A 117,433-nucleotide genomic window follows, 5' to 3' on the forward strand; every position below is an offset into this window, starting at 1 on the left:
TGGAAGATGATGGCTCTACAAAGGGTTGTGAACTTGACCTATCCATTGACTCCATCTACACTTCCCACCGCCTGGGAAAAGCAGCCAATATATTCAAGGACCCCATGCATCCCGGACATTCTCTGTTCCACCTGGGAAAAAAAACCAGAAGTCTGAGATCAGGTGCCAAGCGACTCAAGAACAGCTTCTTCCCTGCTGCCACCAGAGTTTTGAATGGACCTACCATGTATTAAGCTGATCTTTCTCCACACCCTAGCAGTTACAGTGAAACCACATTTTGCACCCTCTCCTTTCTTTCTCCCCTATGTACTCTATAGTATAGCGTGCAAGAAACAATACTTTTCACTGTATCCCAATACACATAACAATAATAAAGCAAATCAAATCAAAATAAAAGGTGCCTGTAGGATTTCATCTTCCAGAAGGGAACTATTGTATAAACCAATATAGAAATATGACAGTGAGATCAATTGTAGAGATACAATCGTGAGTTTTAAGGGGCGTCTGGACAAATACATGAATAGGATGGGAATAGAGGGATATGGTCCCCGGAAGGGTAGTGGGTTTTAGTTCAGTCGGGCAGCATGGTTGGTGCAGGCTTGAAGGGCCGAAGGGCCTGTTCCTGTGCTGTAATTTTTTTTGCTCTTTGTTAATTAAGGTTTACTTTGTATGTAGGAGTTAGGGTCAGCAATAGGCCATTCAACACTTCGAGACTGTCCACCATTCAATTTGACCATGGTTGATCTGGATGTGGTCTCATCTCCATTTTGGCATCTGCCCCTCATAACCCTTGTCTATCAAAAATCTGTCTGACTTTGGTATTATCTATGCCTCATTTAGTAGCACTGGTGAGTGTAGTTCATGGATTCAAGTCTCACTCTGCAGCCATGAGGGACAGTGGATCAAGGTTGAGGTCAGCTCCTGTCTGCTCTCATGAAGTGGATGTAAAAGATTTCATGGTAATATTTCATAGCAGAGAAGAATATTTCTGCCCAATATTTACCCCTCTATCAGCGGCATTAAAAACAATTTATCTGGTCCAAAGATGTGACATTAGGTGGATTGGCCATGCTAAATTGCCCCTTAATGTCAAGGGGATTAACAAGGTAAATACATGGGGCTACAAGGATAGGGCCTAATGGGATTGTTGTCAGTGCAGGCTCAATGGGCTGAATGGCCTCCTTCTGCATCCTTGGGGTTCTATGATTCTTCTATGATTATCATATTTCTAGACTTGAGACAATGACTGTATTCTAAAATAATGAATTGGCTGGAAAGCACTTCGGAGTCATCTTGATGTTGTGAAAGGTGTGACATAAAAACAAATTATTTTATTCCTTCTTGCAGTACAGAAATGCCTGTCTGGGTGTTAAACTCCCCCCAATCTGATAAACATTGGCTGGTTCGGTGTTGAAGGTCTTGGGTGTGTGCATCACATCACCAATGGCAGGATGTTGGCATATATCTTATTTTTTAAAAATGCTCATTAATTCATGGGATATGGGACGTCGCTGTCTGGCCAGCATTTATTGCCAATCTGTAGTTGCCTTCAGAGGGCAGTTGAGAGTCAACCACATTGCTGTGGCTCTGGAGTCACATGCAGGCCAAACCCGGAAAAGACAGCACATTTTCTTTCCGAAAGGACATTAGTGAACCAGCTGGGTTTTTCCAATAACTATAGAACAGAGTCATAGAATCCCGACAGTGCAGAAAAAGATTATTTGGCCCATTGTGCCTGCATTGACAACAATCCCACCCATATCCCCATAACCCCACTTTTTACTCTGTTAATCCCCTGGCACTGACGGGCAATTTAGCATGACCAATCCACCTAACCCAGAGTGTGGGAGGAAACCGGAATACCCGGAGGAAACCCACGCAAATACAGGGAGAACGTGCAGACTCCACACAGACTAGAAACTGGTATCTAATTCTCTTCCCACACCCAGTGGCGCACTAAGGCAGCATTTCCCCTGTTTCCTCAGCTATTATTTCCTGGAACAGGTTGTTCGTCTCTCACTAGAATTTTTGCTTGTAGGGCACCACTCCAGCGTGGCTCACCAGGAGCCTCTCCCACTCTTACCACCAGGCATCGGTGTGTTGGAAGGATTTACAGGTAGGCACACTCAACCTGTTTGACCACATTATGAATGCAACTTCCTTGGCCATCAAGTCTTGGGGTGGGACTTGAACCCAGAGCTGCTAGTCTATTAAAAGGGAATCTCCAGCTATGCACAGCTACATCATTACTTCAGGCTACTGAGGAACTAGGAGAATGCCATACCATGCAAAGGAAAGGACTTCCCGCATCAGTGATGCTATCTTAATTAATTTATTAGTCCAGCGTGTTGCACCTAGGAGATGGCAGCAATGCCTAAAGATGTTCAAGGAGCCCACTTAGGTGATCAAGGGGATTGAATGAATCTGCACAGCTCAAAGATGGAGGGGAGATCTGATTGAGGTCTACAAAACTTTAGACAAGGTGGATAGAGGCTAATTCCCAGGGAAGAAGTGTCAAGGGGGCACAGTTTCAAAGTGAAAGGGGGATCGTTTAAGAGAGATGTGCAGGGAATTTTTCACACAGAGTTTCGGTTTATTTATTAATGTCACAAGTAGGCTTACATTAAAACTGAAATGAAGTTATTGTGAAAGTCCCCTTGTCGCCACTTCAGCACCTGTTTGGGTACACTGAGGGAGAATTTATCACCGCAGATGCACCTAACCAGTACGGCTTTTGGACTATGGGAGGAAACCGGAGCACTCAGAGGAAATCCACGCAGATACAGGGAGAACGTGCAGATTCCACACAAACAGTGGCGCAAACCGGGAATCGAACCTGGGTCCCTGGTAATTGTGAGGCAGCAGTGCTAACCACTGTGCCACCCCTGTGCCACCATGCCATCCCCACAACGGTGGGTAAGAGAGGCGTGGATGCCAGGAACACATTGTCAGAGGGGGTAGTGGAAGCTGACACATTAGCTACATTTAAGAGGATATAGGAATAGGGAAGGAATAGGGGGATATGGATCAAGTAAGGGTTAAAGGTTTTTACTTAAGTTTAGTTAGGGCATTACAACAAAAGGCTTGAAGGGCTAAAGGGTCTGTTCTTGTGTGATACATTTCTTTGTTCTTTGTTCTCATCTGATGCCCATTACACCACATATCTCTCACCTTGTTCATTGCTCAACCAAAAACATTAAACCAAGGCTACTCTTTGATTCAGATGGATGAAAAGGATTCCATGAGATTATCTGAAGATCAGCACAGGAGCGCCCCCTCCAGGAATCTGGCTAATATTTATCTTTCAACCAACAGCATTAGAGTTGATTCCGGGGATGCCGGGACTGATGTAAGAGGTGAGATTAACGAGGTTAGGATTGTTTTCACTGGAGTTCACACAAATGAAGGGGGATCTCATAGAGACATGTAAAATTCTAACAGGACTAGACAGGGTAGATGCAGAGAGGATGTTCTCGATGGTGGGGAATCCAGAACCAGAGGTCACAGTCTGAGGATTTGGGGTAGACCATTCAGAACGGAAATGAGGAGACATTTCTTCACCCAAAGAGTGATGAGCCTGTGGAACTCATTACCACAGGAAGTAGTTGATGCCAAAACGTTGAATGTATTCAAGAGGCGGCTGGATATAGCACTTGGGGCGAATGGGATCAAAGGTTATGGGGAGAAAGGAGGATAAGGCTATTGAGTTGGATGATCAGCCATGATTGTGATGAATGGCAGAGCAGACTCGAAGGGCCAAATGGCCTCCTCCTGCTCCTATCTTCTATGTTTCTACATTCCTATTTAAAAAACAATGAACTGAACATTATCTCCTTGTAGTTTTGGGGTCTTGCTACATGCAAATTTGCTGTTATGTTACCGACACTATAACAGCATTACAACTTCCTGTCTGACCCACACTGACCCTGACTGAGGGAGGATCTTATAGAGACTTACAAGATAATGAAGGGGCTAGATAGGGTAGAGGTGGAGAGATTCTTTCCGCTTAGAAAGGAAAACAGAACTAGAGGGCACAGCCTCCAAATAATTTGGGGGGGGGTGCAGTTTAGAACAGAGTGGAGGAGGAACTTCTTCACTCAAAGGGTGGTGAATCTCTGGAATTCTCTGCCCATTGAAGTGGTGGAGGCTACCTCGTTGAATATATTTAAGTCACGGGTAGATAGATTTCTGATAGACAAGGGAATTAAGGGTTACGGGGAGAAAGCGGGAAAGTGGAACTGATCCACTTCAGATCAGCCATGATCTTATTGAATGGTGGGGCAGGCTCGAAGGGCTAGATGGCCTACTCCTGTTCTTATTTCTTATGTTCTTATGACCCACAGTGCCACAATCTCTACCATGGCTAGGGAAAGGTGACAGGTCACGCCAGCCAGAATGGAGATCAAACCCCACAAATCTGATCTAAGCCTGGCATCTGGCTCCACCAAGGAGACTGAGTTGCCATGGCAACATATATGTTTGCCTGCATGTTGTAGCCTTAAATCAGGAATAGTGAAGATAGAGGTTCCAGTTTCTCTCCATCACGTTGCTGACCAGGAACCTCTCCCACTCTTACAACCTGCCATTGATGGGTGTGGCAAGGATTTACAAGTTGATAATCATTCAGTTTGGCCACATTGTAAACACATCTTTGACTATCAAGTCCTGAAGTTTCTGCCTTAGTAGAAGGGATGTTATCCACAATGTAGACAATGGAGTAATGATGTTGTCATTGGACAAGTGATCTAGACAGCCCGGTAATGTTCTGGGGATCAGGTTTGAATCCAATCATGGTAAAAGGGTGAAAGTTGAATTCAATAAAAATCTGAATTTAAAAGTCTCATGCCAATGTGAAGACACATCTGATTCACTAATGTCCTTCAGGGAAGATCCGGCCTACGTGACTCCAGATCTACCAGTGTAGTTGACTTTGAACAGCCCTCTGAAATGGCCATTCAGTTCAAGGGCAGTTATGGATGGGCAATAAATGCTGGCCAGCAGCAGATATGAAGACCATACCCCCTGAATGAATAAAAAAGATTTCATCTAGTGCAGACACAATGGGCTAAATGGCCTCTTTCTGTGATTTGATTTGATTTATTTGGTCAAGTAGCACAGTGGTTAGCACTCCTGCCTCATAGCGCCAGGGACCCAGGTTCAATTTCTGGCTTCGGTCACTCTCTGTGTGGAGTTTGCACATTCTCCCCATATCTGCTTGGATTTCATCAGGTGCTCCAGTTTCCTCCCACAGTCCAAAGGCATGCTGGTTAGGTGGATTGGCCATGCTAAATTTTCCTTCAATGTAGCCGAACAGGTGCCGGAGTGTGGCAACTAGGGGATTTTCACAGTAACTGCATTGGAGTGTGAGCCTACTTGTGACTAATAAATATACTTTAAAACATACAGTGAAAAGTATTGTTCCTTGCATGCTATACAGACAAAACATACCATTCAAAGAGAAGGAAAGTGGTGAGTGCAGAATGTAGTGTTACAGTCATAGTTAGGGTATAATCCCACAATAAGAATAGCAGATAGAATTGGAAGGGGTGCTGGGCGCAGCTTGCAAGAAATCGCCTCGCTGTGGTACTATCTTGAGCAAAGAAAATGTACATTTTCAGTGGTTCTATGGTTCCAATAGTGTCTACAATTCCAAAAAAGTACTTTGATAGCTTTAGAATACTTTGGGGTATACGGAGGTGGAAAGCTGCTGCTTAACTGCAATAATTTCTTTTCTTCCATATGGCAAACAATGTGGGACCACCATAGTAAAGGGTCCGATCCCACGACAGTCTCACACCAGTTAAAATGTAGCTGTATCCGGGCAATGTAAATGAGAACTTTTTTTTTAATTTTAATGTCAGCAAAGAGTTGATTTTTCCCCTCAGCATTTGAATGACTCCTAAGTGTGAGGCTGTAATGTCCTAGCTATGTCAGGGGTTGTGAGTTTTATACAGAAAAAAAGCTGTGGATTACGCATGTAGATTCAAACAAGAGACGTAACAGGTTTTATTGAGGAGCTGCTCTCTGTGCACTGCAGAGTACAAAACTGAAAGTAAAACAGCAGCCTGCAATCTTTCTAAATATATAATGGGGACAGAGGAATTTTTTTTGAAGTTTTAAAGTTTATTTATTATTGTCACAAGTAGGCTTACATTAACACTGCAATGAAGTTACTGTGAAAATCCCCTAGCCGCCATACTCTGGTGTCTGTTTGGGTACACTGAGGGAGAACTTATCATGGCTAATCCACCTAACCAGCACATCGTTCAGACCGTGGGAGGAAACCAGAGAACCCGGAGAAAACCCACATAAATGTCACATAGACAGGGTCCCAAGTCGGGAATCGATTCCGGGTCCCTAGCACTGTGTGCCATCAGAGGAGTTTCAGAATTCAGGACCTCCTCCATGTTTGTGCTAGCATTCATTTACTGCCTCAAACAATTTGGTGCATTGTAATATTGTAAAATGTATTCTTTCATGGAACGGAGCATCAGTGACAAGTGGACTGTTTGTTTCCCATTTCCATTGTCCTTGAACTGAGTGGCTTGCGAGGCCATTGGGATTAATTTAACAAGAGATTAATTACTCTGATTAGTCAACAACTCTTTTATCATTGTATCACACAACTGCGGGAATATAAGATATCCGACATCGAGCAAACGATCGGCATGGTGGCACAGTGATTAATACTGCTGCCTCGCAGCACCGGGGACCCGGGTTCGATTCCCAGCTTGGGACACTGTCTGTGTTAGAGTTTGCACATTCGTCCCATGTCTCTATGGGTTTCCTCCGGATGCTCCGGTTTCCTCCCACAGTCCAAAGTTTGGGTTAGGTGGACCAGCCATGTTAAATTGGCCCTAAGTGTCAGGGGGACTAGCTAAAGTAAATGTCCGGGGTTATGGGGATAGGGTGGGATTGTGGTCAATGCAGACTCAACTGGCCAAATTACCTTCTTCTGCACTGTAGGATTCTATGATTAGATTGAGCGCCCATTCTTAATATGTGTCATTAATGGATGGCCTTTTGACAAATGCACCAGTAGAACGGTCAGGACCAGGTAAAACACTTTGACGTGGTATACTTTATCTGAAAGTGCTTTATCTGAATGCACGAAGCATTCGGAATAAAGTGGATGAGCTGGTGGCGCAGATCGACACAAATGGATACGATCTGGTGGCCATTACAGAGACGTGGCTGCAAGGTGACAGGGACTGGGAGATGAATGTACAGGGCTATCAAGTGTTTAGGAAGGATAGGCGGGAGGAAAGAGGGGGTGGCGTAGCTCTGCTGATTAAGGATAGTATCAAGGTGGTAGCGAGGGATGATATCGGAGCCAAAGAGCAGAAAGTGGAATCGTTGTGGGTGGAGATTAGGAACAGCAAAGGGAGGAAGACGCTGGTGGGTGTCGTCTATAGGCCCCCGAATAATGATCTGGAGGTGGGGCAGGCTGTTAACGCGCAAATAAGTGCGGCATGCAGGAATGGGACGGCAGTAGTTATGGGGGATTTCAATCTGCATATTGATTGGTCGACCCATGTTGGACGAGGTGGGCTCGAGGAGGAGTTCTTGGAATGCTGCCGGGATAATTTCCTTGAACAGTGTGTGTTGGAGCCAACGAGGGAGTGAGCTATCTTGGATCTGGTGCTATGTAATGAGGCGGGTAGAATTAGGGACCTTGCGGTGAAGGATCCTCTTGGAGAGAGTGATCATTGTATGGTGGAGTTTCTGTTGCAGATGGAGGAGGAGAAAGTGGGTTCCCGGACACGCGTCCTTTGTTTGAATAGAGGGGAGTATGGTAGGATGAGAGAAGAATTGGCGAATGTGGACTGGGGGAGTGCGTTGGAAGGTAGGTCTGCTGAGGAGCAGTGGAGGATCTTTAAGGAGATCTTTCTTGGTGCTCAGCAGAAATTTATTCCGATGGTCAAAAAGGACCATAGGAGGAGAGGTAATAAGCCGTGGATAACGAAGGAGGTGAAGGAAAGTGTTAAATTAAAAGCGGAGGAATTTAGAGTAGCTAAGAGCAGTGGGCGAGAAGAGGATTGGGAAAGGTTTAAATGTCAACAAAGATTGACAAAGAAGTTGATAAAGGAGGGTAGGAGAAGCTATGAAGCTGGGCTAGCACTTAATATAAAAAAGGATAGCAAGAGTTTTTATAAATATATAAAAAGGAAGAGGCTAGCTAGGGTGAACGTTGGTCCTTTAGAGGATGAGAAAGGGGACCTAGTGGTAGGGGATGGGAATATGGCTAAGGTCTTGAGTAACTTTTTTGTTTCTGTCTTCACGGAGGAGGACGTGAATAATTTGCCGGGTGTTAGCGATGGAAAGGTGGTAGGACTGGAGGGTCTTAATGACATTACTGTTACTAGAGAGGTGGTGCTCGACAGACTGGAGGGGCTGATTGTGGACAAGTCCCCAGGACCGGATGGAATGCATCCGAGGGTTCTGAAAGAAATGGCGGAGGTTATAGTGGATGCCTTGGTGGTTATTTTCCAGACGTTGCTGGATTCCGGGGAAGTGCCGGAAGATTGGAAAACGGCTAATGTTACGCTGTTGTTTAAGAAGGGTGCCAGGCAAAAGGCAGGGAATTATAGGCCGGTTAGTTTAACGTCTGTGGTAGGTAAAATGTTAGAATCCGTCATTAAGGAGGAAATTGCGAGGCATCTTGAAGGGAATTGCTTGATAGGGCAGATGCAACACGGTTTCATTAAAGGGAAGTCGTGTCTGACAAATTTACTGGAGTTCTATGAGGATGTGTCTAGGGCAGTGGATAGAGGAGAGCCGGTGGATGTGGTCTTTCTGGATTTTCAGAAGGCGTTTGACAAGGTACCTCACAAGAGGTTATTGCAGAAGGTCAGGGGGCATGGAGTTGGGGGTAGGGTGTTAGCGTGGATAGAGGATTGGTTGTCAAATAGGAGGCAGAGAGTGGGGGTCAATGGGTGCTATTCGGATTGGCAGTTGGTGACTAGTGGGGTGCCCCAGGGGTTGGTGCTGGGGCCTCAGCTATTTACCATTTATATAGATGATCTGGAGGAGGGAACCGAGTGTAGGGTGTCGAAATTTGCTGATGACACCAAGATTGGGGGAAAGGCAAATTGTGCGGAGGGTGTGGAGAGTCTGCAGAAGGATCTAGATAGGCTGGGCGAATGGGCCAGGAAATGGCAAATGGAATTTAATGTTGGCAAGTGTGAGGTGGTCCACTTTGGTAGGAAGAATGGTAGGAAGGACTATTACTTACGTGGCGAAAAACTGCAGCAGGCGACGGTGCAGAGGGACCTCAGGGTCCTTGTGCATGAGTCGCAAAAACCCAGCTTGCAGGTGCAGCAGGTGGTCAGGAAGGCGAATGGGATGCTGGCCTTCATAGCGAGGGGGATTGAATATAAAAGTAGGGAGGTCTTGCTGCAGCTGTATAGGGCATTGGTGAGGCCGCAGCTGGAGTACTGTGTGCAGTTTTGGGCGCCGCACCTGCGCAAGGATATTTTGGCCTTGGAGGGAGTGCAGAGGAGGTTTACTAGGCTGATACCGGAGTTGAGGGGGTTGAGCTATGAGGAGAGGCTGAATAAACTAGGCTTGTACTCGTTAGAGTTTAGAAGAATGAGGGGAGATCTCATTGAGACGTATAAGATGATGAATGGGATGGATAGGATAGAGGTGGAGAGACTCTTCCCGCTCAAAAAAGACAGTAGGACTAGGGGGCACAGCCTCAAGATAAAGGGGGGGCGGTTTAGAACGGAGTTGAGGAGGAACTTCTTCACTCAAAGGGTGGTGAATCTCTGGAATTCTCTGCCCGTTGAAGTGGTGGAGGCTGCCTCGCTAAATATTTTTAAGAAGTGGGTTGATGGGTTTTTGATAAGAGAGGGGATTAAGGGTTATGGGGAGAGGGCGGGAAAGTGGAACTGAGCCACGACAGATCAGCCATGATCTTATTGAATGGCGGGGCAGGCTCGAAGGGCTAGATGGCCTACTCCTGCTCCTATTTCTTATGTTCTTATGTTCTTATAATATGATGTTGTCTACACTGAGGTCTTTATCAAGCCTCTTCATAGAATCTTAGCATTAAATAACCCCTGCAGTGCAAAACAAGCCAGTTGGCCCATTGAGGCTGCACTAACAACAACCCCACCAGGCCCTATCCCCATAACTCCACGCATTTCCCTGCTAATCCCCCTGACATTCAGGGGCAATTTAGCATGGCCAATCCACCTAACCTCACATCTTTGGACTGTGGAAGGAAACCAGAGCACCCGGAGGAAACCCATGCAGACACGGGGAGAATGTGCAAACTCCGCACAGACAGTGACCTGAGGCCGGAATTGAACCTGGTCCCTAGCACTGTGAGGCAGTTCTGCTAACCACTGTGCCGCCGTGATGGGGTCCATGGAATAATCTGTCTAGCAGGTAAAACAAATAGGAGCGGAAAAAGGGAGGAAGGCAAAAACAGTAAGCTGTCACCTATGTATAATGACAATAGTTATAGAATCCCTACAGTGCAGGGAGAGGCCATTTGGCACCAATCACAATCCCACCCAGGCCCTATCCTCATTACCCACTTATTTACTCTGCCAACCCCCTGTCACTAAGGACAATTTAGCATGGCCAAGCACCCTAACCCACGCCTCTTTCAGACTTTGGGAGGAAACCCACACAGACACAGGTAGAATGTGTAAACTTCACACAGACAGTGTTGCAAGCTGGAAATCAAACCCAGGTCCCTGATGCCGAGAGGCAGCAGTGCTAACAACTGTGCCACCTTCATAGCAAACTCCTGCTGGTTGAATGCTTCCGACTTTGGAAAAACTTTCAATCCTCCACCATGTTATAATAATGTAATTTGTTTGCATAATTAAATAATGCCCAGGAACAAGGACTGCTTTGTACACATCTGTAAAATATAGTCAGGAATGACATGTCCAAAGTGAATACTCTGTGGAGGAAAGGAAAATGAAATAGTTACGGGAATTGTTTTTAAATTACAACAGCAACCTGCTTTGAGTCTTTTAACCTTCTAAATCAGATGCAACTGTTGTCAATACTGATTGGATTAATTAGACAATCGTAATGGATGTGATCTGTAAACTGATTACGTTTTGTGCCATTAGTTTAAATACATAAAAGGGTATCCAATTGACCAACACTAGAATATTAATGGAATCGCACTTGTCTTTTATCTCTGGATTGTTAGGCCTGGCCTAGTCTTCAGATTGCTATTCTAAGTAATTACCTGTTCTTAATGGCTTTATTAAAGTACTCTACATACACAGCACTGTTGTACTATGCACCATATCATGCACAGTGATTAGCACTGATGCCTCAGAATGCCAGGGACCCAGGTCCAATTCCAACCTTGGGTCACTGTCTGTACAGAATCTGCACATTCTCCTCGTGCCTGTGTGGGTTTCCTCTGGGTGCTCCTGTTTCCTCCCACAGTCCAATGGTGTGCAGTTGGATGGATTGGCCATGCTTTTTTTTTATTCATTTGTGGGACATGGGCATCGCTGGCTAACCAACATTTATTGCCCATCCCTAGTTGTCTTTGGATGACAGATGAGGGTCAACCACATTGCTGTGGCTCTGGAGTCACATGCAGGCCAGACCAGATAAATTGCCCCTCAATGCGCCAGGATGTGTAGGTTTGGTGGATCAGCCACGGGAAGTGTGTAGGGTTATGGGGATCGGGGGGATAGGGCAGGGGGAGTAAGCCTAGGTAAGTGTAATAAGTTCTCGCAGACAGAAGTCCCTTCATTAATATCCCTTTATTTACGATAACAGCATACAGAGTGCTTTCAGTCTGCAGTCTATACTCAGAGTGCCAGTTAAGTACAAAGCAAGAGGCTCCCTGATTGGCCCATCAATTTGGCCTTTAATTGGGGAGTTCATATTCTAACAGACCCACCTCAATTGCCTGATTAAAGCCATTACAGTAAGACAGTCAGTGCAGACTCGATGGGCCAAATGGCCTCCTTCTGCACTGTAAAGATTCTATCCTATGATGATTTCAGGGTTACTGATCAATTTGAAAAAGCGTCCTTCAGCCAAAAGGAGAAGCATTGACCTGATCTGAATGCACATCTCCACATGTCTCTACTTCCCTCTGCTGGAACACATTGAACAGTAGAATTTATGCTTTGACTCTCTGAAGAAGAGTCAAATTCAACTCCGAATCTTTCCTTAGTCCGCAGATGCTGCCACATTGATTGAACATTCTCAGCACTTTCTGTTTTTGTTTCTGATTTCCAGCATACCGGATATTTTGCTTCTATTTTAATACTTAAGGAGAAGGACCATCTGACCTGGTCACAAGATGAACACAGTAAGAAATCTGACAACACCAGGTTTAAGTCCAACTGATTTGTAACGGACACAAGATGAATCCAGGGGACGAAAGCTGACCTTGCTTGATCCATTCAGATGGATCTTAACCAAGCCCCATCGTGCAATCTGATCCGTTAATGAGGCGTTTCCAGGATTCTTGGCTCCACTCTTCTATCTCTATGTGATGAAGACATTTCTGATATTCCTAAAACCACCCCCGACTCTACATTGAGTTTGTGACCTTAGTTTCATAGAATCCATCAAATCCTATGGTGCAGAAGGAGACCATACAGCTCATCGAGTCTGCATTGACCACAATCCCACCGAGCCTTATCTCCATAATCCCATGCATTTATATAGATAATCCCCTGACACTAATGGGCAATTTACCACAATCAGTAAGGATAGGCAACAACACCTCCTCCACGATAATCCTCAACACCAGTGCCCCACAAGGCTGTGTTCTCAGCCTCCTACTATACTTCTTGTATACCTATGACTGTGTGACCAAATTCCCCTCCAATTCGATTTTCAAGTTTGCTAATGACACCACCGTAGTGGGTTGGATCTCAAACAACGACGAGACAGAGTACAAGAATGAGATAGAGAATCTGGTGAACTGGTCCGGCAACAATAATCTCTCCCTCAATATCAACAAAACGAAGGAGATTGTCATCGACTTCAGGAAGTGTAAGGGAGAACATGTCCCTGTCTACATCCATGAGGACGAAGTAGAAAGTGTCAAGAGCTTCAAGTTTTTAGGTGTCCAGATCACCAACAGCTGATCCTGGTCCCCCCATGCTGACACTAAAGTTAAGAAAGCCCACCAGCGCCTCTACCTTTTCAGAAGACTAAGGAAATTTGGCGTATCAGCTGCAACTCTCACCAACTTTTACAGATGCACCATAGAAAGCATTCTTTCTGGCTGTATCACAGTTTGGTATGGCTCCTTTCTGCCCAGACCGCAAGGAACTACAAAAGGTTGTGAATGTAACCCAATCCATCACGCAAACCAGCCTCCCATCCATTGATTCTGTCTACACTTCCCAATACCTCAACAAAGCAGCCAGCATAATTAAGGACCCCACGCACCCCGGACATTCTCTTTTCTGCCTTCTTCCTTCAGGAAAAAAATACAAAAGTCTGATTTCATGTACCAACCGACCCAAGAACAGCTTCTTTCCTACTGCTGTCAGACTTTTGAATGGACTTACCTTGCACTAAGTTGATCTTTCTCTACACCCTAGCTATGACTGTAATACTACATTCTGCACTTTCTTATTTCCTTCTCTATGAACGGTGTGTCTTGTCTGTACAGCGTGCAAGAAACAATACTTTTCACTGCACATGTGACAATAATAAATCAAATCAAATCAAAATCAAATCAAAAATTTAGTATGGCCAATCCACCTAACCTGCATATCTTTGATTATGGGAGGAAACCGGTGCACCCAGAGGGAGCCCATGCAGACACGGGGAGAATGTGCAAACTCCACACTAACAGTGACTCGAGTTGGTTGTTGTGAGGCAACTGTGGTTTAGAGTAGAGGGGAGGCTGGGGGCACAATGGTAATGTCAGTGATTGGGCATTCCAGAAGCCCAGGCTCTCTGGGGACTTCAGTTAGATCTTCATCACGGCAATTGGTTGAACTCAAGTTCAATTAACATGGAATTAAAAGCTAGTCTCAATAAGAGTAATCACGAAATGATTTTTATAAAACTCCATTGTTGTAAAACCAACATGTTTGCCTCCACTATTCCACCTCTGTGTGAGGAAGATATTTCTGATATCACAAGGAGATTCACCAAGCTCAACATTGAGGCTATGGCCAGAACCTTACCACCGTTCACGCTGGCAGGATTTTCCCATCCTGCCGTGGTGAATGGAGATTTGGCTGGGTGCCAAATTCTCCGACCTCGCTGCGGTGGGAGTGTGGTGGGAACGGCCAGTGAGATCATGCCCTGCGAGCTTTGTTCTATACCCCATGGTTTAATTCAGAGTAATATTCTGGATCAACAGGCGTTGAGCTGGTCGGCAGCCTATCGATGGATCCTGGGCGTTAAAATAATCGGGATGTCTTTTTTGCTGGAACAGCTGAGTTTGGAACTGACACCAAAATGTATATGGTCAAAAATAAATCCTCTGTTATAATCAGGACCTCGGTAGCACCAGCTGTGTATGCATTTCACCCAAGGAGAGTTTAAGATAAATCCTGTTGTCTGATTCAAAGTATACAGCTATTTTAATTCAAGCTGGACACTGAATTTTGATTAGATTTATTATTATCACATGTATTAGCATACAATGAAAAGTATTATTTCTTGCACGCTATACAGACAAAGCCTACTGTTCATAGAGAAGGAGAGGGTGCAGAATGTAGTGTTACAGTCATAGCTAGGGTGTAGAGAAAGATCAACTTAGTGAGAGTTAGGTCCATTCAAAAGTTTGACAGCAGCAGGGAAGAAGCTGTTTTTGAGTCAGTTGGTGCGTGATCTCAGACTTTAGTATCTTTTCCCGACGGAAGAAGGGGAAAAAGACAATGTCCGGGGTGCATGGGGTCCTTGATTATGCTGGCCACTTTTTCGAGGCAGCGGGAAGTGTAGACAGAGTTAACGGATGGGAGGCTGGTTTGTGTGATGGCACTGGGCTTCATTCATGAACGTTTGTGGTTTCTCATGGTCTTGGACAGGGCAGGAGCCATACCAATGAAAGAACTACAATGAAAAGATGTCATATCAAACAGCCTTTTAAAGAAAACCTGTGAACACTTGAAGCTGTTTGGTAGTGATGGAGTATTTCCAGGAATGTTGACAGTTCTTAATGATTTACAACACGGACGCTGTAGACTCCAAGACCACTGGATTAGGTCTGATATGGCGTGTGTAATCCTGGCTGATTTAAAGCTTCATTCAGCTGGTCATCAGGAATTTAGGAGCTGTTGATATAGCAGCTGTCATAACGTTTCATTATCACTTACACACTCACCCTCCTCCCTGACCATTCACTCAAGCAGAACAAAATGGTGCACAGGTCAACAGGCTGAGTCTCAGAGGCGACCTGTCCGTCACTTCCACTTCAGTGACAATGTGCCTATCTTTGTGTTCCCACTCTTTATTGTTTACAAAAATATTCTTTATTCATATATAATCTGAAAGGCCCATTATAAAAGATTTCCAATTGTTATAATAGTAAAATGCAATGATATTCTCCAGAGATCTAGGTACACCCTGAGGTGCTTCAGTCAGTGTTCCCATCACTGCCCTATTAACTGCACTTCTGACACTTCCAGACTCAATTACGCCTGACCATCTTGTGTTGGTCCGCCATTACTCATCTTCCTTGAACTCTAACTTGGCCAGAATCCATCTTAGGGATGGCAGGGTGGCACAGTAGGTAGCACTGCTGCCTCTCAGCGCCAGGGACCAACATTCAATTCTGGCCTGGGGTGACTGTCTATGCAGCTTGGATCACTGTCTGTGTGGAATTTTCACATTCTCCCCATGTCTGAGTGGGTTTCCTCCATATACTCCGATTTCCTCCCATCCCAAAGATGTGTGGGTTAGATGGATTGGCAACGCTAAATTGCCCCTTAGTGTCAGGGAGACTAGTTAGGGTACATGCATGGGGCTCTGGGGATAGAACCTGGGTAGGATTGTTGTCGGTGCAGACTCGATGGGACGAATGGTCTCCTTCTGCACTGTAGGATTCTATGATTCTATGAGTTTGCACATTCTCCCGGTGTCTGCATGGGTTTTCTTCGGATGCTCTGGTTTTCTCCCACATTCAAAAGATGTGCACGTTAGGTGGATTGGCCATAGTAAGTTGTCCGTTAGTGTCAGGGGGACAAGCAGGGTAAATACATGGAGATTTGGGGATAGGACCTGGGTGGGATATTCTTGGTGCAGACTCGATGGGCTGGATGGCCTCATTCTGCACTGTAGGGATTCTATGATTCTATACTTATTTCATCGTGTTCCTTGGCAAGTCTTGCTTATTGTTCATGCCCAGTCTTGCTGACCTGTAATGTTGATGTACAGAGGGACCTTGGGGTTCAAGTTCAAAGCTCCCTGAAAATGGCCACATGAGTTGACAGGGTGTTGAAGAAGGCGTATGCTTGCTTTTATTGGTCAGAGCATTGACTACAAGAGTCAGGATGTCATGTTGCAGCTTTATAAAACTTTGGTGAGGTCAAACTTAGAGTATTGCGTTCAGTTCTGGTCATTACATTAACAGGAAGGACGCTGGGGCTTTGGAAAGGGTGCAGAAGATGTTTTCCAGGATGCTGCCTGGATTAGAGGATATGAGCTATAAGGAGAGGCTGGACAAACTAGGGTTGTCCTCTCAAGTGTGGCAGAGGCTGAGAGGAGACCTGATAGAAGTCTGCAAAATTATGAGAGCCATAGAATAGTTGACGGCCAGAATCTTTTTCCCAGAATTGAAATGTCTAATACTAGGGGGCAATGCACTTAAGGTGAGAGGGGGAAAGTTCAAAGATGATATGAGGGCCAAGGTTTTGTACACAGAGAGTGGTAGGTGTCTGGAAAGTGCTGCCAGGGGTGGTGGTGGAAGCAGATACGATAGTGGGGATTAAAGGGACTTTTAGATAAACACATGAATACGCAAGGAATAGATAATCTTTCCCACACCCTCCAGTCTCCCAACTCTGGATTGCTGTGTATCCCTCCTTCCCTGTGCCTCACCATCAGTTATAGAGCATGTGGTCATTTCAGACTAAACTGCTTCCCTAACACCCTCTATTTCTCTGTCCTTTTTAAATCTCTAGACCCATCTTCTTTGACTCATCTTCAGTCACCTTGGCTCAGAATTTGTCCTTATTACTTTTCTATAAATTTCTTTGTTATTTCTACGGGCAGCACAGTGACACAGGCATTGCTGCCTCACGCACCAGGGACCCAGGTTTGATTCCTGGCTTGGGTCACTTTCTGTATGGAGTTTTCATGTTCTCCGTGTATCTGCGCAGGTTTCCTCTGGGTGCTTCAGTTTCATCCCACAGTCCAAAAGACACGCTGGTTAGATACATAGGCCGTGTTAAATTCTCCCTCAGTGTAACTAAACAGGTGCTGGATTGTGGCGACCAGGGGGATTTTCACAGTAACTTCATTGCAGTATTAATGTAAGCCTACTTGTGACAAATAATAAACTTTAACTTTCCTTTAATACATCTTGAGACATCGTCAACTTTAAAGATGCCATTCGCAGACTGTTATTTCAAACTTTCATCACTACACTGTATAAAATTTTAACAATGTAACATACATCTTTAATTATCTTTAGTTACAATACTTGAAATGTGCAAATTGTAAAGATATTAAGGGTAGATAGAGGGAAATTATTTCCTGTCATGTGGGAGACTGGACGTAGAGAACTGAACCTTAGGATAAGATCTGGGGGTCAGATCTTCCAGCCCCCACTGACAGGTTTCCTAGTAGTGTGGAGTGGATTCAATGGGCAATCCCATTACTTGGTCTTCCTCAGATTATTTTGAAACGTAAGGCATTTCAAAAATTTAAGTAACAGGTGAAGCTATGAAATAACAACACAAGTGGTATTCATCACTAATGGGATATTGCCATCAAGTCAATAAGTCAGTCCATCTGTCACAAAAATGAGTAACGGGTGATATGAATTTCAGGATCAATGTGATGCCAGGTATGTAGACTGAATGTCCCAGTGGTGATCTGATACAATCTGTATCAAATAGCTTCGGCTGCTCAAAACATAACAAAGTACTGTCCATGCCAGACAACCTGTGCATGCTAGTCTCCAAATATCATGTGCGGCATTAGATGCTCTGTGGTCAGACACTTGCTAAACAATCCTGATTTTGCTAAGAATTATTAAGAATTTGCTAAGAAAATCAATTTCACTTGTGCATGGTGGACACCACATACATTCATATACAAGACCCTGTCCTTTGGAGACAAAACAAAGGAGTTGGTCATCAACTTCAGGAAGCATAATGGGGGACATGCCCCTGCAGCAGTAGGCCATTTGGCCCATCGAGTCACAATCCCACCCAGGCCCTATTCCCATAGCCCCACATATTTACCCTACTAATCCCCTCACACTAGGGTCAATTTATCATGGCCAATCAACCTAACCTGCACACCTTTGGACTGTGGGAGGAAACTGAAGCACCCTGAAGAAGCCTACGCAGACACGGGGAGAACATGCAAACCCCACACAGACAATGACCCGAGGCTGGAACTGAACCAGGGTCTCTGACGTTGTGCGGTAGCAGTGCTAACCATTGTGCCACTATGCCAACCCTATTGGTTCCCTGTCTCCCAAAGTATCAACTTTAAAATCCTCATCCTTGCCTATAAAGTCTTCCAAGGTTTGCCCCACTCTATCTTTGCAAATCTCTTCAGTTCTACCCCTTTCCTAGATGGTCTAATCTCTTTCCCCAGTCAGAGTGTGGCACTGTTCCCTTCCTGCTATTTGGAACTGTTCCTTTTTATCTCTCCTCTCTCACACTTTAAAATGTTTAACTCAAGCCCCATATCTTTGACCAGGTTTTCTATCACACACAGCAATCCCACCACCAACCCCCTTCCCACCCCCACTCGCCCCACTTTCTCATGTCCCCTTTGTAGCTTTGTGTCTGTTCCATGACCCCAGCTGCAGAGACTCGTGAGACATTTGCCAATGTTAAAGGTTTGAAATTTAAAGTTTATTTCTAAGTGCCACAAGTAGACTTATATTAACACTGCAATTAAGTTATTGTGAAAATTCCCTAGTCGCCACACTCCAGCGTCTGTTCGGGTACACGAAGGGAGAATTTAGCATGACCAATGCACCTAACCAGCACATCTTTCGGACAACGGGAGAAAACCAGAACACATGGAGGAAACCCACACAGACACAGGGAGAACGTGCAAACTCTGCATAGACAATGACCCAAGCCACGAATTGAAGCCATGTCCCTGGCACTGTGAGGCAGCAGTGCTAACCACTGTGCCACTGTGTCACCCAGGGGTCAAACATAAATGAAAGTTGCTGTTAGCACCATTGGAAATAATGTTGGCTGAGTTCCTATATAACTAAGCCACTTAATAAGCACAACCACATTGAACATTCCATTAGGTGGCTTGCCTCACAAATGAAAATATGAATAGATAGTAACTTACATGTCAGCTGGTGAGAATTTATTTCAATCAATATTATACCAAATCACACACTTTGGACTGGATTTGACTTTACAGCTAGATGTACCTTAGGCAGGGTAATAGCTCACGCAAAATGTAAGTGATAGCCAGCCTCCAGCCTTCCTACTTAATCCCCCCAACCCCCAACCCCAACCCCATATAACGAAAAGCGAACATATGCTGAAATCGACAGCCCACCTGTTAGTTCTTTTAAATAATTAATGGACAATTGAACTTGCTAAAGAGCCAAGTGACCCAAATATTCGGCTGCCCACGTTATAATATGATTGGCGCGGCCAGGTGCTAGTGGGCATGCTGTTTTGTTTTAAACCAAACTGGTTAAAATTAGGGAAGAGGGGATTACATCCTCCGAGTGGAGCCCTGTGCAAATGGGGCTCTCCCCCCGCCCTCCCCCACCACCACCACCACTGCCTCCACCTGCTTTGTCATTTCCCACCTGGCCACCAAAACCCATACCCTTCCCAGAAGGGAAAAGAAATAGGATGGGGAAATAGGAATACTGGGCTGAACTGAACTGAACTTTTACGCTTTTCCTCCCACAGCCCAAAGATGTATGGGTTAGGCGGATTGACCATGCTAAATTGCCCCTTAGTGTTAGGTGAACTAGCTAGGGTAAATGCATGGAGTTATGGGAATAGGGTTTGGGTGGGTTTGTGGTCAGTGCAGATTCGATGGGCCAAATGGCCTCCATCTGCACTGTAGGGATTCTATGACCCTAACTGGTCTTGTATACTTTAAAATGGAACCCCAGTAAAATGGGGAAATAAGAATATTGGGCTGAATTTTTCTCCTGGGTCACCTCCCTCACCCATTTCCTCAGGCTCCCAAACTCTCCCAAACTTATCTCTTCCTGGGATCCATGTTGTCTTAATCCTCAGGCCTTCTTGCACTCCCAGCAGTGCCCACTGCAGATTTGTGGCGCTGCTGAGACGGTTAGAGCTGCCAGCCAATCTGATTCCTGGTAGTTCTCCCGGATGGAACTTTCTCCCACAGGGGGGCAGAAGTCCACTCTCAGGTACTGATGGCCACTCGCAGAGCATCATGCTGTGGAATGGTCTTGTTTTACATTGATCTGTTTGGGACCAATCTTTCTTCCAGGAGTGACAGGATAATGACTTTGAATTTAAAATATTATTGTCACATGTATTGGAATAGAGCGAAAAGTATTGTTTCTTGCACGCTATACAGACAAAACATACTGTTCATAGAATACATAGGGGAGAAGGAAAGGAGAGGCTACAGAATATTGTGTTACAGTCACAGCTAGGATGCGGAGAAAGATCAGCTTAATATGTGGTAAGCCCATTCAAAAGTCCGATGGCAGCAGGGAAGAAAATGTCCTTGAGTTAGTCGGTACGTGACCTCAGAATTTTGTATCTATTTCCCAATCGAAGAAGGTGGAAGAGAGAATGTCCGGGGTGCGTGGGGTCCTTGATTGTGCTGGCTGCTTTAGGCAACGAGAAGTGTAGACAGTGTCAATGGATGGGAGGCTGGTTTGCGTGATGGACTGGACTACGTTCACATGTGATGGACTGGATTATGCTTTAATAAATCCCCCTATAAAATGCAGGCCCTTCTATATCAGTCCAATGCTGGATGTTGTGTAGATGCGATTCCATCCTCTGCTCTTTTAACCAGGCAAACATCAAGCTGAACATTCATTTTTATTTATTCATGCACAGATTTTAGATGTCACTGTCTATGCCAGCATTTATTATCCGTCATGGATTGCCCTTGAAATGTTGAACCGCCTTCTTGAATACAACTGAGTGACTCACCTGAACATTTCGGAGGTCAGAGAGGAGTCAACCACAATGCCGTGGGTTTGGAGTCACCTAGTCCAGACTGTGGAAAGTTGACAGATTTCCTTCCTTATTAGTTAGTCAACTAGATGAGCTTTTATGGCAACCTGCTAATTTCTCATCATTACAGATACTAGATTTTCAAATTCAGGATAGTTATTATATTTCATTGAATCATACAATCTCTGAAGTGCAGAAAGAGGCCATTTGGCCCTTCAAGCCTGCACTGGCGACAATCCCAATCAGGCCATATCCCTGTAACCCAACGTATTTGCCCTGCTAATCCCCCAGACGCTAAGGGGCAGTTTAGTAAGTCCAATCCACTTAACCTGCATATCCTTGGACTGGAAACTGGAGTCCATGTGGACACAGGGAGAACGTACAAAATCCACACAGTCACCCAAGGCCAAAATTCAACCCGGGTTCATGGCGCTATGAGACAGCAGTGCTAACTGCTGTACTACTGTGCTGCCCACATATTAATTAAATAACTGGATTTGAATTCCCCTGTGTCATAGTGAGATTCAAACTTGTGTCTCCAGATCATTACACCAGCATTCTGGATTACAAGTCAAGGAACTCTTTAAGTTTATTTATTTATTTATTAGCGTCACAAGTAGGCTCACATTAACCCTGCAATGAAGTTACTGTGAAAACCCCCCTAGTCGTCACACTGTGATGCCTGTTTGGGTGTACTGAGGGAGAATTTAGCATAGTCAATACACCAAACCAGCATGTTTTTCAGACTGTGGGAGGAAACTGGAGCACCCAAAGGAAACCCACACTGACACGAGGAGAACGTGCAGACTCTGCACAGACAGTCATCCAGCTGGGAATCGAACCCGGGTCTCTAGTGCTGTGAGGCACACTGCTAACCACTGTGCCACTGTGCAATTGTATTCAACTACTTTATAATGCTTAACTTTAGGGCAGCACGGTGGCACAGTGGTTAGCACTGCTGCCACACAATTCCAGGGACCCGGGTTCAATCCCAGCCTCGGGTCACTATCTGAGTGGAGTTTGCACATTCACCCCATGTCTGCATGGGTTTTCGCCGGGTGTTCTGGTTTCCTCCCACAGTCCAAAGATGTGCGGGTTAGGTTGAATGGCCATGCTAAATTAATCCTAGTCTTCGGGGGATTAGCAGGATAAATATGGGGAATAACAGGAATAGGGTGGGATTGTGGTCGGTGCAGACTTGATGGGCCAAATGGCCTGTTTCTGCACTGTATGGATTCTATGATGCTAACCCCAGTTTTACTGGAATCACACAGCCTGAATTCAATTGTTAAGGCTGCTAGTCTCAATGGAGGCCCACTGTGTAACTTTCTCCCATTACAGTGTGTGCCACTAAAAATTCACAAAATGGAATAATGTTGAGCAAAGTTCAATAATCATAGAATAGCATCAAGCTCCTCCACCTCTAACGCAGTGATGATGCTGCTAAAAGTAGTTTGGCCTGAGTCCTATCATCCAATAAATTAATCAATGCATAACCTTATGCTATTTCCTTTTCCATTTTGAGGGCATCAAAATAAATTACATTTTTAACAAATGGAATTCCTTGCTCAACTCCATTGCAAAGCTTATGGTCAGTCCCATCTATTGATCAGCTATTATCACCCCCCGCCCCTCCTTCTGAGCTCTATTAAGTCTTCAAAAGAAGACACTGGAGACAGAATGGTAAGCTCACTTGCGACATTCACTCACCAAAAGCCAATGCAAAATTCAGCAGATTCTCCCATCCCTACCCCCAACAATTTTTGATTTTGGATAATGACTTTGAATTATTGATGTCACATGTATTAGTATACAGTGAAAAGTATAGTCTCTTGTGCGCCGTACTGACAAAGCATACCATAGAGAAGGAAAGGAGAGGGTGCAGAATGTAGTGTTAGAGTCATAGCTAGGGTGTAGAGAAAAATCAACTTAGAGCAAGGTCGGCCCATTCAAAAGTCTGACAGCAGCAGGGAAGAAGCTGTTCTTGAGCACATAATGTCAGACTTTGTGTCTTTTTCCTGACGGAAGAAGGTGGAAGAGAGAATGTGTGGGATACCTGGCGTCCTTAATTATGCTGGCTGCTTTTCCAAGACAAATCATACTTTCAACATTGTTGCAAAGACCTGCTTTTTGACATTCTTTCCACCATTTGACAGATCTTGTAAGCTTTGTCACCTGCAACTTGCTTAGTCTGCAGTTAGATTTGGTCACTAATATTAACTACCTCACATTAAAATGTATAATATTCAAGTCATCTCCCAATCCGACCCAAGTAAAAATTCTCTCGGGTTCAACTTCCATTCCTAATGTTCTCGGCTAGTTAATATTGTGGCCCAATTGCCAGCTAATGAATCAGGCAGGTAATTTATTTTTATTTCTATTTGCCCTTGTAACTGTTTACATACGACCGAAGCTATAAACTCCATCATAGTCACAGATAATGTCACAATTCTTCATTGTTTAACTAACTGATAAGTAACCAGGGCAAAGGTTACCTGAGAAGAGTCAATTCCTGTTACATCATGAACCGCAGTTTAGTTCCAAGATTGGAATCCTAACAGTGGGAACATGCAAGGTGCCAATCCCATGCTGCATTGGCATCTTAACACAGAACAAGACAAGGGAATACTCAATGAACAGCAGGTCACTAGGAAGCTCAGAGGGAAGGAGGGATCTGAGGGTGTTTGTCCACAAATCCAAGAAGGCGGTAGGACAGGTTAATAGAGTAGAAGGCATGCAGAACACTTGTCTTCATCAGTCATGGTATAGATTATAAGAGCATGGAGGATATGTTGGAGCTGAACAGAATGTTGGTTAGGTCACAGCTGGTGTACTGTGTGCAGTTCTGGGCGCCTCACTATAGGAAGGATGTGTTACACTGAAAAGGGTGCAGAGGAGATTCACCAGGTTGTTGCCTGGGATGGAGCATTTGAGCTATGAAGAGCGGCTGGATAAGCCTGGGTTGTTTTCTGCAGAACAGAAATGGCTGAGGGGGGATCTGATTGGGGTGTGTAAGATTATGAGGGCATAGACAAGTGAATAGACAACAGTTATTCCCCTTAGTTGAAGGGTCAATAACGAGGGGGCATAATTTTAAGGCAAGGGGCAGGAGATTTAGAGGGAATTTGAGGAAGTATCTTTCTAACCAGAGGTTTCTGAGAGTCTAGACTGCACTGCTTGGGAGGGTAGTAGAGGTTGGAAACCTCATAACCTTTAAAAAGTATTTGGATGAGCACTTGAAATATCATAGCGTTCAAGTCGATCGGCCAAACGCTGGGACGCGTGATTAGACACCATTCATGGGTGCGGCACGGTGGCAGAGTGGTTAGCACTGCTGCCTCACAGAGCTAGGGACCCAGATTTGATTCCTGGCTTGGGTCACTGTGTGTGCGGAGTCTGCACATTCTCCCTGTTTCTGCGTGAGTTTCCTCTGGGTGCTCTGGTTTCCTCCCACAGCCCGTTAGGTTTGCTGGTTAGGTGCATTGGCCATACTAAATTCTCCCTCGGTGTACCTGAACAGGTGCTAGAGTGTGGCAACTAGAGGATTTTCACAGTAACTTCAGTTAATGTAAGCCTGCTTGTAACACTAAGAAATAAACTTCTTCTATTGAATGCTGTTAGCCAACTGAACTGTATTGTTGTATCAACTATAATTTGTCAGTGCAAAATCGGTGGGCCAAAGAGTCTCTTCCGTACTGTATGACTCGATGGTAAAGTCAAGTGGATGGCTGTAAACATGGGTTGGGGGGTTTGCACAGGGGGTGAGATCATGGGCTGCAGGAGAAGTAGTAGAAAAAGAGCATGATGAATTGACATTGAGATCAAAATCACCAAGGATGAAAAGATTTGATATTCAGTGAGGAAAGCAGTGAGGATAGTTTGTTGAGAACATTGGCATGGAACTTAGACAGATATTAGAGAACCAAGGATTTTAAGTGAGAGGTGAGATGTGCATTGGTCTTGGCGTCTAGACTAGAAACAGCAATAGCCATCTATTTTTGTGATGTAAGTTGAGGGTAAATTTTGGTCAAGACACAAAGGAAAGCTTCTCCTGCTCTTTTCTGAGTTATGGGATCTTTTACACCCACCTGGGAGAGTATTTGAGGCCTCAGCTTAATATCCCATCTGAAAAGCAACAGGACAGTACTCCCTCAGTCCCACATTGGAGGGTCAGCCTAGTTTTGCTGTCTTACACCTTCAGGCTTCTCACAGGCCAGGGCTGACATAGCACAATGCATACTCAAACATCACTCATACCGGTACAAGTGTACAGGAGCAAACGCTGCACATATTTTTCTTTCCACATTTGTACATGCGCAAATCACACGTGTTAAAGCATATCCGAAGATGCATGGATGTACAAACACATATACATTAAAGGGTACACATACATCATTAACACACAAATACATGTACACAAATTGGTACACATACCACTAGAAATGAACACTGACAAGGTTGCATTGCCTTTTCTTGTTTCTTGTGTACTTTGTTCGCCTATTGGGTAGGGTTCTAGATTTCAACTATCACAGAATCATACAGTGCAGAAGAGGCCCTTCGGCCCATCAAGTCCACACCAACACATTAGAAACATCTCAACTTCCACCTAATCCCATCAGCCAGCACTTGGCCCATAGCCCTGAATGTTATGATGTGCTATGGGCCATTGATATCCCATCTAAAAAAAAATTCACTCAGAGGGTGGTAGGAATCTGGAATGTGCTGCCTGGGAAGATAGTGGAGGCCAGAAACTTTACAACCTATAAAAAAAATTTGGACGAGCACTTGAAATATTATAATGTTCAAGGATATGGGACAAGCGCAGGAAAATAGGATTTGGACACCTTTAGTGGTATTATTAGTGCAGCCTCCATAGGCCTTTTCTACACTGTATGACTACATCACACACATGTACACATATTAGTACACGTATCCAACAGTAACACACACACTGGAACACCATATAGAAATGAACACTGACATGTCACACACATTGGTACATTTATCCAACAGTAACACACACTAAAACACCATATGGAAATGAGCACAGATCTACTGTTTCATAGTAACTTCATTGCAGTGTTAATGTAAGCCTACTTGTGACACTAATAGATAAACGTATCACACACACCAAAACACACGTACACTATTGGTGTGGGGGGCTGGCTCCCTGTCACTATTACGTGCGGCGGCTGCCTTATATAGAAGAGACTGGGCGGCTCAGACAGAGAGCGGTGCGTGTGGCTCAGCGTCTGCGGAGAGACGCAGTGCCTTCCCCCCTCACTCTGTCCTGTCCTAGCCCTCTCCCTCTCTCTCTATCTCCCTCCCACTGGCAGCAGCACCATCCCGCAGCATCGCTCCTGAGAGCCGGGGACAGACCGCACAGGCAAGATGTCGGGTGAGTGGTGCCTCTCCCTCTCCAGAGGGGTTGTGAATGGTGTGCTGTGGATATGCAGAATGCAGCTTATGTCTAATGCAGAGAGGGAGAGGCAGCCCAGTGCCAGTCCAGTGGAGTGTGTCGCTGGACTAGCGCAGAGGACTCTGCTCTTCCCTCTCACCGCGATCAAACTGCACTCCATCACTTTGCTGATGTCTGATTTTTCATTTGAAAATCTAACCCTTCTATTTTTAACTCTCCCCAGCCTCTTTCCGCTTTCTCTCCTTCCGGGTGAAATTGACCTGGGCTGATCTGAAATGTACCATTTGCAGCCTGCGATCCTTGCCAAAAAAAGAATTATTTTAAAACTGCGTGGCGGGTATCTGATTGGTCCTGTTTTTTTTTATTCTGTGTTTTTTTTAAGGACCAAATGGATCCTGTGTCCCAAAAGCTGCCTGCTGTACAGGACTTTCCCTCCAACTCTGTCTGGAGTTTTACATTCCTCTCTCAAGTTTTGTAGCAGAACAAGTTGCGTATCTTTGATTACAACATTCCACCTAATCAGAAAATCACTCCTTGCGCATCAGTCTAGGCGGAAGGCGTTTGCATCCATCCGTGTTTGAATCCAGTCATGTGGGCATTTAAATCGAAGAAACATAAGCTTGTAACCTTTTAGAACTTTCGGCTGCACCGCCTGGTGTTTCTTGTTTCCCTTTAGTTTATAATGTATCTGTTTCCACTTTCTGGAGCTGGCCAGTAGCTGGCAGTGTTCGCTGGAACAGTAGGTTTCTTCTTCTTTTCATTGATAACTTTGTCAATGATTGAAGAGCCGGGTCAGTTTCACTGTGCTTGAAGTCTTCCTTGTAATAGTGACTCCTCTTAGCTCTTTGGACTATCTGTATGAGCCGCCAGTCTGCCACTAGAAGGGGAAAAAAAACTTACACAATTCAATTCAAATTCTTCCCCGCTAACACCTTTTTTCTTTGTTAAATATCGACGTGTTTATCAGTCTCAACTTCAGAAAAACTCATCCAAAACTGCAATGTTCATTGATCTTCCTTCCCACTGCTCCCCCCTACTGTCGCCCGGAATCTCCTAACTTGACTTCACCAGTCATTTGCAACCCCCCTTGACCCACTCCACCTTTCACCCAGCCTGCAACCTCTCGCAGCCTCCAGTTTCCACACCTCCCTCCCTCCCTCCCTCTGAGACTGGCCTCTGCTGCATTCCTTCCCATTTGAGTCAGCCTTGGCCACACAATAAGAAACATTCTTTGAACCCCTTCTGTAACCTTGTCAAAGTCCACATTTTTGATCCTAACTCTTCTCCCCCTACCTCTGTTTGATGGCTTTGGTTTGATTTGATTTATTCTTGGAAACTCACTAGCTTTTGAGGTTTCCCTCTTCTTCAGGTGAATGGGGAGTTCTGTCCTCAGACAGAGCATATAAAGCACAGACAGTTTACAGATTACTGATTAGAATGCGAATCTAAGCAGTAATCTGTAAACTGTCTGAAATTTATATGCTCTGTCTGAGGCCAGAACTCTCCATTCACCTGAAGAAGAGGGAAACCTCAAAAGCTAGTGAGTTTACTATCAAATAAATCGGTTGGACTTAAACCTGGTGTTGTCAGACTTTTTACTGTGTTTACCCCAGTCCAATGCCAGCATATCCACATCTTGGTTTATTGTTGTCAGGGGTATTGGTATACAGCGAAAAGTATTGTCTTTTGCGGCCTATACAGACAAAGCATACCATTTTATAGAGGAGGCACGGTGGCACAGTGGTTAGCACTGCTGCTTCACAGCACCAGCGATCCGGGTTCGATTCTCGGCTGAGGTCACTGTGGAGTTTGCATGTTCTCCCCGTGCCTGCGTGAGTTTTTGCCAGGTGCCCCGGTTTCCACCCACAGTCCAAAGGATGTGCGGGTTAGATGGATTAGCCATGCTAAATTGCCCCTTACTGTCAGGGGGACTAACTAAGGCAAATGCATGGGGTTATAAGGATAGGGCCTGGTGCAGACTCGATGCACCAAATGGCCTCCTTCTGCACTGTAGGATTCTGTGATTCCAAGGAAACGAGAGGGTACCAGATATAGTGTTATAGTCTTAGCTAGGACGTAGAGAAACATCAACTTAATATAAGATAGATCCATTCAAAAGTCTGATGGTAGCAGGGAAGAAGCTGTTCTTGATTCGGTTGGTATGGGATCTCAGACTTATGTATCTTTTTCCCACTGGAAGGTGCAAGAGAATATGCCTGGGGTGTGTGGGGTCCTTGATTATGCTGGCTGCTTTCCTGAGGCAGCGGGAAGTGTAGACAGAGTCAGTGGTTGGAAGGCTGGTTCGTGTCATGGACTCTCCTAAGCAGACACTTAGTTTCCGTTTATTTTGTTACAAGTGAAAGTTGTTCCATCTCCTGTGGCATTCCTCATTGGGGTTGCCAATCTTCCAGGGAGGCAGTAACTTATTGCCACTGGGTCAGTAATCCAGAGATCCAAGGTAATGCTCTGTGGACTGGGGTTCGAATCCCACCAGGGCAAGTGGCGAACAATCTGGAATTAAAACACTAATCATGAAACCATTATTGTAAAAACTCATCTGGTTCAGTAATGTCCTTTTAGGAAAGGAAATCTGCCGTCTTTACCTGGTCTGGCCTACATATGACACCAGATCTATAGCAAATGTGGTTGACTCGTAAATGCCCTCTTAAAGAGTCCTAGCAAGCCATTTAGTTAACATAGAACATTACAGCGCAGAACAGGCCCTTCGGCCCACGATGTTGCGCCGACCAGTTACAAAAACAATGACCCACTAGCCTATACCAATCCCTTTTCGTCCATAAACCTATCCAGAGATCTCTTAAACGCCCCCAAACTAGACGCATTTACAACTGCAGCAGGCAGGGCATTCCAATCCCTCACCACCCGCTGGGTAAAGAACCTACCCCTGACATCCGTCCTGTAGCTACCCCCCCTTAATTTAAAGCCATGCCCCCTCGTGCTAGCTTTCTCCATCCGAGGAAAAAGGCTATCACTATCCACCCTATCTAAACCTCTAATCATCTTATATGTTTCAATAAGATCCCCTCTTAGCCGCCTTCTTTCCAACGAAAACAACCCTAAATCCCTCAGTCTCTCCTCATAGGACCTCCCCACCATACCAGGCAACATCCTAGTAAACCTCCTCTGCACCCTCTCCAACGCCTCCACATCCTTCTTGTAATGCGGGGACCAGAACTGCACACAGTACTCCAAGTGCGGCCGCACTAGAGTAGTGTACAGTTGCAACATTACACTGCGACTCCTAAATTCAATCCCCCTACCAATAAACGCCAAGACACCGTACGCCTTCTTAACAACCTTATCTACTTGATTCCCAACTTTCAGGGATCTATGTACACACACACCTAGATCCCTCTGTTCATCCACACTATTCAAAGTCCTCCCGTTAGCCCTATACTCGACACATCTGTTGTTCCTACCAAAGTGAATTACCTCACACTTCTCCGCATTAAATTCCATCCGCCACCTCTCGGCCCAGCTCTGCAACCTATCTAAGTCTCCCTGCAGACTATGACACCCTTCCTCACAATCTACCACACCTCCAACTTTGGTGTCATCAGCAAATTTACTAATCCACCCAACTATACCCTCATCCAGATCATTAATAAAAATTACAAACAACAGTGGCCCCAAAACAGATCCCTGAGGCACACCACTCGTAACTGTACTCCATGATGAATATTTACCATCCACCACCACCCTCTGTCTCCTATCTGATAGCCAATTCCTGATCCAACTTCCTAGATTACCCACAATCCCATACATCTGCATTTTCCGCAGAAGCCTACCATGGTGAACCTTATCGAACGCCTTACTAAAATCCATGTATACCACGTCAACTGCCTTGCCCCCATCCACCTCTTTGGTCACCTTCTCAAAAAACTCAATAAGGTTAGTAAGGCACGACCTACCCGCTACAAAACCATGCTGACTATTTCTAATCAATTCATTACACTCCAAATAACTATAAATCCTATCCCTAATAATTTTTTCTAAAACCTTGCCCACAACAGAAGTAAGACTCACCGGTCTATAATTCCCGGCAAAGTCTCAGTTCCCCTTCTTAAACAATGGGACAACATTCGCTATCCTCCAATCCTCCGGGACTACACCAGAGACCAATGACGACCTGAAGATCTGAGCCAGAGGCTCTGCAATCACCTCTCTAGCCTCCCAGAGAATCCTAGGGTAGATCCCATCCGGACCAGGGGACTTATCTATTTTCAGCCCCTCAAGAATTTCCAGCACATCCCCTTTATCAACCGTAATACTGTCTATTTTACACCCCTGCAACCCAATGTCCTCCTCAGCTATATTCATGTCCCCCTGCGTGAACACCGAAGAGAAATATTGGTTCAATACTTCTCCAATCTCCTCCGGTTCCACACACAACTTCCCCCTGCTGTCTGTAACTGGCCCTAATCTTGCCCTGACCAACCTTCTGTTCTTGACATACCTATAGAACGCCTTAGGATTCTCCTTAATCCTATCAGCCAAATTCTTCTCATGTCCTCTTTTAGCCCTTCTCAACTCACTCTTCAACTCCCTCCTAGCCAATCTAAAGCTTTCTAGTGCACTATCTGAGCCCTCCAATCTCATCCGAACATAAGCCTCCTTTTTCTTTTTAACCATCGACTCAACTCTTTTAGTGCACCACGGTTCCCTAGATCTACCAAATCCACCATGCCTGACAGGGACATACCTATCAAGGACTCGCAGTAGCTGCTCCTTGAAAAAACTCCACATTTCAGACGTTCCCAGTCCCTGTAATCCCCTAATCCAATCCATGCTTCCTAATTCACTCCTGATAGCCTCATAATCGCCCTTACCCCAGCTAAAATTGCTGACCCGAGGTTCATGCCTATCTCTTCCCATCACTAAGGTGAACGTAACCGAATTGTGGTCACTATCACCAAAATGCACACCAACTTCCAAGTCTAGCACCTGGTCTGGCTCATTTCCCAGCACCAAATCCAATATAGCCTCACCTCTAGTTGGCCTGTCTACATACTGAGACAAAAAACCTTCCTGCACGCTTTGTACAAACACTGACCCCTCTAGCGAGCTAGAACTATAGCAACTCCAATCAATATTCGTAAAGTTAAAGTCCCCCATAACAATTACCCTATTACTTTCACTCCTAACCAGGATTGTCTCCGCAATCCTTTCCTCAACCTCTCTAGAACTTTTAGGAGGTCTATAAAAGACTCCCAACAGGGTGACCTCTCCTCTCCTATTTCTAATCTCCGCCCATACTACCTCAACTGACAAGTCCTCATCAAACTTTCTCTCCGACACTGTAATGCAGTCCTTGACTAGCAATGCTACCCCACCCCCCCTTCTACCTTCTTCTCTACTCCGACTAAAGCATTTGTACCCCGGAACCTGCAACATCCATTCCTGACCCTGCTCTATCCATGTCTCAGAAATGGCCACAACATCAAAGTCCCAGGTACTGATCCACGCTGCAAGTTCATCCACTTTATTGCGAATACTCCTCGCATTAAAGTACACGCATTTCAAACCCTGCTCCGCCCCACCCCCACTATGCCGTGCCTTGCATTCCCCAACTATGCCCCCCTCACTTTCACCCCCTTTCCTCACTATCCCTCCCCCCCTCCGAATCAGTTTAAACCTTCCTGCATCGCTTTTGCAAATTTACCCCCCAGGATATTGATTCCCCTCTGGTTCAGGTGTAGACCATCCCTCTTATAGAGGTCCCACCTTCCCCAGAATGAGCCCCAATTGCTCAAGTACCTGAACCCCTCCCTCCTGCACCATCCCCTCAGCCACGAGTTCAAACTTTCCCTCTCCCTATTCCTCTCTAAACTATCCCGTGGCACAGGCAAGAGTCCAGATATAACTACTCTTTCTGACTTCGCCTTTAGTTTCCACCCCAACTCCATAAATCTTTGCTTAATATCCCCTTCCCTTAATCTCCCTATGTCATGTGTCCCCACATGAACTATAACTTGGGGTTGATCTCCCTCTCCCCTAAGAGTCCTGAATACTCTGTCCGATACATCCTGGACCCCAGCCCCTGGTAGGCAACACACCAGCCCAGAGTCCCTACCCTTACCTCCAACTCTCCTATCCGTCCCCATAACTGTGGAGTCCCCAATCACGAGGCCCAATCTCTTACCCCTAACCACCTGAGGCTTGCCAATAGGCTCACCCCCAGAGACCTGCTCCCTTTGGCTATCCCCAGTTGATTTCTCCTCAACTGTAGCCTCCAGGACCGAAAACCTATTTTGGAGGGGAACAGCCCCAGGGGATTGTCCCCCCAACTGCTTTTTGCCCCTCTTCCTGGCAGTGACCCAAGACTTATTCCTAGGAGTGACTATCTCCTTATAACTCCTTTCTATGTCCTGCTCCACTTCCCGAATTATACGGAGCTCCTCTAATTCCCCTTCCAGCTCCTTTACACGCTCCTCCAGAAACTGCAATCTAACACACTTCCCACAAGTAAAATCACCTGAAACACTGTGGGAGTCCCTCACTACATACATCCCACAGGAGATGCAGCTTACAGCCTGAACTGCCATCCCTGAATCAATTACCAGCAGAAAAGTAAAAATATAAAAAAAAAAACTTCCCTCACACTTATAATTAGGTTAGAGGAGGTGGAAGGGTGGGATTCTCTACCAGTGTAGAGAATCGGGAATCCTCTCTGCACTAATTTATAGTGTTAAGAGCAATTGGAGATGTGCAATAAATGATGGCTGGGCTTGTGATGCCCACATCCCATGAATCAAATAGAAAAATCAATCACCAGAGCACTGCTGCGTCCAATCCTGGAGAAACCTCATCGGGACATTATTGTTTACTATGAACATTTACCAGTTGGGAAAATATTGAAAATGGGAGGGAAAAAAGGCTGACCGTTGAAGAACAAAGAACAGTACAGCACAGGAAAAGGCCATTCAGCCCTTCAAGCCTGTGCCTATCATGTTGCCTGCCTAAAGTAAAACCGTATGCACTTACTGAGTGTGTTTTCTTCCAGTCCCATCCTATTCATGTATTCATCAAGCAGCATCCAATTGGGTGTTGCTTTCCAGTGGTGTAGGAAGACAATGCATCACTAAGATGGCTGAAGTGTGGGGGGCAAGTCATGTGATGAAAACTCTTGGATTACGTTTCATTACAGCAGGCAATCTTATTCCTTGTGGATCAAATTAGGGGATGGAGTTACATGCACAATGGGAGCAGAATCCTACAGCTTGTATTTATGTAATATCCCAAGGTGCTTCACTGGAGCACAATGAATGACGACGGACTACAAGGAGACATTGGGACAGACGACCAAAACTTTAGCCAAAGATGTAGGTTTTAAGAAGTGTCTTAAAGTGAGGAAGAGGAGCTCAAGAGCTTAGAGCCTTGGCATTGCTACAAACAGTGGAGCAATTCGGAATGCAGAAGAAGCCAGAATTAGAGATTGCAGATATCTCCAACGGTTGTAGGAGGTTACAGAAATGGGGAGGGGCCAAACCACTAAGGGATTTGAAACGCATGATGAGAGTTTTAAACTGGGAGGTATTGGTTGAGCAGGAACCAGTGTAGGTCAGGGAGCATATGGATGATATGGGCAATGAGACTTGATGGGCAGCAGAATTTGGAACGATCTTAAGTTTGCGGAGGGTAGAATGTGTGAGACCAGCTAGCAGTGCACTGTCAAGTCTAGAGATAAGAAAAGACATGGATGAGGGTTCATCAGCTGATGATATTTTGGAGATGGAAAGTGATGACTGGAATGAGTTAGGATACAGGGATGCTGAAGGCAATGGTGAGGAATTTGGGAGCCTTCAAGTTCACAAATGAAGGGCACAATTTTTAGATATTTCTGTGTGCTTTTCGAGCGTTGTGTCCATGTTATTTTCCTCTTTGTTTCATTTCTTATGCTGCCAATTGTTCTATCTTATTCACCCATGTGCTCAGACTCTGGTTACACAGGGTACAGAATGGACCTGTACAAAACTCTCCATGATCACATTGAATGCTGGAACAAGGGGGCTGAATGGCCTTCTTGCAGTCCTTGATGTTTAATGCAGAAGGAAAGCAGAGTAACATTAATCATAGAATCCTGCAATGCAGAAGGAAGCTATTCAGCCCTTCAAGTTTGCACCAACCACAATTCCATCCAGGCCCTATCCCTATAACTCCATGCCTTTACCCTAGCTAGTCCCCCAACACTGAGGGGTAATTTAGCATAGCCAATCCACCTAACCCATACAGCTTTGGACTGTGGGAGGAAACCAGAGGAAACCCATGTAGATTCGGGGAGAATGTGTGGAATTTGCACAGACAGGGACCCAAGCCGGGAATCAAACCCAGGTCTGTGGCACTGTGAGGCAGCAGTGCTAACCAATGTGCCATCCACTGCCCCAAGAAAGAGGCCAAGACTTGGGCTGCAGGATGCAGTGGGAAGTCGGCAACTCCTTACATTTAAAATAACCCCTTGGCTGGGGTATCTAGGGCCCATAAGGAAGCATGTGTCTTTATATGTTTCCATTGTGCCCAGCATTGTCTAAATTCAACTGGTGATGTGGAACTTTGGAGTGATTGAGTGATGGGCATGGTGATAGGCCATGATGCCCCTCGAGCCTGCCTGTCATTCATTTAGATTGTGGATGATTTGCATCTGCCCACCTTGGTCCTCTGACACTTGATATTCTTGCCTAACCAAAGTCTACGCGATCTCAACTTTCAGTTGACCCCTGCCCCAGTCTCTAAACCTTTATTGAGAAGGAGCGTTCCAAGCTAGCACTGTCCTTTGTGTGGACTGCTTCTGGGTGGCATGGTGGAACAGTGGTTAGCAATGCTGCCTCACAGCGCCAGGGACCTGGGTTCAATTCTGGCCTTGGGTGACTGTGTGGAGTTTGCACATTCTCCCCATGTCTGTATAGATTTTCTCCAGATGCTCCGGTTTCCTCCCACAGTCCAAAGATGTGCTGGTTAGATTGACTGGCTGTGCTAAATTAACCCTTAGTGTCAGGGGGATTAGGAGGGTAAATACATGGGATTGCGGGGATAGGACTTGGGTGGAATTGTTGTTGGTGCAAACTTGATGGGCTGAGTGACCTCCATCTGCACTGCAGGGATTCAATGATGAAATTACCTCTGGCTCTAATAATGTCCTGCAGCTTGCTCTGGACTTGTGCCAGGATTTCCTGCTCCCACTGAAAGTCAATGGACTTTTGCCTAACCTGGTGTATCCCTGCATGCCACAACAGCACTGGAAATCCTGGTCCTATTTTCTCTTCCCCCCCAACCATCAACCTCTGCTTTCTTTCCTGAAATTCTTGGCGATTTGTAAACATGTCAATTAAATTATCCCTTAAACCTTCCACGTTCAAAACAATACAAGCCTCTTTCACACAACCCCTCGCCCATAATTTAACCCTTTTGGCCCTAGTATTATTAGAGTGAATCAGCTGCACCATCCCCTATATATAAGAACTAGGAGCTGGAGTAGGCCATCTGGCCCCTCGAGCCCGCTCCACCATTCAATAAGATCATGGCTGATCTTTTTGTGGACTCAGCTCCACTTACCCGTCCACTCACCTTAATTCCTTGACTGTTCAAAAACCTATCTATCCTTGCCTTAAAAACATTCAGTGAGGTAACCTCAACTGCTTTCACTGGGCAGGGAATTGCACAGATTCACAACCCTTTAATGAAGAACTTCGTCCTCAACTCAGTCCTAAATCTGCTCCCCCTTATTTGAGGCCCTGCCCCTTAGTTCTAGTTCTAGTTCTACACCATTTCTTCCTGAGTGCCCAACACTGGGAGTGTGCAAACAGGGCCACAGCCCCATTGCATCCCTTTGAGTTGTTGTGCAAATGTTGATTGTATTAGACCTTAACTTGGGTGATGGGGAAAGTTCTACGTTCGGCACTGTGGGGTATGGGATGTGAATGCCCTGTTCATTTTAAAGGAGTTGAGGCTGATGTTGAGACCCTGTGGGATATCAACAAGTGTATAAGGACTGGTTGTAAATTTGTTGGAGAAATTAGATGGATGTTTGCTTTGTGTTAAAACCCCGTAACAATTTGGATTTTGTTTTGCAAGGATGAGTAGACTCGGACCTTTCTCTGGAGAAGAAGTTAAATATTCTGGGAATTGGATTGGGCCCTAGTTAAAGTATCCTGACTGAATGAACAATAAACACTTGGGGTGGATGTTCTCGGATGCAAGTTTTAATTTTAGAGAATTGTTGAGGTGAAAGAAGCCAAATTTGAAATGTTTGTTGCAAATAAACCCCATTTATGTAAATATTTGCAGCACCAGCAACTATACATTCTCCCCCAGATAACTTTGGTATCTGAACAAACTGGATATAATGTTACAATGCAAAATGAAACCTTGTGCAATCCACGATTGTGTAAATTCTCAATTACAAGACGTCCAGGAAAAGTATCTGGTGACATAATCTTCTTTAAAAGTAGAAGTGTTCTGGTTATGTGGTTAAGAGTAAGATGTATTGAAGCTTAAAACGGATATAGTAATATTGAAGCCAGCCCAAAGGAGATTCACCGGGCTAATTCCTCGGATCAGAGGTTTGTCCAATCAAGGAAGACCAAATAGTCCGGGCCTACATTCCTTGGAGCTTAGAAGAGTGAGGGGTGACCTTATTTAAATATATAAGATCCTGAGGGGCGCTTGACAGGGTAGGTGGTAAGATATTTTCGCTCGTGGGAGAGTCTTGACCAAGGGAGCACAGCTAAAGATAAAGGGCCGGTCATTTAAAACTGAGGTGCATAGAAATTTATCCTCACAGGGCATGAGGCTGGATCATTAGAAGTATTTAAAGTGGAGTTAGATAAATATTTGATAGATCGCAGAATAGAGGGCAATGGGGAAATGATACAGAAATGGAGTTGAGACCAATTTCGATCAACCATGATTGTATTGAATGGCTGGACAGGCTTGAAAGGCCTGGTGGCCCCCTCCTGCTTCTATTTCTCGTGTTCTTGAAGATAAGTTTATAGTTTGGGGTGAGAGACAGGAAAAAAAAGTTCAGGTACCCTGTCTCATGATAAATTCAGTACACAACACAATAGGAGCAGAAGTAAGGCCCCTTGGGTCTACTCCACCATTCAACAAGATCATGGCTGATGTGTTGTGTTTCGCATTCCACATTCCCATCTACCCCTGATAATCTTTGATCCCTTTGCCTAACTAGAATCTATCTACATCCACCTTAAAAATATTCAAGGACCTCACCTCAACTGCCTTCTGAGGCAGAGAGTTCCAAATTCACACAACTCTCTGAGAGAGAAAGATTTTCCTCATTGCTGTTCAAAAAGTACAACTCCTAAGTTTGAAACAGTGCCTACTAGTTCTGGACAAGAAAAAGCATCCTTTCCATGTCTGCCTTGTCAATACAGGCGGCACAATGGCACAGTGATTAGCACTGCTGCCTCTCAGCGTCAGAGACCCAGGTTCGATTCTGGCATGGGTCGAGTGTCTGCGTAGAGTTTCACGTTCTCTGTGTGGGTTTCTTCCGGGTGCTCCGATTTCCTCCCACATTCCAAAGATGTGTGGGTTAGGTGGATTGGCCATGCTAAATTGCCCCTTAGTGTCCCAAGATGTGTAGGTTCAGGGGATTAGTGGAGTAAGTATGTGGGATTACAGGGAACAGATTTGGATGAGATTTACTGTCAGGGGGATAACTTGTACAAGTATGGAGTCTTCTAAATTTGAAAGACAAATCCTTAGAATAGTTGGAACAATGAAGTTTTTGTGAGGTGTTGCTTGTGCCTGTGGTATTTCCATGTTATCATGTTTAGACTTTGTTCTGATGTGCTGTTGTTGAAACCTTGCCTAAGGCTGTATGGATATATTGGCTAATAGACTGAGAATGACAGACTAGCTGCATTGATTTTCCACTGGGTAATAACTCGTAGTGTGATCATTTGACATTAGCTTTGGTCACCTCATAGAATCATAGAATAGATTCATAGAATCCCTACAATGCAGAAGGCCATTTGGCCCCTTGAGTCTGCACTCACCACAATCCTACCCAAGCCCCATTTCTGCAACCCTACACATTTACACTGCCAATCCCCCAACACAGGTCAATTGAGCATGGCCAGCCAACCTAACCCACACATCTTTGGAGTGTGGGGGGAAACCGGAGCACCCGGAGGAAATCTATGCAGACACAGGGAGGACATGCAAACTCCACGCAGGCAATGACCCAAACTGGGAATCAAACCCACGTCCCTGGCGCTGTGAGGCAGCAGTGCTAAACACTGTGCCACCATGCTGCACCAAAACCCCCCTTCCCCTTTTATTATTTTGTTGATAGCCACTACTCAATATCAGCTGTAGGCAATGCAGAGATGACCATTAGATATAAGAGCAGAATTAGGCCATTTGGCCCATTCCACCATTCAGTCATGGCTGATATGTTTCTCAACCCCAATTCCTTAATCTGAGGCTGTGCTCTGGATTCTAGTCTCTCCTACTAGTGGAAACATCTTCCCTACTTCCACTACTCTATCCAAGCTTTTCAGCATGACTGCATGGAAAGGCTCTTGATTTTCATATGCAACAGCTGGACCACTATTTAGGAACACAATCCCTCTGCTTGATCACGGGATTTGGTAGAACTTCTCACCTTTTTGTTAGGGATCAGGGTATATATAAGGTGAACAGCTATTGATTTAGCTGGTCATGTGTATTTCTTGATCTGAAGTAAACTATCTGAATAAACTGTGTGGATGGTGTTGTGACACCAGTGGTGTGAAATAGGGGAAGTATGGGTGGCTATTTGCTAAGTAATCTCTGCCCAGTCTGAGTCTAATGTTCAGTTTGGATTTGATATTGATGTGTATATTTCTAGGATAGCTCCAGCTTGAAAGCAGCCACTCTACAGGTTAGCAATGTTGCTGTTCAGAATTTAAGGTCATGAAATTGCCCTAGGATATCGTCTCCATTACTGGAACCTCTTTTACACAGCTGAATGTTACGTCTCAGTTGTACACTGTTCTGTCACAAAATCCGCAGCTTGGCAAAGGTGTAGTCCAGTGCAATGTATAAGCTGAAGAGTTGCACTCTAGGGCGACGCAGTGGTTAGCACTGCTGCCTCACACCACTAGGGTTCGATTCCGGCCTTAGGTGACTGTGGAGTTTGAACATTCTCCCCGTGTGGATTTCCTCCTGGTGCTCCAGTTCCCTCCCACAGCCCATATGTGGGTTAGGTTGATTGGTCATGGTAAATTGCACCTTAGTATCAGGGGATTAGTATGGCAAATAAGTGGGGTTATGAGCATAGGGCCTGAGTGGATTGTGGTCAGGGTAGACTAGATGGACCATGGCCTCCTCCTGCACCGTATATTGTGTGCAATTTTGGCCTCCTTTCCTGAGGAAGAATATTCTTGTTCTTCCTCGAAGGATTACCAGGCTGATTCCGGGGATGATGGGACTGATGTATGAGGAGAGATTGACTAGGTTAGGATTGTTTTCACTGGAGTTCAGGTGAGTGAAGGGGGAATCTCACAGAGACTTATAAAATTCCGACAGGATTAGACAGGATAGATGCAGGGAGGATGTTCCCAATGGCGGGGGAGTCCAGAACCAGGGGTCACAGTCTGAGGATTCAGGGTAGATCATTTAGGATGGAGGTGAGGAGACATTTCTTTATCCAAAGAGTGGTGAGCCTGTGGAATTCATTACCACAGGAAATAGTTGATGCCAAAACATTTAATGTATTCAAGAGACGGCTAGATAGAGCATTTGGGGGTGAACAGGATCAAAGGTTATGGGGAGAAAGCAGAATGAGGCTATTGAGTTGGGCAATCAGCCATGATCATGATGAATGGCAGAGCAGGTCCCAAAGGCCAGATAGCCTCCTCCTGCTCCTATCTTCTATGTTTCTCTATTTCTATGTGGAGATTTCATTCTAAGAAGCTTGTGCAGGATCGCAAATAATACAGGCTTATAGAAAACCCGTAATTTATTGAGATGCCTATGATTGCCACATCAGGCTACCTGCAGGCCACTGATAAATAAAAGTTACCTTGATACAATGTGAGAGTTTATTGCCACAAAAGAAATGAATTGAGTTAGACCAACATAACAAATGTCAGCCTAAAGCATGACTTGGAGAATTGAATCATGTCCAAGATGAACATGTTAGCAACGTGTTCCCACTGTCTCATTTGTCAAAGGGGCACAGTGGTACAATGGTTAGCCCTGCTGCCTCACGGCACCAGGAACCTGGGTTCAATTCTCGGCTTGGGTCACTGTCTGTATGGAGTTTGCACATTCTCCCCATGTCTGCGTGGGTTTCCTCCGGGTGCTCCGGTTTCCTCCCACAGTCTAAAAGACTTGCTGGTTAGGTGCATTGACCTGAACAGGTGCTGGACTATGGCGACTGGGGGAATTTCACAGTAACTTCATTGCAGTGTTAATGTAAACCTACTTGGAACTAATAAACAAACTCAACTTTAAAGCTTTTTGTCTTGCTCTGATCAGTGAGAATACCAGATGTGAAGGGGGTGCCAATTTGTACATAAAAGCAAAATACTGTGCTTTCTACAAACCTGAGAGAGTCATACAGGCTCAATATTAACTCTGTTTCTCTCTCCACAGACAAACCTGCTGAGTTTTTCCAGCATTTCCTGTTTTTATTTACAATTTCTACATTTTTTTTAAGTTATTCAAGGGATGTGGGCATTGCTGGCTAGGTCAGCATTCACTGTCCATCCCTATTTGCCCTTGGTGAGCTGCCTCTTGAACCGCTCTGTGAGGTGTACATACACCCACAGTGCTGTTAGGGAGTGAATTCCAGGATCTTGACCCAACCATGGAAGGAATGGTGTCATATTTCCATGAAAGGATGATGACTGACTTGGAAGGGAACCTCCAGCTAGTGGTATTTCCATGTATCTGCTGCCCACGTTCTTCTAGCTGGGTCAATGTAGCTCAGTGGGCTGGACAGCTGGTTAATGATGCAGAGCGACACCAACAGCGTGGGTTCAATCCCAGATTATTCATGAAGTCCCTGCCTTCTCAACCTTGCCCCTCGTCTGAGGTGTGGTGATCCTCAGGTTAAAATCACCACCAGTCACAGCCTGTGTGTGCCTTGCTGATTGTGGACAGGCTTTGGAAGGTGAGTTACTCGCTGCAAGATTCCGAGCTTCTGACCTGCTGTTGTAGCCACGGTATTTAAATGGCTAGTCCAGCTGGTTCGGTCTCTGGTCAGCGGTAACCCCAGGATGTTAATAGTGGGGAATTCAGTGTTGGCAATGCCATTGAATGTTAAGGGGCAATGGTTAGATTCTTCTTGTTGAAGATGGTCATGGCCTGGCACTTGTGTGTTGTGAATGTTACTTGCCGCTTGGATATTTTCCAGGTCTTGCTGCATTTGAGCTGCGTTAGCATCTGAAGAGTCATGAATGATAGTGAACATTGTGCAGTCATCTGCAAGCATCCCCACGTCTGACCTTATGATGGAAGGAAGGTCATTGATGAAGCAACTGAATATTGACCTCCAACTGCCACAAACTTCTACCTTTGTGCCCAGGCATCAGTTCAGCCAGCTTTTCCCCTTGATTCCCATCGATTCCAGTGTTTTGTAAGGGCTCCTTGATGCCACACTCGGTCAAATGCTACCTTGGTGAGAAGAAGCTGGTTCCCTTTGCGTATTATTTTTATTGCAAATTGTCCTGATTACAACCAAGATGTGAGCAAGTCTCCTTTTTTTCTGCCATACTCATTTTCTGGATTACCGAGCAACTATTTATTTCCACTTTGCAGTATCCATGATGAATCGGGAGAGACATTTTATTAATGATTGAAAGATTTTCTTTTATCGAGGTGTTTTTGCTTTATAGGAATTTTCTGACATTCTCTGCAGACCTTTTAACCTCCATATCATGTATGCAAAATGTCTTCATTTCTTGCCGTGTACAAATGGCCATGGTTAATGGGTGAGTTGTGATGGGATGTAATGTCTGTAGACCTACATCTCAGCACATTGCTCTAGCAATCTGGACTCGCTCAGGTTAATCGTGGCATTCCCTCATCTTGACACTGACATGATCAGAGGAATATTCCCGTCCCACCTGGCATGGGCATCATGGCAGACGTGGAGGGCAGGAAGTGGGGGGCTGAACCATGCAAAGGTCTATTGACCTTGGGCAGGTTTTCCATGTTTTGGGGAGAGAGTGGCTGGAAAAGGTGGATCTATTCAAAAGTCTGATGGTAGCAAGGAAGAAGTTGATCTTGAGTTGGTTGGCACGTGACTCAGACATTTTCCCGATGGAAGAAGGTGGAAGAGAGAATGGCCAGGGTGCATAGGATCCTTGATTGTGCTGGCTGCTTTTCCAAGGCAGCGGGAAGTGTTGATGGAGTCAGTGAATGGGAGGCTGGTGTGTGTGACGGACTGGGCTACAGTAAAGACTCCTTGAAGTTTTGTGGTCTTGGACAGAGCAGGAGCCATACCAAGCTGTGATACAACTCAAAAGGAAGTATCTGTAAAAAAACTGGTGGGAGTTGTAGCAGACATGCCAATGGTGGATTTGTTCTTGTGCTACAAACATTATGTCACCAGTCAGTGATGATGCCTGCTTCTACTTTTGCTAATGTTGAACTGTCTGCCATCATCTGCCAAGACAAATCCATGAATCTTGGCCATTTCACAGGGTTATAAGCACTCTATAGTATAAACCTGAATGTAGCTGTGTCATGAGCGACTTGTTTGCTAAGTGTGATCGATAATTTCAAAAGATCTTTATGCCTTGAGGTCTGTGGATTTTTAATTAAGTTCATCTTAAATTTAAAAAACAGACTCCAGATTGAATGTCAACTGTAATATGTCACTGTCATTGTGCTGCATCAGATAGTTTGTGCATGACTGTCCATCTGTTAATGAATTAGAACACAATCAATAACTGGCCTCTGCTGAACTGACACAAAATACTGGACACCTTTCACTCCTGAGGGATGCTTTCTGTTGCCTCTTGATTGTTAAACAATTTCAGAGGGTAAATCGCATCTGGTGCCAGATCATAACAGATGAAGGTCCAACTTTAAGCCCTTGAGCTCTGAGTCAAGAGGATTGGAATACAAAGCGCCTGCACGATTAGCCCTGGATGAGTTTGCTCACCTTACTGGGCTGTGTGTGAAAACATCGCTTAAAACATTCGCTGGGCGAATGGGCCAGGAAATGGCAAATGGAATTTAATGTTGGCAAGTGTGAGGTGGTCCACTTTGGTAGGAAGAATGGTAGGAAGGACTATTACTTACGGGGCGAAAAACTGCAGCAGGCGACGGTGCAGAGGGACCTCGGGGTCCTTGTGCATGAGTCGCAAAAACCCAGCTTGCAGGTGCAGCAGGTGGTCAGGAAGGCAAATGGGATGCTGGCCTTCATAGCTTAAACTGACCAGCCTATAATTCCCCGCCTTTTGCCTGGCACCCTTCTTAAACAACGGCGTAGCATTTATAGCGAAGGGGATTGAATATAAAAGTAGGGAGGTCTTGCTGCAGCTGTATAGGGCATTGGTGAGGCCGCAGCTGGAGTACTGTGTGCAGTTTTGGGCGCCGCACCTGCGCAAAGATATTTTGGCCTTGGAGGGAGTGCAGAGGAGGTTTACTAGGCTGATACCGGAGTTGAGGGGGTTGAGCTATGAGGAGAGGCTGAATAAACTAGGCTTGTACTCGTTAGAGTTTAGAAGAATGAGGGGAGATCTCATTGAGACGTATAAGATGATGAATGGGATGGATAGGATAGAGGTGGAGAGACTCTTCCCGCTCAAAAAAGACAGTAGGACTAGGGGGCACAGCCTCAAGATAAAAGGGGGGTGGTTTAGAACAGAGTTGAGGAGGAACTTCTTCACTCAAAGGGTGGTGAATCTCTGGAATTCTCTGCCCGTTGAAGTGGTGGAGGCTGCCTCGCTGAATGTTTTTAAGACGCGGGCTGATGGGTTTTTGATAAGAGAGGGGATTAAGGGTTATGGGGAGAGGGCGGGAAAGTGGAACTGAGCAGTGACAGATCAGCCATGATCTTATTGAATGGCGGGGCAGGCTCGAAGGACTAGATGGCCTACTCCTGCTCCTATTTCTTATGTTCTTATTAATTAACACTGGGCGGAATTCTCCCATTTTGAAGTGTGGAGACCAGTCCCGCCAACAACAGGGAGCCGCACCAGATTCTGTGCTTGGAAACTGTTTAATTACACCTCAGTGAGTTCCCTTCTCGCTCTCTCCTGGCGGCTAATTTGTCTGCCTGCCCTCAGCTGATGGCTTTGAAGCTCCCGGCATCATATTTAAATATCAATTCAGCGCACTCCTATCCTTCACTGCAGCCCAGCTCTCTTCACCAGATTGTGCAGGGAGTCAGCAACCCAGAGGGAAAAGCGAGCAGCTTCAAGAAGATGTCTGCTCTTTAATTCAACCACCCATGTCCCACTTGGACCTCTACCCACTGCATTTGGAGTCTTCATCCATCTCCTTCCAGTAAATGATGTCCCATTCACCCTCTTTCATACAGCCTGGCGGGGGCCAACTTCTCTCCCCTCTGCTTCCCATTGTTCATCATTTTAATCCACCTCTTTCCATCATCATGAGGGCTTCCATCCCGCTGGCGCAGTCCTCCTTCCACAGTGCCTCCCTCTCAAACCTCACCTCATACTCTACCTCTGTTGAACGTCAGACCTTGTGTTGCAGTGAATGCATGGGTCCCGCGGCACAGGGCTGTCCAGATTGGCACTAGTGGCAAGGAGACCCCCCCCCAAACCCAGGCGCAGTACTGAAGCAAGCAGGGTCCGTGAGTTTAGCAGCACACAGGGTGCTGTCCATAATGACCAGCTTGGCATGGAGTTGGAGGCATGAACCAATCTACCACGGTAGAGTGTTAGGCAACACCACACTATGGCGAAAAGTTGTCGCACTCATCCTAAAGTCTGTCTCTGCACTGAGGACCTCCTTGTGCCAACAAATCATTAGCAATCAGGTTCGACACCAGTGGAAGGCCTAACAGGATATTGGTGGGAAGCTGTTTTAATAAACATTCATGAGAGGCAAATGACGTTCGCAGCACCTGCCAGCAGGAAGAGCAACCTGCCATTAGAAGAATTAAAGTTTAAAGTTTATTCATTAGTGTAACAAGTAGGCTTACATTAACACTGCAATGAAGTTACTGTGAAAATGCCCTAGTCACCAAACTCACGGTGGGTGGCACAGTGGTTAGCACTGCTGCTTCACAGCTCCAGGGTCCTGGGTTTGATTCCTGGCTCGGGTCACTGTCTGTGTGGAGTTTGCACATTCTCCCCGTGTCTGCGTGGGTTTCCTCCGGGTGCTCCGGTTTCCTCCCACAGTCCAAAGATGTGCGGGTTAGGTTGATTGGCCATGCTAAGAAATTGCCCCTTAGTGTCCAGGGATGCGTAGGTTAGAGGGATTAGTGGGTATAATATGTAGGGATATGGGGGTAGGGCCTGGGTGGGATTGTGTTCGGTGCAGACTCGAAGGGCCTCTTTCTGCACTGTAGGGTTCTATGTTCTCTGTCGCCTGTTCGGGTACAGTGAGGGAGAATTTAGCATGGCCAATGCACCTAACCAGCACACATCTTTCAGACTGTGGGAGAGAACCAGAACATCCAGAGGAAACCCACGCAGACACGGGAAGACTCTTCACAGACAGTGACCCAAGGAAAGGAACCCGGGCCCCTGGCACTGTGAGGCAGCAGTGCTAACCACTGTGCCACCCTAATTGTTTTCCACGCAGTTGTATGCTGGCAAGTTTCTGACTTTCTGTCTCCTGCCAGATTCACCATGCCCACCTGCCACCAAACCCACCGCAGGCTGGTTGGGAGAATTCTGCCCACTGTGTCTCCAGCCAATACAAGATGGGCCCCGGTGTGCACAGTAAACTTGAATCTTGTCAATGTTGGAAAACAGGTGCAGAAATTTGAATTGTCACTTTGGTGTTCCCTAACTTGTGCGTACCGCAGTAACTTCATTGAAATGTTTATGTAACCCTACTTGTGATGCTAATAAATAAACTTTAAAAATGAATTCTCCGGGTACAGAATATAAGAGGGAAAAAAATCATGTGAGGAGGATCCCGTACCCCACAAGAAAGGCAGCCAGCCAATTTCCCAACCCATTGGAAATCTTTGTGTCTGTAGCCAGGTGTTTCAGAAGGAAGGAGATGAAAAACCTGCCCCATTGCATTTTTGTTTGACGTCTCCAGCCTGTGTATACATGTTCGCTTGCTTGAAATAACTGCATGCCATAGGGGGGAAAAAAATAAAGCTAAAGGAAATTACTGAGGCAAAAATGGGCGTTGTGATTTATTCTGATGAAGTAGCAATTTCTGATTCCCAAACCCTAAATAAAGTGAGAAACCAAATGGAAAGGATGTGGTTGGAGAATGAGCTCAGTTCTGATCTCTTGTCACTCGCAGTAAAGTGGTGGAATGAGGTGGTACAACTGCGCATGCACCACTTTGGCAGCAAGCCCATCCTTTCATTCTGTTCTCGGCCTGTGCATTATTTAGGTTCTCTCCCTGACTGAACTCATGATTCAACTGCACTATAGCTTGTAGTATCATTATTACCCACAACAGTTTCTTTGCATTCAGATTAATGTTTCTTCTCCTGTCACACATTGACACCGTACCTTTGGCATTTGGGAAACCCAAGCAAAGCATGATTTCCACATGAATGTAATGGTCATACACCCTGACTCCATACTAAAGTTTTAAGTTTAATGTTTATTTATTAGTGTCACAAGTCTGCTTACATTAACACTTCAATGAAGTCATTGTGAAACCCCCCCTAGCTGTCGCATTCTGGTGGCTGTTTGATTTGATTTATTATTGTCACATGTATTAACAAACACTGAAAAGTATTGTTTCTTGCACACTATACAGACAAAGGATATCGTCCATAGAGAAGGAAAGGAGAGAGTGCAGAATGTAGTGTTACAGTCATAGCTAGGGTGCAAAGAAAGGTCAACTTAATGCAAAGTAGGTCCATTCAAAAGTCTGATGGCAGCAGGGAAGAAACTGTTCTTGAGTTGGTTGGTACGTGACCTCAGACTTTGGTATCTTTTTCCCGATGAGGGACTATTTGGCATGGCCAATGCACCTAGCCAGCACGTCTTTCAGACTGTGACACATGTTCTTAGACCTTCATGGGATGTGGGCATTTGGCCAGCATTTGTTGCCCATCCCAGAGGGCATTTTAAGCAACAACCACATTGCTGTGGGTCTGGAGTCACATGTAGGCCTGACCAGGTAAGACAGCAGATTTCCTTCCATCAGTGACAGCAGTGAACCACATAGGTTTTCAGGACAATCGACCAATGGTTTTATGGTTACCATTAAACTTTTAATTCCAGATTTTTATTGAATTCAAATTCCACTATCTGCCGGGGATTATGCTGGGTCTCTGGATTACCAGTCCAGTGACAATACCACTGCCTCCCCCTCTTGCCTCAAGAGCCTGAACAGCATGGTTCAAAACCCATTTGAGTTATAGGCACTTTAGTGCAGGTTGGCACTCTTCCCAGTGAGATATTAAGTGAAGCCCATTCTGTCGTTCTGGCTGGATACAATCAATCCAGTGGCATTCCTCAGAAAAGGAAGGAATTCTGGTATCTCGACCGACATTTATCTCATTCACATCGCAAGCAGAACTTCTGCGTCTTTATCATGCGCAGTTTCTGGAATCTTGCTTACCACATTTCCCTATTTGATTATGCGTGCATATATGGTGTTGCATTTGTAATTGCTGCTTGGGTAATAGTTGCAGAATTGTTGCAGCTGTAGCCTGATACTATTCAGCTTTAGCCGCACTCTCCATCCCATTCTTTCCCCATCATCCTGCAAAATCAGTTAATTATCAATGCCCTATTGAAAGCCACGATTGAGCATTGAACACCGTGGTATCGGGGTAGCGAATCCCACATCCAAAACACTCACTGTGGTTTGTTTTTAAGTATCAGCATTGCTTCTTTTGACAGTTCTTTCAAGTCCATTTCCTCTGGCTCTCAACCCTTCCATCATTAGAGACAGCTTCTTTTTAACTGTCCAGGCCCCCTCAGGATTTTGAACACATCCATCACATCTCCTCTCAACTTGCTCTTCTCCAAGGCGGCGTGGTGGCACAGTGGTTAGCACTGCTGCCTCACAACACCAAGGGCCCAGGTTCAATTCCAGCCTCGGGTCACAGTCTGTGTAGAGGTTGCATGTTCTCTTTGTGTCTGCATGGGTTTTCTCCGGATGCTCGGATGTCCTCCCACAGTCCGAAGATGTCCAGGTTAGCTCGATTGAACGTTCTAAATTGCCGTTTAGTGTCCTAAAATGTATAGATTAGGGGAATTTAGTGGGGTAAATATGTGGGGATTACAGAGATAGGGCCTCGGTAAGATGCTCTGTCAGAGAGTTGGGGCAAACTCAATGGGCTAGTGGAAACTTGATAGACCGAATGGCCTCCTTCTGCACTGTAGGCATTCTATGAAAACAGCTTCAGCTTTGCCAATCAATCCACCTTTCATGAACAAAGGGTCATCTAGACTCGAAATGTTGGTTCTACTCTCTCACCACAGATGCTGTCAGACTTGCTGAGATTTTCCAGCATTTTTCTATTTTGTTTCTAATTCCAGCATCCACTGTATTTTGTATTTACCTTGGGTTAATCCGCTTCTCTCCCCGGAACCAAAAGCACCTTCTCCAATGCCTTCACGTCCCTCCTAGCAACACATAGAAACTTTGGGCAGTTGACACCAACTTAATACAAAAAGTTAGTTGCCTTTACTATGAAAGAACTTGCATCCAGTTACACTTTTTTAATATCCAAGCAGTACTGAACTCCATTAATGATGACTAACCACGTATATATATCATTTTCTTCTACTCAGCTGCCTGTAAAGAGAAAGATGGTTAAAATGGTAACTGTCCTCACTCATTGAATTCTAGCCAAGGTCATGAAGAGGCTGAATAAATAGTGGAGCTTAGTCTCAAGTTATCCAGTCCTTTCAGTAAGATACACAGTCAGTCGCCATAGATGTGACAAGCACTTTTTGTTTAACCTGCTTCTCAGTTTTGCATCCCGCCCCACTTTACCCCTCCTCATTGGGAGGGTGTGAGTAAAAATGAACAAAGTCATCTCACACTTGTTCCCTCTTCCATTCATATACAAAACTCTTCATAGATCACCAGCAAGCTAAAATTATCTGACATAACTTGGAGATGAGATTTACTGTCTTATTAAAGAGATTGGAAGCTGTGTTGCCTGATGGAATTTATATGATGTGATGAATAGTAACTTGCTGCCTGGGGAAACATTTGACAAAAGTCAAATGAAAGTGGGCTGCCGAGGCATGTAAAAAGTCCTAATTTGGGAAAACATTGTGTTGTGTCAATCTTGGGATGCAGATTCAATCATAAAGGAAGCAATGGTTTCCTAATTCTGACAGGGTTTGAACAGGACAAATTCAGTAAGAATGTTCCTGATGATGGGGGAGTCCAGAACTAGGGGTCATAGTTTCATAAGGGATAAATCTTTGACAATTGAGGTGAGGAAAAGTTTCTTCCCCCAGAAGGTGGTGAATGTGTCGAATTCAGTACCACAGAATGTAGTTGAGTCCAAAACATTGTTTGATTTTAAGAAGAAATTAGAAGTAGCTCTTGGGGCTAAAGAGATTAACGGATATGGGGGGGAAATGGGAATCAGGATCTTGAATTCTCTGATCAGCCATGATCAAGATGAATGGCAGAGCGGGTCATAGTCATAGAGGTTTACAGCATGGAAACAGGCCTGGAAACTTGTTCATGCTTTTTTTTTAAACTCCTCAGCTAGTCCCAGTTGCCTGCATTTGGCCCAAATCCCTCTACAGCCATCTTACCCATGTAACTGTCTAAATGCTTTTTAAAAGACAACATTGTACCTGCCTCTACTACCTCTGGGAGTTTGTTCCAGACACTCACCAACTGCCATGTGGAAAAATTGCCCCTCTGGATCCTTTTGTATTTCTCCCCTCTCGCCTTAAACCTATGCCCTCTAATTTTGGACTCCCCTATTTTTGGGAAAGGATATTGATTATCTAGCTGATCTGTGCCCCTCGTTTTATAGACATCTATAAGATCATCCCTCAGCCTTCTACGCTCCAGAGAAAAAAGTCCCAGTCTATCCAGCCTCTCCTTATAACTCAAACCATCAAGTCCCGGTAGCATCCTAGTAAATTGCTTCTGCACTCTTTCTAGTTTAATAATGTCCTTTCTATAATAGGATGACCAGAACTGTACACAGTATTCCAAGTGTGGCCTGACCAATGTCTTGTACAACTTCAACAAGATGTCCCAACTCCTGTATTCAGTGTTCTGCCCAATGAAACCAAGCATGCTGAATGCCTTCTTCACCACTCTGTCCACCTGTGACTCCACTTTCAAGGAGCTATGAACATATAGCCCTGAATCTCTTTGTTCTGTTACTCTCCCCAACACTCGACCATTAACTGTGTAAGTCCTGCCCTGGTTCAATCTACCAAAATGCATCACCTCGCATTTGCCTGAATTAAACTCCATCTGCCATTCGTCAGCCCACTGGCCCTGGTTATAGATATCACTGGGTTATGGATAGGCCTAGTAGGTAGGGATATGATCAGCGCAACTTGTGGGCCGAAGGGCTTGTTTGTGCTGTAGTTTTCTATGTTCTATGGCCCAATTGATCAAGACACGATGGGCCGAATGGCCTACTCCTGCTTCTAGTTTCTATGAAATGCACTGCTAAATCAGAATGGAAAGCTACCAAAAAGTTGGCTTAAGGATTTACATGTTCAAAACATCAGCCAGGCAGTAATCCTTATGTCATTCATTCTCAGCATTACCATTTCTCTAAATAGGTTGGAGAAAATTAAACTCTGAAGTCCAGCTTTTGCTTTCATCTCCTAAAACATAGACATTGGGGATTTTGTTTTGTTATTCATTTACAGAATGTGGGCATCGCAGGCTGGGCTGGCATTTATTGCCCATCCCCTGACTGCCCTCCATTTCAGAGGGTAAGTTAAGAGCCAACCACATTGACTGACTGGAGTCACATGTAGGCCAGACAAGGCAAAGTTGGCACATTTCCTTCCTGAAGGGACATGAATGAACCAGCTAGGCTTTTGTGACAATTGACAATAGTTTGATGGTCATCATCAGACTTTGTAATTCTAGATTTTCACTGAAATCAAATTCCACCATCTACCATGGTGGGATTCGAACCCTGGTCCCCAGAACTTTACCCTGAGCCTCTGGATTACTAGTGCAGCGATAATACTATTGTGCTGCCACATCTGTAATCTAAAGGGACCTTCCCCAACAGTAGATAAATAAGAATCAAGTAGAAAAATGGAGAGAGAGAGAGAGGGAGATCAAGGCCACTTTGCAGAAAGTGGTTAAAAGGAAGTGACGGGTGCACTAACTCCCCCCCCCCCCACCCGGGCAACTTTGGTTTTGTGATTCCTTTTACAGATGGTGGACGGGATTCTCCAATTTCTTCCGTGTCTGTCCCGCTGCAAGTGAGAATGGAGAATTGGGCGTTCCAGCCAAAATTCCATTCACTTTCAGCAGCAACGGAGAATCCCAGCCACGAGCAAGGATGGAGATTTCCGGTGAATGTAACTCTCGGCAGTTATCTGCACTATACGAATACTACAAGCTAAAGCAAAATGCATTTAAATAGAGTAGTTGATCCTTACAACTGTTCAGATTTTTAACATTAGCTGTGGTTAAATCTCATTACCCATTTCTTTTATTGAGTGCATGTAACTCACTGCCTGTCTTACTTCCCGAGAATAAAGGAACACTGAATGGGAAATTTACTTTCCCAATTAAATTTATGTGGCTTAAAGCTTAAAGGAAGAGCGTAGAATGTTTATCTTTTTACTGTGTAGTGTATTCTGACAACCTGCTGCTTATTGTCATGGTTAGCACTGCTGCCTCACAGCGCCAGGGACCTGGATTTGATTCCTGGCTTGGGCCACTGTCTGCTTGGAGTCTGCACATTCTCCCCATGTCTCTGTGGGTTTCTGCCGGCAGCTCTGGTTCCTTTCCAAAGTCCAAAAGATGTGCTGGTTAGGTGAATTGGCCATGCTAAATTCGCCCATGGTGTACTCGAACAGGTGATGGAGTGTGGCGACTAGGGGATTTTCACAGTAACTTCATTGCAGTATTAATGTAAGCCTACTTGTAACACTAATAAGTACACTTCCCTCTTCTGGATATGCCTTGCCTCCTGAGGACTTGCGAACAATAAGGCAAAGTATTGAAATCTGACCTTGAACTGGGACTGAACGAAATGTCTTTACCTTCTATTCATTTTGCTTTCCTTCTTTTTCTAGATCAAGCCTTTGTAACGTTAGCAACCAATGACCTATATGGAAAAGGAGCCTTGGTATTAGGAACTTCATTGCGAAACCACAGAACTACAAGACAACTGGTGGTTCTTGTTAGTCCCCAAGTATCTAACAATATGAGGTATTTATTTACACTTGGTTGTTCTCCATCTTAGCATAGTTTGACCCAACCAGTTTGGAACTGTTGGTACAGTATTTTCCTGATGTTTTGGGCAGAATTTTCCTGTTCCGCTGCCACGGGAATCATAGCTATGTACAGGGCTCTAAAAGGTTAAAGCTCTCTATGGCAGGACCATGCAAAGGTCCGTTGATCTCAGGCTAGTCTTGGGGCGAGCGTGCTTGGAAAATCCCACCCTTTTAAGTTTGAGAGTGTAATTTTAATTTTGTGTGTGGATAACATTGGTTGGTTGAGTGTGGTGACCACCCAGAAAGAGGTATAGTCATTTTCTTGAACAGTATTTTAACCCATCTGCTCTTGCTAAGTTTGCTTGACCAAATTCTCTGTGACTATTTAAGGGAAATTCTCATGAGTTGAATAGGGCACTTGAGTGTAAGTCTTGTAAATGGGTTTTCTCCACTTGTGGCATGTAAACAATTGCATTGTCTCTTTGCATACGCTTAAGTTCATGGCTGTAAATCCCTGAGAAGCCTGAATATCTTTCTGATGAAATCTAACTTGCCGCAATATCCTAAAGTAAATGGTCTAAGTAATTCAGTTGATTAGAACTCCCTGGAGTCTAGTTTAGAATCCAGTAGGGATTAATGGAATGCAATGATCACTGATAGCAAGGAACATGAGCAAACTGGTTTGGGTAGCCTTGAACTGGTGTTAACCTCTGCCCAATTTGTCATCTTGTTATATTGGTGGAAAAGGTGCAAGGTTTCATATTTTGGGAAAAGCTCTATGAATCTAAATGCTGCATTATTAGACCAGGCTAGCAAGTTACATTCGGGACATACAACGCTGTATGGGTGGCACAGTGGTTAGCACTGCTGCCTCACAGCGCCAGGGACCCGAGTTCAATTCCGGCCTCGGGTGACTCTCTGTACGGCGCTTGCATGTTCTCCCCATGTCTGCATGGGTTTCCTCCGGTTTCCTCCCCAGTCCCAAAACATGCGGGTTAGGTGGATTGGCCATGCTAAATTGCCACTTAGAGTCAAAGGGACTAGCAGGGTAACTATGTGGGTTTAGAGGGATAGGGTCTGCGTGGGATTATTCTTGATTTGTACTGAGATACTCGATGCCAAAAAGTAAAAGACAAAATTCTCAGCACCAATATCTGCTAATTTGAACCCAAGGAGATACTGACTAAATAAATAAGTGGTGGCATGTGTGGAGAAGTAAATGAGAGGCTGGGATTTTCCGCTCCTGTTCACCTCAGGCAAGTTCGATGATAGGAGTGGAAAATATCATCGAGTTCCGACAGTGTAGGAGGAGGCTGTTCAGCCCATCGAGCTTGCACTGACCTTACCCTAATGTCAAAGCAGGAAGTGAGCCCGGCCGGCAATGGGCTGAGTTTCCTGATGTTCAGCATTGGGAATTTCATTGTAATAAATTCCAGTCCTGTATGCTGGAATCATCAACCCAATGATGAATCATCAGTCAAAGTTTTATGTAACTCTAACAAATATGCACATTAGTTCAAAGGTGAGTCAGTTATCCACACACACGACCAGTTTCACGATGGGCTCATTTATGAATGGAGATTGCTCTAGTAAACTTTGAAAAGAGACAAGGGGCACAATCATACTGTGCCTACTATGCCAGTCAATTGGCGTGGTGAGCCAGACAGATCGGTTTTGGATCCTCCCCAGCCCTGTTTAGCCGGTGAGAACGGCTTTGCATCCTTTTGTAAAACTGATGAGTGTTAAAAGAACTTACTCGCATGGCTAATCCCCATCTCCTGGAATTGGGAAATAGAGTTATGTTACTGGGCTTGTAATATTAAAATTAAGTTTAGGTTTCTTTATCAGTGTCACAAGTAGGCTTACATTAACACTGCCATGCAGTTACTGTGAAAACCCCCCAGTTGCCACACTCTAGCGCCTGTTCGGGTACACCAAGGGAGAATTTAGCATGGCCGATGCACCTAACCAGCACGTCTTTCAGACTGTGGGAGGAAACCGGAGCACCCGGAGGAAAACCCACACAGACACGAGGAGAACATGCAGCCTCCACACAGACAGCGACCCAAACCAAAAGAGAAAACGCTGGCAAATCTCAGCAGATCTGGCAGCATTTGTAAGGAGAGAAAAGAGCTGATGTTTCGAGTCCAGATGACCCTTTGTCAAAGCTTCTTTTAGTTTCAGATTCCAGCATCCACAGTCATTTGCTTTTAGACAGTGACCCAAGCCGGGAATTGAACCCAGGTCCCTGGCTGCAGAACTAACCACTGTGTCACAATGAGTTGACCACAAGTTCAAATCCTACCAAAGTAGATAGATTTCTTTGTCAATGATAACTGGAAATAAAAAGCTGGTAAACATGACTGTAACAAGTCTGTGGAGACAGAAGTCCATTCACCAAAATCCATTTATTTACAATTCCAGCAACAGCACTGCAATATCAGTCAGCAGTCTACCTTCGGAAATACCAGAGGAGCTGGCACTCCCGGTTAAATACAAGGAAATGACTATCTGATTGGCCCATCAATTGACTCCTTAATCGGGGAGTTCATATTCCAATAGGCCAACGTCAATGGCCTGATTGAAGTCATTACAAGTGACCATGAAGCTGTTAGATTAGTAAATTTGTTCTGAGGTGTCTACTACTTTTGTATTTTAAACTGGTTTTGCTCTTAAGGTGACAGCAGGAACCAGGCATTTGATAAGAGCCCCAAGCCACCAGCATGTTTTAACTTTCATAGAACATTGGTGTTCTTTTATTTATAACGCAACGTATGGTTTCTTTTAGACTGCAACAAATCAGAACGCGAATAAAATTGTTTTCGTCCACTTCCTCCGCCTGGTTTGTATTTCCTGTGTCTCGAAGGTTGTTCTCCTGTTGTAATGTTTAACTCTCAACTTAGCCAAGCTCTACTTATACTGTTTCAGCAAGCAAGGAGAGACACCATTACTACTGGATGTCCCAAGTATCATTAAAAAATACCAGACCTGTGGCCTGAAGAGGAATAAACTCAGCATGGGCAGAGCCCAGGTGCTGGGAATCTACCGTGACGTAGCTGGAGAATAAATCGACACTGAACAAGATACTTCAAACGGACACGGGAGAATCTCTAAACCCAACCAGGCAGCATAAAACATTTCCAATGAGGAAAAATATAAGGCAGTGTGCAAAGTGATCTGGAATGGATGAGACACGCCAAAATGAGGAGACACAAGTTAAAAATGAGGACTGGGATGTTTAGGGAGGATTTTAGGAAAACCTTTTCTGCCCAGAGGGTGGTGATGGTCTGGAATGCGCTGCCTGGGAGGGTGGTGGAGGCGGGGTGCCTCACATTCTTTAAGAAGTACCTGGATGAGTACTCAGCACGCCATAACATTCAAAGCTAGGGGCCAAGTGCTGGCAAGTAGGCAGGTCAAGGCCTTTCATACGTCGATGCAGACTTGGGTGGCACAGTGGTCAGCACTGTTGCGTCACAGTGCCAGGGGCCCAGGTTCGATTCCCAGGTTGGGTCACTGTCTGTGTGGAGTCTGCACATCTTCCCCATGTCTGCGTGGGTTTCCTCCAGATGCTCTGGTTTCCCCTCACAGTCCGAAAGACATGTTGATTAGGTACATTGACCCGAATGAGTGTGGCAACTAGGAGAATTCCACAGTAACTTCATTTGCAATGTTAATATAAGCCTTACTTGTGACTAATAAACAAATAACGCTTTGATGTGCTGATGGGCCTCTTCTGCACTGTAATATTCTATAAAATAATGTTGTATTATTAGTCCCATGTGGCTTACATTCACACTGCAATGAAGTTACTGTGAAAATCCTCTAGTCGCCATACTCCGGCACCTGTTCGGGTACACTGCGGGAGTATTTAGCATAGCCAATGCAACTAACCAGTATGTTTGGACGGTGCAGGCTTGGAGGGCAAAAGGGCCTGTTCCTGTGCTGTAGTTTTCCTTGTTCTTTGTCTTCCGAACCATGGAAGGAAACCGGAACACCCGGACGAAACCCACGCAGACACAGAAAGAATATGCAGACTTCACGCAGACAGTGACCCAAGCTGGGAATCGAACCCGGGTCCCTGGTGCTGTGAGGCAGCAGTGCCAAAATATGCTAATAACGCACACACGTTTGGCAACGAGGCGTCATTAAAAGACTTTAAGGAGAACAGAGTTGTGGATCAAAAGCCAGATAAATGTTGTTATGCCAAAATCTAAATATCCAATCCTCTGGGTAGTTTGTGATCTTATCCCTGGGGTGGAAGTCATCAAAACCCTCTCCAGAGAGGTCAGCAAGCGGGCAACGTTTAATCATTCGATTTTCACCAATCCTGACACACTGCATCCCCTATCATGTTCCCCCTCTTTGCCATGCACCCTCACACACCATAGACACAATCTATTATAAACTTCTTACAACTAAGATAGGTGTTTGAAAACCTCTTCAAAACTCAACTTGTTAAATTTACCAAATATGGCTTGATACTTGACTTTTTTAAGCACCTTTTTAATTGGTTGTTAAAGTCACGAGTAGGCTTACATTCACACTGCAAGGAAGTTACTGTGAAAATCCCCTAGTTGCCACACTCCAGCGCCTGTTCGGGTACACTGAGGGAGAATTTAGCACGGCCAAAGCATCTAACCAGCACGTCTTTTGAACTGTGGGAGGAAACCGGAGCATCTGGAGGAAACCCACTCGGACACGGGGAGAATGTGCAGACTCCGCACAGAGGGTCACCCAAGCCATGAATCGAACCCGGGTCCTTGGCCTGTGAGACAGCAATGCTAACTACTGTGTCACCATGTCACCCAAATTGTAATGCTGCATTTGGATTCCACGTTATCCATAACCTGAGGTCAGATTAACTTCCCAGTAGTTACCCAGTTTAGATTTCTCCCTTCCCCCTGAAACTGAGCTGCTTCATTTGCCACCCCCTGGTTCCATGAGCCAATGCTAATCTAAAGGGGATTAACAGTTATGGGAATGGCCTTTGGTCCCTGTGACATCTATTAATAGCTGAGGATGTACATCAAGGCCCAGTGTCTTATCCGACTGGCACGGTGCTAAATGCTTTTCAGAACTGAATTATTTTCAACTGTTACTTCAGTTTTTCCTGTAATCCATCTACCTTCCTGCCTCCACTGTCTTTGATGGCAGAACCTAAACGGATTTAGTGAAGAAAACTGATATGAAGGATTACTACTCCAGAGAAGATTTACAGCAGAACAAGGAAACACCTTTCTGGGGCCTGCAGTTCTAAGTTATTAGGGGTTATTTTTGGAGCTCAACTTCTGCTCATTTAAAGGTTGGATATGATTCAGGTCCTGAAATTGCAGTGTATTTATGTGTAAGCGAGGTTAACCTGATGTTACTGCACAACAAAAATAGAGGCTATTGATAAGCTGAACGCATTTGAGATCAGAGCATTGAAGAGGATGTTCCGTATATCCGACACAGACAGGAAAAACGAATGAGGAGGCGCTGGAAGTGGCTGGAGAAAAGTAACGTATAACATCCAAGAGAGGAAGATATGATGCTTTGGTCACCTTGTTGGAAGAGACAGTGAACAGAGATAGTTACTAGAGGGAAAGATCGATGGAAAATGTATGAAGGGGAAATCAGAGGAGAAAATGAATACTAGATATAATGGATTGGATGTAGCTGACCCACTGACCAATGCAGAATATGTAAGGACAGCACAGGATAGAGGGTGCAGATCCATGGCAGTCAACTTTCCAGGGAGAAGACGACACGAACAAATGAACTACAGGATTTTGTTGATAAGGAGTTGGATTGTACTTGATTGAAGAGATCCTTGGATGTGAAATTGGGGCTTGTTTTTTTTCCCCAATGCTCTTAGACCACTAAAGTAGTGTCAGTGGTACACGCAAGGTGCAAAACATGCTGGGCAACTTCTTGGTAGAGGCATCCGCACACAGGTGTGGTGAACAGCTGCTGGAAGTTTGCAGGATAGGTTGGTGATGACCTCTATTTGGCAGCAGCGCTGCCATTATGCAACTCTACGATCCAGCCATTTCCCACCCAACCCTTTCACACTCGGCCTATCATGTGAGCTTAAGCCCACATGCCAGAACTGAATAATTAAAAAACAATTTTGTGGCAGTTCACGTGTCAGTTGTATTTCAGCAGGTAAACAGTGGCTATTGGGTTCATTGTGGCTGCTTTGTGAGTCACATATAAATGCGCAGTACACACACACACAGCCATGACTGCCACAAGGAATATTACCGAGAAGACCAGTGTCCAGCTGAAGCAACGGTATCACTGCACTATTGGACAGCTCAGTAGCTAGCACTGCGACCTCACAGCTTCAGGGACCCAGGTCCAATTCCGGCCTTGGGTCACTCTCTGTGGTGTGTCACACTTCAGTGTGGAAACTTTGGAACCAGAAAATCCAGTTTTACACAGGTCAAAAAGCTTACAAGTTGGCCTTTCCATGGGAGTAAAAGAGGACTGGCAGAATGAGCAAGGGTTCTGCAGAGCAGGGCAAGCTGCTGGAAGAGGTGGATGTGCAGGCAGGCTCCCGGCAGGTGACCGTGTCCCCTACCTGAACTTTAGCGTGGCACAATGGAGAGATGCCTGGGCTTTGCTGGGCACTTGGTTTGGGTTCCACCAGGATCACTCAACCCCTGACTTCATTACAGCCTTGACTCAAAACTGAAGAGGGGAGGTGAGGTGAGAGAGACTGCCCTTGATTTAGCTGAGACTGTCGTCAAGGAGCCCTAGCAAAACAGGAGACAGTGGGAATCGGGAGAAAACCCTCTGCTATTTGGGGTCAGACAATACTTGAAGTTTGATGCTATCCAAGACAAAGCAGCCCGCTTGATTGCTACTTTTAACAAGCGTTCACTCCCTCCACCAGTGACAAACAGCAGCAGCAGTGTGTACCATCTACAAGATGCAGGAACTCACCAAGGCACCTTAGGCAGCACCTTCCAATTCCAAACTCTTGAGCACTACCATCTGGAAGGACAAGAGCAGCAAATACCTGGGAACACCACCGCCAACTTACTCACCGCCCTGACCTGGAAATACATCGGCCATTCCTTCACTGAGTGGCTGGGTCAGCATCCTGGAATTTCCTCTCTAACAGCACGGTGGGTGTACCAACATCTCAGAGAGTGCAGCGGTTGAAGAAGAAGGCTCCCCACTATCTTCTCAAGGGCAATTAGGGATGGGTAATAAATGCCACCAACGCCCACATGCCAGAGCTGAATAATTATAAAACAATTTTGCAGCAGTTTGCATGTCAGCTGTATTTGAGCAGGAAAACGGTGGCGATTGAGCTTATTGCTGCTGTTTTGTGAGCCGCACATGAATGCGCAGTACACACACACACAGCCATGACTGTTGCAGGAATATTACCGAGAAGACCAGTGTCCAGCTGAAGCAACAGTATCACTGCACTATTGGGCAGCGCAGTAGTTAGCACTGCTACCTCACAGCTTCAGGGACCCAGGTTCGATTCCGGCCTTGGGTCACTCTTTGTCTGGAGTTTGTACATACTCCCTGTGTCTGCGTAGGTTTTCCCTTGGTGCTCTGGTTTCCTCCCACACTCCAAAGGCATGCAGGTTAGGTTGATTGCCCCTTAGTGTCGGGGGATTAGCAGTGTAAATACGTGGGGTTACTCGGATAGGGTTATTGTTGGTGCAGGCTCAATGGGCTGAATGGCCTCTTTCTGCACTGTAGGGCAATAGAGGAGTCAGAAATAGCGGTTGTGAGTATGATTTGTTGACTATTATGTTGGGCTATTGCTTTGGGCACTCCTTTCGCAATTTTGGCACAGCTCTCCGGATGTTTACACAGCAGGGTGTGCCTTTGCGATTTCCCCTGCCTGGGTTAACGCCAGCTGACTGTTCAGTTTGATTAGTATTCGATTAGGTGTAACTTAGGTGACTTGCTGGGGCATTTTAGAGAGCAGTTATCACATTGCTGTGGATCTAGAGTCACATGTCAGCCAGACTGGGGAAGGGTGGCAGATTTCCTTTCTCGGGGGGCATAAAACCACCAGAATGCAGTTTAAATCAATCTGGCTGACTAGTGATCATCATTAATGCCATGAGGTTTCAGAATCCCAGGCCACCAATTCATTTTAAATAATGCTTCAATTCACCCATACATTCGCCCGGGCCTCTGGATTACAAGTGCATGACCTTACCACTGTTTCCACATGCTTGTTCCCTTTTACTATGTTAAAACCTTACAGAAGTAAGAGCTCCTGTAAGCCAGGGATTTGATTCCATCATCTAAACTGTTACTGCATTGCATTGCAAGCTGATGTTGTTCTCAGGACGCATTGAGCCCAAGGCTCCCTCTTCCTGTTCCCAAACAAAGCTGTCATGATGGGGTTTAAACTCATGTCTCCAGACATCAGTCTGGGGCCCTGGGTTATTGGTATCTAGTATTATCACCATGCTACCTTTCATCCGTGTAGACCAATGCATGCTAGCTTTAAGCCCTTGTTTATACGCACAGTGGTGATGTGCGCAGCTTATCAAATGGTAGCACAGTGCCAGAGACCTGGGTTCGATTCCCGGCTTGGGTCATTGTCTGGTGGAGTTTGCACATTCTCCCCATGTCTGCGTGGGTTTCCTCCAGATGCTCCAGTTTCCTCCCACAAAGATGCGCATATTGGGTGGATTAACCACGCTAAAATTGTCCCTGAGTGTCCCAAGATGTGTAGTTTAGAAGGAATGGCGGGGTAAATAAGTGGGATTACGGGGATAAGGTGGAGTGGTGTGGGGCCTGGGTAAGATGTTTATTTGGAGAGTCAGTGCAGCCTTGATGGGCCGAGTGGCCTCCTTCTGCACTGTAGGGATTCGATGATTCTATGTTTAGTGCTGGCTGCAGGCAGAAATCAAGCCAAAGCTAACATCAATTTATCCAAATCAGGAATCTTGGCCCAAGCTGCCATGAGGATATTGATTGACATGAGAACTTCAGCATGTCAAATTCTAGAGTCAGGGTTATTAAGTAAACCTTTACCAATACATGGAAACTTCACTCCATAAACAGCAGGGCCACTGAAATCTCATTGCCATTTCATTACGATAATGAATTTCAGACTGGAGAAATCACAATTATTATGGATATTCTGTTAATGAGCATAAATGTCTTTAATTCTGTTCTTCTTTCCATCCATTTATAGGTGCAGTTTGCATAGTAATGGCCATTTTTCTCCAGACTACTTGAAAATTAAAACAAATAATTCTTAATCTCTGGAGAATAATATTTAGAATCATAGAATAGATTCATCAAATCCCTACAGTGCAGAAGAAGGCCATTCAGCCCATCAAGTCTGCACCGACAACAATCCCATCCAGGCCCTATCCCTACAACTTCCATATTTACCCCACTTGTCCCCCAACGCTAAAGGGCAATTTATTAATGATCAGTCCATCTAACCCGCCCATGTTTTGGGCTGTGGGAGGAAACCCGCACCAACACAGAGAGAATGTACAAGCTCCACACAGACAGTGACCCGAGGCTGGAATTGAACCCAGATCCCCTGCACTGTGAGGCAGCAGTGCTAATCACTGTGCCACCAGGCCATCCCTTTAGCCCTTATTGTATTGCTTGACATATCTGCCTTTGGAGCAAGGCCCTTGATGGGGTTAGTTGAAAATGTTGCATTCACTTTGACACCAGATTGGAGCTGAATACTAGACAAATTTCTTCTGGAAGTTCTGTACACATCTCAAATGCAAACTGTGTGTTTATTGTTTTAAAACCTGCCTTTATTTCTCCAGAGCGGTGCTGGGAAAAATCTTTGATGAGGTTATTTTAGTGAATGTGCTCGACAGCAAGGATTCAGCTCACTTGGCTATGATCAAGAGGCCTGAGCTTGGCGTGACGTTTACAAAGCTACACTGCTGGGCTCTCACACACTATTCCAAATGTATATTCATGGATGCAGACACATTGGTAAGTGACAGATTTCACATCGTAGAATCATCGAACCACTACAGTGCAGAAAGAGGTCATTCAGCCCATCAAGCCTACACCGGCAACAATCCCACACAGGGCCAATCCCCACATATTTACCTAGCTTATCTTTCTGACACTAAGGGGCAATTTAGCATGGCCAATCAGTCTAACCCACACATCTTTGGACTGTGGAGGGAAACCTAAGCATCTGGAGGAACCCATGCAGACACAGGGAGAACTTCACACAGACAGTATTTTGAACTTTTTAGTCATCTACCCCAATATTGGGTGGCACGGAGGCACAGCTACAGTGGACACAGTGATAATCATTGCTGCCTCACAGCGCCATGGATCTGGGTTCGATTCCCAGCTTGGGTCACTGTCTGTGCAGAGTCTGCACATTCTCCCCATGCCTGCGTGGGTTTCCTCCGGGTGCTCCGGTTTCCTCCCACAGTCCGAAAGACGTGCTGGTTAGGGTGCATTGGCTGAGCTAAATTCTCCCTCAGTGTACCCAAATAGGTGCCAGAGTGTGGGGGGTTTTCACAATAACTTCATTGCAATGTTGATGTAAGCCTACTTGTGATACTAAGAGATAAGCATCCAAATGCTAACCACTGTGCCCACCATAACTGTGCCACCTAATATTGGAGTAGATGACTTAAGAGTTGCAAAATGCCACCAAAATGCGGACTGACCGAGAGCTGCCTAAACAATCAAATATAGTTTGTATTAGCAGGTACATACTGCTGATGGTGCAGGATGTGACTAAACTGGAGTAATTCCTATTATAGCTCTGGGTTGATTTGCTATTTGATGTTAATTCTGACAAACTGAATCCAGGAAAACAATGACTACCAGGACTAAAATGTAGAAATGTAATAATATTTGGAATAGTAGTTATACAGGAGCAGCTTAATAAACAACACGATGGATTTATGAAGCTAAGCTTCTGAAATGAAAAGCAGTTAGGAATGGGTAGTAAGTGTTGGCCCAGCCAGCGACACTCTCACCATCCTGTGAATGAATTGTTTAAAATGCAGATTTCTCCATATTGGGCATAGGGAAGGGCAGGTTGCTAGCACAGACTTTAGACTTTGGAAGTGACTGTCAGCTTGGCACTGTCAATGACAAGACAGGGTTTGCAAGCAGATTGTTAAATATGCCAATAAATCATGTTTCTGTGTGTGTTAAAGACTGTAACTTAACAATATCTTATCAGGAATGATGGTTTATCTTGCCTTGGTTGAAATCCGATTTGAATCTGATCCCAGAAGCTAAAGTTTCCTGCAGTTGTCCCTTCATTTCTCTCCCCCTGCCCCTCATATTCAAGGGCAGCACTTTATAGTGAAACTGTGTGGTGAAGACACAATGGGGGTGATTCCTATCCTCTGATACAGGTGGGTTGGGTTTGGATTAGTTGTTAACTTCTTAAAAAATAATCTCATAGCCAATCCCCCATCAAATCCTGGAAGAAGTCACTCCTCCTGGGAGAAGGATTAAAATATTTTCAAGAGGCTGCATGCCTTCATATCAACAAAGAACAGCACAGGAACAGGCCCTTCGGCCCACCTAGCTTGTGCCAACACATAAAGTTTATTTATCAGTGTCACACGTAGGCTTATATTAATGCTGCAATGAGGTTACTGTGAAAACTTTCACAGAGTTTCACAGTAACGTGACTCCTTTCTAAACTAAAGACCTTTTGCCTTCACATAGTCTGTATCCCTCCCTGCCTATTCATGTATCTGTCAAGATGCCTCTTAACATTTGCTCCTATATCTGCTTATGTTGCCTCCTCTGGCAACACATCTTCTTTAAACTTTCCTCTCTTTACCTTCATGAATCATTAGAACCCTACAATGCAGAAGGAGGCCATTCGGCCCACAATCCCATCAAGACCTTATCCCCATAGCCCCATGCATTTACCCTAGCTAGCCCCCCTAGCATTACGGGGCAATTTAGCATGGTGAATCCACCTAACCCGCACATTTTTCGACTGCGGGAGGAAACCGGAGCACCCAGAGGAAACCCACGTAGACACAGGAAGAACATACAGACTCCACACAGACTGTGACCCAAGCCGGGAATCGAACCGGGGTCCCTGGTGTTGTGAGGTATCAGTGCTAACCACTGTGCCACCGTGTCGCTACCTTAAATCTATGTCCCTTTGATTTTGATATTTCTACCCTGATTCAAATTTTAACCAGTCAGCCATGTTTCCTTTAGCCTTGGGGAAACTCAGCAGGTGAAAGGTACCAAAAACAGGGATCGATGTGGAAAGTGCCTTTATGGCTGTGCTTGTGGGTCAAGGGGAATGGCATTTGCTCAATAATTTCCCCTCACCCCTGCCCAAGGTAATCTGTCTGCTCCGATTCCCCCTCCCCCGATAGGTCTCCCTCTCTCTCACACGCTCTCTTCCCCCTCACGCACTCTCTCCCGCTCCCCCTCATGAGGCAGAACTGCTCTCGGCCCAGCTGGTTTGCAGCTTTGCGTTCTGTGGAAACCTCGCAGCTCAGAAGAGGGAGAGCCTGTCAGTCAGAATACAATTTAAATTTCAATCCATACTTCCGCATTTCCCACCGGCTCCCTGGCTCCTTCCCATGTCTCTGATCGAGTAGTACCTTGCTCACCAGCCTAGGGTCCCATCACCCACAGGAACTGCGTGGAGCACGAGGGGTGTAGGGTTCTAAGCGACTGAGCAAGTTTCAGTGTTCCAAAATCAAACTTGGTCTAAGGGACCAGTAATGAATAACGTGATAACAAATCTAAATATAGCTTTGGGAGTAAATACTCTTGGACAATGCCACTCTTATGGCCTGATCCCAGAGTACTTCCTCAGTATCAGTCCAAAGATAGGCAGGTTAGGTTCATTGGCCATGCTAAAATTGCCCCTTCGTGTCCTGAGATGCGTAGGTTGGGGGATTAGTGGGTAACTCTGTGGGGATACGGGAGTGGGGTCTGGGTGGGATTGTGGCCGATGCAGACTCGATGGACCAGCTGGCCTCTCTTTGCAATGTAAAGTTTCTATGATTTCTATGAATATTTCCCACATTCTTGTTAGCTTGTTTGTATTGCTACGGAATGCACTGAAAGCTTGGATCAAAGAAAAAAAAAACAGATTAATAATTGCTTTAGCATTCTGCAGCTTCTCTGATTTATTCTGCTGGAGAGAGGAAAGGTTATAATCCCCACAAAGGGTTAACTTTAGTAGTCACATGCGCTTGAGTTGATGCCAAAGGTATGAGTAACGCTGGAGGAGAGCTCCACTTACTGAAGCTATAATTGGGGTGGGAAGATTTGCCTTTTGTCAGAATGCCAATGAAGTCACCTCCAATTGAACTAGATTTTGTTGCTTTCAATGTCTTCCAACAGCTCCATGAGAAAGCACATTGGAATTCCTCGAACCCATTCGTGTGTCGACAGTAACCCTAAAACTGCCCATTCTTTGTGTCTGAAGGCTTGACCGGTTTTCATAGATCATTGAACCCTACAGTGCAGAAAGAGGCCCTTCGGCCCATCAAGTCTGCACCAACCACAATCCCACCCAGGCCCTACCCCCCTATCCCTACATATTTTACCCACTAATCCCTCTAACCTAAGCAACCTAGGACACTAAGGGGCAACTTTAGCATGGCCAATTAACCTAACCTGCACATCTCTGGACTGTGGGAGGAAACCGGAGCACCCGGAGGAAACCCACGCAGACACAAGGAGAATGTGCAAACTCCACACAGACAGTGACCCGAGCCGGGAATCGAACCCAGCTCCCTGGAACTGTGAAGCAGCAGTGCTAACCACTGTGCTACCGTGCCGCCCACAGTGCAGAAGGAGGCCATTTGGCCCATTGAGTCTGCACTGGCAACAATCCCGCCCAGGCCTTATCCCCTTAACCCCCACCTATTTACTCCACTAATCCCCCTGACATTAAGGGGCAATGTAGCATAGCCAACCTACCTAACCTGCACACATTTGGATAGTGGGAGGAAATCAGAGCACCTGGAGGAAACCCACGCTTGAAGGGCTGAATGGCCTCCTTATGCTTCAGTAGTTCTCTACAAAGTGACTGACTGGTCTAATATTAACCACTTAAAGAAAGAATGAGGTTGCATTTGTATAGTGCCTTTCATGTCTTCAAGACAATCCCAATACACTTCACAGCCAATGAAGTAATTTTGAAATGTAACTACTATTGTAATATAGCCTCCATAAATAGCAATGGAGTAGGTGTAGCCTAAAGATTTGATTCTACAAAGGCGTAACTTACTGAATACTGTCCATTTTAAAAATATACTGCCTTAAAAAGGTGTGTATGAGATGTCAGTATGTGGGTTGTACAGTTTGCAGTTCAAGTGTACATTGAGACACTACCCCTTTCATAAGGACCATGGAGCAGCACAGTAGCACAGTGGTTAGCACCTGTTGCTTCACAGCTCCAGAGACCTGGGTTCGATTCCCGGCTCGGGTCACTGTCTGTGCAGAGTTTGCACATCCTCCTTTTGTCTGCATGGGTTTCCTCCAGGTGCTCTGGTTTCCTCTCACAGTCCAATGATGTGCAGGGTTAGGTGGTTTGGCCAAGCTAAATTGCCCCTTAGTGTTCTGGGATGCGTAGGTTAGAGGGGTTAGCAGGTAAATACGGGGATAGGGCCTGGGTGGGATTGTTGTCGGTGCAGACTCGATGGGCCGAATGGCCTCTTTCTGCACTGTAGGATTTCTGTGGACTATCAAAGCAAGGCACAAACTAGTTTATAATGCTGTTGTCCTCAAATGACTTTAGACAATGTTCAGAAAGATGCACCAAAGAAGGAGACTGTTCGGCCCATCACAATCTGTGCCAGCTCTTGCGAGTATTTCCTATAACCAAAGCTTCTGATATTTTTAATAGGTATTATGCAACATTGACGAACTCTTTGAAAGGGAAGAGCTATCTGCAGCCCCTGATCCTGGTTGGCCGGATTGCTTCAATACAGGAGTGTTTGTTTACCGCCCTTCCATTGAAACCTACAATGAACTGCTACAGTTTTCGACAGAGAAGGGCAGCTTTGATGGTATGTCACGTTTGTCTGAAAGTAAACTTTATGCATGATCTCTGGCGCCTATTGCTGCAAAGTCATTTGCACTGACGCATCTCACTGGCCAGCCCTCTGCATGCTTCTTAATTTTTTTATTTATGGGACATGGGCATCGCTGGCTGGCCCCCATTTATTGCCCATCCCTAGTTGGCCAAGGACAGTTGAGAGTCAACCACATTGCTGTGGCCCTGGAGTCACATGTAGCCCAGATCTGGTAAATACAGCAGATTTCCTTCGCTAAAGGACATTAGTGAACCAGATGGGTTTTTCTGACAATTGACAACAGTTTCACGGTTATCAATAGATCCTTAATCCCGGATTTCTTTTTCATTGAATTCAAATTCCACCATCTGTCATGGTGTGATTCGAACCCGGGTCCCCAGAACATTAGCTGAGTTTCTGGATTAATAATCCAGCGGTAATACTCCTCGGCCATCACCTCTCATTCAGACTATGCATTAATGCAAATTGTGTGCTATAATTCAGGTATGAGGTCACCCAAGTAGTATATAGCTGCATATTTCCATATATTTTTTAAATTGTTCTTGTGATACGACCATCTGAGCATCGCTAGCAAAACCAATATCTGTTGCCTATCCCAAGTTGCCCTCTAGAAGGTGATGCTGAGCTTCCATCTTGGACTGCTGTTGCCCATGTGCCAAGGGGAATGCCAGTGTGCTATTTCAGGATGGTGAGGAGTTAGCGGTGTGGAAGTTACAGGGTTTTGACTCGGCAATCATAATGGAACGATGGTATACATTTCAACTCATGATGGGGAACTTGGGGATGATGGAGTCTTCATGCACCCTCTTCTAGAACAGTGATGGGCAATCTACGCGAGTGAGTGGGCCACCTGAGTGTCCCTCTTCTATCTCAGTGGGCCGCAAGTTTGAAATCAGGCTTGCTCACTAGCCCTGACCTCGTGAATAATAATTAATACATGCCGAATATTTCAGAACGTGTTACAGAAAATGTTTACTCGTTTACATCTTAATAGAACTATCATAACTTTCAAAGGGTAAGAACAAAAGAAATATTGTCACTTTGGACACAGAGGGAGCGCACGGCTCTCACAGTCAATGTTGTGAGCAATCAACACCCACCTCACTTCACTTCACTTGCTTTACGTGTGTATCACTTCAGTTGTGACAGTCAGAATAAAGCTACGTGGGTGGAAATCAGCGGAGTATGGCAACCCTGTGCATGGGCAGCGGTCAACAAGATGTCTCGTAGGCTGCACTCAGAGCCCAGATAGGTCACATGTTCACTGTTCTAGGGGGTGACTGTTATAGGTTTGGGACAGCTTTAACATTGCACTATGTGTGGTATAACTACAGATGGTATGCAGCATTAAATCATTCATAGAATCTTACAGTGCAGAAGGAGGCCATTCAGCCCATCGAGTCTGCACCAACCACAATCCCACCCAGGCCCTATCCCCATAACCCCATATATTTACCCTAGTTAGTTCCTCTGACAGTAGGGGGCAATTTAGCATGGCCAATCCACCTAATCCGCACATCTTTGGATTGTGGGAGGAAACCGGAGCACCCAGAGGAAACCCACGCAAACACGGGGAGACTGTGCAAACTCCACATGGACATTGAGCCAAGCCGGGAATCGAACTGGGTCCCTGGTGCTGTGAGGCAGCGGGGCTAACCATTGTGCCACTGTGCCGCCCACAATTCTCAGGATGTCACGTAGTAGGGAGTTGTGCTTCACTTCCGATCAGTTTTGATGGTTAAAAGTCCACAATTCTGTGAGAAATTTACAGGGAAAAATATAAGCAGTCTTTGGATCACAGGTTGCAGAGTTCTTGTTGGTTATTGAAGGTCTGTTTTTATCGCAGTCTGTGAATGATGTATACTTGGCAGTATAACTCAGCTCTGTGCCCATTATCCAAGTATTCACTGGTGGATAGTTTAAACATCCTGATTCTAATTGGGAAGATGATAATAAATTCCACTTTATTGCACATTTGGACTTGTAAAGTGTAAACATTTCAGACAGTGATTGCAGTAGAAAGACAAACCTGAAGCGAATGCAAGTTAGACCCTAGTGGCAAAACACTATCGTGGTGGCACTTGCTCCAAGGTCTATTAATAACGGTTTTTGATAGAGTCTCACAGGGACAATTGGTTACATGATGGAAATGCTGGAGGCACCTCCGTAAACTGTGTGTTGGACTAACTATAAATAAAGTAATGAATAAGGTATTCCGTGCCCGAGGCTTATCACACTCCAACCGTAACTATATAAAGAAAGTTGACTAAACCCCTTCAGATTACAAAGAACGCCCTTCTCCAAATAAGGAATTGTGCAAATGGCAATTCAATGTGGTCAAAAACACAAGGGATCAATAAGAGATCTAATCTTAAAGGTTTGAGGAACATTCAACGGATGTAGTATCCATTTGTCTCCTCTCGATTTCCTTTGTCTCTCTTGTTGTCTCTCTCCCTCCCCCTCTTGCTGGGTTCATCTCACTTCTCTTAGTTTGGGGTGAAGGGAGAAGTGAGGGGGGGTCAGGATATCGAACTCAATTGTCTACATGATCAAAAAGAATGGCGGAGCAGGCTTGAAGGGCCAAATAATTTTTATGTTTCTGTGTCTGTATTTGTCTGTCGCTCTTCTATCGTCCTCGCTCTTACTCTTTGTCTGTCCTTTACGCTTTCCTCCCTTGCATACTTCCGAGATGTTGTGCAAATGCCAGTTATACTGGGTCGTTGCCTCTTCGCCATGTCATGTTGCCCGAGGATTTTCAGGGATTCATAAGCAGGCGGTCAAGAGCTATCATATCCAACTGCTTGACTTTCAGCTGAAGGATGGAAAAGTAACAGTTTCTGGAGGTTCCTGAAGGAGCCAGCATTAAACCTTGCACTTGGGCACCACAAATAAGAGCACCCAGAAAGGTCAAAGCAAGAGAGCCTACAAGAAGCATAGACTACCTTTCTCGAACAATCTCCCTACTTTCCTTCAAGTTTGAGGTATCTTGTTGTGGCTGGATGTGATTAGAAAGGCCTCTGGTGTTTTCCAGAAGAAGTTCCTCCCAAGAGGTGGGCCTGTGTGAGACAGGACTGGATTATGAGAATGAAGCAGCCCAGACTTACAGAGCCTAAGACCTGGGGAAAAACATTGCTATATCCAACTGCCTCTTGAATATATTCAATGTTTTGGTATCAGCCACTTCCTGTGGTAATGAATTCGACAGGCTCACCACTCTTTGGGTGAAGAAATGTCTCCTCATCTTCATCCTAAATGGTCTACCCCGAATCCTCAGACAGTGACCCCTGGTTCTGGACTCCCCCACCATCAGGAACATCCTCCCTGCATCTACCCTGTCCAGTCCTGTTAGAATTTTACAAGCCTCTATGAGATGCCCCCTCATTCATCTGAACTCCAGTGAAAACAATCCTAACCTGGTCAATCTCTCCTCATAGGTCTGTCCCGCCATCCCCGGATAACAGCGATTCAAGTTGCAGTTGTAAATGCGCCTAGTTTGGGGGCGTTTAAGAGATCCGTGGATAGGTTTATGGACGAAAAGGGATTGGTTTAGGTTAGTGGGTCATTGTTTTTTAACTGGTTGGCGCAACATCGTGGGCCGAAGGGCCTGTTCTGCGCTGTAGTGCTCTATGTTCTATGTTCTAAGTGGTTTCCTCAGCTATGCAATAGAAGAGCTACTATTTTTATTAAAGCAAATAATTTAAATTGCTGATTTTAATTGTTAGCACCACTAGTAACAATGCTTAACCTGACAGTAGGAGATGTTATAAGGAGAGGCTGAATAGACTGGCACATTTTTCTCTGGAGCATAGGAGGCTGAGGGGTGGTCTTATAGAAGTCTATAAAATAAATAATGAGGGGTATAGATAAGTTAGATAGTCAACATCTTTTCCCAAAGATAGGGGACTCTAAAACTAGAGGGCATAGGTTTAAGGTGAGAGGGGAGAGATACAAAAGGGTCCAGAGGGGCAATTTTTTTCACACAGAGGGTGGTGGGTTTTTGGAACAGGCTGCCAGAGGTAGTAGTAGAGGCGGGTACAATTTTGTCTTTTAAAAAACATTTAGACAAGTTACATGGGTAAGATCGGTGTAGAGGGATATGGGCCAAATACAGGCAATTGGGACTAACTTAGTGGTTAAAAAAATGGATCAGCATGGACAAGTTGGGCCGATGCTGTAAACCTCTGTGATTCTGTTACCTGATAGAGTACATTTAAACCACATTACAGTGTGAGAGTTGTTCCCAAGAATTGACACTCAAGCTCTCAGGTATTTTAAGCTTGACTACTGAAAAATAAATGTTTAGAATGAAAGTGGCGGGAACAAAACGGGATGGCCCTGGCAAAGGCAGAAAGGGATGGCAATGCAGGATTAAATTAACCTGCAGCCATTCCCTCTGATGCAGGCAGTATGCAGACTGTGCTGCCCGCTGCTCGCTATGTGGCACCCACTGCTAAACATGCTGCATATAGCTGGCAGCACTTAAAGCTAGCCTGCATTACTTGGAGGCAGACTGGATCTCGTATAGAGAGGAAGCAGCTGAGGATGTGTGTCAGCTCTGTATAGAAGAGTGACGTGTTATGTAACAACGCAGAGACTGTGCTCTGCTGCCGCACTGGGGGCCTTGGTGCTGGCAGGGGACAGGAGGTGAGTTGTTTTCTATCCAGGAGACCTTCCCAGTTTTACAGAGACAGTGGGATCATTACTGTTAATGCAAGTAGTGTTTCACTGAGAACCTGGGTAACATGGAGGAAGAGGTTTAGTCATCTCACATGAGTGATTGAGATCAGTGATTGCGACTCCAAATGCCACATCCTTACAAATGAGCCATCTGTCCATACAATATTACGTTTAACACCTTCACTCATTACCAACCGTCTGTTTTTTCCAAGATGGCACCGGAGCAAGGTGACTTCTTACAAGCTGTGCCCAGCATACCTTCTAATTCTATCTTTTACTCTCATTTTTTCTTCCTAAAACTTCATTCTAACTCTTTTAAACTTTCTAACAATGCTTTAATTTATTACACCGATCTTTCTCTACTCCCTATCTTTGACTGTAACTCTACATTCTGCAGTGTGTCATCTCTTTCTCGATGAACAGTATGCTTTGTCTGTATAGCGTGCAAGAAACAATACTTTTCATTGTATACTAATACATGTGACAATAATAAATCAAATGACTTAGACCTCACATTCCCAGCTTCTCCTGACTGTCACGCACTCAGCATTGCTGCAAGCCTCATGCTCACATTCATAGCTTGCAAATGTTGCCAGCTATTCATAGAATCACAGGGTTCCTCCAGCACAGAAGGAGGTCATTTCGGCCTATCGGGTCTGCATCTCACCTAGGCCCTATCCCATTTATCCCACTAATCCTCCTAACCTACACATACTGGGATGTTTTAGTAATAATGATGGGACAGCTAAGCATGGCCAATCCACGTAACCTGCACATCCTTGGGACTGTGGGAGGAGACTAGAGCACCTGGAAGAAACCCACGCTGAGATGGCGAGAACGTGCAAACTCTACACAGACAGTCACCCGAGACCAGAATTGAACCTTGGGGCCACGGGGCTGTGAGGCAGCGGTGCTAACCACTGTGCTGCCGCTTGCTAGCACGCTGTATAACCCAGAAGAACATTTTCAGGTTCGCTTAAACTTTATTGGATAAGCAAGCATTTCCAACCTACGGTCATTATTCTGGAGACGAAGCTCACTGCTCTAATGGAACACTGACACTCGGTCTGACACTTGCTGCCACCAGTTCAGATACTGACATTGCATGTAATCTAGAGGGGAGCTTAGATTCAGCATCTACACATGGTTAGACACTCAGAAGAAATGGACTGCAGCCAGGGCAGAGAGAATGTGTGGCACAGATGGCAGCTCACTCGAAGGTGAGGCCACAGAAGAGTCCTACTGCAGTGGATTCATGAAGACTTCAGTCGTGCACTGGAAATAAAAAGCAAGGTACACACACAAATGCTGAATTCACGAGCAGTTCTGCCAGAGAGCCTGTGCTCACTGTCCAGCTGTCCTGCACCCACTTTGCACAGGGCTTGGGAATCCCCCCTTTCTAGCAGAGAGGTGGTAGCCAACTCTGAGGACACTTGCAAATGCCAGCCATGATAATTGTCCCATGTATTTTTCCACTTTATGTGGCAACGTGGGCACAGTGGTTAGCACTGCTCCCTCACAGCGCCAGGGACCCGGGTTCGATTCCCAGCTTGAGCCACTGTCTGTGCAGAGTCTGCGCGTTCTCCCTGTGTCTACATGGGTTTCCTCTGGGTGCTCTGGTTTCCTCCCACGGTCCGAGAGACGTGCTGGTTAGGTGCATTGGCCATGCTAAATTCTTCCTCAGAGTACCCAAACAGGCATCGGAGTGTGGCAACTAGGGGATAACTTCAGTGCAGTGTTAATGTAAGCCTACTTGTGACACTATTAATAACTTTAAACTTCAGCACATGCTCAGAGTGGTTAGCACTGCTGTCTCACAGCGCCAGGGACACAGAGTCAGTTCTCAGTTTGGGTCACTGCCTGTGTGGAGTTTGCACATTCTCCCTGTGTCTGTGTGGGTTTTCTCCAGGTGCTCTGGTTTGCTCCCATAGTCCATAGATGTGCAGGTTGGTCATGCTAAGTTGACCTTAGTGTCAGAGGTTATGGGGAAAGGGGCCTGGTTGGGATTGTGGTCGGGGCAGACTTGATGGGCCAAATAGCCTCCTTCGGCACTGTAGAGATTTCTATGGTTTCTATGAACTGCAGGCAGCCATTATGGAATGAAATTTACTTGCACCTCCCCAGCACAGAGGGCAGCAGAGAGCGCAATACAGCGCAAGGTTGGGATCTTGCAGTCCACTGTTGTGTGGCGAATGTCACAAACATGTCAAAATGAACAAGCACCTTGTGCTGCAGTGGAAGCTCAGGCTGAAACCATGCAAACTCAGACAGCCTCCCACTGTGGCTGCTAAAAAGGGGTCGTCAGGCTGCAGATGAGCGCTGAGGTGCCATTCAGGGGAGCGACTGTGTCTCCCTGGAGCAAGAACCCACTCTCCTCTCTCAGGATGCCACCCCGCCAACATCCACCAGACTGCCTGTCAGCCAATCCAGCTGAAGCAGGCAGCTGCAGCAGGCGGTGAAGCCTGTTGGTCTTCAAAGCGAGAGGATTCTAGTACAGGAACCCCGGGATGTCTTGCTAAAGTCATGCAGGGCCTTGACGAGACCACACCAGGAATACTGCGTGCAGTTTTGGTTTTCTTGCCTGAGGAAGAATGTTCTTAGAATTATAGAATCATATAAGAGGCCCTTCAGCCCATTGAATCCACACCGACACATTAGAAACACCTGAACTCCCATCTAATCCCATCTGCCAGCACTTGGCCCATAGACCTGAATGTTGTGATGTGCCAACTGCTTTTTGTTATAGAGGGAGTACAGAGAAGGTTTACCAGGCTGATTCCTGTGATGACAGGACAGACGTATGAGGAGAGATTGAGTCGGTTAGGATTATATTCACTGATGTTCGGAATAATGAAAAGGATCTCATAGAAACCTATAAAATTCTTAACAGGGCTCGACAGGTTAGATACAGAAAGGCTATTCCCAATTGTGGGAGGAATCCGGAACCAGAGGTCACAGTTTGAGAATAGGGGGTAAACTACTTAGGACTGAGGTGAGGAGAAATTTCTTCACCCAGTGAGTGGTGAGCCTGTAGAATTCTCAAGCAGTTGATGCCAAAACATTTTTTCAAAAAGATTTTTTTTAAAAAAGCAGTAGACATAGCTCTAGGGCAGCATGGTGGCACAGCGGTTACCACTACTGTCTCATGGGTTTAGCTCTGGCCTTGGGTCATTGTGTGGAGTTTGCATGTTCTTCCTGTGTCTGTGGGTTTCCTCTGGGTTCTCTAGTTTCCTCCCACGGTCTAAAGACGTGCAGGTTAGGTTGATTGGGCATGCTAGGTTGTCCCGTAGTTGACCAAGGTGTATAGTTTAAGGGAATTAGTGGGGTAAATATGTGGGGTTGCAGGTATAGAGTCTGGGTATGATGCTCTGTCTGAGACTCAGTACAGAGTTAGTGGGCTGAATGCTGTCCTTCTGCACTGTATGGATTACATCATAGGCCTTGGGCCTAAAAGGATCAAAGGATATGTGGATGGTGAGAGAGGCGGTGGAGGCAAGAACAGGTTACTGAGTTGGATGATCAGCCTTGATCATAATGAATTGCAGAGCAGGCTTGAAGGACTGAATGGCCTACTCCTGCTCCTGTTTTCTGTGTTTCTATCCATTTTACGCTAATATCCAAAGTCAAAATTACCCCAACCACTTCATGATTTTTATCGGTTTAATAAGGGTGCTCCCCTCATTGTTAATTTTGGCATTATGGGTTTATTTCCATCTATATTACAAACTGTCAGTGAAATGCTCCTTCTTACCACATGACTAACGTGTCAGTTGTTGGATGAAAAGCTCTTGCTGTATTCACAATATGTATATAGCTGAGAAAAGAAACATGTTGCTGAAGCTTTCCACCCTGCACTCATCAGGACATATGCAAGAATGCCAAATTTCAAATGATCACAATTTATACTACAGGAAAAAAGGCTGCTGATTTGTTGGCAAATCACCTCTGATTGGCTGAGGTGGTGCCCAAGAGAAAGCAATGATGAACTACAGGCTCCTCATGCTTAGGAGTAATTAAAAAAAAAACCAGGCTTGAACATATTCTTTTTGTTTGCATTGAACAGGTCCCTGCGTATGAATAAATATCATTTCCAGTGAGTTTAAATGAGCCAAGTTGTAAGCGTAACTGATTGCCTTGAAATGGTTGTTTGTGGAGCTATTGACACACTCAGGATTGTAAGAATTCTCACAACACCAGATTTTGACTCACTTGAGGAAGGAGCAGCGCTCCGAAAGCTCATGATTCCAAGTAAGCCTGTTGGACTTTAACCTGGTGTTGTGAGACTTCTTACTGTGCCCACCCTGGTCCAATGCTGGCATCTCCACATCACACTGAGGATTGTTCAGAAAGTGCTGCCCAATCACCGAATCACATCCAACGGTATACGTTTTAGGTTTTGCAAGTGTGAGCTGGTGACTACAGTCTGTACTCTGCCTATTGCAACCAACTAAAGGAGCATGCTGTTTACATTAATCAGCCAATCACTGGAAGGTACAATTACAACATGCACAAAGAACATTAGACAATTAGTCAACTTGGGTAGGAAGTGAGTTCAGTTCTGAATGTACACAGTAATCGTCTGTCCTTCAGGATGTTGCCTGGTATGGAGGGGAGGTCCTATGAGGAGAGACTGAGGGATTTGGGGTTGTTTTCGCTAGAAAGAAGGCGGCTAAGAGGGGATCTTATTGAAACATATAAGATGATTAGAGGTTTAGATAGGGTGGATAGTGATAGCCTTTTTCCTCGGATGGAGAAAGCTAGCACGAGGGGGCATGGCTTTAAATTAAGAGGGGGTAGTTATAGGACGGATGTCAGGGGTAGGTTCTTTACCCAGAGGGTGGTGAGGGATTGGAATGCCCTGCCTGCTGCAGTTGTAAATGCACCTAGTTTGGGGGCGTTTAAGAGATCCGTGGATAGGTTTATGGATGAAAAGGGATTGGTTTAGGTTAGAGGGTCATTGTTTTTTAACTGGTCGGCGCAACATCGTGGGCCGAAGGGCCTGTTCTGCGCTGTAATGTTCTATGTTCCTTCGTAATATGCATATAGTGCTGCTATTTGCGCGAGTCGTGCCAAGCAGGCATTGCCATTGCTTTTCTTAAGTCAACAGAATGTACAAATCAGTTCAATGGCTGGAATTCACTGACCATTCACACCACATCACCACTGCCAGTGAGGATGGAGAATTTGGCACTCAGCCAAACCTTTGTTCATTGCAGTGGAGTGGCATCACCATACATTCTGGATGAAACAACTTTTACAGATGCACCATAGAAAGCATTCTTTCTGGTTGTATCATAGCTTGGTACGGCTCCTACTCTGCCCAAGACCGCAAGGAACAACAAAAGGCCATGAATGTAGCCCAATCCATCACGTAAATCAACCTCCCATCCATTGACTCTGTCCACACTTCCTGCTGCCTCACCAAAGTAGCCAGCATAATTAAGGACCCCATACACCCCTGACATTCTTCCACCTTCTTCTGTCACGAAAAAGATACAAAAGTCTGAGGTCACATACCAACTACCTCAAGAACAGCTTCTTCTCTGCTGCCATGAGACTTTTGAATGGACCTACCTCGCACTAAGTTGATCTTTCTCTACACCTTAGCTATGACTGTAACACTATATTTTGCATCCTGTCCTCTTCTCTGTCAATGGTATGTTTTGTCTGTATCGCGCACAAGAAACAATACTTTTCACTGTATATTAATACATATGACAATAATAAATCAAATCAAATCAAAACATAAAAGATTGAACACATTTGTTCTTAGGATTCGTACTGTGCAGAAGGAGGCCATTTAACCCATCGAGCCTGAACAGACAACAATCCCACCCGGGCTCTATCCCCGTAACCCCACATATTTACCCTAGCTGGTCCCCCTGACATTACAGGGCAATTTAGCGTGGCCAATCAACCTAACCCGCACATCTTTGGATGGAAGGAAGCACACACAGACACGGGGACAATGTGCAAATTCCACACAGACAGTCACCCGAGGCTGGAATTGAACCCAGACCCATGGCGCTGTGAGGCAGCAGTGCCACTGTGTCACCCTGTATTGAGAGAAAGCAAGATGCCGGAGTCAAAAGGTTACATCGTAGCTCCGTACTCCAGCAAGGGTAGGCTTTGCGGTTTTGATAGATTTGTGAAATGGTGGAGTCTGGCACGTAGTTACAATTCTCCGCTTCAATCTCAGTCGACAATAATCTTTTGTTTCTGCCTTGGGAATTTGGAATGTTGTTGTTAATTGGCACTTGCTGAAACGCCAGAAGCTGTGGACACCAGCATTTCGTAGAGAGGCGGCTTGAAAGAATTTGTTGGGGAAAACAAAACCCCTTAATTGGGATGGAGGAGCCAGAAGGTGCCACCTTCAACAATGTTCATCCGAAGGAGAAAGTCGCACTTTGGAATAGCACTGGAACCTGGCTCGCCAGATTGTGTTGCTTGCAGTTGCTTTTGAAAGATCAATAAGTCTGGGGCGCACTGAGGCATTCTAATTGGGGCTACTGATTATATTCACAACGTTTTGGCATCAACATTGATTGCTCACTCGGAACAATTCAAGTAATTGGATTAATTTGCTTGCTGTTGGACTGCCTTGTGGATTTGGTCATTTGTTTTCTGTGTTACACTGGGGGGGGGTGGGGGGGTTGCAGTGGCACAGCAGGCAGCGCAGTGGCACAGTGGACGGTGCGGTGGCACAGTGGGCAGCAGAGTGGCACAGTGGGCAGCACGGTGGCACAGTGGGCAGCGTGGTGACACAGTGGGTGATGCAGTGTCACAGTGGACAGTGCAGTGGCACAGTGGGCAGCAGAGTGGCACAGTGGGCGGTGCAGTGTCACAGTGGAGACCACGGTGGCACAATGGTTAGCACTGCTGCCTCACAGCGCCAGGGTCCTGGGTTCTATTCCCGGTCTTGGGTCGCTGTCTGTGTGGAGTCTGCACGTACTCACCGTGTCTGTCGGTTTCCTCCCACAGTCCGAAAGACGTGCTGGTTAGGTGCATTGCCCATGCTAAAATCTCCCTCAGTGGACCCAGACAGGTGCTGGAGTGTGGCGACTAGGGAATTTTCACAGTAATTGCATTGCAGTGTTAATGTAAGCCTACTTGCAATGAATAAATAAATTAAAACTACCTGACTCTCTGGTATAAAGATCCATCCTGAAATAAGTTCTATAAATAACAAAGAACAAAGAAACAAACAGCACAGGAACAGGCCCTTCAGCCCTCCAAGTCTGTGCTGATCATGATGCCCTAACTAAACTTAAAAAAAACCTTCTGCTCTTACTCGATCCTTATCACTCTATTCCCTCGCTATTCATGTATCCATCCAGATGCCTCTTAAATGTTGCTAATGTGCCTCTTTCCACCAGTTCTTCTGGCAGCATGTTCAAGCACGCACCACTCTCTGTGTGAAAAACTTCTCCCACACATCTCACTTAAACTTTCCCCCCTTACCTTGAACCTGTGCCCTCTTGTAATTGACACTTCCGTCCTGGGAAAAAGCCTCTGACTGTCCACCCTGTCTATGCCTCTCATAATTCTGTAGACCTCTATCAGTTCTCCCCTCAGCCTCCATCTTTCAATGAAAACAATCCAAATTTATTCAATCTCCCCTCACAGCCTCAAGACCAAGCAACATCCGGGTGAATCTTTTTTGCGCTCTCTCCAAAGCTTCCACGTGGTGACCAGGACTGCACACAATACTCCAAAGGTTTTATATAACTGCAATGTGATTTCCCAACTCTTGCTCCGGCTGATGAAGGCAAGCTTGCCATAAGCCTTCTTAGTCATCTTGGCCACCTGTGTTGCCACTTTTAGGGAACTGTGGACCTGCACGCCCAGATCCCTCTGCATGTTAATATTCCCAAGAGTTCTACCAGTTACAGTATAATTCATATTTTGAGAAGTCCATAATTGAGTGCAGTTCAATATTGTAAGTGCTCTGAATAACATAAGTGATTGTGCAGTTTAATTATGACCCAACTTACTTCAAGCAAGACGGAATAGGTTCACATTTGACTTGTCTCTTTGAGTATGAGGTTCCTTCTGAAAATGGTTTGTTTCACCTGGTGAATTTTACTATGATGCAACTCTGTTTTGCCTTTGGCAATGCCATAGACGCCAGTATCTCGCAGGTAATTACCTGTAAACTTTATGGTGTCTCTTATTAGTCTACATTTTTGGGTTTTATGCTGCTAAGCGGTGTTTCGAGACACACCAGGGGCCTGGATGTGGTGGTGGGAACCATTTCCGGCTCATTAAGTCAAGGTGCTAACAAAATGAGACCTACACTGTAACTCTCCCTATAACCAGCACAGCACTTGGAGCGACTGAGAAGTACCATAGAAAAGCTGCAGCACAGAAGGAGGCCATTTGGCCCATCTTGTCCATGCCAGCCTGAAGACATCCAGGTGCCCTTTCTAGTCCCACCCTCCTGCCCCTGGCCTATAGCCCTGTAGCTCACAGCACTTAAGGTGCAGATTCAGGTACTGAGTTTAAGGTCTCTGCCTCCACCATCAACTCGGGCAGTGAGTTGCAGACTCCCACCACCCTGGGTGTGAAAAAAGGTTCTTCCCCGTGTCCCTGCTATGCCTCCTACCACTTATCTCAAACCTATGCCTCTAGAATTCTCCACCAAGAGAAACAATTATCCTGTTCATTCTCTCTTCCCCTATAATGTTGTACACCTCAATCAAGTCATCCCTCAGCCTTGGTTCCAAGGAAAATTACCCCAACCTATCAAATCTCTTCCCATAGCAAAACCTCAGACTAAAGGGACGATTCTTCAGCCAGAGAGTGGTGAACCTGTAGAACTCTTTGTCACAGAAGGCTGTAGAGGCCAGGTCATTGAGTGTCTTTAAGACAGAGATAGATAGGTTCTTGATTAATAAGGGGATCAGGGTTTGTGGCGAAAAGGCAGGAGAATGGGGATGAGAAAAATATCAGCCGTGATTGAATGGCAGTGCAAACTCAATGGGCCGAGTGGCCTAATTCTGCCCCTGTGTCTTATGGTAGCTACACTCATCTAACTCTGGCAACAATCCTGCAAGGAAATGATGGTGCATTTAAACAGAATATACTTCCCCTGTAATCTGTTTTAACTGCTGAGTGACTTCCCTCTCTAATATACAATTTAAACAGAATGTGTTGAATTGTTGGCTCTAAGCCCATACCTAACTGCCTCTCAGAGGATGTCTCAACAAACTGCAAAACAAATTCCTTTAAACGTCTAAGTGCTTGCATTTTGATCAGAGTTCTCACATGCTGACTCTTTGTGAGTGAAACTGGGATTTACAGGATCCACAAACATTCGAATGTTAAAGAAAAGACGGATTTTACTGGTCGTTTTCCAGTGAAGATTGAAATAAAGAATCTGTATAAATTTAGGATTAAAAATGTTAAAAAGGGATATTTGATATTCAAAAACTAAACATACTGTGGATAAACAACAATGTATACAAAGATTGAGTTAGTGGTTACTGCAGGCCACGTTAGTAGCTCACATCTGATATTAGAAACCAACAGGAATTCTATCTTTTTTTTCAAACCCCTCCCCATGCCCTCACCCCTCCCTACCTCTGTAACCCCTTCCTGTTTCACAACAGGGCAGCATGGTGGCACAGTAGTTAGCACTGCTGCCTCACAGCAGAAGGTACCCAGATTCGATTCCCAGCTTAGGTCATTGTCTGTGTAGGATTTGCATGTTCTCAGGTGTCTAAGTGGATTTCCTCCGGGTGTTCCGGTTTCTTCCCACTATCCGAAAGACGTGCCGGTTCGATACAGTGGCCATGCTAAATTCTTTCTCAGTGTACCCGAACAGGCGCCAGAGTGTGGCGACTAGGAGATTTTCACAGTAACTTCATTGCCGTGTTGGTGACACTAATAAGTAAAACTCAATTCCGGCCTCAGGTAACCGTGTGAAGTTTGCACACGTCGACGTGGATTTCCTCCGGGTACTCTGGTTTCCTCCCACAGTCCGAAGATGTGCAGCTTGGGGAAATTAGCCATTGGATACGCACAAGGTTATGGGGATAGGGCGGAGGAGTGGGGCAGGGTAAGATGCTCTTTCAGAGACTTGGTGCAGACTCGATGCAGACTCTTTTCGCACTGTAGCGATTCTATGGTGCGGAAGTGTGGTGCCTGGAACTGGACACAACATCAAGCTGAAGGCAAAGCAATGTTTTTCATAAATGTTGACTATAACCTGCTTGTTTTAGTACTCACTGCTGTATTTATAAAGCCCCACGATTCCCATATGTCTTATTCATCACTTGGGGAAACTGAAAGGTCTGAAGGTGGATAAGTCATCTGGACCGGATGGAATACACCCCAGGGTTCTAAAAGAGATAGCTGAGGAAATTGTGGAGACATTGGTGGTGATCTTTCAGGAATCACTGGATGCAGGGAGGATCCCAGAGGACTGGCAAGTAGCTAATGTAACACCACTGTTTAAGAAGGGAGGGAAGCAGCAGACTGGAAATTATAGGCCGGTTAGCCTGAATTCAAGATTTTAGAATCCACTATTAAAGACGAAATCACAGAGTACTTGGAAGTGCATGATAAAATAGTTCTGAGTCAGCACGGCTTCATCAAGGAGAGGTCATGACTGACAAATCTGTTAGAGCTCTTTGAGGAGGTAACAAGGAAATTAGATAAACGAGAACCAGTGGACATGATTTATTTGGATTTTGACAAGGTGCTGCATGGGAGACTGTAAAATAAGTTAAGAGCCCGTGGTGTTAAGGGTAAACTCCTGGCATGGATCTGGACATGGACTGGCAGGAGGCAGAGAGTGGGGATATAGGGGTCTTTTCAACAATGGCAGCCAGTGACTAGTGGTGTGCCTCAGGTGTTGGTGCTGGGACCACAACTTTTCACAATATACATTAGCAATTTGGAAGAAGGAACTGAAGGTACTGTTGTTAAGTTTGCAGTTGATACAAAGATACGTAGAGGGACAGGTAGTATTGAAAAAGCAAGGGGGCTGCAGAAAGACTTGGACAAGTTTGGAGAGTGGGCAAAGAAGTGACAGAAGGAATAGAATGTGGAAAAATGTGAGGTTATGCACTTTGGAAGGAGTAATGGAGGCATAGACTATTTACTAAATGGGAAAATGCTATGGAAATCAGAAGCACAAAGAGATTTGAGAGTCCTTGTTCAAAATTCTCTTAAGGTTAATGTGCAGGTTCAGTCAGAAGTTAGGAAGGCAAATGCAATGTTAGCATTCATGTCGAGAGGGCTAGAATACAAGAGCAGGTGTGTTCTTCTGAGGTTGTATAAGGTTCTAGTCAGACCCCATTTGGAGTATTGTGAGCAGTTTTGGGCCCTGCATCTAAGGAAGGATGGACTGGCCTTGGAAAGGGTCCAGAGAAGGTTCACAAAAATGATCCCTGGAATGAAGAGCTTGTCATATGAGGAATGGTTGAGGACTCTGGATCTGTACTCGTTAGAATTTAGAAGGATGAGGGGGTGGATCTTATTGAAACTTACAGGATACCGCGAGGCCTGGATAGAGTGGACGTGGAGAGGCTGTTTTCACTCGTAGGAAAACCTAGAACCAGAGAGCACAACCTCATGCTAAAGGGATCATCCTTTAAAAGAGAAATGAGGAGGAATTTCTTCAGCCAGAGAGCAGTGAATCTGTGGAACTCTTTGCCGCAGAAGCCTGTGGAGATCAGGTCATTAAGTGTCTTCAAGGTAGAGATAGATAGGTTCTTGATTAATAAGGGGATCAGAGATTATGAGGAAAAACCAGGGGAGTGGGGATGAGAAGAATATCAACCATGATTGAATGGCAGAGCAGACTCAGTGGGCTGAGTGGCCGAATTCTGCTCTTATGTCTTATGGTCTTATGGTGTACACATGGTCATGTACCTGCAGCCCCCTCTGCTCCTGCGCCCTCTTTAGAAATGTACCCCTTATTTTACGTTGCCCCTCTCCTCATTCATTCTTTCAAAATGTGTCATAAGAACATAAGAACATAAGAAATAGGAGCAGGAGTAGGCCAACTAGCCCTTCGAGCCTGCCCCTGCCATTCAATAAGATCATGGCTGATCTGTCGTGGCTCAGTTCCACATTCCCGCCCTCTCCCCGTAACCCTTAATCCCCTCTCTCATCAAAAACCCATCAACCCGCGTCTTAAAAATATTTAGCGAGGCAGCCTCCACCACTTCAATGGGCAGAGAATTCCAGAGATTCACCACCCTTTGAGTGAAGAAGTTCCTCCTCAACTCTGTTCTAAACCGCCCCCCCTTTATCTTGAGGCTATGCCCCCTAGTCCTACTGTCCTTTCTGAGCGGGAAGAGTCTCTCCACCTCTATCCTATCCATCCCATTCATCATCTTATACGTCTCAATGAGATCTCCCCTCATTCTTCTAAACTCTAACAAGTACAAGCCTAATCTATTCAGCCTCTCCTCATAGCTCAACCCCCTCAACTCCGGCATCAGCCTAGTAAACCTCCTCTGCACTCCCTCCAAGGCCAAAATATCCTTGCGTTAGTACGGCGCCCAAAACTGCACACAGTACTCCAGCTGCGGCCTCACCAATGCCCTATACAGCCGCAGCAAGACCTCCCTACTTTTATATTCAATCCCCCTCGCGATGAAGGCCAGCATCCCATTCGCCTTCCTGACCACCTGCTGCACCTGCAAGCTGGGTTTTTGCAACTCATGCACAAGGACCCCGAGGTCCCTCTGCACCGTCGCCTGCTGCAGTTTTTCTCCACGTAAGTAATAATCCTTCCTACCATTATTCCTACCAAAGTGGACCACCTCGCACTTGCCAACATTAAATTCCATTTGCCATTTCCTGGCCCATTCGCCCAGCCTATCTAGATCCTTCTGTATACTCTCCCCACCCTCCGCACAATTTGCCTTTCCACCAATTTTGGTGTCATCAGCAAATTTCGACACCCTACACTCGGTTCCCTCCTCCAGATCATCTATATAAATGGTAAATAGCTGAGGCCCCAGCACCGACCCCTGGGGCACTCCACTAGTCACCATCCGCCAATCCGAATAGCACCCATTGACCCCCACTCTCTGCCTCCTATTTGACAACCAGTCCTCTATCCACGCTAACACCCTACCCCCAACTCCATGCCCCCTGACCTTCTGTAATAACCTCTTGTGAGGTACCTTGTCAAATGCCTTCTGAAAATCCAGAAAGACCACATCCACCGGCTCTCCTCTACCCACCGCCCTAGACACATCCTCATAAAGCTCCAGTAAATTTGTCAGACACGACTTCCCTGTAAGGAAACCGTGCTGCGTCTGCTCTATCAAGCAGTTCCCCTCAAGATGCCTCGCTATTTCCTCCTTGATGATGGATTCTAACATTTTACCTACAACAGACGTTAAACTAACAGGCCTATAATTCCCCGCCTTTTGCCTGGCACCCTTCTTAAACAACGGCGTAACATTAGCCGTTTTCCAATCTTCCGGCACTTCCCCGGAATCCAGCGACGTCTGGAAAATAACCACCAAGGCATCCACTATCACCTCCGCCATTTCTTTCAGAACCCTCGGATGCATTCCATCCGGTCCTGGGGACTTGTCCACAATCAGTCCCTCCAGTCTGTCGAGCACCACCTCTCTAGTAACAGTAATGTCATTAAGACCCTCCAGTCCTACCACCTTTCCATCGCTAACACCCAGCAAATTATTCACGTCCTCCTCCGTGAAGACAGAAACAAAAAAGTTATTCAAGACCTTAGCCATATCCCCATCCCCTACCACTAGGTCCCCTTTCTCATCCTCTAAAGGACCAACGTTCACCCTAGCCAGCCTCTTCCTTTTTATATATTTATAAAAACTCTTGCTATCCTTTTTTATATTAAGCGCTAGCCCAGCTTCATAGTTTCTCCTACCCTTCTTTATCGACTTCTTTGTCAATCTTTGTTGACATTTAAACCTCTCCCAATCCTCTTCTTGCCCACTACTCTTAGCTACTCTAAACGCCTCCGCTTTTAATTTAACACTTTGCTTCACCTCCTTCGTTATCCACGGCTTATTACCTCTCCTCCTACGGTCCTTGCATTCAATTTCATCTGCCACGTATCCACCCAGTCCACCAGTCTGTCTATATTCTCCTCATAGCTCGCAATACTTCTCATTGATTCCCTTTCAGCTGGAATGACATGCAGCTTCAGGCTGTTTCAGATCCTTTTTTTCTCTCTCCTTTGTCGAAAGTTTACTGGTGTGTTGCAGAATAATTTAAAATGTCATCTCAGGTTAATCCATGCTTTGTCCTTTCTGGCTTGAGGTCAGATGTACCTAATCGTTATTGTCAGATTTACGGAGCATGGAATTAAGAAAAAAGAACCAGAAGTATTGGCATGGTTGGATCAGGCTGATTAATCTTGGCACTTTAATTCACCGCCTCAACATAACTCTGGCATTGTCAGGCAGCCTCTGTTGCCGTAACTGCCTAACTTTCATTTTTACTGTTAAGGTTGAGGTGGCACAGCCGTTAGCACTGCTGCCCCACAGCGCCAGGGATTTGGGTTCAATTCCTGGCCTGGGTCACTGTCTGTGCAGAGGCTGCATGTTCTCCCTGTGTCTGCGTGGGTTTCCTCCAGGTGCTGCAGTTTCCTCCCACAGTCTGAAAGATGTGCTGGTTAGAACATAAGAACATAAGAAATAGGAGCAGGAGTAGGCCATCTAGCCCTTCGAGCCTGCCCCGCCATTCAATAAGATCATGGCTGATCTGTCGTGGCTCAGTTCCACTTTCCCACCCTCTCCCCATAACCCTTAATCCCCTCTCTTATCAAAAACCCATCAACCCGCGTCTTAAAAATATTTAGTGAGGCAGCCTCCACCACTTCAACGGGCAGAGAATTCCAGAGATTCACCACCCTTTGAGTGAAGAAGTTCCTCCTCAACTCTGTTCTAAACCGCCCCCCCTTTATCTTGAGGCTGTGCCCCCTAGTCCTACTGTCTTTTTTGAGCAGGAAGAGTCTCTCCACCTCTATCCTATCCATCCCATTCAACATCTTATACGTCTCAATGAGATCTCCCCTCATTCTTCTAAACTCTAACGAGTACAAGCCTAGTTTATTCAGCCTCTCCTCATAGCTCAACCCCCTCAACTCCGGTATCAGCCTAGTAAACCTCCTCTGCACTCCCTCCAAGGCCAAAATATCTTTGCGCAGGTGCGGCGCCCAAAACTGCACACAGTACTCCAGCTGCGGCCTCACCAATGCCCTATACAGCTGCAGCAAGACCTCCCTACTTTTATATTCAATCCCCCTCGCTATGAAGGCCAGCATCCCATTCGCCTTCCTGACCACCTGCTGCACCTGCAAGCTGGGTTTTTGCGACTCATGCACAAGGACCCCGAGGTCCCTCTGCACTGTCGCCTGCTGCAGTTTTTCGCCACGTAAGTAATAATCCTTCTTACCATTCTTCCTACCAAAGTGGACCACCTCACACTTGCCAACATTAAATTCCATTTGCCATTTCCTGGCCCATTCGCCCAGCCTATCTAGATCCTTCTGCAGACTCTCCACACCCTCCGCACAATTTGCCGTTCCCCCAATCTTGGTGTCATCAGCAAATTTCAACACCCTACACTCGGTTCCCTCCTCCAGATCATCTATATAAATGGTAAAAAGCTGAGGCCCCAGCACCGACCCCTGGGGCACTCCACTAGTCACCATCCGCCAATCCGAATAGCACCCGTTGACCCCCACTCTCTGCCCCCTATTTGACAACCAATCCTCTATCCACGCTAACACCCTACCCCCAACTCCATGTCCCTCGACCTTCTGCAATAACCTCTTGTGAGGTACTTTGTCAAACGCCTTCTGAAAATCCAGAAAGACCACATCCACCGGCTCTCCTCTATCCACTGCCCTAGACACATCCTCATAGAACTCCAGTAAATTTGTCAGACACGACTTCCCTTTAATGAAACCGTGCTGCGTCTGCTCTATCAAGCAATTCCCTTCAAGATGCCTCGCAATTTCCTCCTTAATGACGGACTCTAACATTTTACCTACCACAGACGTTAAACTAACCGGCCTATAATTCCCCGCCTTTTGCCTGGCACCCTTCTTAAACAACGGCGTAACATTAGCCGCTTTCCAATCTTCCGGCACTTCCCCGGAATCCAGCGACGTCTGGAAAATAACCACCAAGGCATCCACTATCACCTCCGCCATTTCTTTCAGAACCCTCGGATGCATTCCATCCGGTCCTGGGGACTTGTCCACAATCAGCCCCTCCAGTCTGTCGAGCACCACCTCTCTACTAACAGTAATGTCATTAAGACCCTCCAGTCCTACCACCTTTCCATCGCTAACACCCGGCAAATTATTCACGTCCTCCTCCGTGAAGACAGAAACAAAAAAGTTATTCAAGACCTTAGCCATATCCCCACCCCCTACCACTAGGTCCCCTTTCTCATCCTCTAAAGGACCAACGTTCACCCTAGCCAGCCTCTTCCTTTTTATATATTTATAAAAACTCTTGCTATCCTTTTTTATATTAAACGCTAGCCCAGCTTCATAGTTTCTCCTACCCTTCTTTATCAACTTCTTTGTCAATCTTTGTTGACATTTAAACCTCTCCCAATCCTCTTCTCGCCCACTACTCTTAGCTACTCTAAATTCCTCCGCTTTTAATTTAACACTTTCCTTCACCTCCTTCGTTATCCACGGCTTATTACCTCTCCTCCTACAGTCCTTTTTGACCATCGGAATAAATTTCCGCTGAGCACCAAGAAAGATCTCCTTAAAGATCCTCCACTGCTCCTCAGCAGACCCTCCCTCCAACGCGCTCCCCCAGTCAACATTCGCCAATTCTTCTCTCATCCTACCATACTCCCCTCTATTCAAACAAAGTACGCGTGTCCGGGAACCCACTTTCTCCTCTTCCATCTGCACCAGAAACTCCACCATACAATGATCACTCTCCCCAAGAGGATCCTTCACCGCAAGGTCCCTAATTCTACCCGCCTCATTACATAGCACCAGATCCAAGATAGCTCGCTCCCTCGTCGGCTCCAACACACACTGTTCCAGGAAACTATCCCGGCAGCATTCCAAGAACTCCTCCTCGAGCCCACCGCGTCCAACATGGGTCGACCAATCAATATGCAGATTGAAATCCCCCATAACTACGGCCGTCCCATTCCTGCACGCCGCACTTATTTGCGCGTTAACAGCCCGCCCCACCTCCAGATCATTATTCGGGGGCCTATAGACGACACCCACCAGCGTCTTCCTCCCTTTGCTGTTCCTAATCTCCACCCACAACGATTCCACGTTCTGCTCCTTGGCTCCAATATCATCCCTTGCTACCACCATGATACTATCCTTAATCAGCAGAGCTACGCCCCCCCCTTTTCCCTCCTGCCTATCCTTCCTAAACACTTGATAGCCCTGTACATTCAGCTCCCAGTCCCTGTCACCTTGCAGCCATGTCTCTGTAATGGCCACCAGATCGTATCCATTTGTGTCGATCTGCGCCACCAGCTCATCCACTTTATTCCGAATGCTTCGTGCATTCAGATAAAGCGCTTTCATCCCAGCCTTCACCTGGACCCTATTTGCCGGAACGCCACCAACCATACTCACGCCCCCTACTCCCTCTATTATTGGGACATCCTCGGCCTCTACCCTTACCTGTACCCTATCCTTAACTTTAGACCTCGTAACGTCACCTACCCTCGCACCCTACCCCCCCCTAATTAGTTTAAAGCCCTGTCTACAGTCCTCTTTACTCGATTCGCCAGCACTCTGGTCCCAGCATGGTTCAGACCAACCCCATCCCGCCCGAACAGGTCCCACCTACCCCAGTACTGGTGCCAATGCCCCATAAATTCAAACCCATTCCTCCCACACCAATCCCTGAGCCACCCATTCATTTCCTTAATCCTATCAACCTTACGCCCGTCTGCACTCGGTTCAGGCAGTAGCCCCGAGATAACCACCTTGTCGGTTCTACTTTTTAATTCCATTCCCAGCTTTTCATACTGCCTCCCCAGATCCTCAGTTCACATTTTGCTTACGTCGCCGGCACCCACATGTACCACAACGACCGGATTCTCACCCTCCCACTCCAGGTTCCTCTGCAGCCCAGATGCGACATCCCAGACCCGAGCACCAGGCAAACAACACACCCTTCTGTGCACTTTGTCATTGCGACAAAGGACAGTGTCAATACCCTTCACCCCACTATCCCCAATCACTACTACGTTCCTTTTCCCCTTCTCTTTGCCTATGTCCTGCTGCATCACTGTTCTGTGTGCAGTTTGCTCACCAACCTCACCTGCCTCGTCCTCTTCCAGACTGGAAGCAAGAACCTCAAACCTGTTATGCAGATTAAGAGGCTGAGGCCTCCGCTCCTCACCCCCCTTCCTCCTCTCAGCAGCCCCCTCTTATTCCTGACCCTTAGAGTTAGCCAGTCTAGAGGGGGTGGATGTCACTTGCACCCCATTGACAATGGCACCCTCTCTCCCCCTGATGAGCCTCAGTGTCTGTAGCTCAGAGGCCAGCTCATCCACCTTGAGCTGGAGCTCTTCCAGCAACCTGCACTTACTACAGACATGGTCACTGGGATGGACCCTGGCGCCCACCAGTTCCCACATCATACAGAAACCACACATCACATGCCCCTCCATTATTCACTGTGGTAGTTTTGAAAAAAAAATTTTTTTTTTCCCTTGTTTTTTCAAACGAACTCACCTTTTTTCACTCAAGCCCTTTTTGATATTAAGCCCTAATAGCTCACTCTGCTTCCCTCTCACTCCACTGCCCGCTCCGACGCTGCCCGCTGTCTACACCAGGCCTCCTTTTAAACCTGGCGCTGATTTAAAGCTGTCTGGCCCACAACTCCCTGCTAACCACTCCCTCAGAATTCTTAAAGCAGTAAATACAATAAATAAATGCTTTAAACAGTTCTACAAAGAACAAAGTGCATTGGCCGTGCTAAATTCTCCCTCAGTGTACCCGAACAAGTGCTGTGATGTGGCGACCAGGGGATTTTCACAATAACTTCATTGCAGTGTTAATGTAAGCCTACTTGTGACTGATAAATAAATACTTGGTTAATTTGGATTTTGGCTTTTTGGATTTTGCATATTTGCCTCCGCAGTAACAGAAATCAAACTTCCAAATGATTTTTGTTTAAAAACCTTTCATGAGATGTGGGTGTTGGGCTGTGTTGTCCATGCCTAATTATCTTTGAAGTCAACATATCGGGGGCAGTTAAGACTCAGCCATATTTCATAGATGTTTTACAGTGTAGAAGGAGGCTATTTGGCCTATCGAGCTTACACTGGCATAATCCCACCCAGGCCCTATCCCCATAACCCCATTACCCTGGCTAGTCTCCCTAACACTTAGGGGCAATCCACCTAACCCACACATCTTAGCTCTGTGGGAGGAAACCAGAGCACCTGGAGGAAACCCATGCAGACACAAGGAGAACACGCGATTTCCACACAATGATCCAATGTGGGAATCGAACCCAGGTCCCTGGAGCTGTGAGGCAGCAGTGCTAACTACTGTGCCACTCTGCTGTGGATCTGGAGTCACATGTAGGCCAGACCAGAATCACAGAATACTACACTGCAGAAAAGGCCCTTCGGCCCATCGAGTCTACACGGATGCATGAAATGCCCTGAACTGCCCACCTAATCCCACTTGCCAGCACTTGGCCCATAGCCTTGAATGTTATGGCGTGCCAAGTATTCATTCAGGATAAGGGCAAAGGATGACAAATTTCCTCCCCTAAAGAGCATTAGTGAACCAAATGGGCGCTTCTGATGTGATGGTACTGTGCCTTTAGGAAATGTATTTTAATCATGTTTCTCTGCACGTTGTTTTTGCAGTCCTTGGCAATTTGTCAGCACCGTATTATCTGTAGCCAGTGTCCTTTATTGTTACTGAGGCAGAATAATTGATACCATGTTGATTTTAATCTGGATTAATGCAGTGTTCTGTGGTTTTAATGATCCATTAGGATTGCAGAGTGGAGCTTGACTGGGGGTGATTAACAGGGCGAGGGACAGACGAGCTTCACAGAAAAGCCCAGATTTTAATTTCATCTTTTCAGTAGTAGTTTGAAGTGAAGAGAAGCAACAGCACTTTTTCCCTCTCTTTGGAGTTAGAGTTTCTGTTCTCTGTGCAGTTGGTTTTAGAAGCTGCCCAAGATTAAGTTTACCTCTCTGACGTTTTGAAGATATCCTTCTCTGCAAACAGCTGGCCTGGATTTCTATAAAAAAAACCTAAAGATTCAACATCACGTGAGCATACTTCCTTTTTGTCTGAAGAAGGGTGTATGTCTGTGAGATGGCGTTTAACTTGGAACAACAGAGATAGCTAGCTGTTAGGAGTTATACTGTGTTTAAGTCTTGTAATTGGTAAAAGTTATGCTAATCCATTTTGTTATATTTTAACGGTATTCTTAAATAAAGTTTATTTGATGAAAGCTTCCTAGTGGATCGCTTGAATCATACCTGGAGCTTTGAGCTCCCCTAAATGCCAAAATCAAACGTAAAAGTTAGTGTCTAGGCTAACTTCATAAAACACCTGGGAGTTTCGGGCCTGGGTCTTAACAGCAAAAATCAATGATAGCTCCATTGGAGTCACCATCACTAGGTCTAGCTTTGAATTCTAGATTTCGATTAATTTGAATTCCACTTGCTGCCGGGGTGGGATTTGAACCCACATCCTAGAGCACAAATCTGGGCCTCTAGTACACTACCTCAATGATGTTACCATTATGTCACCATCTCCCTTTCAATACGATATTTGAAAGAGGCGATGAAGCCTGATCAAAATGCAAGTATTTCTTCATCATGTAAAAAGCAGTGTGGTTTTGTTCAAGAGGTTATAAAGGTTCAAACTTCAGAGATAATCTAAATTGACATTTGATTCCAATATTGAGGGTGTGTTGCACTATTGCAGGTGTTGTTTTTCAGATGAAATATTGAACTATGCATCTGGCACACTAATACAAAGATCCAATTTGAAATAACCTCAGGCAAGATTAGAATTAAGTGGCGGTTCTATTATTAAAGAGATCTGAGTAACATAATTGTCTCTGCAATGTTAAACTTTCTCGCTCTTTAAGTGAGGTTGGATAAGTGATGGTTCCACACTCCCGTGAACCAGCTGGATGTATCAAAGGTATGCAACACACAAATTGTCTCTGAAGGTAGACTAAACAATTTTGAGTTCAAAAGCATTTGGCTTCCCTCATTGAGGACTAGATTCCTTCCGAAAATAGTACGCTTCAAACTGTCAGTTTTCTTGTGTACTTTTTTTTATTTCCAGCACATTGTGCAGACCAATATGTGGCCAGAGTGGATGCCATCACCTGTTCACGTGAACCGAAAAAGACCCAATACTGTTTTTTTGGCAAAGAGCATGGAGTTCTCTCATTGTCTAGGCCAACATTCATCCCTCAATCGGTCATAAATCATCTGGTCATTCACTTCATTGCTGCCCCTATCACCACTATGGCAAATTGTCCAATGCTGTAACAGTCGCATCAAGAGTTTTTATTTTAAATCACTTTCTCAATCTTCTTGGCTTAATGACTCCTCGTCACTGACTCCCCAAACAAAGGAGACAGTCACCAGTAACTCCTATTCAAATGCTCCTCAATAATTTAACAAACAACTTATTCATTGGTGCTTCAGTGGAATTAACTCCAGTGCCTTAATTCTCCTCTCTGAATGATAGGTTCCCGTACCTGGCATCATCTCAGTGAATCTGGCATGTCCTCAAAAGCTTTAATATCTTTTTCCTGAGTTGCATGTTCAACACTTTACGCAGCATTTCCTCTGCAGTGTAGCCAGTGCACTAAAGTATTGGTATATTCATATGGTCTGCATTATTTCCAAACTCCCAGTGCTGCTGTGGAGTGGGCCTGGCTGGAACTGTGGTCGGTGCAGGCACAATGAGCCAAATTGCCTTCTTCTGCACTGCTGAGACTCTACGATTCTGTGGTACTGGAGACTTGCGCCAAAACTTGGAGAACTGTCCGTCAGACTGTTCGAGCAGCAGCCTGATATAGTCATATCCTGCCCGAGAGAATCATTCATTTTAGCTAATTCCCCAGTCTCCTCCCTCACTATCTTGGTGCGTCCTGTCCCACCAGCATGCATTACGGGTAGTGGCAGCGTAGGATTCAGTTAACAGTGCCTGGGGCCTGGAAGTCCTCAACATTGATTCTGGACCCCATAACGTCTCAAGGCATCAGGACAATCATGAGAAACCTTCCACTCATTACCACCTCCCTCAGTTGATGAATCAGCACCCACCACTTGAAAAAGGGACTGAGGGTATAGTAAAGGAACAAAGGTTCCTCAGGATGGGGAATTTCAGTGCCCAATGGCACCACTACTGACTGTAGCTGGACAAGCCCTGAAGGATAGAGTTGCCAGACTGAGCCTGCAGCAGGTGGTAGAGACTCAACATGACGGAAAAACCTATTTGACCTGGGGTCAGAGCCAGAGAAGAGGGGGGTGGGGAGCAGTATCGGAGGAACTGGAGCCAGGGAGAGAGGGTTGAACTGGAGCCAGAAGAGGTGTCAGACTGGTGCTGGAGTTGGGTTGAACGGGGGTGAGGGAGGGGGGGGTGGGTGCGGAGCCAGTGGGCGTAGTAGATGGAAGGGGGTTCTGAGCTGGATTAATAGTTCAGCGATAATACCACAAGGCCATCACCACCTCACTAACCAGAACTGACCTGTTTGATTCTGTAACCGTGTGGCTTAGACTTCAAAGCACTGGGCAGGAGGGGAGCTGCCTACACTGCTGCTATAGTTCTGAAAATCTCAGCCCAGTTTTGCAGCGTGGAGTGTAGAATGCTAATTAGTAAGGGCAGGCATTGAAGCTACAACATTATACTTACAGAATTTTACACAGTGGCTTGGGCCACAGTTAAATGTTGCCTCATTGAGCTGTCGGTTTTAATGAGTGCTCAGGAAATGACTTAAAATTCCGGTTAAATTTCAGCGGTGTGATTTAATGAATAAATTCGATGTAAGAATGGCATTTTGCAACTTCTTGCGGCAGCCACAGTTACACCACATAATGAGAAGTGACGTCTGAGTTCATTGGACACTTGTATTTTTCAAAGGGGAAACCCTAGTTCATGACCTGATGATAAGGCAGAGATGCTGCTTTTGAGCAAAAGTTGATCTAAGATAGTCTCGCACCTAAATCCCACTCAGCCATCATCCCTGTGCTCTTGTATTCACTCGTTCATGGGACGTGAACACCGTTGGTTGGGCTAGCATTTATTGTCCATCCTTGAGGACATTTGAGAGTCAACCACATTGCTGTGGCTCTGGAGTCACATTTGGCCAGTCTGGGGTAAGGATGGCAGATTTCCTTCCCTAAAGGACATTAGTGAACCAGATGGGTTTTGACGGAATAGAGGCCAAACACGAGAAACTGGGACTAGCTTAGTGGTTTAAGAAAAAGGGGTGGCATGGACAAGTTAGGCCGAAGGGCCTGTTTCCATGCTGTTAACCCCCATGACTCTATAACAATCATGAATGGTTTCTTGGTCATCATTAGACTTTTAATTCCAGATTGTTATTGAATTCAAATTCCACTATCTGCCGTGGTGGGATTCGAACCTGGACCCACAGAGCATTATCCTGGGTCTCTGGATTACTAGTCCAGTGACAATACCATGACAGCACAGCTTCCCCTAAATTGGCTCCAGCTCCGGCAATGCCTCAGTTTTTAAAATTTTCAACCCTCCCACAGCCTGGTCCTTACCAAACCCAATAAATCTCCTCCAGCTTGCCAGTCCCCCTGAGATATCTGTGCTCTTTAATCCAGGCCTTTCACAAATCCCCAGGGCTGTATTTCCTGGCCGTTCCCGCCAGCCGGATCTTCTAGTCCTGCCGCTGGCAAACCCCACCCCACCGTCCCCTGCGGCGTGGCTGGTGCACAACACCAAACGCTGTTGACAGCGGCAACACCGAAATCCCACTGCCAGCTAATGGAACACCACCTCCACAGCTGCAAAATATGCCATTGAGTGGTGTATATGCTTGAGTTTGTGTGTTTGAGTGTGTGTGTGTATGTATGGAGGGGGGGGGGTACAGAACATCCCACCCCTTTTAATCTCACAACCATTCGTGGCTATGCCTAGGTTCTAAGCTCTAGAATTCCTTCCCTAAATTTCTTCACCTCTCTTCATCCCTCTTTTCCTTTGAAATGTGCTTTAAAACCCACCCTCTTTGGCCAAGATCAACTTTCTCCAGCACATTCAATGTTCAAGCACAAGTATGATGCCCTGATATGTCAGATCTGGGGACATTTAACCACATTAAAGATATTAGAAATTAGTTGTTGGGTTTTTATACATTTGACACCTTTGTTTGTTGCAAACTTAATTCCAGTTCCTTACTGTTGAACTCTGAATTTATCTGATAAGTGTTCCCCTTTCCAGTAAAACTTCTTGAATTCAAGTTGTAATGAAACATTTCAGAACAAAGGACAAAGAAAAGTACAGCACAGGGCCAAGCCCGTCGGCCCTCCAAGGCTGTACCGATCATGATGCCCTTATGAAACTAAAAAAACTTTCTGCCCTTACTCGCACTGTATCCCGTTATTCCTTCGCTATTCATATCCCCATCAGATGTCTCTTTTAAATGTTGCTAATGTACCTGCTTCCACCACCTCCTGTGGCAGCACGTTCCAGGCACCCACCGCTCTCTGTGTGAAGGATGTCCCCCACGCATCTCCCTTAAACTTTCCCCCTCTCACCTTGAACCTGTGCCCCCTTGTAATTGACTCTTCCACCCTGGGGAGAAAACCTCTGACTATCCACCCTGTCGATGCCTCTCGTAATTTTGTAGGCCTCTATCGGGTCTCCCCCAACCTCCACCTTTCCAATGAAAACAATCCTAGTTTGTTCAACCTCTCCTCATAGCCAACACCCTTGAGACCAGGCAACAGCCTGGCAAACTGTCTTTGCGCTCTCGCTAAAACTTCCATCTCCTTCTGGGGTTAAGGGTTATGGGGAGAAAGCGGGAAAATGGAACTGGTCCACTTCAGATCAGCCATGATCTTATTGAATGGCGGGGCAGGCTCGAAGGGCTAGATGGCCTACTCCTGCTCCTATTTCTTATGTTCTTATGTCCTGGTAGTGTGGTGACCAGAACTGCACGCAAATGCGGCCTAACCGAGGTTTTATCTAGCTGCAACATGATTTCCCAACTCTTGTACTCAATGCCCCGACTGATGAAGGTAAGTCTGCTCATTTACTGAGCTGGAGGGATTCCCTTTGTGGCCAGCAGGCATCATACTTGTGGTCGAACACTGAATGTGCTGGAGCAGTTGTCAAAGTTGATGTTGGCACGCTTGAGTGATAGAACAGATGATAATCTGACTAGCCAGGATGTGCATAGTTTGTACAAAATGGGTGGACTGTTTTGTGATGTTGTGATGGCAACAGCGTATTTCCTCTTCTCATTGTTCACACTATCATTGGCGCAACGATTACAATCCATCGTGCCCTTGTGCACCCACCTAGGGTTGCCAACTTTGTTTGAACATGGTGTTGAATGTCCCACTTATCTGACCTCCCACCCGTTCAAGCAGTCGTTTCTCCACTCCTTTCCAATACTTCTAAAATGTTCGACATTTTGGACTTCAACCTGGTGTTGTGAGACTTCTTACTGTGCTTACCCCAGTCCAACACCTGCATCTCCACATCAAGGCAAATACTGACCAAGTCCCCATGGCTGAACTCCCCTACAGTTCAAAATAATACCTTTTGTTTTTTAATTTATTAGTGTCACGAGTAGGCTTACATTAACACTGCAGTGAAGTTACTGTGAAAGTCCCCTAGTTACTGCACTCTTTGGGTACACTGAGGGAGAATTTAGCATGGCCAATGCATCTAACCAACGTATCTTTTGGACTGTGGGAGGAAACAGGAGCACCCAGAGGAAACCCATGCAGACACGAGGAGAACATGCAGACTCCACACAGACAGTTACCCAAGCCCGGGAATCGAACCAGGGTCTGTAACGCTGTGAGGCCATGATGTGGATATGCTGGCGTTGGACTGGGGTAAACACAGTAAAAAGTCTGACAACACCAGGTTTAAGTCCAACCGATTTATTTGATAGTGAACTCACTAGCTTTCGAGGTTACCCCCCTCGTCACTGTGCTGCCCACATGTGATCCATGGGATCTTCTACATTCACCTAAGAAGGCAGAAAGAGAACCTCTGACTGTGCAGCACTCCCCTCAGCAGTTTGAAGACTCAGGGATTTTCACAGTAACTTCATTGCAGTGTTAATGTAAGTGTATTTGTGACACTAACAAATAAATAAATAAGTCTCTCGTAGGACTTGAGTAGGACATGAAGCTGCTATAAATGGCTTTGGATTAGGGGCTGGAACACGTCACCCTTTGACTCAGAAAATGCCAGCAACTAATCCATATTATTATAATATCAGTTTTTACTCAGTATCATAAATGTGATAACTGAGGGCATTTATTATTGCACTGGATGTCTAAAACCCAGGAAGGGACCGCTCATCTCAATCTTTAAAATCATTCCAAAGGAGCACAGCCTGACAGTCTAGGATATCATGCGATTTGAGTACAAGTCCTTTTGTAGTAAAGGAGATCATAATTGGATCGAGTTACATGGATTCCTTTCAATGTTGAATATTTGGGGGGGGTAAGAATGGAATGAGGGTTGTCGCTGGAAGCTGCCATAAATATTTCTTCCCAAGTGAAATCTGTACACACACACAGGTTCGAAAGCTGCTGTGTCACAGAGTCATAGACAACCTTGCCATACATGGTGTGGATCAGATGAAAGCAAAATAACTTTCAGTGGAGGAATTTGAGGCCAAGTGTCTCAGGTTAAGTATTTTAGCATGATCTGCACTTTAAAAATACAAGAAGTGAAATTCCTTCTACATTTCATGAGGTGAAAAATAGAACTATCTTGCTGGTTCTATGAGCTGCAAGTCTAGAGGGTTAAAGTTAAGAGTATATTTATTAGTGTCACATGTCGGCTTACATTAACACTGCAATGAAGTTACTGTGAAAATCGCCTTGTCGCCAAACTCCGGTGCCTGTTGGAGTACGCTAAGGAAGAATTTAGCATGGCCAATGCACCTAACCAGCACATTCGGACTATGGGAGGAAACCATAGCACCCGGAGGAAACCCATGCAGACATGGGGAGAACGTGCAAACTCCACACAGACAACTCCTGGGTTCGAGTCCTGGCTTTGGGCCACTGTCTGTGTCTGCACATTCTCCTTTGTCAGCGTGTGTTTGCTCTGGGTGCTCCGGTTTCCTCACACAGTCCAGAGATGGGAGGGTTAGGCCATGCTAGATTGCCCCTTGGTGTCCCAGGATGTGTAGATTAGAGGAATTAGCGGATTGTGGGGATCGGGCCTGAGTGGAATTGTTGTCAGTGCAGACCCGATGGGCCGAATGGCACAGGGATTCTTTGAACAGTAACACAAGCCAGGAATCGAACCCTAGAAACTATAAAAGTCGTGAATGTAGCCCAATCCATCACGCAAACCAGCCTCCCATCCATTGACTTTGTCTACACTTCCCAGTGCCTCGGCAAAGCAACCAGCATAATTAAGGATCCCATGCTCCCCGGGACATTCTCTCTTCCACCTTCTTCCAAAAGTCTGACCAAAGTCTGAGGTCACGTATCAACCGACTCAAGAACAGCCTCTTCCCTGCTGCTGTCAGACTTTTGAATGGACTTACCTTGCATTAAGTTGATCTTTCTCTACACCCTAGCTATGACTGTAACACTACATTGTGCACTCTCTCGTTTCTTTCCCTATGAATGGTATGTTTTGACTGTATAATGCGCAAGAAACAATACTTTTCACTAATACATCCAGTGACAATAATAAATCAAATCAAATCAGGTCTCTGGCTCTGTGAGACAGCAGTGCTAACCACTGTGCTGTGGGTATACAGACTCATTCAGCTCAATCAGATGGGAACTGGGCCATTTTAATCTTCAGCTCAGTCGGACTATCAGCATTCTGGTGATCAGTGTAATATTGAGGAGTCTTTAATGAATGCAAGCAAGCTATCAGCAAAATGCATTTTGCGATTTTAAGAGTTGCTTTAGCTTTTTACCATGAGGCTTCCTGTCATCCCTCTCGATCAGCTTTCAGCAGATCCTACACAGGAAGATTTTTAATGTTGGATTTAGCATCTTGTTTTGCTGCTTGCGGCTTTAATGTTGAGAGCTGAGTTCGTCGCTTCGACAGCTGAGGATCTAATTGTAACACTTAACTTGATACTAATGATTGGCGAACACCTCAATTTAAAATCCTCCCCTGGCTTTGCCTCCTCTTTATCCCCTTCATCATGATGTCCTTCAGCCCCAGAACCCTCCCAGATATCTCTGCTAACCTTAGCTCTTGATTTTCATTGCTCCATCATTGGTGGTAGTGCCTGGAGCCCAAACTCTGGAATTCCCTCTCTACTAACCCCCCACTTAAAAACCTAACTCTTGGTCAAAATCTATGGTCACCTGTCCTGCCACCATGTGGTTCTACATCACCATTTTATTTGCACTGCTGCATTTCAGCACCAAGAACCTGAGTTCAATTCTGACCTGTCAGTGTGGAGTTAGCACGTTCTCCCCGTGACTGCATGGATTTCATTTAGGCTTTCCGGTTTCCTCAAGCACTCCAAAGGTTAGGTGGTTTGGCCATGCTAAATTTCCCCTTAAGGTCAGAGGGATTAGTGGGGTAAATACTTCCAAAAGTTTATTTATTTGTAGAACCTTACAGTGCAGAAACAGGCCCTACAGCCCATTAAGTCTGCACTGGCCACAATCCCACCCAGGCCCTACCCCCATATCCCTACACATTTACCCACTAATCCCTCTAACCTACACATCCCAGGACACCAAGGGGCAATTTTAGCATGGCCAATCAACCTATCCCGCACATCTTTGGACTGTGGGAGGAAACCCATGCAGACACAAGGAGAATACGTGGAGAAAAACTGCAGCAGGCGACGGTGCAGAGGGACCTCGGGGTCCTTGTGCATGAGTCGCAAAAACCCAGCCTGCAGGTGCAGCAGGTGGTCAGGAAGGCGAATGGGATGCTGGCCTTCATAGCGAGGGGGATTGAATATAAAAGTAGGGAGGTCTTGCTGCAGCTGTAAAGGGCATTGGTGAGGCCGCAGCTGGAGTACTGAGTGCAGTTTTGGGCGCCGCACCTGCGCAAAGATATTTTGGCCTTGGAGGGAGTGCAGAGGAGGTTTACTAGGCTGATACCGGAGTTGAGGGGGTTGAGCTATGAGGAGAGGCTGAATAAACTAGGCTTGTACTCGTTAGAGTTTAGAAGAATGAGGGGAGATCTCATTGAGACGTATAAGATGATGAATGGGATGGATAGGATAGAGGTGGAGAGACTCTTCCCGCTCAAAAAAGACAGTAGGACTAGGGGGCACAGCCTCAAGATAAAGGGGGGGGGCGGTTTAGAACGGAGTTGAGGAGGAACTTCTTCACTCAAAGGGTGGTGAATCTCTGGAATTCTCTGCCCGTTGAAGTGGTGGAGGCTGCCTCGCTAAATATTTTTAAGAAGCGGGTTGATGGGTTTTTGATAAGAGAGGGGATTAAGGGTTATGGGGAGAGGGCGGGAAAGTGGAACTGAGCCACGACAGATCAGCCATGATCTTATTGAATGGCGGGGCAGGCTCGAAGGGCTAGATGGCCTACTCCTGCTCCTATTTCTTATGTTCTTATGAATGTGCAAACTCAACACAGACAGTAACCCGAGCTGGGAATCGAACCCAGGTCCCTAGCACTGTGAAGCAGCAGTGCTAACCACTGTGCTACCGTGCTGCCCTACAAGCAGTTATGGGGATAAGGCCTGAGTGAAATTGTTGTCAATGCAGGCTCGATGGGCTTCTATCTGCACTATCGGGATTCTATAATTCTGTGAAGTGGATTTGGTTGTCTTAACATTTTGAAGATGCTCAAAGTGCAAGCTGTTGTTAAAAAAAAGACAAAATGGCATCTTAATATTTTGAAGTTCTTGTTTCAATTTAGGAGGGGACCAGGGTTTATTAAACAGCTTCTTCAGCAACTGGGCCACAGCGGACATCAATAAACATCTGCCTTTCATTTACAATCTGAGCAGCGTGGCCATCTATTCCTACCTTCCTGCTTTCAAACAGTAAGTATGTACGGGATCATTTTCTCTAAGTGTCACCTAGATTTAATTGTAAAATCAAATTGTAAATCGAAAGGTAAGAAGCAGGAGGCACAACCCTTTCAGAGCAACAGGGGGAGGGTGGGGTAGTGGGACAAGTGGCATTGTTCCGTGTCGCAGAAAGGATTACTCCTCTCGGTGTGAGGACAGCCAGTGAGTACTGATTCATGGAACCCTTCCCCTTATGATAATCGACACAATCTAGTCCATTTAGACTCCTAAAAGGAACAGGACTAAAGAACGTAAGACCTGTTGTAGACCATACAGCCTGCTCCACCATTTAATACAACCTTGGCTGACTGTGGGCCGGTTACCAAGGCATCAGGATAGATGATTAGCGTCCAAGGGTATTAAAGAAAGTGAGGGTGGAAATTGCAGGGGCGCTGGCCCATAATCTCCCAGTCTTCCCGAAACACAGGAAAGGTTCAGAGGACTGGAGAATTGTACATAGGGAGGCACAGTGGCACAATGATTAGCATTGTTGCTTCACAGCACCGGAAACCTGGGTTCGATCCCGGCTTGGGTCACTTTCTGGGTGGATTTTGCACATCCTCCCCATATCTGCGAGGGTTTCCTCTGGGTTGCTATGGTTTCCTTTGTACAGTCCAAAGATGTGCAGGTTAGGTTGATTGGCCACGCTAAATTGCCCCTTAGTGTCAGGGGGATTAGCTGGGTAAGTTAGCAGGCCTGAGTGAGATTATTGTTAGTGCAGGCTCGATGGGCCAAATGGCCTCTTCCTGCATTGTGGGGATTCTTTGATTCTATGAAATATTGTTCTCCCAGTCTTCCCGAAACACAGGAAAGATTCCAGAGGACTGGAGAATTGTAAATAGGGAGGCACGGTGGCACAGTGATCAGCAATGTTGTTTCAAAGCACTGGGTTCAAGTCTGGCTTGGGTCACTTTCTGTGTGATTTTGCATGTTCTCCCCGTGTCTGCGAGGGTTTCCTCCTGATACGATAAGATATGATATTGTCATTTGTGGTCAGACTTCCACCATTTCTCCTCAATATTATAAACTGCACTAAGTCAGGCACATTAAAGCATTATTTTACATTAACATACAGCCCAGTCATCTAGCTTAGCATTTCCTAATGCTATAGTTTCCTCGTACAGTCCAAAGATGCGCAGGTTAGGTTGGTTGGCCATGCTAAATTGCCCCTTAGTGTCAGAGGGATTAGCAGGGTAAATTAGCAGGCCTGAGTGAGATTATTGTTAGCACAGGCTTGATGGGCCAAATGGCCTCCTTTTGCACCGTAGGGATTCTTTGATTCTATGAAATATTGCGCTGTTAATTCAAACAGGTTGTAAGGCTAAGTCTAGCAATTACAGACCGGTGGGGAACTTTCTAGGAACAATTCAGAATAGTAGTCACGTGGAAAAATATGGGTTGATTAGAAAGGGGCAGCATGGATTTCTATCAGGGAAATGGGAATTAACATGATGGAGTTTTTTGAAAAGGTAACAGAAGGGGTTGATAAGGGTAATGCTTTTGATGCAATGTGCATTGGCGTTCGATACAGTGCCACACAACAGACTTGTAAGAAATGTTATAGCTCAAGGAATAAAAGGGACAGTAGGAATGTGGATTAGCTGAATAATACAAAGCACAGTGGGACTGATCCGATGTGCCAACTGGCCTTATTCTGCCTTGCAGAATTTCTGTCATTCTATGAGAGAATGATGATTAGCAGATATTTTCAGGCTGGAGGAAGGTTTGGAGTGGACTTAGAATCAGAATTATAGGATCTCTACAGTGCACAGTGAGGCCATTCAGCCCATCGAGTCTGCACCGACCACGATCCCATCCCCATAACGCCATGCATCTACCCCGATTGTCTCTCTGATGCTAAGGGGAAATCCAGCATGGCTAGTCCACCTGACCGCACATCTTTGGACTGTGGGATAAAACCGGAGCACCTGGAGGAAACCCATGCAGACACAAGGAGAACATGCAAACTTCACACAGACAGTGACTCAAGCTGGGAATGGAACCCGGGTCCCTGGTGCTGTGAGGATCCTTGCTTTTCTTGATATTTACTAATGATCCAGATCTTGGTGTGCAGGGGGCAATTTTAACCTTTGTGGATGATACAAAACTTGTGAGTATTATAAACAGTGAGGAAGACAGGCTAAATTTCAAAAAGGCATGGATAAGTTGGTGGAATGGGCAGATAGAAGGCAGGTGAAGTTCAATATGGAGAAGTGTGAAGTGATGCATTTTGGTAGGAAGAACATTAGCAAAACTCTAAAATAAGGAGTACATATTTTAAGGTGGTGCAGAGACAGAGGGACCCTGCATGTGTGTATATGTGCATCAATCATTGAAAGATAGATGGATAGATGGAAAAAGCATTTAATAAAGTATACTGGACTTTATTAATAGACCTCAGCTGGAATATCGTGTACAGTTCTGGGTGCCACACTATAGGAAGGAAGTAAATGCATTGGAGAGAGTGCGGAACAGGTTTACAGGGATGAAAAACTTCAATAATGAGGATAGATTGGAGAGGTTGTGACTGTCCTCCTTGGAGACAAGAAGCTGAGAGGAGATTTAATAGACACATTCAAAATCATGAAGGGTCGGGATAGTGTAAATGGAGAGAAATTGTTCCCACTTGTAAAGATGTTGAAGAGGGCAAAGATTTAAAGTGATTTGCCAAAAAACAGAGAAACCTTTCAAGAACTCAAAAGTTTCAATCAAGACATGCAAGAGGGGATTGGATGATCATTTAAATTGAGACGATGTTCAGTGATACAGGGAAAAGACAGTCATAATGCTCGTGTGGTGAGCTGGTTGCGGGCATGATGGGCAGTATGGTCTCCTGTGCTGTAGTTCTGTCAACTTCACATTCCTACCTGCTTCCCATATTCTCTTTTTTCCCGAGTGGTTACTAAGCTGTCTATCCCTGCCTTAAATGTATTCAAAAGTGGATGATCTACAATCCCCTGGGATACAGAATTCCAAAAATCATAACCCTTTGAGTGAAGAACTTTCTGCTCAGCTCAGTCCTAAATGATTGTCTCTTTATCCTAAAACTGTGTCCCCCTGTATGTTCGACTCTTCAGCCAGGGGTCAGCAGTTGTAACTGACAGAGGTTTAAAAATTGGACATTTGCATTCATATGCTGCCTTTCAGGATCTTGGGACTTGATCCCTGAATCTTCAGTAAAACCACAGACATTATAGTAGTGAAGGAGGCAGACTGAATTACACTCCATTGAAACAGAGAGATGGTTTCCACTGGTGGGTGAAATTAAATCTAGGGGACATGGTGGCACAGTGGCTAGCACTGCTGGCTCACAGTGCCAGGGAACCAGGTTCAATTCCTGGCTTGGATCACTGTCTGTGTGGAGTTTGCACATTCTCCCCATGTCTGCGTGGGTTTCCTCCCACATTCTGAAAGTTGTGCTGGTTAGGTGCATTGACCCAAACAGGCACTGGAACGTGGCGACTAGGGAAATTTCACAGTAACTTCATTAACTTAATGTAAGCTTGCTTGTGACTAACAAATAAACTTTACCTTTATGGCCTCAAAATAAAGGGGAGCAGATTTAGGACTGAGTTGAGGAGAAACTTCTTCACCCAAAGGATTGTGAATCTGTGGAATTGTCTGCCCAGTGAAGCAGTTGAGGCTACCTCATTGAATGTTTTTTAAGGCAAGGATAAATAAATTTTTGATCAGTAAAGGAATTAAGGGTTATGGTAAGCGGGCGGGTAAGTGAAGATGAGCCCACGAAAAGTTCAGCCATGATCTTATTGAATGGCGGAGCAGGCTCGAGGGTCCAGGTGACCTACTCCTGCTCCTAGTTCATATGTTCTTACTATTTGTCCGTTCAGCGCAACTAACTCACCATGACATTGTGATTGAAGTCAGTCTAGCATTATTGATGTCTTTTGTTATTTGTTCTGGAAAATGACAAAACGATTGCACGAATTGCTTTATTTTGGAATGTGGAATTTGTCAGCTGAATGCAGATTGTTGGAGGTCAGTGAGACACCAGGTTTGTAATCAGGTTGCATGCTTTGATAGTTCATTGGGTTCCAATCATGGCAGATTTACAAGTAAGTGATTTGAAAATGGAAAGGAAGAATTTAAGACAGTTAAACATAGTTGTATTATCTGTAAATGGCTAGGAACTAATCTCTTATGTCTAAGTGTTCCGGGGGCCACATTTCATGGCTGCACTAGAGAGCGGTGTGTTGTGTACAGAATTGGTTGAGTCTGGCCCTTCAAGTTTACCAGACAGCATGACAAAATTCAACATTTCCAAGCTCAAAATGTGATTGTTAAGCATATTTATTCATGTCACAAGTAGGCTTACATTAACACTGCAATGAAGTTACGGTGAAAATCCCATAGTCGCCACACTCCGGCGCCTATTCGGGTACACTGAGGGAGAATTTAGCACGGCCAATGCACCCTAACCAGCTCGTCTTTCGGACTGTGGGAGGAAACAGCAGCACCTGGAGGAAACCCACGCAGACACGGGGAGAAAGTGCAGACTCCACACAGACAGTCACCCAAGTTGGAAATCGAACCGGGGTCCCTGGCGCTGTGAGGCAGCAGTGCTCACCACTGTGCCACCATGCCAATCCAACATCTGGGAACCAAACGACAATAAGAATACACAGCAGGGACAGAAAATGGCACGACAAGGTGGCACCCACTTCTAGTGCAGTGCAATGAAAATTAATTTGCTGATATTATTATTCAGATATGGCAGTGCTGTTCCTGTGAAAGAAATGATTAGGGTGGAAAATCCGCAAAGCCAGTGTGGGATCACTGACTGATGACGTGCGTTTGTTGACGCACGGTCCTGTGTATTTGGAGCCTGCCAGTGGTAAACGTATTGTTGCCTTTTGAGCCCCAGGTTTGAGGTCTTTTCTGGATGGTAATGTATGAGTCTAATTGAAAATCTCACTCTGTATCAGTGTGATCCAGTGCTGCAGCTGAAGGGAACAGCTGCCAGCTACCTGCTGAGATAACAGGATTAAAAATAGAAGGCTTGTTTAAAGATCAAAGTATGAATGAATCCCCCTCCCCTTCCCGCCACCTTATAAAACTGAACAAAGGCTTCTCGTCAACTGGCCTGGTGGAACCGACCACAATATCACTGTGCTGTTGTGCGGAGATTTTCTCCCACTCACACTCCAATGTCAAACAGGAACGGTACACCTGAGGTGCAATGGTCCGAGTGCTCACACTTCCTGCCTCAGGCCATTAGAACCGTAGAGAATCATAGAATCCTACAGTGCAGATGGAGGCCATTTGGCCCATTGTATCTGCACTGACCATGATCCCATCCAGGCCCTAGTCCCCCCTGACACGAAGGGGCAATTTAGCATAGACAATCCACCTAACCCCCACATCTTTGAACTGTGGGAGGAAACCGGAGCACCCAGAGGAAACCCACGCAGACACGGGGAGAATGTGCAAGCTCCACACACACAGGCAGTGACCCAAGCTGGGAATTGAACCCGGATCCCCGGTGCTGTGAGGCAGCAGCGCTAACCACTGTACCACCGTGGCCCGGCACAGGCCTATCACATGGCAAGAAACAGAAACACAGTTCAAGGCTTCCACCCTGCAATGAGAGAACTGCAAAGTGAAAGCCCAAAGATCCAACAACGAAACTGAAAAATAATGGTCTTCACTGACCTAGCGGGAAATTTAAAACAGAAAATGGTGGAAATACAGAGCGGGCGGGATCTTACCAATTCACCAGGCCAGCTGATCGACGTGGAAAGCTTGGGCACAAGGCCAGTAATGAGCCTGAACTCAATAGTCCGGACTCGCTTAACTTAACTCCCTCTCCGGTCGAGGTCACCAGCGAGAATCACAGGTGATTTCCACCAACAGAATCATAGAATAGAATCCCTACAGTACAGAAGGAGGCCATTCGGCCCAACAAGTCTGCACCGACCACAATCCCACCCAGGCCCTACCCCCATATCCCTACATATTTACCCACTAATCCCTCTAACCTACGCATCTCAGGACACTAAGGGGCAATTTTAGCATGGCCAATCAACCTAACCCAGACATCTTTGGACCGTGGGAGGAAACCAGAGCACCTGGAGGAAACCCACGGGGAGAATGTGCAAACTCCACACAGACAGTAACGCAAGCCGGGAATCGAACTCAGGTCCCTGGAGCTGTGAAGCAGCAGTGCTAACCACTGTGCTACCATGCCACCTAGAAACCAGATGTGATAGCCTCGCCGGTGAGTCCAGAGGCCTCTGAAGCACAGAGCGCCGTAAATTGCCATGACTTATCTCGTTGAAGAAGTATATGAGAAAACGGGAGGTTTCCGTGCCCGTTTTACGCTTTGAATTTGTTTGAGAAAAGTCCGCCCAACTTTCATCCGAAGGTCAGTGACCTGAAGTTTATCTTTAGCCTGAGTTTTTATGCAGTTGGCTCTCTCTGTCAAAACGGCTGTGGACTCCCCAATTTATAAGTGTAACCCCCCACCCCCCGGCACCTGCCATTTTCACAGGGTTGTTGAATGGGGTCGGGTTGTAAATAGCACATCTTAGTTCACTGGGGCAAGCAACTGCACATGTTAAAATGCCAGTGCCATCAGGCTAATCTGACTTTGTCTGGTAGGATATCCAAAACAGAACTTGTGCATGAGTTTTTGGAATGATAGGTACTCTTATGGACATGATTCCATCGAATCCCCACAGTGCAGAAGATCTGTCGAGCCAGTACCAACCACAATTCCATCCAGGCCTTATTCCCATAACCCTCCTTTATCCTGCTAACCCACTCGCACTAAGGGTTAATTTAGCATGGCCAATCAACCTAACCCGCACATCTTTGGAGAGGAAACCAGAGCAACCGAGGGAACCCCACGCAGATACAGGGAGAACGTGCAGGCTCTGCATAGACAGTGACCCGAGGCTGGAATTGATCCCAGGCCCCTAGTGCTGTGAGACAGCAGTGCTAACCGCCATGCCACCCAGGGGAGAAGTAACATGCCCTTTCAGAGCGTGGAAGTGCTTTTTGGAGAGGTTTTGAGATTGTTAAAAGTGGACATGAATGTGCGTAAAAAGTGGATAAACTCATTGGAACTATCAAATGCAGCCATGTAAAAAAAGAGAGACCGAGCATAACATGACTCGGGTACCCTTGACCTTTGTCCCAGTAAGTTGACACTTCCCTGAGAAAAAGTTCAGGATAATTGGCTCCAATCGTTGTAAAGATTTAGGTTTAAATTTCATTACCACAATGTACTTATTAGATAAATAATAACTGTGAGCTATACTGTCTCCAGTGCTGAAAGGTGGTAACATTACCATGTTGGAAAAGTGTTGTTGGCTGCAACCAATGTGACCAGGGAAAACTGTGTGACTTTAGGGGCATTCGGAATTTGTTTTAGGTGAGCCACAACATCCCCCGTTTGCAATGGACACTAGGACCTGGCTTTTGATGGTGAGCTGGAGTATTCAAATTGGCAGCCTTAACTCAGTGGGACTTTGAGAGAACAGCATTGTTATTTTGTGATACATTGTATGATGCCTATCTACCTACATCATGTTCTACAGCCTCCTCTCGTTACATGTTCTAATGCCCTCTCTTTATTGCATATTACCTGATACACTATTCTGCGTTACAATCTAATTTTATGGCACATTATACGATGCTGTCTTACAGTTTTATTCTGTGTGACTTGGTAGAGTCTCCATTAACTGGTATCATGGGCAGCAGGGTGGCGCAGTGGTTAGCACTGCCGCCTTAAAGCGCCAGGGAGCCGGGTTCGATTCCTGGCTTGGGTCACCATCTGGGCGGAGTTTGCATGTTTTTCCCTGTGTTTTCCCTGCATGGGTTTCCTCCCACAGTCTGAAAGACGTGCTGGTTAGCTGCATTGGCCATGCTAAATTCTCCCTCAGTGTACCCGAACAGGCACCAGAATGTGGCGACTAGGGGATTTTCACGGTAACTTCATTGCAGGGTTAATGTAAGACTACTTGTGACACTAATAAATAAATTTAAAAAGAAATCATGCTCTTATCCTGAAAAGAAGCATATTCTTTGACGAACGATAAACATGAACGTAGGAGAGCTGCTAATTTTCAGAGTATTTTTTATCTTTAATTATTAGCCAAACCAGATCACTAATGCTTTGTGTTAAATGTGTGGAATGCTAGGTACGGTGCTGATGCTAAGGTGGTCCACTTCCTTGGCAACACCAAACCATGGAACTACTCCTACAACCCAAAGACGCGATGCGTGACAGGAGATAGCCACGATTATTCACTGGTCACTCACCCGGAATTCCTCAACATGTGGTGGGACATCTTCACAACATCAGTCTCGCCGCTCCTTCCGGTGCACGGTATCTCAAATGAGCAAAGTAGCTCGGGCACGCAAGAGGTACGTTGCGACAGAAAATGTAGATGTAAGCATGCTGAAATAATATCAAGCAAAATGTTTGAGACATTTTGACATGTTGGAGATCAACTAACATGTAGACAAGCGGCTGTAGAAAAAGAAAGGTCCCTATTTAACAATGTGACATGTAGCTCATTTCCATTAGGGAAAAGTAGCTCCCTGTCTATTAGTTTTTGGGAATGCCAATAAATTAATTAAACAAATGCACCTATTTGTCCTTTATGCTAAGCTGTTGCCCTAGTTCAGATGTTCCCAAACTTTTCCAAATGCATATCCACTTCCCACATACCCCAAATAGCATAGCTTTATTATATTAGCTCCTTCCTGGGTAGTAAAATCCCAGATTCCATTACAAGACCATCTGTCTCCACCTGTGCAATATTGCCATCCCCATCACTGAAATAGTTACCCGTTCTTTGCCACGTTAATTGTTCGAATACCCTGCCTTTTCCTACAAGCTCCCACTTGTCCAAAACGCAGTCACCTGTATCCTGTTCCGCACTAACTCCTGTTCACCCATCACTAACATACACTGGCCCCCATCCCTACCCCACCTCAGGTTTTATTTAAGTTTCACATTCTTATCTTTATGCTCCTTCTGCACCTTTATCTCTGCAACGTCCTCCAAGTTTTTCCACAGCATCCTTTACTCCTCCTGTGTTCTTTATTTTGGGTAATTCCCTTCCTTTCCCCTCACTGGTTATGAAGCATTGGGTGGATATCGGCTTCTCTCTCTCTCTCCCAACCTCTTCTGCATGAGTACCAGTCTCTGCTTCTCACTAAACATCATCATGTTGGCTCTGCTTTGGCCCACTCCTGCTAAGCTCCCTCTCCTCAGCTCACGTCCATCTCCCTGCCAACTTCCATATGTGAAGCATCTTGGGATGTTTTTTATTGGTGTTAAAGACATCCTATAGATGCAACCTTTTGTTTCAATTTGCTATTTGGGTTATTGTTTTATATTTGCACACAGATCAACTGGATTTCTTTTGTCAGTATCCCTTTAAATGTTGGAAATATCACTTGTATTAAAAGCGAATGGTGCATTTAGCCAATAGAGCATTAGATGATGTAGATTTTCTGATTCTGTGCTATCAAGGGTTGGAGTTCTGTTAACAAGAAAGTCTTATGTTCTAGCCTAATTTGGTGAAGTGTTCAGCAGAGTCTCCTGTCATGGAATCATTGAATCCCTACAGTGCAGAAGGAGGCCATTCAGCCCATCGATTCTGCATCAACAACCATCCCACCCCAGACTCTATCCCCACAATCCCACATATTTACTCCGTTAATCCCTCTAGCCTACACATCCCGGGACACCAAGGGGCAATTTAGCATGGCCAATCAACCTAACTCACACATCTTTGGACTGTGGGAGGAAACCTGGAGCAAACCCACACAGACATGGGGAGAATGTGCAAACTCTGCACAGTCACCCAAGCCGGGAATCGAACCTGGGTCCCTGGTGCTGTGAGGCAGCAGTGCCACCCTGCATTGTTGGTCATGAAGAACCCTCTGGCCTCACCAGCTCCTCCTAGTTCCTTCATGCTGATCAGCTGAACCATTGTCTCAAAGGAACCTCACCCCTGCTGGTGTCTAAGGGGCTGCCTTGATAGCAGACGAGGCACTCTTAGCAGACGAGGCACTCTTCTCTGCCTGGATGGGAGACATGAGTCTCTCAAAGCCCTTGGTGGCAGTTGAGATCAGAGGTCTGGAGCCATTGACACCCCCCCCCACCCTCCAAAACCCACCTCAGATCCCATGAAGTCTAACTCTAGCCAACCGTCTTGCACCTTGGGAAGCTGCAGGCTGTTAGCAGAGTATCTCACTTCTCCAGGAATTGAATCGGGTAAGTCTCTCCTTCCTGGATGGTGCATTACTCCAGGTGACCCTGCCAGCTCCCACGTGGTTTGGAAAAACTCTAGTAGTCCGCTGAGCCCTCAGACCGACACTTGGGAAGCACAGGGGTGAGCTAGGGGGGGCGCTGATGATCAAATGGAATAGAGATCTGTTCCCCTGGGATAAGAACCCATTGAACCATCCCTGGACCACAGCACATGTCCATGCTTTTACCAGGAAGCATCCTAATTTTTTTTTCTAATTCAGATACACACACACACACACACACACACACACAAAATAATGAGTCTACCCCACTGGACAATTTCTCTTGCATACCCTCCAGAAATATCTTATGTACTCCCAGGCATATCACAGCTTGGGAACCATTAGCCTGAGTTCATAGAATCCCGACAGTGCAGAGAGAAGCCATTCAGCCCATCCAGTCTGCACTGACCACAATCCCACCCACGCCCTATCCCCGTAACCCCCGTGTTTTACCCTTGCTAGTTCCCCTGACACTAAGGGGCAATTTACCAATCCACCTAATCCACACACCTTTGGGTGGTGGGAGGAAATTGGAGCACCCGGAGGAAACCCACACAGACACAAAGAGAACAAAGTGCAAAATCCGCACAGTCACCCAAGCTGGGAATCGAACCCTGGTCCCTGGCGCTGTGAGGCAGCAGTGCTAAGCATTGTGCCACTGTATCGCCCTTGAAGATGAATGAGTTAAACCCTTTAACGCGTAGGTGACTTTTAATTTATTAATTGTAGGCTTGTGAAAGGGACAAGTGATGATTTAGGACCCAGTTCAAACATTGCACAAGAAAAATGACCTGCCCAGTTTCTGCCTGCTTCTTGATCTCTGCTCCGTGTCATGCAGTGAATGTATATCTACATCAATTAAATGAACAATAAAAAGGCGGCAGTGTAGTCTTGGTTCAATCTGGCCATGGTTGTCCTGGGAACCGGCTTAATCGGGCAAAATTGTTCCCCCCTCACCCACCCCAAAACCCAAAAAATCTTGAGGAAAACTTCAACTTGCAGTCTTGTGTTTTGCATCCAAAGAACAGTTGCGGTTTTGCAGTGAGGGTGGGGGAAGGCGGCAGGAGGGGCGGGTGGGACATCACTCCCTTGAGGCTGAAATATTCGGAAAGGTCGAGAGCAGTCCGGCCACCTGAAACAGCAGTACGGCTGTTTTTAAAAGCTGTAACTGTGGGTCCCTGATTGATACCCGGGGTGCCAATGGGTAGAGCTTGCACCCTCTGCTTGGTTGTACTGGGCTCTGAGCTACCGAACCATCGCTCCTTAAAGGGACTGCTGGAGGCGGCTCAGAAAGAAAAGCCCCAAAGAAACCTTCAATTCTTTTGAGGCGCACGGTCAGGGGAAGTATGGCACAGTGGAATTATCACTGGACTAGCAATCCAGGGACCCAGGGTAATGCCCTGGAGACCCAAGTTCAAATCCCATCACAGCTGATGGTGAAATTTGAATTTTAAAAAAATTCTGGAATTAAAAGTTTACTGATGACCATGAAACCATTGTTGACGGTCCTCAAAATCTACCTGATTCACTTATGTCCTTTGGGGAAGGAAATCTGCTCTCCTTACCTGGTCTGGCCTATATGTGACTTCAGAGCCACAGCGATGTGGTTGAGTCTTAACTGCCCTCCAAGGGCAACTAGGGATGAGCAGTAGATTGTGGCCAGCGACACCCACATCCCGTAAAAATGAATTCGTAAAAAGGAGCAGAAATCTTGCTATCGTGTTCCCACCTTCACCTCGGATCGCCTTCCAGAACCATTTCCCCACCCATCCCAGACCTGACCCAGTGAGAGGGGGGGGTGACAATCCAACCCTCCTCTGTAACATGGGGCCGCTCGCCAGCCGCCTTTAGGTGTCGCCTGAGGTAAAACCCGACTCGTAATTTTCTAGCCCTTGCCGTCACCGTTAAAAAGATTCAGAACCGTGGCTCCGAGCTGTCCCCCCTCGGCATTTGCCGCCGTTTTTGTTCTCTTTTGAAATGTCGGATCTCTCTGGAAAGCGGGCGAGATGAGAAGCTGTTGTTGTTGTGCAAGTAACCTGATGTGTGAAAGTTCCCACATTGACTCTTTTTCTCTGTCTCCACAAATATGTCTGGCAACCCTTTCAGCCGTCATGCTTGGCCTATGCACTGGCTTTCTCTTGTGGCTTGTCATTCTGTAGGAAGGTATGCTCAACGTCAAAGGTCCCTATCCCTGCAATCAGTTCTCATTCAACTTTGGCTTGGTTAACTAACTTATGTGCACTTGTATCAGGGGGAAGTCCTGGCTTAACTTGATAGTATTGAAGTAAATGCTTTTTAAAGACTCTGCTAGCAAAGTACGTGACATCTTATAGTTAAAGGCCAATGGGTCAGCACCTGACGAGTGCATGAGAGGATTTTCTACTTGTATTTTATTTACTGTTTAATAATGGTCAGCACAGAGCTAGATTGCTGATCGGAGTTAGAGTAAGCATAACGTAGCTGGCGGAATGTTATATAACGCAGCATTTCAGTGACAAAGCGGTTAAGTTAGTTGTCTTCAAGTAGTTTAAAGAATTGTTCCGATGTAACGGTTCCCTCTCTGTGGATTGAAATTTTGCAGTTAAACCTGTCTTCAAATTTCCAGGAGGAAAAGTTGAGTGAGGCTGTTTCGCAGCTGTCGTTCACTCCCCCGCCTCCCGCCGTGTCCTCGGAAGAACGCAGGAAAAAGTGGGAACAGGGTCAGGCTGACTACATGGGGGAAGATTCTTTCCAGAACATCCAAAAGAAGCTGGACGCCTACTTGAACTGAGGGCAGGTGGACGGGACTCCCCATGTGGCTGCCCAGTGAGGGACTGAGTATGGAAGGTGTATAGCATCTCGGCTGGAGTTCAGTGCATGGCTGGTTTGTACTTTACCCGTTAGCGGCATGGTTTGGAATGGGTGGGGCCACCTGGCTGCCACCTAGGTGACGAACGTCAGTAGTAAGAAATGTGGCGAGAAAAAGGCCCGTGAAACCTCGCCCTGCAATCACCTGAGTCAAATCTCTTCCCGGTATTCAGTATTTTTGCACATGGACACACTGCCTACTGCTGTAACGCGCCTCCAGAAGGCTTTTTGCTTAACTTAGTAAGAGAGACTTAATTAAAATTTTCGAACCGTGTTATAGACACTGAATTTAACAGAGCTCGCAGTATTTTACAGGTGTTTGAAGTCGCTTCACATGCATGAAGAGCAATAACTTCTCCCCCCTCCATCCATGTACCCCCCCCATCCCACCCCCCACCCATCTGCTTTACAAAAGAAATACTTTACCCCCTTTTCCACTGTGACAAAAGGTAATTTCTATCTTTGAGACTTAATGATATGATGGGATGTCTGTGCACCGTACATAACCAGTACCTTGCAAGATTGTTACATAGAACTGAAGACCTTCTCCATCCACCGCGGTATTTGTGTTGTGATTAACCTGCTGATTTCTATGTGTCTCATAGCACTTTACCCACAGAATAAACTTACTGGTTTGAAACTGTTGAATTTATTCGCTGGATATATCTTTCCCGCGCGTTTAGTTGTCTCGCACATCCCACTGCACTGCATTATATTTCCAAGCCGTTTTACAAACCAGGGGAGGCAATGGCCCCGTGATATTGTCACTGGACTATTAATCCAGAAACTTAGCTAATGTTCTGGGGACCTGGGTTCAAATCCACGTGGATGGTGGAATTTGAATTCAATAAAAAAAATCTGGAATTAAGAATCTACCGATGACCATGAAACCATTGTCGGAAAAAGCCATTTGGTTCACGAATGTCCTTTAGAGAAGGAAATCTGCCATGCTTACCTGGTCTGGCCCACATGTGACTCCAGATACACAGCAATGTGGTTGACTCTCAACTACCCTCAGGTAAGTAGGGATGGGCAATGAATGCTGGCCAGCTAGTGACACCTATGTTCCAGGAATAAATTTAAAAATGTTTAAAAGCTACAGGATGGATGCAAAAAGAAAGACTTGCATTTATATAGCACCTTTTGCAACCTCAGGATGCCCCAAAGCACTTTATAGC

General features: G+C 45.6%; 1 protein-coding gene across 3 annotated transcripts; it reads left to right on the forward strand.

Moving 5' to 3' along the window:
- Window positions 1-26,529: 26,529 nt before the first annotated feature.
- On the forward strand, window positions 26,530-116,907 carry gyg1a (glycogenin 1a). Of its 3 annotated transcripts, XM_080185975.1 has the most exons (8): window positions 26,530-26,700; window positions 53,079-53,214; window positions 62,987-63,161; window positions 68,047-68,209; window positions 102,965-103,091; window positions 111,281-111,506; window positions 115,515-115,571; window positions 116,014-116,907. In XM_080185975.1, the coding sequence occupies exons 1-8, from the start codon at window positions 26,694-26,696 to the stop codon at window positions 116,176-116,178; spliced, it is 1,056 nt and encodes a 351-aa protein (XP_080042101.1). In that variant the 5' UTR covers window positions 26,530-26,693; the 3' UTR covers window positions 116,179-116,907. The 3 variants fall into 3 exon arrangements, with proteins under 3 accessions (XP_080042101.1, XP_080042099.1, XP_080042100.1); XM_080185973.1 differs by lacking the exon at window positions 115,515-115,571 and having other exon boundaries at window positions 115,990-116,907; XM_080185974.1 differs by lacking the exon at window positions 115,515-115,571 and having other exon boundaries at window positions 26,531-26,700.
- Window positions 116,908-117,433: the final 526 nt, after the last annotated feature.

The sequence above is a fragment of the Carcharhinus amblyrhynchos genome, chromosome 3, assembly GCF_965287045.1.
Source record: "Carcharhinus amblyrhynchos chromosome 3, sCarAmb.v2.hapA, whole genome shotgun sequence".
In the NCBI taxonomy this organism is placed as follows: domain Eukaryota; kingdom Metazoa; phylum Chordata; class Chondrichthyes; order Carcharhiniformes; family Carcharhinidae; genus Carcharhinus; species Carcharhinus amblyrhynchos.

Coding starts and splice junctions, on each gene's coding strand:
- gyg1a (XM_080185975.1), top strand. Junction 53,215..62,986: donor CAAGTATCTAACAATATGAG/GTATTTATTTAC, acceptor TTATTTCTCCAG/AGCGGTGCTGGGAAAAATCT. Junction 63,162..68,046: donor TCATGGATGCAGACACATTG/GTAAGTGACAGA, acceptor TATTTTTAATAG/GTATTATGCAACATTGACGA.